Consider the following 121,896-nt stretch of genomic DNA (forward strand, 5'->3'; position numbering starts at 1 on the left):
AATTAATTTAGAATCTTTTCCCATGTTCTTTCCTACCACCCCCCCCACCCCCCCCCCCCCCCCCCCCGCCAACAAGCAATTCTACTGGGTTTTACGTGTGTCATTGATCAAGCCCTATTCCTATATTATTAATATTTGCACTAGGGTCTCATCTTTATTTCTAAGATTTGAGACCCATCGGATTTCTTTTGCTTGCACTATCTAACCAGAAACTCTCATTTTCTATCCAGATGGGAGGAGAGGGAAAGAACATGAATCATGTAACCATAGAAAAATATTCTAAATTGATTAATTAAAAAAAAAAAAGAACCAAAGGACCCTGGAAGAGATATTTTTATTGCTAAAATGCTATGATTCTTTACAAGGGCATTTAGTTGGTGCAGTGGATAGAGCACCAGGCCTGGAGTCAGAAAGACCTGAGTTCAAATCTTAAATGGTTATTAGCTGTGTGACCTTGGGACCCTGTTTGTCTCAGTTTTCTCATCTGTAAAATGCCCTGAAGAAGGAAATGGCAAACCTCTCTGGTATTTTTGCTGTAAAAAACACCCCCAAACCCAAATGGGGTTGTGTAAAGCTGGAAATGTCTGAAAATATCTGAAAAACAACATCAAAGAAAATAAAATACAAATATATATTCTATATGTATTATAATAACAAGATCTTGGAAAAGAGTTGAGAAAAAACACTTCTCTCCTTTCTTTGTAGCAGTGACTGTGGGTATGGAATATATACTATCAGAGACATGTTGGTTTTGATTAATTGCTTTTTTTCTTTCTTCCTTTTAAAAATCTTTGTTACTGGGGCAGTGAATGGAGAGCCAGGCCTAGAGACAGGAAGTCCTAGGTGCAAATGTGATCTGAGATCCTTCTTAGTTGTGTGACCCTGGGCAAGTCACTTAATCCCTCTTGCCTAGCCCTTACCACTCTTCTGCCTTGGAACCAATATACAGTATTGATTCTAAGATGGAATGTGAGGGATTAAAAAATAAAATAAATATAACAAAACAAAGTCTTTGTTACAAGGGACGGCTGACTGGAGAGGGGAGAAGAGGGGGACATGTTAGGAAATGAAAGTGATGTAAGAAAGAAAATATTTTAATGATAATTTTTTTAAAGAAATGCTATGATTCTAACAGTTCAAAGTGTATGATTTTAAGAGTCCAGTGTTCTGTGCTTTCAAATTTAATTAATTTTTGTCATGTGACACTTCCTGGTTGACTTGCTGCCAAAGGGAAATATTTCCTGAGCTCCATTTTGGAAGAATTGAATCAGGAAATCGAGAACAACACAGAATCAGCAGGAAAACACGTTTCAGGATCTGCAACAACTAAAATCAGGGCTGTCAGGACTGGCTAAGAAAGAAGGCTGGGGGGGGGGGGGGGAAGAAGCCCATCCATATAAAACAGAGATTGGTGTGTTTATAGGGGTCCACCTGGAATCTCTAGAGTAGAAGTTCTTAACCTGGGATGCACAGATCCACAAGTGGTCCAGCAGTAGATTTTGAGGGTCTGTGAAGGTGGATGAGAAATAAATGACAACTTGCTTTTCACTAATGTCTTGCTGAAATTTACCATTTCCTTCCATTGTTAATTGCTTTAAAAAAAATAATTCTGCAAAGGGTTCCATCAGCTTCAACAGAGTGCCAAAGGATTTTATGACTCCAAAAGTGATTAAGGGGGCAGCTAGATGGTTCAGTAGATTGAGATCCAGGCCCAGAGATGGGAGATTCTGGGTTCAAATCTAAAACAAGGGGGTTGGATCAGAGGATATCAACGCCTCCTTCCTACGTTATGTCTCCTCTGAGCTCTGACACTCTGTGTTCTAAGGACCCTCAGCTCCAACATCTTCTCTCTGGTCTAAGGCCCATCGTCTCCTCCACCCCAACATGGGCTCTGATAGTCTGTGCTTGAGGGTCTTTCACATTCTGTATCGTCAATTGTTTCTGGTTGGTCACAAACCACCAAACATAAACTGGGTATTTAGGTACAACCCCAGGTGACTTATAAAGGGGTAGCCTGAGCCCCAGAGAGGGGAAGGAGCTTGCCTAAAGCCAGCTAATCACTTGGACACACACACACACACACACACACACACACACACACACACACTCACAAGTCTGAGCATCCCTAGTGTTTAGCATAGTATTTGCATCATAATCTCTTAATAAATATGTGTTGACTGACTGAAGGACTGACACAAGTAGTTTGAGAAAAATGTTTTGTGCATTAATCTTTGAAGGCTTCCAGTTTTTGCAACTCCCTCAGGAAGCCAAAAATATTTCCACAGTTAATTGAAAAGGCTTATCATAAACCTAAACTAATGCTACCGGCATAATCCACATGAATGACTTGGGAGCACCTTTCTGTTTGTCTTTGCCCTAACAATTTTATTCGAAAAATCTTTCTACTAGAGACAATTTTCTAATGGACTATTGGCCCAATTGATACATCATTTAGAGATTTTTTGGCTAAGCCCCCTGAGGAAAAAAGTGATACAGTCACAGCAAGTATGAGTGACTTATAGACAGTATGGATGAGAAGCAAGCTTGAAGCCCAGTCTTCTTCTTTATTTTATTTTACAATGGTTTATTTATTTTTAAAAATAGTTTAATTTAATAATACTTTTATTTATTTATTTTTAAGTTTTTTATTTAAATGTTTAAATTAAAATTTTAAATTTTATTTAATTTTTTCAAATTTTAAAATATTTTTCCATGGTTACATGACTCATTTTCTCTCCTTCCCCTCTTCCCTCCCAGAGGTGACAAGCAACTCTGGAAGCCCAGTCTTTGTGACTTGTCCTCTATCCATTAACCTCTTATAATTGAAACATTCAGATCAAATGAGGGAATGCATGTAAAGAACTATACAAGCATTATAGAAATACAAGGGTTTTTGTTTATTTGTTTGGGTTCTTTTTTTAGGGGGAGTTTCTAGATTTATAGTTTTATTCACATAGGGAACCACCAGGGAGGAGATTTATTTCTCCTAATGCAGATTAGTATATATACTAAATATAGCATATATACTAAATATAAATAAAAATTAGTGTATGTACTTAATATAGTAAATATATGAAATATAAATACTTAAAAATAAGTATATATGCTAAATATAGTAAATATACTAAATATAAATACTAAAAATAAATATATATACTAAATATAGTAAGTATGTATACCAAATATAAACAAATAAAAAGTATATAAACTAAATATAGCATAGTATATATACCAAATATAAATAAATATAAGTATATATACTAAATATAAATAAAAATTAGTATATGTACTAAATATAGTAAATATATGAAATATAAATACTTAAAAATGAGTATATATGCTAAATATAGTAAATATACTAAATATAAATACTAAAAATAAATATATATATACTAAATATAGTATATAGTATGTATACCAAATATAAACAAATAAAAAGTATATAAACTAAACATAGTATAGTATATATACCAAATATAAATAAATATAAGTATATATACTAAATATAAATAAAAATTAGTATATGTACTAAATATAGTAAATATATGAAATATAAATACTTAAAAATGAGTATATATGCTAAATATAGTAAATATACTAAATATAAATACTAAAAATAAATATATATATACTAAATATAGTATATAGTATGTATACCAAATATAAACAAATAAAAAGTATATAAACTAAACATAGTATAGTATATATACCAAATATAAATAAATAAATATAAGTATATATACTAAATATAAATAAGTATATGTGCTAAATATAGTAAAGTATGTACCAAATATAAATATAAATAAATACTAAAAGTAAATATACCTGCCTCGTATAGTCTTAGAGATGCTGAAATATTAAGCTTATTGCTTGTCTTTCTATTTCAAGAAGAGGATCAACGACACCACCGTGGGATAATAGCTTAACTTGTACATGAATTGGATTTAAGTGAAGCAGAGCTGCACAAAAGTCAGCCTCTCTCTCCCAGAGTCATCAAAGTCCAGTGGCCAGACAAAAATCAGGATGACCAGCAAAAGCCCCAGATGCAGTGGATGAAGCTGTCATCTTTGATGTCTGACCATGTCAGGCAGGGGTCCCCAAACTTATTACACAGGGGGTCAGTTCACTGTCCCTCAGACCATTGGAGGGCCAGAGTATAAATTATGAATAAATCTGTTTACCACTGTCTGGGATAGTGGAGGCTGCAGCACTGGCTGTGATGGGCCTTGTCACACCTTGCACAGGCCCAGCACTGCCACCACTATACAGGGCAGCAGTATACATAGTGCTGAATCCCCTTCCCCACATTGCCGCTCACCATGCTGAAGTCTTCCATTGTGCAGCCACATAATCTTTTGCTTGGCGCCTTGTTCTCCTTCAGTTACTCTCAGAACAAGGCGCCACGCAAAGGATTGTCACCGGATGTAATACTGTACGTGAGCAACACCGCGCTTTGCAGTGTGGCCACATACAGTGATCCTCTCATTGACCACCAATAAAAGAGGTGCCCCTTCCGGAAGTAGGGTGGGGGCCAGATAAATGGCCTTGGGGGGCTGCATGTGGCCTGTGGGCTGTAGTTTGGGGACCCCTGACATAAGCGCTCCATAGAGCCTTGACTCATCCTCTTTCAAGGCCACTGGAACAAATCATTCTCCTTGGTCCATTCCAGCCAGGGTCACACAACCAGTAGAAAAAGATCTGAACTCTTCTTCCACACTGCCTCTCTGGTTTCTATTATTATATGGGAGATGCTCCCAATGAGAGGGAAGCAGAGGCTTATACTGAAAAATACCCTCGCTTGGGAATCAGAAAGTCTTGGATTGTGCAAATTCTGTTAAGTTTCCTTCCCTCTCCAGGTCTCTCATGTTCCTTATCTTTAAAATGGCAATTAAATTGATCTGGGACAATCCTGAAAGACTTATGAAGGGGAATGCAATCCACCTCCAGAGAAAGGACTGTTGGAGTCCTCTTTCCCATCAGTGTATTTATGGGCTTATTTGGGGGTTTGGGTTATGTATGAGTTTGCTCTTACAACAATGGCCAATAGGGAAGTGTGTTTTGCAAGACAATAAAATGGCAATGATAATAACCACCCAAACTCCTTTACTGGGGTAGTGTGAACAGTCATCAAAGGGTGTGGGTGGGTAAAAGGCTTCCTAGTCTTTAGTGTGCTTTGGAAATGTGAATTATGAACAGCAGCAGAGGAGGGAGGCGTCACATGTTCACCATCAGCAAAAGAGAAGCATCCCTGGAGAAACAAAGGTGCCTTCATTTTCAGCTAGCCACCTGGGACTTCATTCCAGGAGTGGATCTCCATTAGCCTCCCAGCTGGGGTCTCTTTGGTTCTCAAAGTCTAAAAGGCCCAGGTCTTGGCAGGGAACAGACTCCCCAGACATAACTGCTAGTTCAGAATGTCAACTCCATAGTTAGACAGTGGTTCTTTCCAGCATGACAACCCCACAATGGTCCAAAAGGAGATAAAATGGGAGACAGCCAGGATCTCTCTACTCAATAGGGCTATGGATTTATTTACTTAACTGGTTTTTTTAATTTTAGTAACAAATTTCCACATGAGTTTTCTAAAGTTATATAATCCAAATTTGTCTCCCTCCCTTCTTTCCCTCCCTCCTCCCCAAGCTGGCCAATGATTCAATCTGGATTATACATGTATTATCACGCAAAACATATTTCCATATTATTCATTTTTGTAAGTGAATAATCTTGTAAAACCAAAATTCCCAAATATATACCCAAATAAATAAGTGATAAATCATCTGCTTCCATGGGCCAGTGGATTTGGAGGAACCACAAGGCTTAGAAACATGCAAGACTCTCAGACTGGAGCTTGCACACTTGGAGTCAGGAAGTCTCTTAGAAAATAAGATGTCAGAATAGGGAGAGCATTTGAAGCACAGAATGTCAGAGTTGGGAGAGTCCTTAGAACAGAGAATGTCAGAGCTGGGAGGGAGCTTAGAACAAAGAATGTCTGAGCTGGGAGGGAGCTTAGAACAGAGAATGTGTCAGAGGTGGGAGGGAGCTTAGAACAGAGAATGTCAGAGCTGGGAGGGAGCTTAGAACAGAGCATGTCAGAGCTGGGAGGGAGCTTAGAACAGAGAATGTCAGAGCTGGGAGGGAGCTTAGAACAGAGCATGTCAGAGCTGGGAGGGAGCTTAGAACAGAGAATGTCAGAGCTGGGAGGGAGCTTAGAACAGAGCATGTCAGAGCTGGGAGGGAGCTTAGAACAGAGAATGTCAGAGCTGGGAGGGAGCTTAGAACAGAGAATGTCAGAGCTGGGAGGGAGCTTAGAACAGAGAATGTCAAAGCTGGGAGAACTCTTAGAACCCAGAAGGTCAGGGCTAGGAGGACTCTTAGAACCCCAAATGTTAGGTCTGGGAGGACCCCAGAATGCCAGGCCTGGGAAAACCCTAGAATATCAGGCCTGGGAAGGCCTTTAGAACTGTAAGGGCTCCCAAAACATAGGATTTTGGAATTGGAATTTGGAATTGGAAGGGCCTAGAACACATTATTTCGGTTCAGAGAGAGCCCCAAGAACTATAGCAAGAATTATAAAATCTTTTTCTCTCCTGGCCTTCCTCCAGTCAATTCCTTTACTCTGTCTATTCAGGGAAACAGCCCTGAATAATCTCTCTAACCCTACCCAGCTGACCTCAGAAGGATTTTAGACGGGAAGGTACAAAGGGAGCTTGGAGGATTAAAGGCTTTTGCTGACCCTCCAGAGCCACAGGAAATACTAGTGTGAGCAGGAGACATACCCCAAGATGTTGGGCAGAACGGAGAATCAGGGCTATGGAATCAGCCTGAGCCAAGCTGGGATGACTGCTTTAAACAATAAAATAAATAACAAATAAATCACAATAAACAAAAATTGGTGGCATAGAATTGTAATGGAATTTTAGAGCATGAAATGAATGAGGACTCCGGAGAACCATGAAATAACTCATACATTGATGCTATTAACCCCTTTCCCATAAGGCAAGGGAGGCTTATAAGAGTCAAACATCTGGCCCAGGGTCACACAGCTAAATCATGGAGTGTCTGAACTCGGGTATCGGGCCTCAGCTGACACAGGGAGGTGGAGAATCGCCCTGAGAGCCCTGCGTATTATCTCCCCAACTTCCCCCAACACTCACCACTCTCAGCTGGGAGCCGGCTTTCCCAGAGGACTTTCACACCTGGGATCTTCCCTGCGTAGCCAAGGATGTCAGGAGCCACTTAGAGAGCGGCAGGCAGGACAGTGCCCATGTTGGAAGCCACCAGGGGCAGCCAGCCTCGGGGTGCCACCTGCTGGGCCCCCAAAAAGCCTCAATAAGGAGCCACTTGGTCAGGGGCCCTCCTAGGGGCAACCCCTGCTGGAAATCCAACCTCTAAGTAGCTGAAACTAGACAGGCCTCTGGGAATCGCCTGTAACATTCCATTAGCTCTTAGCCATTCTCCACACAGGGGGCACTAACTGTGCTTTCTTAGCTACCCCAAAAGGGCTCATGGGAATATTTTCAGAGGATTTAGGACTTTTATTTTTTGTCTTTAGCCTCTTTGCTTAACTGTGGATACTTCATTTTTTCCCTTAAAGATCGTACCTTCTTTCTTAGAATGAATATTAAATATTGATTCCAGGGCAGAAGAACAGCAAGGCTAGACAATCAAGAAGGGTTCAGTGAAAGGGGGCATCTGGGTGGCTCAGTGAATTGAGAGCCAGGCCTGGGTTCAAATTTGACCTCAGATACTTCCTAGCTGTGTGACCCTGGGCAAGTCACTTCACCCCCATTGCCTAGGCCTTACCGGCTCTTCTACCGTGGAACCCAAGATTGTATTCAGAATCAGAATACATTGATTCTGAAAGAGGGTAAGGGTTTTTATTTTTCTAAAAGAGTTAGGTGGGGGCAGCTGGGTGGCTCAGTGGATTGAGAGTCAGGCCTAGAGACATGAAATCCTAGGTTCAAATCTGGCCTTAGATACTTCCCAGCTGTGTGACCCTGGGCAAGTCACTTGACCCCCATTGCCTAGCCCTTACCACTCTTCTGCCTTGGAGCCAATGCACAGTATTAACTCCAAGACCAAAGGTGAGGGTTTAAAAAAAAAAAGAATTAAGTGATGTTTTTGTAGATATATGATTGGCAGTTTTGGTTTTAAAAGATTAATCTATTATGAAAATGAATAATATGGAAATAGGCATCCAGTGATAAAACATGTATAACCCAGTGGAATTGCTTGTCAACTCCCGGAGGGGAGAAGGAAAAGAGGAAGGAGACAGCATGAACCTTGGAACCATGGAAAAATATTTCTAAATGAATTTTTAAAAATAAAGGTTAAGTGACTTGCCCAATGTCACACAGTTAGGAAGTGTCTAAGGCCAGTTTGGAACCCAGGAACTGGCTCTCAATCCATTCAACTACCTGGTTACCACTCTTAGTATCAACTCTAAGACAGAAGAGTGGCAAGGGCAAGGCAATTGGTATGGGTTAAAGCTAGTCGGTATCTGAGGTCAAATTTGAACCCAGATCTTCCTGACTCCAGGCCTGGATCTCTATTATTCACTTAGCCACCTAGCTGCCCAAGGTATTTCATTTTTTAAAAACATCTCATGGGAGCAATTAAGGTGGCATAGTAGGGCAAGTCTCTTCACCCCCATTGCTGAGCCCTTACCACTCTTCTGCCTTAGAACCATCACAGTACTGATTCTAATACAGAAGATGAGGGTTTAAAAATATTTTTATAGTCATTTTCATGTCACTCACTAAGTAAAGCCAGATTCTAAACTTGCAGAAATTCTAAAACTGGGCAGGCCATTAAACTCACTATTTTTAGCTACTTATGTGGCCACCAGGTAGTGTAGTGGGGAGAGCGTGAGGGCTGGGGTCAGGAAGACCAGAACCTAAAATAAATCTTGTAGCCTAACTAGCTGTTCCACCCTGGGCAAGCCTTACTTCCTTCACCTGTAAATGGGGTAAAAAAATTCTAGTTAAAAATTAAATTTAAAATTTTTCTGACATATTTTACTCCATTTCATTTTCCATATTTTATATTAAATATCTGAAATATATTAATTTAAATATATATCTATTTTAATATATACACTCTTTTATTTATATAGTTTAAATATAATATATATTAGGAAATATATTATATATTTAATACATTTTCTACATTATTACATATAAAATGTTATACATTTGAAACATATGTATTCAATGTTATATTAAATATATCATATATTTAATGTACAAAATTTTATATTAATATACAATGTATTTTAAAATATATTATATGTATTAAATAAATTATATAGTCAACATAGAGAATTATAAATTACATAGAACCATCTGCATTTATTATATATAAAATATGTTATATATTTTAAGCATATCATATATTTATTAAATTACAATATATTGTATTTAATATATCATATATTAAATGTGTTAAATATATTTCATATCTAGATTCTATTAATATATTATTTTTAATATATTATATTTAAATATATAAATATATAAAATAGAATCATCTACATTTATTATATATAAAATATGTGATATATTTTAAATATATTATATATTTATTAAATTTACAATATATTGTATTTAATATATCATATATTAAATGTGTTAAATATATTTCATATCTAGATTCTATTAATATATTATTTTAATATATTATATTTAAATACATAAATATATGAAATAGAATAATCTACATTTATTATATATAAAATATGTGATATATATTAAATATATCATATATTTACTAAAATTAAAATACATTATATTCAATATATCATATATTAAATATGTTATATGGTTATAAATGTTATAGATTTCATATATAGATTCTATTAACAAATGATATATTTAGAATATATTATATTGTATATTTATTCAATTTTAAATATAGCACATTGAATATACTATATATTACATATAATAGGTGTAATATAGTAAATATATTAAATTTTACACATATTTTCAGCTACTTATGTGGCAACCAGGCAGTGTAGTGGGGAAAAGTGTAAGGGCTGGGGTCAAGAAGACCAGAACCTGAAATAAATCTTACAGCCTAACTAGCTATTTAAACTTGGGCATTAATTTTTTTTAAAAATGACATTTATTATATATAAAATGTTATATATTTTAAGTATATTGTATGTTATTATTAATTTTAATATCTCTAATAATTAATTAAATAATTAAAATAACAACGATAAAATATTAATAATAAAAATAAACATTATTTATTTATTATTACGTATATTGTATATTGAATATATATTCAATTTAAAATATATTACATTATATGTTACATATAATATATCAAATATATTACATTGAATACTATACATTACATAGAATATATGTAATATATTAAACATATAAAATATATAATCTATTAACATCTATATTTAACATATAAATATATACTAGATTGTATATGGATTTAAAAATTAATTCTTAACAAAGGGACTCAAAGAATCCAGGCAATGGAGTAAAGAATGTGTCCAGGCTGCAGAATCCAAGGTTATTAAAAAATAAAAGTTACATCGTTTGCAGTCAATTCCTGCCTTTGCTCTGGCCGCACCGGTAGAAGCATTCTGGAAGTGTACAAACAGACGGGGGGGGGGGGGGGGGGGGGGGGGAAGACTGAATCTCGGCGATACTTCACTAAGGTCTGTGTAGCCCACAGTGCTGTGGGGAGCATCAAAGGAGACAACGGAGAGGAGGAGATGCTCCTTCCAGCTCCACACAAAGGCTACCTGTAGGTCTGGGGAAGCCTGCGGGGCCTCGTGCAGCCGGGAACAATGAGCTTTGTTTGTTTCAGGCCAGGTCAGTTTCCGTGGGAACTGGAATACCTTCAGTCTGGAAGATTCCGCTCCTGCTCCACAGGGTAGGTACCAGCGCCTACAACTGCTTTCAAATGTGCCGGGGAGGGGAGGAAGGGGCTCTTGGAGGCCCCTTGGTTTTCCCTGACCTGTAAATAAACCTGTTCATTCCTGCAGCTTTCTCAACCATGAGTTTGCAAGAGAAGTCGATGGAAGCAAACCTGGCCATGGCAGATCTGATGTTCCCAAATTTGTCTGGGTAGAGGAATGAGTCAAAGAAGTGAGAAAGCTCTTAAACTATACCTGGGACCTTCATTTTATGTGAGAACACACCCGGCTAGGCAGGGGCCAGCTGGAACCATTCTCTGGAGCCCATTGTTAAATTTTCAAAGTGAGCGTTTATTTACACCTTGGAAATCAGCAAATGTTACACGTCAGGGTTTGATTTTTGTTTTATTGATTGTCTAGACTTAAAGCAAAGAATTGAGAAAATGTTAATGATGGGGATTAAACTGAACAGTGCCCTCATCTGGGCATTTAAAATTTTTTTTTTTTTTTGAGAGTTGTCAAACGTTTGTGTGAGCATCTGTACTACCCCGCAGAAGTTATGGCCCAATGGAATATCAGAGCTGAAAGAAGCTTTAGAAACCATCAACTCCACTCCTAAGAGGGAAAGGGCTTGCCTTGTCTCTCCAATTCTGAGTTTCTAGGTCCAAATCTCTGAATTTAAATAGCTTTCAAAGTTGGTCATGCCTTAGAATGTAGCTTTGTTATTGTTTAGTCATTTCAGTCCTTTCTGACCCTTCATGATTGCACTTGGGGTTTTCTTTTTTTTTTTAAACCCTTCCCTTCCGTCTCAGAATCAATACTGTGTAATGGTTCTAAGGCAGAAGAGCGTTAAGGGCTAGGCAATGGGAGTGAAGTGTTAAGTGACTTGCCCAAGGTCACACAGCTAGAAAATATCTGAGGCCAAATTTGAACCCAGGACCTCCCATCTGCAGGTCTGGCTCTCTAGTCACTGAATCACCTAGCTGCTCTGTGTTATTAATGTATCTTATGAAGAGCTTGAAAGATATTAAGATTTACTCATGAATGTAACACTATCTGAAATTTGGGCCATTTAACAAAAATTGTAGGTCTGACCTGAATCGCCTTACCTACTTTGAACCTCAGTTTCCCAAGTATAAAACAAGGGTTTCAAACCAAATGATATTTAACATCCTCTCTGGCTCTGACATCCTTTGTCCTAAGCCCTCTTCTGGCACTCCATTGTCCAAGTTTCTATAATTGCCATCTGACCCTGCTGGGCCTGGATGAAGAGGGAGAAGCGACACCCTACAAAATTTTCAGAAATCATCCTTAAGGGGCAGCTGGGTAGCTCAGTGGATTGAGAGCCAGGCCTAGAGATGGGAGGTCCTAGGTTCAAATCTGGCCTCCAACACTTCCCAGCTGGGTGACCCTGGGCAAGTCACTTGACCCCCATTGCCTAGCCCTTACCACTCTTCTGCCTTGTAGCCAATACACAGTATTGACTCCAAGACAGAAGGGAAGGGTTTAAAAAAAAAAAAAGAAATCATCCTTAGATAGTGAATGAGCCATGGTGTGTATTGGACCTTCCTTAACTCTTCTAAAAAACTAATTCATTCATTTATTATTGCTCTTTTTAGCTTTTTTTTTTCATTCTTTTTCACTTTCATGAACTTGTTTTAAAATTGTTATTGAGAGCCAGGCCCAGAGATGGGAGGTCCTGGGTTCAAATCTGGCCTCAGACACTTCCCAGCTGTGTGACCCTGGGCAAGTCACTTGACCCCCATTGCCTAGCCCTTACCGCTCTTCTGCCTTGGAACCAATACCCAGTATTGATTCTAAGACAGGAGGTGAGGATTTTAAAAAATTATTATTATTATTTATTTGTGGGTTGTTTTTTTCTTTCACTAACTCTTGCCCCAGATCTTGGAGGTTCCTGGAATGTTCAAACCCAGTTTCAGGCCTTGACCCAAGTGCTATCTATCTAGCAGGGGTGGAATCTCCCAAGCAGAATCAAAGGGCAGAAAGTATCCCTGTTCCCACAGAGACTGACCTTGTCTGTAGCAAACAGAGCTCATTGTCTCCTGGGAAATCAGGTCTCCTAGAGGCTTTGCAAGATATTCTGTGAACTAGCTGGATAATAGTGGGTGAGCCACTTGCCTTGGCCCTGGGATTTTTTAAGGTTTACTAATTGACTTTAGGGGGTTATCTGAAAAGTAACAAGGATGAGATATATTTTTAAAAATAAAGAATCCCCATTGGGAAGCAGATATGCCAGAGTCCAAAGACCAAAAGTCCCATATTCTGCTTGGAGTTCAGATACAGCCTCCGACAATTAAGAGGCAGGAAGACCTGAGTCAATAAGTCACTTAACTTGAGTCCAACTCAGTTTCTTCATCTGTAAAGTGAGGAGAATAATAGCATCTACCTTCTAGGGTTGTTGGAACAATCAAATAATAATTATAAAAAGCTTAGCATCATGCCAGGCATAGAGTAAGAACTATATAAATGATAGCTATTATTATTTTTTATTATAATTATTATTTTCTTCTGACTCAACATATTTTCACTGCAGAATCCTCTGACTCCTCATCTCTGTCACTTGGCTTCCTTTAATTCTTAGTTAATATCCTTCCTTCTCGAGGAAGCCTTTTGAGATTTTCCTTAATCCCAGTACTCTCTCCCACTGAGATTATCTCTGATTTATCTGCTCTCTATCTTATTTGTACAAGCTAGCTCCAGTATTGTCTCACCCTTCAGATCCCAGGCACCTTGAGGGCAGAGACTGCTTTTGCCTCTTCTTTGTATTTCCCCAGTGCTTATTGCTTTCCCTTGCCTTGACAATAAATCTAGATTGAAGGAACTAGAGGAAGGGTATAATGTCTGTCTTCAAGAATTTCAAAGATGGGAAAAGCTGGGTGGCTTAGTGGATGGAGAGCCACACCTAGAGTTCTAGGTTCAAATCTGGCCTCAGACACTTCCTAGCTGTGTGACCCTGGGCAAGTCACTTAACCCCCATTGCCTAGCCCTTACCACTTTTCTGCCTCGGAACCAGTACATAGTATTGATTCTAAGATGGAAGGTGAGGGTTTAAAAAATATTTAAAAAAATAATAATTTCACGGATAGTTATATGGAAAAAGGGATTAGAGGTGTTATGCTAGACCTCAAGGGACAGAAATAAGAGCAGATTTGACATTAACATCAGGAAAACATCTCTAATGCTATGTATGAGTTCTCCCCTAATGGAATGATATGTCTCAGGTAGGTAAGGAGGTGTCCATCATTGGAGGTGTGTAAGTAGAGAGTGGAGGAACCCTGACCAACTTAACTGAAGCTGGAACCCTCTGATGGGAAGATGCTTCCAGTTCTGAAATTCTGAGTTTTGTGCTCAAACTGCCAATGTTGGGGCAAAGAAAGAGGTTTTTTTTTTCTTCACCCAAATAGTCAATATTGCTAGGAATTTTTCTTCAAAGTGGCTCTGGAATATTTTGTTCACCTATTCATTGCATCTAATAAAGGACACACAATGCTTCATTTTTGCATGGAAGGTGGATGTTGGAAGCATCTTTGTCCTCAATTCAGGCTGGATTTGAGCTCCCTCTGGTGGACCTGGGGCATCAGTTGAGTTTGGCTTTTCACCTAGTCTAAGGAACATTAGCAACTATCATAAAATCTAAGAACCAGAAGCCCAACCCAGAACAGGAAAAATATCTGTAAAATCACACCCAGGGGAGCATAGTGCCTCTGTCTGAACATCCTCAAGGAGAAGAGGTGGCCCATTCCACTGTTCCATTTTTGCTCAGCTTTCATTGTTCGGAAGCTTTTCCTTTTGTTAAGCTGAAATTCACCTGTGATTCTTTCCCACAAGGCTCTTAGTTCTGTCCTTTGGGGCCAAGCAGAGCAAGCTGAATCCTTCCAAATTCAAAATTCATGAGGCAAGAAGGGATCTCTAAAATCACCTGGGGCTGAAGAGGAATCCCCACTATCTTTAGCACAGTGGGAAGAATGCCCAACTTGGAGTTATAGGACCAGAATTCGAACCCAAACTTTGAAGCTTACTTCCTTTAGAACTTGAGCAAGTCACTTACTTCTCTCTGCCTCAGTTTCCTCAACTGTAAAATGGGAGTGGTGGGATCAGTTCTTTCCATCTCTTTTTTTTTTTAAACCCTTACCTTCTGTCTTGGAGTCAATACTGTGTATTGGCTCCAAGGCAGAAGAGTGGTAAGGGCTAGGCAATGGGGGTCAAGTGACTTGCCCAGGGTCACACAGCTGGGAAGTGTCTGAGGCCAGATTTGAACCTAGGACCTCCCATCTCTAGGCCTGGCTCTCAATCCACTGAGCTACCCAGCTGCCCCCTCCATCTCTTTTAATTATAGAAAGGCAGAAGTCTTGGAATCAGGAAGATCTGGTTTCAAACCCTGTTCCTGGTACAGTTAATCCTCAACCAGTTTAACTTTCCCAACTTCAAATGTTTGTATCATTTTATTAGTGCCCTCATTTTCGCTTTCGCTTTGATAGTGGTCACAGTCAGTTATGCTCCGTAGATCAGGAGGCCTGGAGAGACTAGTATCCTGTTGGGAACTCCATTGGTCCAGTTCCCAGGATATTTGTAGAGTAAATAGCTCCAGGGGCATTGGTTGAATATTTTCATTGTTTGCCTTTAAAACTCGAGTTTTGTGTTGCAGTCATGCCCCCAAAGTGTAGTGTAAGTCCTTTGGGCTCTACACCCAAGGGTGCAAAGTCAGTGATGTGGCTTAGTGAGAAAATAAAGGTGTTAGATAAACTTGGTAATGGAATGCCTGCAGCTTCTGTTGTCTAATCAAGCAGCTGGCTGGAGATGTCCCATCACTGATGGAAGCCACTCACCTCTGCTAAACTCCCATACTCTGGGACCCTTCAGCAATATTGGTTCTAAGGCAGAAGAGTGGTAAGGGTGAGGCAATCGGAGTTAAGTGACTTGCCCAGGGTCACACAGCTGGGAAATGTCTGAGGTCGAATTTGAACCTAGGACTTCCCATTGCTAAATCTGGCTCTCAGTCACTGAGCTACTCTGAAATCAATTTAAAAAAATAAGATGTTAACACAAAAGATTGTGGAATTTTAGGGGATTACTAGCAAGAAAAATGTTTTGTACAATACAAATTTTATTTTGTATACTATCTCTTATGGTTTATTTCATGATTACTGGGTTCGAAAAAGTATATATTATCAAAATTTATATTATGTTATAAATAGTAGTAGTAGTAGTAGTCTCTCGGTGACCGAGAATGACGATTGTCTTTGTGCATCATCATCTATTGATGTACCCTCATGTGGCTCTGGAGTCCAAAGGCTGAGGCGCACAGTCTGTGGCACATGGGGCCTGGGACACCAGTTGTTACGGGAGGTGCGGGTGTGGCCTGGTGTCGGCGTTCACACGCAGCGGCAAGACGTCCACGTCGTTCATCTTCAAAGGTGGTGACGGCGGCATGGCTAATGTGGGTTCGCCAGCTGCTTCTGTCAGAGGCAGCGAGTTCTAGTTGCTTTGGTGTAATGCCAGCCCACTTCAAGTTGGACTTTAGCTGATCCTTGAATCTTTTCTTTGGTCAGCCTTGTTTCCTGAGTCCAGCTGACAGTTCACCATAGAATACCTGTCTTGGTATTCACTGTGGGTCCATGCGGATGACGTGTCCAGACCATTGTAGCTGGGTTTTGAGGACCAGGACTTCGATGCTGGTGGAGTTGGCTCTGTCGAGGACTTCCTGGTTGGTGATTCGGTCCTGCCATTGGATCCTCATGATTGACCGGAGGGAGCGTTGGTGGAATTGCTCCAGCTGTTTCATGTGCTTCCGGTACAGTGTCCATGTCTCACAGCCGTACAGGAGCGAGCTGAGGACCACTGAGTTATACACTTTGAGCTTCGTCGCAGTGCTTACACCTCTGTGTTGGAGGACTTTGCAGTGCAGCCGCCCAAGTGCCTGGCTGGCCTTTTGGATCCTGGCATTGATCTCGTGGTCTAGGGACCCGTCGTTGGCGATGGTGCTGCCCAGGTACTTGAAAGTGTTGACGTTAGAAAGCTGCGTGCCATCGATGGTAATGCACGGCTGGTTCGTTGGCCTCCCTGGTGCAGGTTGGAACAGCACCTCTGTTTTGCTGAGGCTGATAGTCAGGCCAAACAGTTTTGTTGTGGTAGAGAACCTGTCCACAATGGTTTGAAGATGATTTTCTTGGTGGGCCATGAGAGCACAGTCATCTGCGAAGAGAGCTTCCAGGATGAGTCTCTCTGCTGTCTCTGTTTTTGCAGTCGGGCAGCGAAGGTCAAATAGTGAGCCATCCAGTCGGTATTTGATGTAGACGCCCAGGTCTAGATCCATCACAGCATGTCGTAATACTTGGGTGAAGGATAGGTTGAATAGTACCGGAGCGAGGACACAGCCCTGTTTCATGCCATTGGAGATGTTGAAGTGATCAGAAGTCTCTCCACCAGATAGGACTTTCCCTGTCATGTCGACATGAAAGAGCTGGATCAGTTTGACGAATTTTGCTGGGCAACCGAGCTTGCTGAGGATCACCCACAATGTGTCCCTGTTCACTGTGTTGAACGCCTTTGTCAGGGCTATGAAGACAATGTAGAGACTCAGGTTCTGCTCAAGGCATTTTTCCTGCATTTGCCTCACCGTGAAGACCATGTTGATGGTGCTGTGATCTGGTCGGAAGCCACATTGTGATTCAGGCAGGTTCTGCTCTGAAACAGATGACAGGAGTCTGTTGAGTATAACACGGGTGAGGATCTTTCCAGCAATGGAGAGTAGTGAGATGCCTCTGTAGTTGTCACAGGCTGCTCGTGAGCCTTTGTTCTTGTATAGGGCTACGATGGAGGCATCTCTGAGTTCTGGGGGCATGTCTTCCTCTTCCCATATGCTGGTCAGCACTATGTGGAATGCCTGGAACACCTTTCCATTTAAGGCCTTGTACACCTTGGTTGGGATCCCATCTTTACCGGGTGCCTTGCCTGCACTCATTTGTTTAATGGCTTTTTGGACTCCCTCTATTGAAGGAGGGACGTCAAGTTGTTCAATGGTGCAGTTTTGGGGGATCTGGTCAAGGGAGCTTTGGTCGACTGAAGAGGGTCGGTTGAGAAGCTGACTGAAGTGTTCTTTCCACCCGTTGCTGATGCCTTTTTTATCTTTTATGAGAGTGTCACCGTCAGAGGATAGCAAGGGAGTAGTGGTGGGTTTTAATGGCCCATAGACAGTCTTGAGGGCACTGAAAAATTGTCTGTAGTTTTTCATATCAGCAAAGCGCTAGATTTCTTCTGCCTTTTTTCCCCACCATTGGTCTTGCATCTTCCTGATCTCACACTGCGCCGTGGCTTGGAGAGACTTGAATCTGTCCTTTTTAGGAGCAGAGTTTGGGTTATTTTGCCACTCCATAAAGGCTTTGTTCTTTTTGCTCAATAGGTCTTCAATAGCAGTGTTATAAATAACTATATTCATAAAAGTATATTGGGGTGCAGTTAGGTAGCTCTGTGGATTGAAAGTCAGGCTTAAAGACCAGAGATCTTAGGTTCAAATAGGACCTCAGACACCTGTGTGACCCTGGACAAGTCACTTAACTCCCATTGCCTTGCTCTTACTGCTCTTCTGCCTTGGAACTGTTATAATAATGTTGATAGTGATACCTACAATAGGAAACTGGATTAGATACTTAATTGGCTGTCTTTAAGTATCTCAGTTTCCTTTTGTGAAGGGAAGGCAAAATGATCCTTCCTTCACTGGGTCATCGCACACAAGTCTTGGAGATTATTTTGTATACAAAATATCTCTGTTTATTGAGAAACCAAGGGTAGAATATGAGGATTAAAGCACAAGGATGTCCTAGTTCTAAGCCCTAATACTCCAACCCTTCAATCTACATCCATCTCAAGATGGAGTCTTCAGGTCTTCTGGTTATTCTATCCCTTCCTGGCTCTAACTAGTTTCCCACCAAAACCTTTCTAATCTACCTGACTACAATCCTCAGTTGTTGATTCAGTTATTTGTTGTCTCCAAATTTACTGAAAATGAACCCAAGATGGCTGAGTTCACTCAGAGCTGAGTCTGATACCTCAGAGCCCAACAAACAGGATCTTCAGGTAAACCTTCTCTCAGGCAGTGTTGGTAAAAATAGCAGGTATAGATAGATCTTCTGCAAAATGTTCTCTCCAGTGAAAAAGGAACTTCCAAAGGCAGTTTAAAGGTTTCCCTTCTTCCACAAAAGGTTACAGTAGAAAACCTCAGAAGACAGCAGCAGCCTTCCTCTCCCAGCTCAGGCTAGGAAGTGGCAGTTCCTCACTCTCTCCTCTAGCTCCCTGTACTTTGCAAGATCCCTTCCAGGATACTTGGAATGAACTCATGTTAGTAACTCTGGAGGCAGCATCCAGGATTCTTAAACTTAACCCTACCAAAATTCAGCTTTCTATAATCCCATTCCTATAGAACTAATACACAGTTTTGATTCCAAGATGGAAGGTAAGACTTTTTAAAGAGTATATTTTCATTTTTTTGTTTGTTAATTTTATTTTTTTCTGGGTTATACATGTATTATTATATAAAACACAATTCTTTGTTATTCATTTTTGTAAGTGAATAATCCTATAAAATCAAAACCCCAAACCATATCCCCAAATAAACAAGTGATAAATCATATGTTTTCATCTGCATTTCTACTCCAATAGTTCTTTCTCTGGAGGTGGATAGGATTCTTTTTCATAAATCCCTCAGAATTGCCCTGGATCCTTGTATTGCTGCTAGTAGTAAAGTCTCTCACATTTGATTATTCCACAATATTGCTGTTACTGTATATAATGATCTCCTGGTTCTGCTTATTTCACTCTGCATCAGTTCATGAAGGTCTTTCCAGTTTTTTCTGAAATCCTCCTGTTCATCATTCCTTATGGTATAATAGTATTCTATTCTCCCCCCAAAAAGTGCATTTTCAGCAAACTCTAGTGAAAGATTACCTTTTTTGGCAGTCTCAGAAATCTAACTTCCTATTTCCCATAGTTTCAATGTATCAACATTCGGGTTGTGTTCAAGGAATGTTACCTCCAAACAAGTTGAGGATCGACTGTAAGTTAACTTAGTTAACGGCAATCACAACTTCACAAGTGGCCGTGACTCGGTGGCTAGAGAGCAAGCTAGATCAGCAGATTGTAGCTTCTAAATCAATTAATTTTTTAGGCATTTACTATGTGCTAGGCCCTGTGCTAAGAACTAGTTACACAAAGAAAAGGACAGTCCTTGCTTTCAGGGAGTTCACATTTAAAAAATAGTTGTTAATCTATTTTGGTTTTGGATTACTTACATTTCTTTCTGGGTCTTTCTCCCTTCAAGAGAGCCATTCTCTCTTTAACTTAAAAAATATGCATTTTTTAAAGATGGAGAAAAAAATCTTTAAATTTATTTAATCTTTAAATAAATATATATTTATTTAATTAATTTAGAATATTTTTCCATGATTACAAGATTCATATTCTTTCCCTCCCCTCCTCTTACACCCCTCCAATAACCAACGAGCAGTTCCATTGGGTTTTACACATGTCATTGATCAAGATCTATTTCCATATTATTGCTATTTGCAATAGAATGATCATTTAGAGTCTCCATTCCCAATCATATCCCCATCAACCCATGTGATCAAGCAAATGTTGGAGAAAAAAAAATTCTGCAAAACCAATCAATGTATTAAAAAAAAATCTGACATTATGTGCAATAGATTCCTACCACTGAAAAAAGGCAAGAGGAGGTATATTTTTCCATATCTCTTCTTTAGGACTAAGGTCATTTGTTATAATTTCACAACATTCTATTTCAGTTTTTTTTAGATTGTTCTTCCCATTTGCATTATTGTAAATGTATGGAACAGATTCATCATTCAATCAGTTCCATATTTGCCTAAAATACTATTTAACAAGTCACTTAGCTATTCTGTCTGTTTCCTCATCTGTAAGTTAAAGCATTGAATTTGATGACTTCTAGGGCCTCTTTCTTTCTTTTTAACCCCATACCTTCTGTCTTAGAATCAATACTAAGTATTGGGGTTAAGTGACTTGTACACAGGATTATACAGCTTTTTATGTCTGAGACCACATTTGAACCTAAGACCTCCCAACTCTAGGCCTAGATTCAGAGTTCTATATATGGGGGCATTAAGGGAGAACAGAGAGAAGAGAATGAGGTCCAAGATGAAGTCTTGAGGGATGTCCGCATTTAGTGGATGGGAAAGAGATGAGCAAAGGAGTCTCTAGAAAATGCATCTAGGAAGTGGTCAAAGAGGTCAGAGGAGATCCAAAAGAAAGCAATGTGATAGAAGGTAAAGAGAAGAAGGCATCCAGAAAGAGGGGATAACTAACAATGCTAAAGGTTGCAGGGAGCTCAAGTTAAATGGAGTCTAAGCCAGAATGCCTAAAATAAACTGCTATAGACAAAGAGCATTATTGGCAGGGGGTTGGGGGGACTCTACTTTGTAACTCCCAGATGAGGAAACACCCTCTCCCAGTGCAGATAAGCTTCTGCTCAACAATTTAGAGTCTCAAGAGTTGCCTCAAGACACTGAGAAGTAAAGAGATTTGCCCAAGGTCAAACAGTTGGTATGTATCAGAGATAGAATTTGAATCTAGATTTTTTGACTCCAAGGCCAGCTCTTTATCCATTGCAACAAGGCACTTGGTATCTAAAGGAAAAAACAACAACAAAAACCCCAAACAAACCTTGCCTCCAAGGAATTCACAAGAGATAGAAACAGACATAATACAAGGAAGAATGAAGAATAAAGACTAGGGAAATCAAGGATGGCTTCCTGAAGGAGGTAGCACTGGAGCTGACTCCTAAAAGAAGACCAGGGTCCTGAGGAAGATCAAAGATCAAGTATTAAGTTATTATCTGATCTTTGAAAGACTTAAGAATTCTCTTTAATGGAATTATTCATTATGATCAGGTGGGATTTATACCAGGAATGCAAGGATGGTTCAATATTAGGAAAACCATCCACATAATTGACCATATCAACAAGCAAAACAACAAAAACCACATGATTATCTCAATAGATGCAGAAAAAACCTTTGACAAAATACAACACTCATTTCTATTGAAAACACTAGAAAATATAGGAATAGAAGGGCCTTTCCTAAAAATAATAAACATTATCTATATAAAACCATCAGCCACCATCATCTGCAATGGGGATAAACTAGATGCATTCCCAATAAGATCAGGAGTGAAACAAGGATGCCCATTATCGCCCCTATTATTTAACATTGTACTAGAAACACTAGCAGTAGCAATTAGAGAAGAAAAAGAAATCAAAGGGATTAAAATAGGCAATGAGGAAACCAAGCTATCACTCTTTGCAGATGATATGATGGTCTACTTAAAGAATCCTAGAGAATCAACCAAAAAGCTAGTGGAAAACATCAACAACTTTAGCAAAGTTGCAGGATACAAAATAAACCTGCATAAGTCATCAGCATTTCTATATATTTCCAACCCATTTCAGCAGCAAGAATTAGAAAGAGAAATTCCCTTTAAAATTACCCTAGACAATATAAAACACTTAGGAATCTATCTGCCAAGACAAACACAGGAACTATATGAACACAACTACAAAAGACTTTCCGCACAATTAAAACTAGATCTAAATAACTGGAAAAACATTAATTGCTCAAGGGTAGAACAAGCTAACATAATAAAAATGACAATCCTACCCAAAGTAATTTACTTATTTAGTGCCATACCCATCAAACTACCAAGAAACTTGTTTACTGAATTAGAAAAAACAATAACAAAGTTCATTTGGAAGAACAAAAGATCAAGGATATCCAGGGAAATCATGAAAAAAAATGTGAAGGAAGGTGGCCTTGCAGTCCCAGATCTCAAACTCTACTATAAAGCAGTGGTCTTCAAAACAAGTACTGGTACTGGCTAAGAGACAGAAAGGAGGATCAATGGAATAGATTTGGGGTAAGTGAGCTCAGCAAAACAGTCTATGATAAACCAAAGATCTCAGCTTTTGGGACAAAAATCCACTATTTGACAAAAACTTCTGGGAAAAATTGGAAAATAATATGGGAGAGATTAGGTTTAGATCAACATCTCATACCCTACACCAAGATAAACTCAGAATAGGTAAATGACTTGAATATAAAGAAACTAAATTAAGTAAACACAGAATAATATACTTGTCAGATCTTTGGGAAAGGAAAGATTTTAAGAACACGCAAGAGTTAGAAAAATTATAAAATGTAAAATAAATAATTTTTATTATATTAAATTTAAAAGATTTTATACAAATAAAACAAATGCAATCAAAATTAGAAGGGAAGCAACAAATTGGGAAAAAATCTTTATAACAAAAACCTCTGACAAAGGTCTAATTACTCAAATTTATAAGGAGCTAAATCAATTGTACAAAAAATCAAACCATTTCCCAATTGATAAATGGATAAGGGACATAAAAGGCAATTTTCAGATAAAGAAATCTGAACTATTAATAAGCACATGAAAAAAATGTTTTAAATCTCTTATAATCAGAGAAATGCAAATCAAAACAACTCTGAGGTATCATCTCACACCTAGCAGATTGGCTAACATGACAGCAAAGGAAAGTAATAAATGTTGGAGGGGATGTGGCAAAATTGGGACATTAATACATTGCTGGTGGAGTTGTGAATTGATCCAACCATTCTGGAGGGCAATTTGGAACTATGCCCAAAGGGCGATAAAAGACTGCCTGCCCTTTGATCCTCCCATAGTACTGCTGGATTTGTACCCCAAAGAGATAAGAAGGAAAAATACATGTACAAGAATATTCATAGCTGCGCTCTTTGTGGTGGCAAAAAATTGGAAAATGAGGGGATGCCCTTCAATTGGGGAATGGCTGAACAAATTGTGGTATATGTTGGTGATGGAATACTATTGTGCTCAAAGGAATTAATAAAGTGGAGGGATTCCATGTGAACTGGGACAACATCCAGGAATTGATGCAGAGTGAGAGGAGCAGAACCAGGAGAACAATGTACACAGAGACTGATACACTGTGGTACAAGAGAATGTAATGGACTTCTCCATTAGTGGCAATGCAATGATCTAGGACAATTCTGAGGGACTTATGAGAAAGAATGCTATCCACATTCAGAGGAAGAACTGTGGGAGTAGAAACACAGAAGAAAAACAACTGCTTGATCATATGAGTTGGTGGGGATATGATCAGGGATGTAGACTCTAAGTGATCACCCTGGTGCAAATATCAATAATATGAAAATAGGTCTTGATCAATGACACATGTAAAACCCTATGGAATTGTTGTCAGCTACAGGAGGGGGTGGGGTGGGGAGGGAAAGAACATGAATTTTGTTAACATGGGAAAATATTCTAAATTAACTAATTAAATAAAACTTTTCCCCCAAATAAAAAAAATAATAAAAAAAAGAATTCTCTTCAATGCACTGATCAACTATAATTCCAGAGGGTTGATAATGAGGCATGCTCCCCATCTGACAGAGGATGTAATGGTCTCAAGAGGCAGCATAAGACATACATTTTCAGACAGATCAATGGGGGATTCATTTTATTCGACTGCATAATTTGTTACAAGGGCTCTGTTTTTCTTTTCCTTTTTTTCAATTTGGAGGAGGAAAGAGAATACAGACTGTGAAGGAAGGAAGGAAGAAAGAAAGAGAAAGAGAGAAAGGAAGGAAGGAAGGAAGGAAGGAAGGAAGGAAGGAAGGAAGGAAGGAAGGAAGGAAGGAAGGAAGGAAGGAAGGAAGAAAAAGGAAAAGGAAAGGGACATAGAAACATTTTTTATTAAAAATACATCAAAGAGGAGGCAGCTAGGTAGCACAGGATAGAATATCAGGCCCAGAAGGCAGGAAGACCTGAATTCAATATGGCCTCAGATACTAGCTGTATGATTTTGGGCAAGTCACTTAACTTTATTTGCCTCAGTTTTGTAATCTGTAAAATGAATTGGAGAAGGAAATGGTAAATCACTCCAGTACCTTTGCTAAGAAAACTCCAAATGAGGTCAAGAAGAGTCAGACATAACTGAAAACGACTGAACAACAAAGAATGTTTCAGGGGAATAAAGTTTAAGGAGCCTGGATAAATAGGAAAGGGCCAGCCAGGTGGTAAAGGGCTTTAAATACAAAGAATGAATTAGTTTGTTTGTTAATTCATTTTATTATGCACTTCAAAAAATAAGTCTAGTGGATATTTATATATATATATATAATATATGGAAAAGGGCAATGTTACTTGAAATTGGGTATCTCAATTATATATAATTTGTTTTTCTTTTAAAGTATATAGTATAGAAATATACCTAAAGGGCTAAAAACTGTGACTACCCTTTGATCCAGTAATACCTCTTCTGGATTTGTATCCCAAATAAATAATTAAAAAGGAGAAAGGAACAAAAATATTTACAGCAGTCCTTTTTATGATGGCAAAGAATTGGAAATTGAGGGGATGTCCATCAACTGGGGAATAGCTGAGTAAATTGTGGAACGTTGGTGATGGGATGCTCTTGTGCCATAAGAAAAATAAGTAAGATTATTTCAGAAAAAGGTGGAAAGATCTGCAGGAACTGATACAGAGAAAAATAAGAACTGGGAAAACACTGTATACAGGAAGGAAGGAAGGAAGGAAGGAAGGAAGGAAGGAAGGAAGGAAGGAAGGAAGGAAGGAAGGAAGGAAGGGAGGGAGGGAGGAAGGAAGGAAGGAAGGAAGGAAGGAAGGAAGGAAGGAAGGAAGGAAGGAAGGAAGGAAGGAAGGAAGGAAGGAAGGAAGGAAGGAAGGAAGGAAGGAAGGAAGGAAGGAAGGAAGGAAGGAAGGAAGGAAGAAATAAGAGAGAGATAAGTGACTTGCCCAGGGGTGACTTCAGCTAAAAAGTGTCTGAGGTCATATTTGAACCCAGGACCTCCCATCTCTAGGTTTGGTTCTAAATCTACTGAACCACCTTATTGTCTGGTTTAATATCAATTCTAAGACAGAAGAGCAGCAAGAGCTAGTATGTACTGGTCCTTGGATATACTTCTGACTTGTTAAAAATAAGACTCAGAGGAAAAACTGGATAGCACAGTGGATAGAACATCAGGCTTGAAGTTGGGAGGTCCTGGATTCAAATCTGACTTCAGACACTTCCTAGCTGTGTGACCCTGGGCAAATCACTTAACCCCCATTGCCTAGCCCTTGCTGCTCTTCTGCCTTGGAACTAATACTTAATATCAATTCTAGGAGAAAGAAGATAAGAGTTTAAAAAAAAAAAAGGCTCAGTATCCTTTTCCCCTAAAACCATTCAAGCTTCCCCTTTTCTGTCAAGGTCACTTCTATCCTATTAGATCAGAGATTCTTCACCTAAGATCCAAGAACTTGCTTTTAAGAATATTTTTATTACTGTATTTCAGTCTACTTGGTTTCTTTTGTGATTCTAGGCCTCACCAGACCTGCCAAAATGATGCACAAAAAAGATAAAGAATCCAAGTTCCAGGCACTCAGATTTGCAGCCTTGGAGTCATTCTTGACTCCTCCCTCTCCGTTACTACTCTTAGCCATCAGCCTCTGAGTCTTGTCAGTTCTCCCTGGAAGGCATCACTAGCATCCCCTCCCTTTGCTCCTCTCACAAAGCTGGCATCCCACTTCATCATCAGCTCTTATCTGGATTATTCCAGCAGCCTTATATATATATATATATATATATATATATATATATATATATATATAATTTTAAATTAAAATTTATTTATTTTAATATTGATTATTTATTTATATTATTTATGTCATATATAAACACAATACATAATATATATTCTATATTCATTTATATATATATTCATATATATATATATGTATGTATGTATGAAGGGGAAAAATAATTAAGCACCTACTTTGTGCAAGGCCACAGCCTGCTGCTGAGGACAGAAAGACAACCAGAATAGCCCCTGCCTTGTAGGAACATCCATTTTTACAAGCAGTGTGTATGCACATAAGTAGACCCAGCCTAGTTTGTGAAGACTCTACTACACAGACCAGTAGTCATCGGAATCTTCAGGAAAGGCTTAATGTAGGAGGCAGTACTGAGTCTGGAAAGAAACTAGTGATCCAAAGAGGCAGAGATGAAGAAATGAGTGCATTCCAGTCATGCCTGGGCAAAGGGCTGGAAACAGGAGATGGAATGTCAAATTCCTGGAAGAGTAAATTAGTTTGGCTGAAACCAAGAGAGGATGAAGGGGAATAACATACCATAAATCTGGGAAGCTAGGCTGGAGCCAGATTGTGACAGGCTTTAAATTCCAAGCTGTGGTTCAGTTTATCTAGGGGTAATAGGGAGCCATCAGTGATTTTTCATTAGGATAATAACATGTTTGCATGATGGAACCTGTAGGACCCAGATTGAATTGTTTGCCAGCTACAGGAGGGGAGGAAGAGATACAATTTGGGTCATTTAACTTTGGAAAACATATGTGGACATTTTTTGTTGCATTTAATTAGTAAAATAAAATATCTTCATAACTTTTTAAAAAGGATAATAACATGGAAAGGATAAAAACCTGCATTTTAGAAATATTAAATTGATAATGCTTGGAGGAAGGACTAGAAGGGGAAAAATGAGAAGTAAGGAAACCAATTAGAAGATTACTAGAATAATCCAGAGGAGAGAAGTGGGATGCTGATTTTGTAAGAGGAGAGAAGAGAGTGGATGCTAGTGATGCCTTCCAGGGAGAACTGACAAGACTCAGAGACTGATGGACTAAGAGGAATGAGGGAGAGGGAGGAGTCGAGAATGATTCCAAGGCTGTAAATCTGAGTGCCTGGAACTGGGATTTTAAATGTGTGTGTGTGTGTGTGTGTGTGTGTGTGTGTGTGCATCATTTTGGCAGTCTGGTGAGGTCTAGAGACCCTTTACAGAACACACACACACACACACACACACACACACACACATTTAAATTAAAAACAAATAAACAACCTTATCTTCTGTCTTAGAATCAATACTCTGTATTAGTCCCAAAGCAGAAGAACAATGAGGGTTAGGCAATGGGGGTGAAGTGATTTGCCCAAGGTTATACCACTGGGAAGTGCCTGAGGTCAGATTTGAACCCAGGACTTCCTATTTCTAGACCCGACTCTCAATTTGCTGAGCCACCTATCTGCCTTTAGTCAAATATATTTTATTATGTTAATATTTCCCAGTTACATGTAAAATTTTAACATTCTTTTTTCTCTCACCCTTTGATATGACAAGCTTTCTCTGTCTCTCTCCCTTTCTCTCTCCCTCTCTGTCTCTTTTTCTGTCTCTCTCTCTGTCTGTCTGTCTGTCTCTCTCTATCTGTAAATCTTGAAATCTCTCAGACTTGTGAACGTTAAAAATTTCCCCACCAGGGAATTCTTAATTGAAACAAATTCCCTACTGAGAAACATTCCCCATTTTGATGTGAGAACTCGCCAGGATCAGAAATGGGAGGACCTCTACTCCAACCGTACTTAAGACTGCTTTAGGGAAAAAAAACTCCTTGCTAAACAATGAAAGTACTTGGACCCATGTTTATAATAAAGCAAGGAGTTCTTTGAGCCAGGCCTGTTTTTAGAATTGATACAATGAGATGCTAGGTACCTAAAAGGGTCGGGCAAGTTTTCTCTTGATGAGATTAGTTGACTCAGCTGTGTTTTCTCTGGTTCAGATTTACTGAGGAGATTGGTCAACTTAGCAGGAATGTAGATGGGCAGTCCTTTGGAAAAGCGTCTACAGTGATTGGTAGATGTAGGGACTTAGGGGAGGTGACATGGGAGAAAAACCCCTATATAAGAAAAAGCAGAATCCTTTTGGATATATTCCTTTTGGAGAATTCCTTTTGGAGGATCTCTGATGAGGACCGCTTGGGAAGAATCTCTTGAGAGAGGCTCTGGAGAAGGGAAACTCTTGGAGGACAATCTCTAAGGAGGTCTCCCTGGAGCTCCTCTAAGGGGACTCTGTCCCTCTGGAGGCTCTGGAGAGAGGCCCTTTGGAACAGTCCCTGGCTGGAAGGCTCTCTGGTGAAGCCAGCTGAGATGGAACTGGCCTGGTGTTACTAGAATCCTTGTTTAGTCAGACCTTGTGGTGAGTGTTAAAAAACTGACTGATTTCTCTTTTAAGACTCAGGTCTAAGCCATATTGGCTTGAGGCCCTTCATACTTATTCCTTTCTTACTCTCTCTCTCTTTCTTTGATTACTCATTGTATTGTTAATTAAAACCTCTATAAAACCCAATTGACTTGGGTATTTGAATAATTGGGAATATTTCCCTGGCGACCACTTTATATTTGATTTAAAAACCAAGACACTGTAGTGAAACATATTTCTGCGGTCAAATTTACTCACCCTCTCTTATATCTATCACAATTTATATCTTCCACTATTTTAGTCACTACAGTTCAAGACCTCAACCATTTTAAATCTCACATATCTCTCTCTGTCTCTCTCTCTGTCTCTGTCTCTCTCCCTTTCTCTCTCTGTCTCTCTGTCTCTGTCTCTGTCTCTTTCTCTTTCCGTCTCTTTCTCTTCCTCTCTCTCCCTTTCTCTCTCTCTCTCTCTCTCTGTCTGTCTGTCTCCCTTTCTCTCTGTCTCTCTCTCTCTCTCCCTTTCTCTCTCTCTCTCTCTCTCTCTTTCTGTCTCTCTCCCTTTCTCTCTCTCTCTGTCTCTGTCTGTCTGTCTGTCTCCCTTTCTCTCTCTCGGTCTCTGTCTGTCTCTCTAGCTCTCTCCCTTTCTCTCTCTCTCTTTCTCTCTGTCTCTGTCTGTCTGTCTCTCTCTCAGAGGCCAAGCATATACATTAGTTTTATTAAATCAGCAGAAAGTTAGAGATTATATTATATCTTATATGTATATTCATATTATACATACATTACTACAAAGCTTAATATATACATACTCTAAAAAAATCTATATTTAAAATCCACAAAACTCCATTGTGTACAGAGATAAAAAAAATAAGGGCAGTATTGGGCAGGTTTATTTCTTTAAAATTAATATAAACACACACACATATATACCAGCCCTTACCTTCTGTCTTTGAACTAATACTATCAGTTCCAAGGCAGAAGTGATTTGCACAAGGACATACAACTAGGAAGTGTCTAAAGCTAGATGTGAACCCAAGTCCTCCCAGCTGCAGGCCTGGCTCTCTATCTACTGAGCCATCCAGCTGCTCCATAAAATAAAATATTGATTAGACATGTGAAGTCATGCAAAACATACTTCCATATTAACTACATTGCAAAAGAAAATAAACATATTCAAAAAATCCCAAGAAAAATAAAGTTTAGGGCAGGATCAGTGGACAAAGAGCCATGTCTAGAGACAGGACATCCTGAGTTCAGATCTGGCCTCAGATACTTCCTAGCTGGGTAACCCTGGGCAAGTCACTTATCTCCCATTGTCAAGCCCTTCTGCCTTGGAACCAATATAGTATTGATTCTATGACATGAGGTAAGTTGTTTTTTAAAAATATGCTTTAGGTGTATCTGGGTGGTTTGGTGGATTGAGAGCCAGGCCCAGAGATGGGAGGTCCTGGGTCCAAATGTGGCCTCATACTTCCTAGCAGTGTGACCCTGGGCAAGTCACTTAACCCCATTGCCTAGCCCTTATAGTGTATTGATTCCAAGGCAGAAGGTAAGGGTTTTGAAAAAAAAAGAAAAAGAAAAAATATGCTTCAGTCTGCACTCAGAGTTAATTAGGAACTTTCTTTGAATGGAATTGAATTGAAAAGCTAATAGCCTTTTAGCATGCCTTTATAATGATTTCCTCCCTCAAAAAGGCTAGGAAATGGGCAGGGGGATTGTTGTTCTCAATCTGATTCTCATTAGGAAGGCGGAACTGGTTTCTGGAGTGGAAATGACAAGAACCTTGGGAGAAAGTGAACATACTTTAGAATCTGTAACAGGAGGAGGAAAGCAAGTCAGGATCTGACATACATTCTAGGTTTGGGAAAGGCAGATGTGAAAGGGATCCTAGATCTAGAGCAGGAAGGGAACTTGGAGGACCCTCATTTTACAGCTGAGGAAACTGAGGCACAGAGCACTTAAATGACTTTAATCCTAGTACTTAAGTGTCAGGAAGCTCTACAAACAATAGAATTCAAAAGACTCAGAGAAAAAGAATTAGAATTAAAATGTCACAGTGATATAGACAAAGAGAATGAAATGGTTTGCCACTTCCTTCTCCAGCTTATTTTAGAGATGAGGAAATCAAGGCAAACAGGGTTAAGTGACTTGCCCAGGGTCCCACAGCTAGAAAGTATCTGAGGCTGGATTTGAATTCAAGAAGATGAGGCTTCCTGCCTCCACTGGGCCACCCAGCTACTGGAGGGTTTAGCCAGCTGGATATAACATCTACTTTACCTGAGCCATCCATCCAATCTTCCTCCATTGCTATCATGATGGCAAACATCTTTGGGGAACCCTGTTTTATTCCTGTCCTGATGTCCCTGAACAGTGCCCTAAGAGGGCCTCACTAATCTTGGACTGACTGACATACAATGAACCTGGACCCACAGTTTAGCTGAAGGCACTCTATCCTGGTCCCCCAGAAGGAAGAAGAGGCCAGACTCTGCTCCGTTAGAGGATTTGCTCCTCCTAGCTGACTCCTTTAGTCTTTCCTGGAACACCCCAAAACTCCAGGCAGTCCTGCCAGGACTCCCAAGGCTTTCCCTTCACCAGCCTCAGAAGCAAGAAGGAGAATTTTCTGATTCCCACATTTAAGGAAGAAAGAGGTGAAGGAAGCTCAGGATTATTGTACTGTGGCTGAGCACCCCGGTGGTTCCTTTCCTCTGGGAAATAGGAAGCAGAAAACGATTCACTGAGTGAATCAATAATCCTGGATGAGCCATTTCCTTTCTCTGGATCTCAATTTTTCTATCAAAAAAAAAATGTTTAAAAACCCTTACCTTCTGCCTTAGAATCAATACAATATACAGGTTCCAAGGCAGAAGAGGGGTAAAGGCTAGGCAGTGGGGAGTTAAGGGACTTGTCCAGGGTCACACAGCTGAGGCCAACCATTTTCCTGTCAATAATAAACCACCAAGAAGTCATTAGGCTGAGCTGGGAGCACTGAAGAATAAGAAGCAGGTGCTGTTCGTGGAGCACGCAGTCCTCTCCTGCTATGCCAACCATTCAACACCAGAGGGTGCTTTCGGGTAAGCATCAAAGCGACGCGAATTCTCCCTCAGAGTTTCCTGCCTCGGCCCCCTTAGCTCCACCCCAGAGTGGGCGGCAACACTTGTTTCTAAGGGTTTGGTGTGCATTTATTGAATCAGATCCTGGCTCGCGAGGCAGGCTCCCATCCTAGTAGCCCCTTCGATTTGCTGTGCCTCCATTCACTGACTTGTGCCTATGTAATAGCTTACAGGTAACAGACAAGCATATCAATTACGCATCCGGCAAAGCCGCGTAGTAGGCTCAGATCAGCATTTAGGGGGCGTCCAAAACAAAGCTCATCTCGGGGAAACTCTCCAGTTCCAACCCTGGAATCTTCCACTGGGGAGTTGAATAAATGACTTATTGGAAGGATAACTGCCAGGCACATACTTGAGGCAGGGACGAATTGAGGCAAGAGGTCAGGCGACTGGTCACCTCACTGGAACCTTCCCTTTCTCCCCTTTCTGGTTTTGATTGCTTTGTTTTGAGAAGGAGACTAGCAGCTCACCATTCCATTCGGTTCGATGACGCCAGGAGCACAGAAGAAGGGAGAGCGAGTCGTTGGGGAGCCAAGAAGCCACTTGCTGGACGTTTATTTGGGTCAGAACCACTGCAGTCTGAGCTTTGGGTGATGAATCAAAAGCTGGATTAGATCTTGCGGGGTGTGAGCAGAGGTGGGGACAGAGCAAGAGAAGACTGGTTGGGGCAGCTAGCTGGATTAAGATGGGAGGTCCTGGGTTCAAATCTGTACTGAGACACTTCCTTAGCTGTGTGACCCTGGGCAAGTCAATTAACCCTGCATTGCCTAGATCTCTTCGCTCTTTTTCCTTGGAACCAATACACAGTATTGATTCTAAGACAGAAGATAAGAGTTTTAAAAGACAGAGAGGCAGACAGACACAGAGAAAGAGAGAAACAGAGTCAGCCAGAGACAGAGAGACAAAGACAGAGACAGATAGAGATAGCAGAAAGAGACAGAGCCAAGAAGACCAACAGACAGAAACAGAGATTGAGAGATAGAGGCAGACAGACAGAGGCAGAGACAGAAAAGACTGGCAGCTGGAAAGAGCTATAAGCTCCTTGAAGGCAGGAGTTGTCTTTCTTTTTTTTTTTAAACCCTCACCTTCCAGCTTGGAGTCAATACTGGGTATTGGTTCCAAGGCAGAAGAGTGGTAAGGGCTAGGCAATGGGGGTTAAGTGACTTGCCCAGGGTCACATAGCTGGGAAGTGTCTGAGGCCAGATTTGAACCTAGGACCTCCCATCTCTAGGCCTGACTCTCAATCCACTGAGCCACCCAGCTGCCCCCAAGAGTTGTCTTTCTTATTTGTATCAGTAGCACTTCACAAAGTCCTTGGCACTGAGTAGGTGCTTAATACACGTTTATTGAAGTGACTGAAACTTCAGAAGCTATGAGCTCAGTTATCAACCCCTAGCCTGTCCTTCCTATTTCTTCATCATCTGAAGAGCCAGGTTGTGTGGTTCCAAATATCCAAACCACTTCTTGTTCTTGATCTTTCTCAGGACTTGCATGTGAGGGAGGGGGACACAAATCAGCAAAATGTTCCAAAAGAGAGAAGTGCTTGACCAGGTTCTCTGAAATTTTACTTTATGATAATATAATATGATAATACTTTATGATAATAATGGGAGTGAGAGGGTACTGAGGACCCAATCCTCACAGCATGTCTAATATCTATTCAAAAACTTGATGAGTCTCCTTCTAGAAAAGTGTAACGAAAGGAGTCTTATCTGTCCCTCCTTCAGAGTGTGTCAAAGTGCTATTTCCTGTCGGCTTTCCTGTGTGATTACCAGAAGCCTTTTGTGGACTGTTGAGCCAGAACTGAGTCTGCAAACAAGTTTTTAAAAAAAAAACAAACCAAAAACTCTCTTGCCTGGATATGAACTAGACAAGAACTGCTGTGACCCGCTAGATGCAAGATTCTCTCTCTCCATTTGGCTACCGTGTGGTCATGAATGCATGGTGCCTCCATTTCTTGTATTTCTGTTATGCTTGTCCCATCTAGGGAGAATGAGTATTAGATAGGAAATGGACCAGGTTATTCCTTGTGAGTTTCAAAAGTTTGGAAGAGTTAAACAGTACCCTCGGTAAGCAAAGCCAGAAGCAGAAATGGTAGAGTCCAGTGAGCGGGCATTCCTGAGTAACAGGCTGCTCCACCCAGTCCAGTAGTGAATCAACCCAGCTAAGACACCTGTGACTGTCCATTGGCTGGGCTACACCCAGAAGTCAACTTGGTGGATATTCCTCAAAGAGAGAAAAGGGCTTGTGAGACCAGGAAATGTTTCGCTTTCTCTCTCTTTAAACCCTCACCTTCCATAGAATCAATACTGTGTATTGGTTCCAAGGTAGAAGAGTGGTAAGGGCTTAGGCAATAGGGGTCAAGTGACTTGCCCAGGGTCACACAGCTGAGAAGTGTCTGAGGCCAGATTTGAACCTAAGACCTCCTGTCTCTAGACCTGGTTCTCAACCCACTGAGCAACCCAGCTGCCTCCTGTTTCTCTCTTTTTAAAAATAACCACTATAAGTTGAAGTCCACTCCTTGGGATAAACTGGGTACAAAGAGGAGAAAGTTGGCTTCTATCCTGGGAGCTTGTTGTACCTTGGTTCTAGCTTTACTGTACCTTCTCAGTAAATATCCCTTTGTAAAAACCAGGTAATGTTAGTTCATATTGAGGAGTTGTTAGCTGGCCAACTAATATTGAAGGAGTCGCAGGAGCAAGAGTCCCAGAGAATGCCTTCTCCCAGTTCCACAGTTACCTCACTAGATCTCTGAGGGGGGAGCAGCCACATGAGATAATAAGTATTTCTCCCACTTCTGCCACTGAGCAATAACAACAAAAATTAATAGAAAGATAAATAAAGTGGAAAATAAAACCCTCATCATAAACATGCATAGCCTAGTCATAAAACACGCCCACATTGACTGTGCCTGAAAAGGTTATCTCTCTCTGCATTTTATTTTTTAAAAACCCTTACCTTGTCTTAGAATCAATAGGCGAAAGAGAGTTAGGGGCTAGGCGGGCGATGGGGGTGAAGTGACTTGCCTGGGGTCACACAGCTAGGAAGTATCTGAATTCCTCCCCATTTCTAGACTTGCCTCTCAATGCACAGAGCCACATAGCTGCCCCTCTCTCTGCATTTTAAGTACATTACCTCTCTGACAGAAGGCTTGTGGCATATTTCATCTTTGACTCTCTGGATTCAGTTGATCAATGCAGTGATCAGACTTCACACATTTTTCAAAATTGTTTTTCTCTGTTATGTTGTCATTATCTAAACGATTCTATTGATGAAACTCATTCATGGGAATCAGGCATATTCAGGTTGCAATCAGGAATCAGGTTGCATAGTTTATTATTATTTTTTAACACACCTTCAGTCTTAGGATTAATAATGTGTATTTGTTCTAAGGCAGAAGAGTGAATAACTACTAGGCAATGGGAGTTAAGTGACTTGCCCAGGACCACACAGCTAGGAAGTAAATGAGGCCAAATTTGAACCTAGGACCCCCCATCTCTAGACCTGGCTGTCAATCCACAGAGTCACCTAGGCTACACAATTTAATAAAAGATAAGTAGAGTGTTTCTGCATGTAACAGAAAAAATAAAAAATAAAAAAGATAAGTAGGACATAGTCTCTGGACTCACTCCATTAACCCACACTTGGGACAGACAGATTAGGTTCCTAGTTCTGCTTACTTCACTCTCCATTAATTCTCCATCATTCATAGGAGTCTTCCCATTTCTCTCTGAAAGCACCATGTTTTCTCTCTTCTTATAGCACAATCATATTCCATTGCATTCATATGCCATAATTTATCTAGCCATTGACCAGTAGGAGAACAGACTCCTAATTTCCAATTTCTACCTTCCATGAAGCATTTATATTGCTATAAATATTTTTTGTTCTTATAGGTCCTTTCCTCCTTATTTGGAAGTGGTGCAGAAGGCAAGCTGCCTCTGGGGCTGATCTCTTCTCAGGTCATAGCCATCTCAAATTGCAGGTATTGCTTTCTGATCTGAAATTTGGCTCACCTAAGACTGCAATCTGTTCCTAAAAGTCATTCATTTAACATCCACAGCACCATGAGAAACTGGCATGATTTGGTTGCCATTTTTTCTGTCTCTTTCACCTATAAAAATCTTTGACCTCTCCCTTTATTTTTCCTTTGACACACTTCCCTGACCTTGGAAAAGCCTTGGGTTGTGGGTTGATAGTATGATCTCTGCCGCCCTCCACCTACACACACACACACACACACACACACACACACACAAACACACTCAGCTTTCTCTATCAACCTGTGTTCTCAGATTCTCAGTCAAAGGATGATTTGTGGGTGGATCCTCCAAGCCAAAAGAGGTGGTTTGATTAGATCAGAAGTTCTTTAACCTGTGGTCTATAGATAGATTTCAGGGGATCCATGAAGTTGGATTGGGGGAGGGACAAATGTGCCACTCATCTCCAACTGAAATTTTAAATTCTTTTAATAATGAATTTTTGAAAAAAAAATTATTCTTAGAAGGAGTCCACAGAGTAGTTATAGTTTAGTAACTTTTTAACATAGTTCCAAATTGCTTTCCAGAATGACCACAGGAATTCACAGTTTCACCAACAGTGCATTAATCTAATTAATTAGTGTCTGTTTTCCTACAACTCCTCCAACATTTGTCATACTTCTTTTTGGTCAGGTTTCCTAATCTGAAGATTTTGAAATAGAACCTCACCTTTGTTTCAATGTGCATTTCTTAATGATTAGTATTTTTGAACTTTTTACTCATGATTGATAATAAATTTGATTTCTTCCTTTGAAAATTTCCTATTCTTAGTCTTTGATCATTTATCAATTGGGGAAAAGTTCTTATTCTTATATATTTAAGTAAATTCCTTACATATATATATATACACACACACACACATATTATATATATATATAAATATATATATATAATATATATATATAATTGAGATCTTCATCATCAAAAGTTGCTACAAAAAATTTCCTGTTACTACCTTCCCTTAACTGTATTGGTTTCATTTATGAAAATTAAAGAATTTTTTTTACAAAAACAAAGCTGTTTTTTATGTTATGAAATCTTCTTTTTCACTTGTTTGGATGTGAACTTTTCTCCTCTCCGTAGACCTGAATGGTAATGTCTTCTTTGTTCCTCTAAATTGTTTATAATGCTATCCTTTATATTTGAGTCATGTTTCCATTTGGAGCTTATCTTTATATGTGGTGTAAGATACTAGCCTATACCCAGTTTCTAGAGAAGAATGGAACCAATTACAGATACAATAGATAATTTAAACTACATAAAATTAAAACAATCAGGATAACAAAGAAAATAATTGACTGAGGGAAAATAATTTAACACCTCAAAACTCTAATGAGTCTGGAATCCAAAATATACAAGGAGAAAAGAAAAATATGTAAGACAAAAAAAAATCCTTCTCCTAAGGATTAATGGTGAATGGATATGAACAAATAGTTCTCATGAAAGAATAGCAAATTCTTTTTTTTTTAATTTTTAAATGGGAACTGCTCTTATTTTTTATTCAAATATATTTTATTTTCCCAATTTTAATAACAATTTTCAACATACATTTTTCAAAATAGTAAGATACAAATTGTTTCCCTCCCTTGTTCCCTCCTCTCACTCAGAGATGGTAATCATTTTGATCTGGATTATACATGTATTTTCATGCAAAGCACATTTCCATATTGGTCATTGTTGTAAGAGAATAATACTCATATAAAGTCCAATCCCCAAAATAAAACCACAAATAAACTAAAGTGAAAAATTATATGCTTTGATCTGCATTCTGACTCCAACAGTTCTTTCACTGGAGATGAATAGCATTCTTTGTAATGTCCTTCAGAATTGTGAAGAATAGCAAATTCTTTTTTGTTTGCTTGTTGCTTGTGGGTTTTTTTTTTAATTAAGTAAAATATCTCCCTAGTTCTAGGCTTACTTTTTAAAAAAACTTATTTATTTTAAAGTACTTTTCCAAGGTCACATGATTCATGTTCTGTCCCTCTCCTCTTCTCTACCCCCTCCTGGAAATGACAAGCAATTCCATTGGCTTATACATGTGTTATCACTCAGTACCTATTTCCATATTATTCATTTTTGTAATAGTATTGAATAATTTTATTCATTTTGTAAATCTTATACCCATATAAACAAGTGATAAATCATGTTTTCTTCTGCGTTTCTACTCCCATAGTTCTTTCTCTGGATGTTGTATAATTGAAAATCTGTTACTCTAAACAAGAACTACATTTCCCGGGAGCCCACTGACTTCCTGTCCTTACATACTTCCTGTAGACAGAGGATATTAGTGAGTAGGTGGGCCGCTTGGGCCTCTTTCTTGAGCTTGCAGTCAGCATGGTGGCAGTGGTAAGCTAAGTGTGGGGATTTTGAAATGGCTAATCAGCCATGGGCATGTGGTCTTTATTTTGTATCCTCTTTATTCCTTAATTTCTAATGTTCATTAACAAACCTCCTAAAATATAATATTTTTATTATTAAGATTTAAATTTAATTTTTACATTGAGGATAGCATTCTTTCTCATAAGTCCCTCAGAAATGTCTTGAATCATTGTATTGCTATTAACAGAGTAAATTATATTCAATTGTTCAACAATGTTTCACTTTCTGTGTATAATGTTCTCTGGTTCTGCTCATTTCACTTTACATTAGTTCATACGGAAATTGAATAGTTCAAGGGGACAGTTGGGTGGCTCAGTGGATTGAGAGTCAGGCCTAGAAAAGGGACATCCTGGGTTCAAGTCTGGCCTCAGATACTTCCTAGCTGTGTGACCTGGAGCAAGTCACTTAATCCCCATTGCCTAGTCCTTACCACATCAATACATAGTATTGATTCAAAGATGAAAGGTAAATGAAAGAAAGAAAGAAAGAAAGAAAGAAAGAAAGAAAGAAAGAAAGAAAGAAAGAAAGAAAGAAAGAAAGAAAGAAAGAAAGAAAGAAAGAAAGAAAGAAAGAAAGAAAGAAAGAAAGAAAGAAAGAAAGAAAGAAAGAAAGAAAGAAAGAAAGAAAGAAAAGAAATCAAGTAGTTCATTCCTTATAGCACAATAGTATTCCATCACCATCACAAAAAAGTGGAAAATGAGAGGGTATCCCTAATACCCTCTCATTTTCCAATTTTTTGAAGAATGGCAAATTCTTAATAAATATATGAAAAATTTCTCCAAATCACTCTAAGAAAAAAAAGAAATATAAATCAAAACAACTCCAGAGTTTCATATCACACCCAGAAAATTGGAAAAGATGCACATATGTGACTATTCAATGTTAGAGAGGCTTCAGAAAGAATATCCAAATATACTGTTAGTGAAGTTATGGCTTAGTCTAACCATTCTGGAAAATAGTTTGACCTAGAGATTCCATTCTAAGCATATATATCCCAAGAAAATAAATTATTAAAAAAAAAAAAGAGAAAAGCCTCATTCATATCCAAATATTCATCGTAGTACTTTTTGTAGTAAGAGACAATTAGTAACAAAGTTGAGATCCCTGAATTAGGGAATACCTAAACAAGTTGTAGTATATGAATGTAGTAGAATATTGATATATTGTAAGAAATTATGACTAGAAATGCACTTGGGAGGACATATGAACTGATTATATACATAATGACTAAAATAACATAAATGGAAAAAAGGATAAAATAATAAAAACCGAATGGTGCAGAATTATAATAACCAAAGAGCATCAAAGAAGAAATAGGAGAATATACCTCCCTTCCTTTTCTGCAGACAAAGGGGATTAGGGGTATGGAAATTTACATATATTACTGGAGTTAGTTTTGTCAAACTCATTTTTTTTTCTTTTTATTCTTTGTTATAGAGATGGTTCTCTAGGAGGAAAAGATGTATTGGGATTGAAGGTAATGGAAAAACAAAAGATTTCAATAAATATTTAAATATGAGAAAAAAAGTAGAGATGTCTTGAGAATGGCTCCTTTGTATTTCCTTTCTGGTAGATGAGAGTGATATTCTTCTTAGTATCTTGGAAGCATATACTGTTAATAGAAATCTCTTTGTCCAACCTTCATAAAATCAAAGTAGCAAGGTGGCTGAGTGTGTAGAGCTCTGGGCCTAGAATCTGAAAGACCCGAGTTCAAATCCAGAATCAGACACTCACTAGCTGTGTGACCCTGGGCAAATCTATTTGCCTCAGTTTCCTCATTTGTCAAATTGGGGTATTGATAGCATTTTCCCGTACAGATCAAATGAAAATAGTTTTAAGCACTTTGCACAGTGCCTATTTAGTAGGTGTATGTAAATACTCATTCCCTTCATAGAAGAAAACTGAGGCCCAGAGCAGAAAAATGAAATTACCCAATTTCATATGAGTCAGTGGGACAAGAGAGCTGGGACAAGATCTCATGTCTTCTTACTCCTCGTCCATTTTTTTTCTCCATTTCCAAGTTTGTGCTTTAGACTAAATTTGTACTTCTGGATTTTGGTGGGAGAAAATAATTTAGCAGGAGGTGTGTTAGGAAGCATAAATACATATAATGCCTATTATGTGCCAGACACGGTACAGAGCACTTTCCAAATACTCTCTCTTTTGAGTCTTATAATAACTTTGGGAGGTAAGTGCAATTATTATTATTACATTTTACAGTTGAAGAAGTAATCAGGTTCAAGTGACTTGCCCAAGGTCATATTTGAACTCGTCTTAACTCCAAACCAATCTGTCCACTGAACCACATTGCTGCCTCATATTAAGTTCCTGATTGAGTCCCTCTCCACCACCCTTACTCTCAATCCACTTGAAATTATAGTAAATAAGGAGCAATTAAGAGAGAAAATGGGATACAAGGTTTTACCCCTTTTGGACTTTAAGCAACTGTATTTGTATGATTTACGGGATAGGTAACAGATAATGAGATGTAAGGGTGCCTTCCCTGATGGGTCCTTTTACACCTTGTAAAGAGTGTGCTCCTTTCAGACTCGAAATGGTCCATTTGATTTGAAGGAGCCAGACAACTTGGCCAAAGATTGATGGACATAATGGACTTGCTCCTTGATTGGGGGAGTTTAAAAGCAGCTGGCAGAGCCATTCAGCCAGGTATGAAGAAAGAATCCATTTCCAGGGTACTGGAAGACGTCTTTTGGAGAGTCTGGCAAAGAATTCTTCCTAGAGAATGGCAACTTCTGGTGCTAGAGAAGGAAGGAATTCAATTTGGTAAGACATGTTAGAAAGGCTGGGAGAAAAAGGGACTGAGAAAATGCTAATGAGGCAAGAAGGTGCTAATGAGGTGAGAAGGTATTAAATTGGTGAGAAGGAAAGTGATAACTTCAGGAGGCTAATACTCCCCAAAGCAATTTGCCCCTAGAGTCCTTCCGTGGAGCTACTAACAAGAATGACAAAAGACTGAGCTTCTCACTTTCAGCAAGGATGGAGAGCAAGGAATTTTGCAACCATTTTCTTAGATTATTCAACATTTATATTTATGCCAAAGTCAAATAAATTACTGTCTCTGAAAAGCACCACGGGGTAGGTGACAGAGTGTTGGACTAGCAGTCAAGAAAACCTGGGTCCTAAATCCACTTCTGATATTTATTATCATGGGATCACAGGCAACATTTCTCCCTCCCTCCCTCCTTCCCTCCGTTCCTTCCTCAGTAAGTTCAGTACCTGAGACAGAGCCTTTCTCTCCACTCCAATTCCTGCCCCCTTAGCAAGGGATTTGAACACACATGGTTAATTCCTCAAATACCCTAATTACCCTGTTCCTCAACCTACTCAGTTTCCATGATTGACTCCTCTACTCCACTTCAAATATATACTACTTTCCCTCCCCCGAAAAAGACAGAAGTTAAGGTCTTTATTTCAAAATCTAAGTTATGATTGAAACTTTTGCCAAATGCCAGTGGTCACTTGCCACACTCATGCCAAGTTGTCTGTCTATCCAGGAAATAGAGTCTGGATATCAAATGGTCATGCTCATCATCACCCACAAGTGTTCTGCTTCCATGAATTAATTATTTTTGAAATTCCATTATCTCATCATAATATTTTTGTCATTTCATCTCTCCCTATGTTTTGTAACTTCTGGATCCCTTACTCTGTTCTTCATTCTCACAATGACTTTAGTTCTTTTGTGGGTCATCATACCTACACTGGCTGCACTCTCGTCTCTTCCCCATTATGAGCCCTTTTTGACCTCTCTGCAACTTTAGGCACTATATAATAATGACATCAATAATAACAATAACAACAACAACAACAATGGTGATGATGTTGATAATAACAATGACAACGACAATAATAGCTTTTCCTCTTTTCCTCTTGGATATTCTCTTCTCTGTGTTTTTGTGATATTTCTCCCTCCTGGCTCTCTTCCTACCTATCTGACAACTCTCAATCTCCTTTGCTAGATTTGCATCCAAGTTACACAACTAGGGTGTCCCCTAAGGCTCTGTCTTGAGCTCCTTTTTCTTTTCACTTTATGCCACCTTACTTGGTGACCTCACCAGTTCCCATGAGTTCAATTTTCATCTCTATGTAAATACATCCCAGACCTATAAGTAATATGGTAACTGGGGACCCCATGATCAATTTGATAATTTGATAATTTGTCTAATCAACTCAGTGAGATTCCAAGATGTGGACTTTGGTTGGAAGGCCAACTCCCAAGGTGGAACACTTGCATCTTAGCCCTTTGTTGATATGACAAAGGATTCTGAGACACAAGGGGATATATTCTTTCTTTTTTCATTTTCATTTATTTATTTAATTAAGTTAGAGTATTTTTCCATGGTTCCATGATTCATGTTCTCTCCCTCCCCTCTTCCCACCCCCCTTTTGTAGCCAATGAGCAATTCCACTGTGTTTTACATGTGTCATTGATCAAGACCTATTTCCATATTATTAATATTTGCACTAGGGTGATCATTTAGAGTCTACATCCCCAGTCTTAAGGGGGATATATTCTTGTCAAAGTAGTTACACTCTCTGTCTGTGACCTCTAAGAGAGAATTGTGTAAGGAATTACATTTTATGACTGGACTAATATAAGAGAATGTGTTCGTTGATTTTAAAAATTAATGCAGCTCAAGTCAAAATGACTTTTTAGCAGCTCGATTTACAAAAAGAGTGGAAGTAGAAAAATGTAAAAGGAGGGTAAAGAAGATACCTAACTTAATACACTAAATATTTGTTTTAAGGGGGGAAAGGGGTTAATTTTTAAAGGGTTGGACTGGATTATTTAAGAATGTGGTTGCCAGGAATTTAATTTATTCCAAAGAGATTTATTTATAATTTATTTACAAAATGTAGAAAGGGTGAAGTAAGAAAATCAGAGAGAGGATAAGGTAAGATATCTAGCCTAAGCACTAAATAATTTACTCCCGGCCCCTGGCACAACCTGGGCAGGGATAGTTAGTCCTTTGGCCCTGGCAAAGGTGAGGACTTGGGGAAGTCTCTCTCAAGAGGTAAGTCTCTCCTGAGATTATTTTTTTCAGAAAATCCAGCAGTTAAGAGTCAGCTTTTCACTCACCATGTGTCAGTTCAAAAGAAGAGATTTTAGAACAGCCTCACTAGGAACAGAGTCTTGGGTCTTGCCTCCACTCCAAAAAATGAATAATTGTCTCCAGTCTCCACTCCCAAAGAATGAAGAACTCTCCCTCACAGGAAGTAACAGCTCCTTTTAAAGATGTTTCTTTTGCATCACCTCCTGTGTCTTCCCCTAATTTTATCAATTTTACCAATCACAGTTGAAGCTTTGCTTTAAGACTGCCCAGGAGCAGTTAGTTTAATTCTGATTTGTCACCCACTATTGCACACATGGGTCACAGACCTCCCACTTAATGATTAAGTGGGATGATAATCACTTTTGGTGATTAGATCTAAAAATGGGCAGATCTCCATACTCAACTTTTAAGTAGGGTATTTACACTTTTGGTATTAAATCTAAAAATAGCCAGGGATTACAATTTTAATCTTCTCATTGTTCTGCTGCCTGGCTCCACTCTGGCAGGGCTCGTTAACCCCAGCCAGAGGGCCCAGTGATGAATTAAGCAAGGGTTTTACCCACTCAGCCTCCTCTGATAGAGGGTGCTAATCTCTCCAGAAGCCAGGAAAGGAGGGTCAGCTTTTTTTTCACTCAATCAATCCAAAGTCCAAAGGGAGAAGATCCAAGAGCAGTCTTACCAGAAGAAATTCAAGTCGCCAGCTACTGGAGATCATCATACCCCAACTGATTGACAAGGTCATGGTCAGAGGAAGGAAGGTCAGCAAAGCAGACCCCAGAATGAGGACCCCCTTTGTGACTTCTTTCCTCAAATTTTCCCCACTAGTGGACTTGTTATGATTATTATTCTCTCCCCAATTCAGGAGAAATAATATGAGAGCAAATACTTATAGGATCACTTAAATATATACCCTACTTTAAGCCCCCTAGGTTATTACCCAAAAAAGATTGCAATTACAAAATAAAAGCCCAAATATTACTGCCCATGACCCCTCCTTTTTCAAGCACAAGACATGCTCCAAGGTCCTACAATAAACACCAACCGAAAGCTTGAGTACTATAATGAATCTTGCCCTACAGTTACCACACTCAAATGAATTTGTTGGAACAGAAGCCAAACAGCATTGCTAGGCACTTCAAAGTAACACAAGAAAAACAGAACTTGTAAATTAAGGGAAAACCCCAAATTGGTCTGCCTTAAGTCATCACACCTAGATATGAATATGTTTTGTTGTTCCTCTCGCAAGTAATTATGATGGATAGTGAAAGCTGACCAAAAACACAGCCATCCTCTCAGCAGGTCAAGGGGTACTAATACACAAATGGCTTTATTCACATTAATCATATCTATCACAGAGTGCTGTAGAAACCTAACACATGATCACAGAATTCTTTGTTGTAATAATATTGCAAGAGTGTTGTTTAGATGATTTGATAATATCCAATCAAATTGTAGAATGTCACATACATAGAAGATTGATTGACTGTATAACAGTCATTATCCGTAGCTAGGTTCTACCCTACATCAAGCCCAAGATGAATTAAAGTCACTCCAATTAAAAAACAAAAAAGGGGGAGATGCCGGGAACCATTAAAGACCACACTATTTGACATGGTCCATGGGGAAACTGGGGACTGCAAAGCAGTCCCCAGGAAGGATGGAAACACTCACTGAAACTCCCCTAAGTGAATTTCTTTATTAACATCCCCTTATTATTGGAAATGTCATGATTATTATTCTTACTTAGCCCCAGGAAAAATAGATGAGAGCAACATGCTTGCAGTGTTAATACAGATGTCCCACTCTGTCCCCCCCAGGATATTACCAGGAGAGCCCATTTACAAAATTAAACCTAAGGATTCTTATATACCCACTTAGATAGGACCCTGTTTTCTAGGCATAAAAACTTCTGGTAAATCTGTGCTCTGAATTCCCTGGCCTATATCTGGGTCATGTTGATTCTACCCACTGATCCTGCCCTTAGCAACAATGTTTCATTGACTATCTCCCTAGGCTTCCTGTCTGTTGTTAGGTTCTATAGAAACATGCATGATGAGAATGAAACTGTATGACAAGTATATGTGTGATCATGAGGGTATTAAAATAAAGCCAGGCCTCAGCCAAAGTAGAGCAGTTTATCCTGTGAAACCTGTGCTGCAGGTTGAATGCGAAAGCTGTGTCCCATCCATCATTTCGCCAACACTGTCCCACCTCCAAGACCTCATCCCCTGTGGGAAGCTGATCCCCGCCCCCCAGCAGCCAGCCCCAGGTCCTTCACACTGAAGATTCAGGCCGAAGACCGAAGACAACCAAAGACCTCTTGGACAGGAAGTTCATTATCTTTTATAGTCCTTTTTTATGTCACTTCCGGTCCCTTCCTCCACTTTATGGGGACCAATTGCAGTCTTTAAATTTACTTAGCACTGTCCAAGGGGCAGTTAGTTGCTTCTGGAGGTGTATCTCACTTAAGTAAGCTGTTTGTGAACCTCCTCTACTTAATGTTAAGTAGGGATGTCTTTGCTCTTGGTTGATTAAACTTAAAAGTAGGCAAGGAGAGAGTCAATCCCATCTTCACAATTGTGAAAGTTTGATACTTTTCATTTTTAATATTCCTTCTTGCCCCCAACAGAAAACGACAACTTGTGAGAGAGGCATATGGCAACTAGAGAATGGTCTTTCTTGAGAAACTGACAGGTGAAGTCTTGGACCTTAGATTCTTGGCAACCTTCTTCTTCTAGTCTATTACTTCTTTTGAGTATAATCAGGGTCTTGGAGACATGTCCAGACTGCCTGGGATGCTACTTTAGGGAGAATTTTAATGATGAATAAGGGCCTGGAGTGACATTGAAGAGAATAGAGCCTGTATGGACCAGAGCTGGTTTAGGTCAGCTAGCCACATAGAGAAAGGAAGATTCTCTAATTGGTTTGGGGAAGGCCTGAGAAAGGCCTGCTAATTTTGGTTATTACCTCTTTGCCCCCTTCTTGTCTCTGTCTTCTATTGTGGTCTGATGATATGATGGTATCCCACAAGAGACTGTGCTACAAAGACAGACCTTCTTCTCTTCCTTTGAGATCATATGACCATTTGATAAATGGGGCCTCCTTGGCATGTTTAGGCCCAGAGAACTCCAATCTGGATCTAACCCAAGTTTGCAGTCAATGCAGCATAGATGCCTCAAAGATCATTCTTTGGGAGTAACCTTTTTGAACCTCATTTTAGCAAAAGGATTCATTCAACAGTGATGACAACTTCAAACATGAACTTAGTGGGACCAGTGATATATAAGAACTAAACTGAGTTTTGAGCTTAATTTGCCTCCCCACACTACCTTCCACTAACCAAGATGGTGTAGCAAGGATTGTCTCCAAGATATTGGGGGAAATGTTCATGTATTTGTTCTTTCTATACCTTTGAAATAAAAATCCTTTTCTAAAAGTTACCCAATATTAAGTGATTGAATGGAATAAGGGGGTTAGTCATTGGCCCCCTAAAAATAGGAGGGAAATAGCTTGAGCTGATATAGGTAGAAAAGAGATCACCTACAAATCCCTCTATATATCCTAGAGACCTAAGGAGAGAAATAGTCCTGAGAGAGTGGAACCAGAGCATAATGTTCCATGAGCCTGGTGAGAGACATAATCCTGAGAATGAAAATGAGGAGGCGATGGGGATAACCTGATGGACAGCCCTGAATTTAACGAGTTTCCATTTTTTTAAATTCTTGAATTTAAGAGACTGATACTGGCTTCTGAGAGAGAATTCCTCAAAAGTGTGAAGTTTCAGAAGGAGAACTGCCCCACAGCTCAAGGATTAAAGCCAAGCCAAGCCAAGAGAGGCCAGGATGTCTTGACCTTGCTAACCCTCCATGACATTTCTGTGAGTTGCTCAGGGGGTGCTGGTCTGAGATAATCATGAAATCTTTGTTTAGCAGTCCCACTTAGGTTCTTTATCTTCAGAAGGGCATCTAAAGGTATCTAATGACCTACTTGGGTGATTCATGCTTATTTATTTATTTATTTATTTATTTATTCATTCATTCATTTATTTATTTATTTATTTATTCATTCATTCATTCATTCATTCATTTATTTATTTATTCATTCAATCATTTATTTATTTATTTATTTATTTATTCATGTATTTATTTATTTATTTATTCATTCATTCATTCATTTATTTATTCATTCATTCATTCATTTATTTATTTGTTTGTTTGTTTGTTTATTTATCTATTTATTTATTCCTGGCATCTGCCAGGGTAGATGGGGGTCCTTTGCATCTTAGGCATTTTCTCTGATGGAGGAAATAAAAAAAAAAGCTATTGCATACTTGACACTCATATTGTACATTAAGTGCCTGCAGAAGGGGCCCTATTTCTTACTCACTTTTGAGAAAACATGAACCATATTCATTGTTGTTGTTCAGTTGTTGTTTTGTTTTGTTTTTTTAAACCCTTCCTTCCATCTTAGAATCAATACTGTGTATTGGCTCCAAGGCAGAAGAGTGGTCAGGGCTAGGCAATGGGGGTCAAGTGACTTGCCCAGGGTCACACAGCTCGGAAGTGTCTGAGATCAGATTTGAGCCCAGGACCTCCCATTGTTCAGTTGTTTTTCAGTCATGTCTGATTCTTTGTGACCCCATTTAGGACTTTCTTGGCAAAAATACTGGCGTGGTCTGCAATTTCTTTATCCAGATCATTTGACAGATGAGGAAACTGATGCAAATGGGGTTAAGTGACTTTCCCAGTAAGTGTCTGAGGTCAGATTTGAACTCAAGACTTTCTGACTCCTGGCCAGGTGCTCTATCCACTGTGCAACCTAGCTGCTCCAAAACATAAATCTTTTTTTTTGGAGATGATCCTGGTTTACTCGGGCAGAGACAATGAACCAAAGGGATCAACCTTTAGGATCCAACCTATGGCATTTGGGACCTTGGCCAAGGGAGAAATGTGCATATATGTATACTATGTATTCATATATATGTACACATATAAATATATGTATATGTATACAGGCATATATGTAGAGAAACATCAATAGATGGGGGAAGGGAAGAGAAGGAAAGGAACAGGCATTTAGTGCCAATTATGTACTTAGCACTACACTAAGTGCTTTTTACAAGTATTATCTCATAGGACAGCTAGGTGGCACAGTGGATAGAGTGCTAGGTCTAGAGTCAGGAGGATCTGAGTTCAAATTTGACCTCAAACACTTCCTCACTGTGTGATCCTGGGTAAGTCACTTAAATCCAATTGTCTAAACCTTGCCCTCTGTCTTAGGGTTGTTATGAAGACAGAAAGTAAGGGGTTAAAAACAAAAAACAAATATCTTATTCAATTGGTAGGTAAATAGATATCAAAACAGAAGATAAATATCAAAATGGAGAAGCCTAATCTCTTCCCTGAACTCTCCTCCTACATTATCAATTGCCTATTGGACATCTACACTTGTATATCCCATGAGCATCTCAAATGTGTTAAAAACAGAATTCAAAATATTTTCCTCCTGACTTGTTCTTTCTCCAAAGTTCCTTATTTCTGCTGAGAGTAACATCATCTTTTCAGGCACCCAATTCACAATCATAAAATCATCTCTGGGGGACATCTGGGTGGCTCAGTGGATTGAGAGCCAGGCCTAGAGACGGGAGGTTCTGGGTTCAAATCTGCCCTCAGACACTTCCCAGCTGTGTGACCCTGGGCAAGTCACTTAACCCCCATTGCCTAGCCCTTACCACTCTTCAGCCTTGGAGCCAATACACACTATTGACTCCAAGATGGAAGTTGAGGGTTAAAAAAAAATAAAATAAAATCATCTCTGATATTCCATTATCCTCATCACCCACATATGCAATTATTTGCTGAGTCTTATTTCTATCTCTAAAACATCCCTCTCCGTCTTCTTTCCTTTTATATGGCCTCTGATCTGGCTTGGGCTGTCATCATCTCTTATTTGGACAAAGCCTCCTAAATGGTCTTTCCAGCCCATTCTTCAAATAGCCAAAACCAAAGATCTGAAACCTCAAAAACATTCCACTCCTCAAAAATCTCTACTGGCTTCTTTTTGCTTCTAGAATAAAATACAAAATCCTCAATGTGGAATTTAAAGTCCTTCATCATACACTCCTATTTCCCTTTCCAAACATTTCTTATCATTCTCCCTTTCCTGCATTCTCCATTACAATAAACTTCTCTTGCATATATGACATTCCACCTTCAAGTCTGTGGCTTTACACAGCTAGATTCCATAGGTAGAAGGGATTCCTTCTTCTTATCTGTCCTATAGAAGTCCTACTGTTAGTTAGTCATTTAAGTCATTTTTAGATAATGGAATCGTTAACCATTTTCTTTTTCAATTCATTTTATAGATGAGGAAACTGAGGCATAGGGGGTTAAGTGTCTTGTCCAGGCTTATAAAGCTAGTATGATCAAACTTGAACGTGGTTCCTCCTTACTCCAGGCCTACTGCTTTATCCACTATGCTACCTAGGAATTCCTGGCTCCCTCCAAAACAACCAAGGAAAAGAGCAGAGCATTATGGATAGGACATTGGACTGGGAATTAGGAATCCTCGATTTCAAATTCCATCTCTAATAGTTACTATTTGTGTGACTTCAGGCAAGGCTATTAATTGATCTTTCAGTTTCCTCATCAGTAAAATGAGAGGTTTGGATTAAATGGCCTCCAAGTTCTCTTCTCGGTCTAAATCTATTAACCTTAGAGATATCATTCCCAACAAAAGGGCTTTCCTGATTCCTGCCCCTTTTCCACCCTCTGCATCTCTATTTTGAGTAGTCACTCTTTCTTGAAATTATTTTATATTTCATCTATCTACCTACCTACCTATCTATCTATCTATCTATCTATCCATCCATCCATCCATCTATCTATCTCTATCTATCCACCCATCTGTCCCTCTGTCTGTCTATTTGTTCATCTATCTCCCCCTTCTCTCTATCTATCCATCTATCCATCCATCTTTCTATCAGTCTGTCCATCTAACCATTCATCTATCTATCTATCTATCTATCTATCTATCTATCTATCTATCTATCTATCTATCTATCTATCTATCCATCCAGCCATCTGTCCATCCATCTATCCATCTATCTATCTATCTATCTATCTATCTATCTATCTATCTATCTATCTATCTATCTATCTATCTGTCTGTCTGTCCGTCCGTGCGTCCATCTGTCTTTCTGTCTATCTATCTATTCCATCCATCCATCCATCTATCTATCTATATCTATCTATCTATCTATCTATCTATCTATCTATCTATCTATCTATCTGTCTGTCTGTCTGTCTATCTATCCAGCCATCTGTCTATCCATCTGTCCATCTGTCCATCCATCTATCTATCTGTCTGTCTGTCTGTCTGTCTATCCGTCTGTCTGTCTGTCTATCTATCTATCCACCCATCTACCCACCCACCCATCCATCCATCCATCCATCTATCTATCTATCTATCTATCTATCTATCTATCTATCTATCTATCTATCTATCTATCTATCCATATATACATACATCCCTCTCTCTCTCTAGCTAGCCATCCATCCATCCATCCATCCATCCATCCATCCCTCTCTCTCTCTCTCTCTCTCCCCCTGTCTGTCTATCCATGTATATCTACCTATCTGTTTGTCTGTCTATTGATCTATCTACTGTCACACTCATTTGTGTACATAAATTCTATTCACCCAGCAGAACATCAACCCTCTGAGGGCAAGGATCGTTTGTGTTTGTCTTTGTGTCCCCAGTGCATAGCTCAGAGCCTCACACACACACTATCCATGTAGCAAATGTTTAATTAATTGAACTGAATAGAAAGGACCCAGTGCCAAGGACTCCAGTTGGCACAACCCTCAGTGGGGGCTGGTATGCCTTTGATACCCAGCCTCCTCCTCAGTGGGACCCCCACCAATGGGCCCACTTCTTTGCATTCTGTTTCTAAGGAGTGCTGCTCCTCTCTCCTCCACCCTGCTGCCGCCTCAGCCTTCGAAGGTCTATTTTGGAGCTGATCACATGGGGGCTCCTTGTATTCTGTCAAAATTCTTTAAATAGCTCCCAGAGAGGCCCTAACTGCCAGGAGAAAGAGATGAAACTCTTTGGAGGCATTCGCCAGGGCCAGAAGGAGGCATTTTGCAAGCTGCTTCTGAAGCAGCTCTGATCGTTATAAGGGTTTAATTAATGCCAACTCTGAGATAGGGCTGCCCGCCCATCTGGGGAGGGGCGCCCACACGAGGCGATGCACTAGCATCCCAGCCCCCACTTAGAAACATTCCTCAGAGACCCATCAACTGATTAGGGAGGAGACATTGCACACATAGGACAGAAAAACTGAGTTCTGGACTGGTGGGGTCAGGAGACCTATATTTCAATCACCCTATTTACTATTTCAGTGACCTTCCATGGCAAGGCACTAGGACTTGACCTTCTGTTTTCTAATCTGTAAAATGGGGAAGATAATCTAAGGCTTTACAGCCTCCTTCCCAGGGATGTGTGGATCAGGTGAGATGTGGGTACAATATAACCATGATGAGTAACCAAGACATAAATCAATCATCCAATCAAAAAAGCATTTATTACTAGAGACTAGCGTTCTAGAGTCAGGAAGGCTCATCTTTTACAAATTCAGATCTGGCCTCAGACATTTGAGTAGTCATGTAGTAAATCACTTACCCCTCTTTGTCTCAGTTTCCCCATTTGTAAAATGGGCTGGAGGAGGAAATGGCAAACAACTCCAGTATATTTGCCAAGAAAACCCTAAAAAAGTTGGACGTGAACAACCTGTTCTATGTACAAACACAAAGAATGAAACAGACCAGAAAGGCGACTGCTCTGATAAGCGGGCATCAGCAAGGAGTGGTTATTCAATAAATATTTAAAGCATTTTATTCCACAAGAGGTTCATGACCCTGGGCATTCAGTTCATTGTCTAGAGATGAGATTTGGTAAAGTCTTACAGGACTATGGATAGAGAACTAGAAGGGGTATACAACTTCCTCATTTTATTGATGAGGACATGTGGGCATAACTGATGGAAAGCCCTGGCTGTGGAATCAGAGGACGTGGGCTTAAATCCGACTCTTGATGCTCACTGCCTGAGGGATCATGGAGAAGCCTCAGTTTCCTCATTGGGCTAGGTGGCTTCTGGTGACTCTAAGAGTTGTAAGTCTGGGTCTTCCCTTCCAAAGACGATGGGAATGTGGGGCATCATCTCCAAGAGAAAGTAAGGTCTTTGAGGGCAAGGATGCTTTCTCATCTCTATCTCTGTGTCTAGTGCCTTTTGGAGGGGGCCGCCATTGTTTGTTCATTTGAATTGGAATGGCCACCATGGGGCAACACAAGAACCTGTTTAGGCTTCAGCTACTAGCCCTGAGACCCAAGGGGAAGCAATCAACTGTCAGGAGTTGGTTTCAAATTCTATATATCCTTCTATGGCACCACTCACTTTGGGGAGAGAGCCCAGCAACAGAGTCCAAGTGGGGACCACCTATTAAAGAGTGACTTCAAAAACCATATGGTGAGCACTTAGCCTCCCTTGGTTCAAAAATCTTATACAAAGTTCCCTTTCTACAAGGAGCCTTCTATGATTATTCTCAAAGGTCTTTGCCAGAGTTCTTCCAGCTAGAGATGATCTTCTGGACAGGGGAAAGCATGTCTTCCCTCTCCTGTTCCAGGGAAGAATTTAGGTCCCAGGTATCTCCCAGGGTCAAGGCACATTCTAGGAATGATTGGCAGACAAGGTCCATGGAGCAGACACAACAGAACATCTCCAAAGGAGGGGTCAATCATTTTATTTTATTTTTCTTTTAAAAAAGGACAGTATTTGATCTGTAGAAGGAGGGAGGATGAGAGAAACCTCTGTGTGCTTCCTAGGCAACATTGTTCTAACCTGAATAAATTCTAGGCTCACAAACCTCTTTTGCCTTTCACATCATTAGATTCCCAACATGTCAGAGCTGGGAAACCCCTTAGAACACAGAATATCAGAGCTAGAACATACTTTAGAACATGGAATGGCAGAACTGGGAGGGACCTTAGAACACAGAATATCAGAGCTAGAACATACTTTAGAACATGGAATGGCAGAACTGGGAAGGACCTTAGAACACAGAATATCAGAGCTAGAACATACTTTAGAACATGGAATGGCAGAACTGGGAGGGCCCTTAGAATGCAGAATATCAGAATGTAAAATGGATCATAGAGATCATCTCCTCTCATTCTCATATTTTATAGATGGGGAAACTGAGGACCGAGGAATAAAGGAATTCAACAACTGAATCAATATTTAAGCTCAGGCAGGGAATCAGTGACAGGGACAATTCAAGAATTCTAGTCTCCTGGCTACAAGTTCTTTCCATTGCCCTGTGTGACTCCTCAGCCCAGGGAAGAGACCTCCTCCAAGCATTATCCCGTCCAGGCAGTTTCCTGTGAAGAGACAAAGGGGCAGCCCCCATTTCCACTACTGTTGGAAAATCCTGAACAATGACGGTCTGTTTTCCCTGGGAACAATGCCGGTGCCCTGTTCCAGTCCCTTGCCTTTGATCTCTCTCACTCTAAAGGGACCAGGCCCCAACCAGCCCCACTGTGTCTGTGTCCTGGCCTGGCCTCTGTCCTGTATGTTTCAGGAGGAGAGTGCCAAAGGATGATTTGTTACTGGGTCTCCTTCCAAGACAGGCAGACAGAGGGTAATGACTACGTCTCCATCCTTTAACCAAATTAAATCTGCAAAAATCTTTGGCGGCTTTCTGTTGCCTCTTTGATAAAATACAACCTCCTCAGGCTGGGATTTAAAATCCATCATGCCACAGCTCCTACTACTCAGTTTTCTCTTCTATAAAGTGAAAGAGTTGGACTAGAGAGTCTCTGAGGTCCCTTCCAGTCTTTGATCTCCGATTCCCGCACCCCAAAAGTAATTTTCCAGACTTAGTTCATGACCCTTTTCTTCTGGGCTCTCTCCTCCAGGCAATATGTTCACCCCGTCCATGACATTCCACCTCCCACCAGTTACACAGGTTTCTCCCCACTCCACGTTCTCCACAGTGTCTGGAATAGTCCATCTCCTCACCTCTCCCTGCTAGAAACCCTAGCTTTATTAAAAGCACAAATTGGATGCTTTCTTCTATATAAAAACTTCCATGATTGTCCCAGTCTTTCTTCCCTTAAAATTATCTTGCATAGACTTTATATATACAAGTAGCATAGTCGGTCAAGAAGTCCAGGGTTCAAATCCTTTCAGTCTCTGCCACATATTTGGGTAAGAAACTGTAGTAGAGGGGCAGCTAGGCAGCACAATGAATAAAGCACCAGGCCTGGAGTAGGTAGGACCTGGCCTCAGACACTTCCAAGCTATATGATCCTGGATTAGTCATTTAACCCCAATTACCTAGTCCTCACTACTCTTCTGCCTTGGAACTGACACTTAATATTGATTCTGTGACAGAAGGTAAGTGTTTTTAAAGAGAGACAGAGAGAAACAGGGAGGGGGGGCAAGAGAAAAGAGAGAAGGAAGGGAGAGAGGGGGGAGAGGGAAAGAAAGGGGGAGAGAGGGAGAGAAAGAGAGATAGGCAGAGAAAGAGACAGAGAGAGAGAGGGAGAGAGGGGGAGAGAGAGAGAGAGGAGAGAAAGAGGGAGAAAGAGAGGGAGAGAAAGAGAAAGGGGGGAGAGAAAGAGAGAGGGAGAGAAAGACAGACAGACAGAGAGACAGAAGGGAAAGAGAGGGAGAGAAAGAGAGAGGGGGAGAGAGAGAGAGGAGAGAGAGAGAGAGAGAGAGAGAGAGAGAGAGAGAGAGAGAGAGAGAGAGAAAGAGAGAGAGAGAGAGGGAGAAAGAGAGGGGGGAGAGAGAGGGAGAGAAAGAGAGAGGGAGAGAAAGAGAGAGGAAGAGAAAGAGAGAGAGAGAGAGAGAGAGAGAGAGAGAGAGAGAGAGAGAGAGAGAGAGAGAGAGAGAGAGAGAGAGAGAGGGAGGAAGGGAGAGAGAACAGGATAGTTCAAATGACTAGAGGCCATATGCTGTACAGAATGTTTGGAGTAACTAGGGATGGGTGGCCTGGAGAAGAGAAGGCTGTGGGATAGGGGTAGCCATAATAGCAAATAATTATCTTAGTGCCTGAGATAATAGTTGTTTTCAATATCCAAAGGGCTGTCGAACAGAAGAAAACCCAGCCTTGTTCTGCTTTTCTCCAGAGGATAGAACCAAAAACATTGGAGAGAAATTGCAAAAAGGCCAATTGAAGTTTTCCGTAAAAAATTAGGAACTTTCCAATAATCAGAGTGGGTGTAGTGAGCTATAGCAGATTCTCCTTCACTGGAGGAATTTGGATAACTACTTTTCTTGGACATTAGAGAGAAAGGATTCTTTTTTTTTTTAATATGGCAGAGGCGGGAGGAATCAGATGCTGTCTGAGCACCTTCTGCATTCTGGGATTCTAGGATTCCACAAATAATCCTGACATACCTGATTGGCGCCTATCTTACCCTGCTGGCTCTGGAACACGTAAGGAACCTGGAGCCATGGAGGGACATGTGAAGGCACTGGTAGGTAGCATGCAGTTTCCTAAACAAGCAATTTCAGAGCCAGGAGTGCCCTCAGAATATAGAATCTTAGAACATGGAATTCCAAAGCTCAGAGGGCCCTTAGAACATAGAATGCCAGAGCCAGGAGGGCTCTTGGAACAAAGTATGAGAGCCTGGAGGAACTTTAGAACAAGGGTTCCAGAGCTGGGCGGGAATACTCTAGGGAAAATTTAGTACAACCTTTACACATTATAGATGAAGAAAGCAAAGACTAGAGAGTAGAAGAGATTGTCCAGGGTCACAGAGCAAGTCAGTGGCAAAGGCCAAAGTAGAACCTAGTAAATCCAAGAACTCTACCAATCCTTTGGGCAAAGAAGAAATCAACAGGACTTTTGTTCCTTTGGCTTAAAAAATAAATGGAGGAAAAAGAATCTCAATTGTGAAAAATATACAAATTTCTGATTTTAGCACCTAATTTGAATTTTTCAATATTTTATTTTTTCTAATTGACATATAAAAACAATTTTAACATTACTTTTTTGTAATTTTGGAGTTCCAGATTCCCTCCCTCTCTCCTTCTCCGCTTCCTTGAGAAGGCAAGTACTTTGATAACAATTATACATCTACAGTCATTTAACATTCATTTTTAAAAATTTTGAGTTCCAAATTCCCTCTCTCCCATCCCTCCCCTCTCTTTGAGAAGGCAAACAATTTGTTGTGGATTATATATGTGCAGTCATGAAAAACATCCTTCCATATTATTGGCACCTGATTTTAACTTCTTTGATTATATAAAAACAAGTTCCCAAGGAGGAAGACCTCGCATGCTTTCTTCTCCCTCAATTAGCCACTTCCTGATGATGGGACACTGTCTTGGGAGAGCCGCGGGAGAGTCAGGCTGGGAGAGAAGATCCTGACTCCATTTCCCCCCAAGCCCTACACCGGCTGATCCTTGGGGAAGTCTGGCCAGGTTTGTGTCTGGCCTGGATTTGGGGGTTCAGTCTTCATCCTCACTGGTGTACATTCCAGCTTCCCAGCGAGCAGCCATGGCGTTCTTATGCCGAGGCACCCTCGTGGCTTCTACAATCTTCAAGGGAGAGGAGAGAAAAGCAGAGTCAGTGAGAGGGGAGGTTAGCATTGGGGGTAGGGGACATGGGGGGAACAGGGTATCCCCAACTTAGTGCAGGGCCTGGCACATAGTAGGCACTTAATAAATGCCTGACAGGCCTGGAGATTGGGAGATCCTGGGTTCTAATATAGCCTCAGACACTTTATAGCTGTGTGACCCTGGGCAAGTCACTTAACTCCAATGGCCTGGCCCTTACCGCTCTTCTGACTTGGAACCAATACTTGGTATCAATTCTAAGACAGAAAGTAAGGATTTTTTTTTTTTAATGCTTGTTGAAGAAATTCAAGTCTAGATTCCCATTTCTATGACTGTGCAACAACCCCAGAAAACTAACTGCATTTGGAGTTAGAAGACCTGAATTCAAATTCTGGCTTACTATTTAATATATACTTGGTACAATATTAATTTACTTCTTCTCTAAGCCTCTGATAATACGTATAAAATTAACGTGGGGCCGGATAAGCTCAGATCATAGATTTAAAGCTAGTTGGGACCTCCAAAGCAAATCAATCTAACCCCCTCATTTTACAAATGAGGAACATGATAGATAGACAAGTTAGGTGACTTACCCAGGATCATATAGGGCAATAAATGTCTGAGGTCACATTTGAACCCTCGTCTTTCTGGCTTAAACCCACCAATTCCAGGACATGCTCTCTTTTATAGCTAGGGAAGTTTTTAGTTTGATAAGGACAATAATTCCTATTTCTATATTGCATTTCCCTCACAAGCCTTTTGGATAGGTAGTTATTATCCCTATTTTACAGATGAGGAACTTGAGTCCCAAAGAGAGAGGAAAAATGGGAAGGGAAAGGAATAAATATTTATATAGTACTTACTATGTACTGGGCACTGTACTGAGTGTTTTACCTTACAATAATCCTGCAAGGTTGACACGGTTATTATCCTTATTTTATTTTTTCACTATAAAGATATTTTATTTTATTATTTTTTACCAATTACATGTAATAAATTTCCACATAAAATTTTGGAAGTTATATGATTCAAATTGTCTCCCTCCCTCCCTTCCTTCCCCCCTCACAGAGCTGGCAAGCAATTCAATCTGTATTATCCCTATTTTATATCGTATCCTCATTTTATAGAAGAAGAGGCAAACAGACTAGCCTAGGATCATCCAGCTAGTAAGTGTCTAAGGGGAGATTTGAACTCGGGACTTCTTGACTCCAAGCCCAGTGCTCTATCCACTATATCACTTCAAGAGGGCAAATCACTTGCCCCAGGTGAAATAGCTAGTAAGTGTTAGATTCAGGATTCAAACCCAGAACTCACTACCTCAGCAAACACTTATGAGGTGCCCACTAAATGCAAAGACAAAAAGGTCCTGAGCCTGTTCCTTCAGAGACTTCTAACTCAGGCTAGAGGGAAAAAAGGGGGCAAAAATATAAACTTTTTTTTTCTTTTAAAAAAAATCCTTACCTTTTCTCTTAAAATAGATACTAAGTATCAATCCCAAACCAGAAGAGCTGTAAGGGCTAGGCAGTTTAGGTTTAAGTGACTTGCCCAGGATCACACAGCTAGGAAATGCCTGAGGCCACATTTGAACCCAGGACCTCCTGTCTCTCTATCTACTGAGCCACCTTGCTACTCCCCCAGATATAAACTTCTCCACAAATCAGGCCTGAAGCAGAGTGGCATTAAAGACTGGACAGAAGGAGCCAAGATTTCTGAGTCAGAGATTTCTGTGAATATCTTTGATTCTTGGATCATGGAGGTTCAAGGGCCCTTAACAACTTAGTCTAATTCCCACATATTAAAGAGGTCCAGAAATTTATTGATCATTGCACAGTGAATAAAGGGTTCTGGAAGGAGCTGGCATTCCAACCTCAGGTCCTGGTTCCCAACTCAGGGCTCCTTCCACCATTCCAGGCTGCCTCTTCCAGTCTGTTCCCTGATAACACAGGGAGGACTGGGCTTCTTATTGACTTCCATCATGTTGGTGTAGTGGGTTCTAATCCTAATTCCATTATTTGCTAGCTAGGGGACCTTGGGCTAGTTACTTCCTCTTTCCATGGGTCTCTCTCTCTCTCTCTCTCTCTCTCTCTCTCCCTCCCTCCTTCTCTCCTCTCTGTCTCTCTCTCTTCTCTCTTTCTGTCTCTCTCTCTCCCTCCTTCTCTCCTCTCTGTCTCTCTCTCTTCTCTCTCTCTGTCTCTGTCTCTCCCTCCTTCTCTCCTCTCTCTCTCTCCCCTCCTTCTCTCTCTCTCTCTCTCTCTCTCTCTCTCTCTCTCTCTCTCTCTCTCTCTCTCTCTCTCTCTCTCTCTCTCTCTCTCTCTCTCTCTCTCTCTCTCTCTCTCTCTCTCTCTCTCATCTTACCTTCTGTTTTAGAATCAGGACTAAGCATAAGTTCCAAAGTTCCAAGGCAGATGAGACATAAAGGCAAGGCAACTGAGGCCAAGTGGCTTGCCAAAGGTTGTACAACTAGGAAATGTCTGAGGCAGATTTTAATTCAGGAGCCCCCATCTCCAGATCTGGCTCTCTACCTACTGAGCCATCCTCTTCTCTTTTGTAAAATGGATTCAATGATTTTTAAGTCCCTTCTAGCCCTAAATACTATGACTCTCTATGACCCTGATGGAGGAGGAAGAGATTGATTGGAGGAACAAATGGGGCAAGGCTCATCCCTTCAGAGACTGCCCTTAAAGGCAAAGGGAAGCTGGCAGCTGAATCTTGGTTTTCCATCACAAGGTGGCACCTGGACTCTGCTCCCTTCTCCCATAGTGCAGTGGTGAGGGAAACTTACCTCTGTGTTGACAGTATCAGATGTGTCAAGACCTGCATACTACAGGAGAGACAAAGAAATTTTAGTCCCAGGGAGATGTTCCTCACCTCCAGAGCCATCCCCATGGCATGTACGGATGGATGCCCAGGTGGCAAGGTCAGCAAGGAACCTCAGCTCTGAGTCTTTCCCTCCCCCTCATCTCCTTGCCACTCAGAGACTGGCAAATGGGAGAAGGAAGCCTTGTGGTTATACCTGGAGGCAATTCTCAGGCCAGAGGAGGAAAGTAGGGAGAATCCTCTCCTTGCTTACAACTTACCCCTACTTCTTTTTTTGTCTTCCAGGGCACATCTTCTTGTCTGGCTGTCGGATCTGTCACCTTCCATTTCAAGCCCGAGTGAAAGTGGACAGGGAAGAAGGTGGGTGTTTCAGACACAGAGTAGCTCCCTGTGATCCCTGTGGCAAGCATCCAGGAGGAACTAATAATTAGTCAAGATCTCAAAGCACTCTGAAGAAGATTTCTCCCTTTTACCCTACATTCTTACAAGTGGATTCTCTGGGGAAACGGTCAAAATAAGAACACTAGTTCACTTTTTTTTTTTGCAGTATTTTAAGGTATATTTAAGGTATAAAAGCATCTTTTTTTATTACAATCCAGTGGGGCAAGAATTATATTCATTTGATAGGTGAGGAAATTGGGTCTTAGAAGAAGGGAAGTGATTTGCCTAGGGTTACACATTTAGCAAGTAGACCCTGAGAAGCAAGGACAGCTTCTTGCCTTCAATTCTATTCAAAGGAAGGAAGGAAGGAAGGAAGGAAGGAAGGAAGGAAGGAAGGAAGGAAGGAAGGAAGGAAGGAAGGAAGGAAGGAAGGAAGGAAGGAAGGAAGGAAGGAAGGAAGGAAGGAAGGAAGGAAGGAAGGAAGGAAGGAAGGAAGGAAGGAAGGAAGGAAGGAAGGAAGGAAGGAAGGAAGGAAAAAAGGAAAAAAGGAAAAAAGGAAAAAAGGAAGGAAAAAAGGAAGGGAGGAAAAAAAAGAAGAAAGGGAGGAAAGAAAGATTTATTAAGATCCTACTATGTGCCAGGCACCATGTTAAACAATTTACAAATATTATCTCATTTGATCCTTGTAACAATTCTGTGAACTTTTGTCTGCCTCAGTTGGGGAAACCAAGGCAGGCAAAAGTTAAGTGACTTACCCAGAATCACAAATTTGGTAAGGCTGGATTTGAATTTAAGTATTCCTGATTCTAGCTCCAATGCTTTATCCACCATGCCATCTAACTGCCTCTTTATCCCTCTACTTCTACACAAACCCTCCTAACCAGTCTCAGGAGAAATTGGTTTTATAGAGGGGAAAACAGAGATGCCAAGGGAAGCAACTGCCTACCTGGGCTCAGACAGACTCTCCTAACAGTCTCAAGAAAGGGTGATTTTTCTGATGGGAAGTAGAGGCAGCAAGAAAGGCAGCAACTTACCTGGACTCTGATAATTCATAGGTGAGAGGGATCCTGCCAGAAACCAGAGATGCTGCCTCCTTGGTCCTTTATTAACTATCTTCTCCCACACACATTTCCATGGGCACACACACACACACACACACACACACACACACACACACACACACTCTCTGAGCCCAGAGGTCTCCTTTTCCAAGGCTGAGAACAAGGGACAAGTCCTGGTTCAGGAAGTTGGAGACAATGACAAGTGGGTTTGGAAAGCACAGCACTCAGAAAACAGAATATGCAATAGGTAACAAGAAGGGGGAAGCCTGAAAGAGGGGAGTTCCTGGGCCAGGGACCAAGGCAGGGAGGAAAGGGGAAGATTCAAGCCTGGGGAATGCTACCTAAGGCTTTCCTGGGAACAAGGCCTGCTCCCTTACCTGAAGCCATGGATGAACGCCTGGAGTCTGGACTTCCCCATTCAAATGGCTGGTCCTCCTCGGCAGAAGGGGAGAACACTTCTGGGAACAAGGCGTTCCTCCGCTCTTCCTCCAGTTCCCTTTCCCGTTGCAGGACATTCTGGATTTCCATCTCCAGCAGGCTAGAGGACTGAGACCTTGAAGGCTTATAGGGAGTGGCCACCTGTTCAACATGGCCCCTGGGCTCCCAGACGTGCTCCTGCTGGGGAACTCTAGCCTTGTTGGGTTCAGGTGAGAAGGTGAACTTGATCTTTAGAGGCCGTAGATAGAAGTAGTCCCGACATATCACACCCTGGCTAGCATCCCCAGCAGCCCACTCTTGAGCATCCCAGGACTTTTGGGATGGGGACCCCCAAGGCTCCTGCCTTTTAATGGGAGAAACTTGGGACTTCCAGGGCTGCTCTCTGATCTGCTCTCCACCCCAGGTTACCTTTTGCAACGAGGGGGGAGGGCTAGCCACATTTTCCTCCCACCTGGTGCCCAGGGCCCCACGTCCCTGCGTTTCCCAGGCCTTTGGGGCGGACTCTTGGAACGAGGGCCTCTGTAGCTCCTGCCTTTGAATGGTAGTGGCTTGTGACTTCCTGGGCTGCTCCCTGATCTGTTCCCCCAAGACTGCCCTTTGTGGGGAGGATGGAAATATGTCTACACTTTTCTCCTGTCTGGAGCCCTTGGTGTGGCGCCCATAATCCAGGGAAGAATCTACTCTGATGGAAGAATTGGATGAGAATTCCATCTTGGTGCTATTCGGGTTCAGGTAAGGTAGGTAGGCATCCAGGGGAATACGGCTAATCTTCCTTCCTTCTAGGGTGGCCTCCACCGGGTGAGTGTCAGAAGTCAGACTCAGGATCGAGTCAGAGCTCTGTGCCCGCCTCATCGTGGGGGCTCCTTTTGGGGGCTCTGAGCCTTTGGCCACATGGCTTGGCACAGAGTCTCTATTCGTAGCATCGATGGGCTTGGGGAGCGCAGCTTGCCGGCGGTGGTCCTCTTCACGCTTTGTGTCCAGGGCAATTTCTCTCTGAATGTATAAGGATGGCGGCCGCCCCTTATCTTTCCCTTTCTTGGGGGTGGGAGTCAAGATCAGGTCTACCTTGGACAACACTGGCCTGGCTGGGATCTCCACCAGCTCATCCCGGCTGCCTGATCGCTGCAGCCCCCGCTGCTGCCGAAGATCGGCCTCTCGCTCCTGAGACATCCGGATCTCCCTCTCGATGGGTGTCTCCTTTGGCTCCTCCAGAGGGGGGACCAATTCTGGTAGCGCCTCCCCAGAGCCCAGGGCTGAAGCATCCTCAACAGATGGTGAGGATAATTGGACCATGGAGCGGCTAAGGGAGGCTGGGCCCAAATGACCCAGACCAGACCTAGCTCCTGCAGCACTGTCCTTCCCCTGGGCCTTGAAGGAGACAGTATAACCGTTGGTCAGTCCGGCTTTACCGGACCCGGAGTCGCTGGTGCTTTGGCCAACACTAGCCCTGCCTGCTTCAGGTGATGCCCTCACAGCCCTTCCCAAGGATTTCGGAGGAGGTTGGTCGTTCAAGGTCAACTTCTCCAAGTTCATGAACTGCTGCCGGGCAGCGAGGAAGTTAATCTGGTCAGTGTCTATGACATTCTCAGGGTCAGAGGCTGAGCTCTGGCCCTGGCCAGAGTAGATCTTATCCAGCTCCTCTTGGGAGCTCCAGCGAGTGGCCACTGTGGTGTTCCTCCTCACTGCCTGGCCCCGGATGATGGCCTCTCGCTCCCGTTCTAAATCCTTCTTCCTCTTGAGGACGACGGTTTCACCAGGCCCCAGGCGGTACAGTTGCTCCTCCTCCTCCTCTTCTTCTTCAGAGTACAACTTCCCAGGCTGGTGCTCCTCTGGGTAAGCTCGGAGGCTGTAGGTAGGTCCAGTCCTCAACACCTCCAAATGGGACTCTCGCTCCTGGGGAGGGGTCCATTGTTCGGTCCTGGAGTTTTTAGTCAGGACATGCTTCGTCTCTTGGACCACGTGAGGCAGGGAGACTATTTCCTGAGTGACGGTCACCATCCTCAGGCCTGGAGTCTCCTCTGGTCTAAACCTGAAGCTTTGGCCATCAGAATTCACCCTATCAATATCTGTATCCCAGCCTGGGGATGCTGACTCCACTTTAACGATGTTAACGGTGTTGTTGTTTTCCAGGTCGCTGGGCAGGCCACTGACTCTGCGTGAGTGGGGAATGCTAAAGATGGGGTACCTGGTCACTCGGTCCATCTCGTCAGGAGCTTCTGTGTTTGTTGGCTCCTCCCAAGTCCCTGGACCCTTTTCGAGGCTGGTGTTTTCGCTGACTTCTGGGGTGGTCCACAGACTATCTCTGTCTAGGAGGGATGAGCAGCTCTGAGCTCTCTGTGGGACCAGAGGAAGAGGACATATTTGAGGAAACGTAACGCATGGGGTCACTTGTGCCTTTTGAAAACACCCACCTCATCCACAAAATCATGAAATGTCAGAGTTGCCAGGGCCTTGAGAACAGATGAGTTTGCATTTTATACCAGACTTGAGAATATCCAGGGACCTAGAACTGAGAGGGCCCCAAGAACTCAGAATGCCAGAGCTAGGAGGGCCCTCAGAACACAGGCTATCAAGGCTAGGAGTGGGGGTGCCCCAGAATACAGGATTTCAGAGCTGGGAGAGCCCTAAGAACTCAGAATGTCAGAGCCAAGAGGACCCTTAGAACACAGGCTATCAAGGCTAGGGGTGGGGGTGCCCCAGAATACAGGATATCAGAGTTGGGAGGGCCCTTAGAACTCAGAATGTCAGAGCTAGGAGGGCCCTTAGAACACAGGCTATCAAGGCTAGGGGTGGGGGTGCCCCATAATACAGGATATCAGAGCTGGGAGGGCCCTAAGAACTCAGAATGTCAGAGCTAGGAGGACCTTTAGAACACAGGCTATCAAGGCTAGGGGTGGGGGTGCCCCATAATACAGGATATCAGAGCTGGGAGGGCCCTAAGAACTCAGAATGTCAGAGCCAAGAGGACCCTTAGAATACAGGCTATCAAGGCTAGGGGTGGGGGTGCCCCATAATACAGGATATCAGAGCTGGGAGGGCCCTTAGAACTCAGAATGTCAGAGCTAGGAGGACCCTTAGAACACAGGCTATCAAGGCTAGGGGTGGGGGTGCCCCATAATACAGGATATCAGAGCTGGGAGGGCCCTTAGAACTCAGAATGTCAGAGCTAGGAGGGCCCTTAGAACACAGGCTATCAAGGCTAGGGGTGGGGGTGCCCCAGAATACAGGATTTCAGAGCTAGGAGGACCCTTAGAACTCAGAATGTCAGAGCCAAGAGGACCCTTAGAACACAGGCTATCAAGGCTAGGGGTGGGGGTGCCCCATAATACAGGATATCAGAGTTGGGAGGGCCCTAAGAACTCAGAATGTCAGAGCCAAGAGGACCCTTAGAATACAGGCTATCAAGGCTAGGGGTGGGGGTGCCCCATAATACAGGATATCAGAGTTGGGAGGGCCCTTAGAACTCAGAATGTCAGAGCCAAGAGGACCCTTAGAACACAGGCTATCAAGACTAGGGGTGGGGGTGCCCCAAAATGTAGGATTTCAGAGCTGGGAGGGCCCTAAGAACTCAGAATATCAGAGCTAAGAGGACCCTTGGAACACAGGCTAATAAGGCTAGGGGTGGGGGTACCCCATAATACAGAATATCAGAGTTAGGAAGGCCCTTAGAATGTCAGAGCTAGGAGGACCCTTAGAACACAGGCTATCAAGGCTAGGGGTGGGGGTGCCCCAGAATACAGGATTTCAGAGTTGGGAGGGCCCTTAGAACTCAGAATGTCAGAGCTAGGAGGGCCCTTAGAACACAGGCTATCAAGGCTAGGGGTGGGGGTGCCCCAGAATACAGGATTTCAGAGCTAGGAGGACCCTTAGAACTCAGAATGTCAGAGCCAAGAGGACCCTTAGAACACAGGCTATCAAGGCTAGGGGTGGGGGTGCCCCATAATACAGGATATCAGAGTTGGGAGGGCCCTTAGAACTCAGAATGTCAGAGCCAAGAGGACCCTTAGAACACAGGCTATCAAGGCTAGGGGTGGGGGTGCCCCATAATACAGGATATCAGAGTTGGGAGGGCCCTTAGAACTCAGAATGTCAGAGCTAGGAGGGCCCTTAGAACACAGGCTATCAAGGCTAGGGGTGGGGGTGCCCCAGAATATAGGATTTCAGAGCTGGGAGGGCCCTAAGAACTCAGAATGTCAGAGCTAAGAGGACCCTTAGAACACAGGCTATCAAGGCTAGGGGTGGGGGTGCTCCAGAATACAGGATATCAGAGTTGGGAGGGCCCTTAGAACTCAGAATGTCAGAGCTAGGAGGGCCCTTAGAACACAGGCTATCAAGGCTAGGGGTGGGGGTGCCCCAGAATATAGGATTTCAGAGCTGGGAGGGCCCTAAGAACTCAGAATGTCAGAGCTAAGAGGACCCTTAGAACACAGGCTATCAAGGCTAGGGGTGGTGGTGCCCCAGAATACAGGATATCAGAGTTGGGAGGGCCCTTAGAACTCAGAATGTCAGAGCTAGGAGGACCCTTGGAACACAGGCTAATAAGGCTAGGGGTGGGGGTACCCCATAATACAGAATATCAGAGTTAGGAAGGCCCTTAGAATGTCAGAGCTAGGAGGACCCTTGGAACACAGGCTAACAAGGCTAGGGGTGGGGGTGCCCCAGAATACAGGATATCAGAGCTAGGAGGGCCCTTAGAACACAGGATGTCAGAGCAGGGAGGGACCTTAGACCGCACAATGTCAGGGCTGGGGGTGGGGGGTGCCCCAAAATACAGGATGTCAGTATTAGGAGGGCTCTTAGAACACAGAAGATCAAGGCTGGGAGGGCTCTTAGAGCCCGTCAGGTCTTTGCCACCTCCTCTAGGTCATCAAATCTCACTGCCAAGGTGTAAAGGTCATGTCCCCACCCCCATATATATCATGTTTCCTCACCCTTTTTTGAATGGGCCCTTCACCTCCCTCTTCTGACTCTAACCTGGCTCATGCATCATTTATGCTATTTTAGTATGCTCTTTGGAACCTTTGCTCTATCACTCATAAACACTTCTACATCCTCAAACTTTTCAACCTACATTCCTTCTCTCGTCTTGCTTTTAACACAGACCTTCCTGGATCAATTCTAAGGACCACACACCCCTTGCTACTTTCTCCAATGGTAGCCACACCTAGGCCTGACTCAGAACCCCAGGAGGATAGGCAGATTTTTTATTGTTCCTTCAACCCTGGCACGTGTCCATCATATTCCTCAATGCCCTTTTCACCTTTTAGATCCATTAATTTTTTTAAAAAAACCCTTACCACTGCCTATCTTTTGATCCAGCCATAGCACTGATGGGTTTGTATCTTAGAGATAAGGAAAAAGACTTGTACAAAAATATTCATAGCCTCATGCTTTGTAGTGGCAAAAGATTGGAAAATGAGGGGATGCCCTTCAATTGGGGAATGGCTGAACAAATTGTGGTATATGCTGGTGATGGAATGCTATTGTGCTCAAAGGAGTAATGAACTGGAGGGATTCCATGCGAACTGGAATGACCTCCAGGAATTGATGCAGAGTGAGAGGAACAGAACCAGGAGAACATTGTACACAGAGGCTGATACACTGTGGCACAATCTAATATAAGGACTTCTCTACTAGCAGCAATGCAATGATGCAGGACAATTCTGAGGGACTTATGAGAAGGAATGCTATCTACAGTCAGAGGAAGAACTGTGGGAGTAGAAACACAGAAGAAAAACAACTGCTTGATCACATGATTCAAGGGGGATATGACTGGGGGATGTAGACTCTAAATGATCACCCTAGTGCAAACATCAATAATATGGAAATAGGTCTTGATCAAGGACACATGTAAAACCCAGTGGAATTGTGTGTTGGCTTTGGAATGGGGGAAGGAAAAGGGGAGGGAAAGAACATGAATTACATAACCATGGAAAAAAATTCTAAATTAATTGAATAAAATTTTCAAAAAAAAAAAACAAAACCAAAACCCTTACCTTCTGTCTCAGAATAAAATATATTGGTTCCAAAGCAGAAGAGAGGGAAGAGTTGGGTAATAGGGGTTAAATGACTCTCCCTAGGTCACATAACTAGAAAGTGTCTGAGGTTAGATTTGAATCCAGGACCTCCTATCTCTAGGCCTGGCTCTCAAGCCACTGAGCCACCCAGCTGCTCCCTAATGCTTTTTCTTTCATTTATTCAGTAGCTCTAGGGTTCATCTAAATGTTCACTATATATACATTCCCTCTCCCATCCTCTACTTTGTGCTTTTTCCCAGTTGTCCTCCATGCCCAGATCGCTTTTCCTTCTCACCTCCTGCTCATAGAATCCTACTCCCTTTGACATTTAGCTTGTGTCACTGCCTCCAAGAGGCACCAGTGGCCTCTGTCTCTCTAAAATATCACTTTGCATATATTTTGTTTGCATGTATCTGTGTTCGTCTTGTTTTTCCTGATTGATCAAGAGGGCAAAGATGGTTTGGGTTTTGCATTTGTATATCTGGCAACCAACACAGTGCCAGGTACAGATTAATGAACGAAGATTGTTGTTATAGTCCTTTGTATACATATAGTACAAAGTATAGACTTTTGAGTTCATTCTCAAACTTTCTCCGAGTTGAACACCTGGCCCATCCCCTCTCCTCCAACCCATAACTCCTATCCTCAGGGATGTCAATATTCCTATCGTTGACCTCAACCTCCTTCCCCTCCAGTGACTTCCTTTCTCCACCCCCATTTCCTTCGAATCTTTATACCTCTGGAAGCCACAATCCAATTTCTCTCCTCCCACTTCGAAGCTGATGGGGAGAACACAAAATCATATTCATCTGACCTCCTCCTGATTCATGACTGGGCCCCCACTTCTGCCTGTCTACAATTTGTTTCCTCCTTATCTCACTGCAAGACAACAATGATAGCTAGTATTTCTGTGGTACTTCAGTGCTTGCAAGCACTTTATACACATTATCGCTCTTCACAACAACCCTGAGAGGAAGATGGTAGGTATTAGTGCCCCCACATAGGGACATTTGAGAATCATCAACATAGAGAAGGTAATTAAATCTGTGGGAGCTGATGAGGTCATCAAATGAAGTCCTATAAAAGGAGAAAAGAAGAAGGCTCAGGACAGAACAGGAGGAAGATTCAGAAAAGGAGACAAGAAGAGGTCAAGGTAGGATGTGAACCAGGAGAGAGGGGCTATTTGGGAGACCCAGAGAGAAGAGAGTATCAAGGAGGGGAGAGTGATCAGTAGCGTCCAAGATGGAAGAGAGGACCAGGAAAATAAAGATTTGGCAACTGAGAAGATTATTAGCAACTTTGGAGAGGGCAGTTTTGGTGGAATGATGAGGTCAGGAGGCAGATTGTAAGGGGTAAGAAGAGATGGAGAAGAAGAAAAGTGGAGGCACCTACTGTAGACAGCCTTTTCAAGGAGTTTATCCACAAAGGGCAGAAGAGATATAGCATAATAGAGTTAGCAGGGATGGAAGGATTGTATGAGGGTTTTTTTCAGAATGGGGGAGACAAGGACATGTTTTCAAACAGTAGGAAATGATCCAGTAGACAGGGAAATATTCAAAATAAGTGAAAGAGGGGAGTGACAGAAATGGCAGTCCTTTGGAGAAGTGATGGAATGGGCTCACTTGAACAAATGGTGCGGTTAGTCTTGGTAAAGTACAGCCACTTCACGTGTGAGAGAAGGATGGAGAAGAGAGCAGCAGAAGAGGAGGAAAAGAGAAGAAGAAGTTTGCAGTGAATGTTCTCATTTTTTTCTATAAAACATCATCAGCCTAGGTTCTCAGCTGAGAGAGTAGAGGGAAAGCAAGCCATGGGAGGTTTGAGAAGGGGGTGAGAAGGTTTGGAAGAGCCAGTTGATAAGGGAGGTACAATAGGATTGCTCGGCAGCAGGGAGGGCCCAATTGAAGTTATGTAACTTAAATTTGTAGTGGACCCAGTAAAAATGGTTCTACGATTATCTCCATCTTTGTTTAGCAGCACACGTGTAGGCACAAAGGTGACAAATGGGAACGGTTCAAGGTTAAGACTCAACTGGGCATGATAGGTGATATGATGAGGGTTCCAGGGATTCAAGAGAAGAAGACATTGTAGAGTTGCATTGACCAGTTGACCAAAGGGTCAACACAGGGTTCTGGAGGCCACAGTACTAGCAATGAGCAAGTACTAGTACATGAGCAATAACGAAATACATCATGACATGCAAGCACTGATATAACAACCTCTATTGGACTACTTAATGCCCATGGGAGGGGAGAAAAAATCTGAATCACCAAATGTCAGAAAACAATTGCCAAAAATTGTTTCTATGTTTAATTGAAAAAAAAGATTAAAGGAAAAAATAATGAAATTCATTTTGGAGCTCTAGCCTTTTGATCTCATCCTAGATATCATCTACCAGCATCTCATTCCAACTGTTATCCCTTTCCTCACCGATCTTGCATTTTCTTTTTGGAAGCAGAGTAGAATGGAAAGAGCATTAGCTTTGGAGTCGGAGGCCTGGGGTTCAAATCCCACCTCAGATTCCTAGCTTTATAGACTTGGGCTATTCATTTAACCTCTCTAGGTCTGTTTTCTTATCTGTAAAATGAAGGATGGCCTCTGAGATCCCTTCCAATTCTATACCTGTGATACAAACATGCTCAGATTCTCTATACTCTAAAATCAAAACAAAAATAAAAACCCGGCAGAGATTTCTTTTTTTTTTAACTTTTCTTTTTTTTTTTTTAGACCTTTACTTTCTGTTCTAAGTAACAACTCTAAGAAAGAAATGCAAAGCCTGGGCAAATAGAGTTAAATGACTTGCCCAGGGTCATACAGCGAGGAAGTATCTGAGGTCACATTTGAACCCAGGTCTGTCTACCTGACTCCAGATCTGGTGCTCTATCCACTATGCCAACCAGCTGTCCCTCCAGCATGGATTTCCTCCCTCTTGACCTTTCAACTATTATCTAATTTTTTCTTCCTACTCATTACTTTATTTCTCAAAGAAGAAATTGTCTTAACTGGATGCCTCCATTTCCTCACTATCTAAATTCTTGACCAATTTTGCCTCCATTATTGGAGTGCTTGAAAAACAACTATCCACTTCAGTGCACCTCATTTTTTTCCATGCAAACCACATTTCCATATTGGTCATGTTGTGGAAGAAAACACAAATTTATGGGGGAAAAACTCATGAAAACAATACAGTAAAAAATGGTTATGTTACACTCTAGAGTCTGTCAGCTCTTTCTTGGGAGGTGGCGAGCATCTTTCGTCCATCGTAAGCCTTTCAGAGCCGTCTTGCATTACTGTGTTGCTGTGAATAACTAAGTCTGTCACAGTAGATCTCAATGTCCCTTTTTAAATCCTCACCCTTCCTGACCTCTCTTTAACTTCTGCCATTGCTGACAAAAACCCAGCCCTGCTGCCTGGATACTTTCTCCTTTTTAAACTTCTTTTTTTTTTAAACCCTTACCTTCCATCTTGGAATCAATACTGTGTATTGGCTCCAAGGCAGAAGAGTGGTAAGGGCTAGGCAATGGGGGTCAAGTGACTTGCCCAGGGTCACACAGCTAGGAAGTGGCTGAGGCCAGATTTGAACCTAGGACCTCCCATCCCTTTTTAAACTTCTAAAGTCATCCCACTCTCCTGTTTCCACTCTAAAATGCCTCATCTCTACCTCCTTCGCTGGCTGGTCAGTCTCTTGCCAAACTCTTAATGTGCTTGCCCCTTCCTCCACAAGGATCTCTTCCTACCTTCCCCTAAAATCCCTCCACATCTTGATCCAGGACACATGTAAAACCCAGTGGAATTGTGTGTTGGCTACGGGAGGGGGGGAGGGAGGAGAGGAGGGAAAGAACATAAATCATGGAACCATGGGAAATTTTTCTTAGGTAATCAATTAAATAAAATTTTAAAAATAAATCAAATCAAATCAAATCCCTCCATGACTTTCCCTCTTTCTAGAGTCACTCAACTTTATTTTTTTTTAAACCCTTAATCTTCTGTCTTAGAATTGACACTGAAGTATTGGCTGCTCCAAGGTAGAAGAACAGTGAGGGCTGGGCAATTGGGACTAAGTAAGTGACTTACCCAGAGTCACACAGCTAGGAAGTATCTGGCACCCAAGACGTCCCATCTCCAGGTCTGGGTGTCTATCCACTGAGCCACTTAGCTGTCTCATATTCAACTTATTTTTAATCCATTCTCATCATTTTTCACTCACCTGCTCAAGAAGTTCCAGTGGCTCCCTCTTCTCTAGGATAGGGGTTCTTGACTTTTTTTTTTTTTTAGTATCAGTCAATGTGGTGAAGCCTCAAGGGTGCTCTAGCTCTGGGCCCATGATCAGATCATCTCTGTCATTACTCCTGGAAGGGATGGGTCAGTCTACTCTCTTCCCTCAGTATCCCTCTTACCATCCCACTAACTCTGACCCAAGTGCCCCTCCTTGGCCACTACTTCCCTGTATGTGTTGTCTCCTACTTTTAGAATGTAAGCTCCCTGAGTTGCAGGGGCTGCCTTTGCTTTGGCATTTGTATTCCTAGCACTGAGCACAGTGCTGTGCCTGGCATTTAATAATCACGTAATCGATTATATGATCTAATAATAACTAATGTATATTATATACTATAAAAGGATATATTATATTACATAATTATTATATAATATAATTATTATATAATACAATATACTCTTATAATAAGCTAGAATATAATGCATATATTATATAATAACATATATATGCATTATTATAATATATAATAATAAAAAATTTTCACTCATTCTGAAGTCAAGTCAATAAGCATTTATGTACAAATGAGATTAATAGAGGGTGAACTGGAAGTAATCCCAAAGGGAAGGCACGAACACTAAGGAAGAATACGTGGGCATCTGGGTGGCTCAGTGGATGGCGAGCCAGCCTGGAGACAGGAGGTCCTGGGTTCAAATTTTACCTCAGATACTTCCTAGCTGTGTAACCCTGGGTAAGTCACAATTTCTTTTTTTTTTAATCTTTATTTTATTCTGATAATAAATTTACACATAAGTTTTCCAAAGTTACATGATTTATGTTGTCTCCCTCCCTTCTTCCCTTTCCACTCCCAGAGTTGACAAGCAATTCCACTGCATTATACACGTGTTATCACTCAAAACACATAGTCACAATTTCCATTGCCCAGCCCTTACCACTTTTCTGCCTTAGAACCAATACTTAGTATTGATTCTTAGACAGACGGTGAGGGTTTAAAAAAAAAAGGAGGAAGACTACAAAAGGCTTCTTCTTGAAGCAGGTAAGATTTTAATTGATATCTGAAGAAATCTAAGGAAATGGGGCAGCTATATGGCTCAGTGGATAAATAGCCAGACTTAGAGATGGGAGGTCCTGGGTTCAAATTTGACCACAGTCACTTCCTAGCTGTGTGACCCTGGGCAAGTCACTTAACCCAGATTGCCTAGCCCTTACAATTCTTCTGCCTTGGAACAGTAAGTATCGATTCTAAGGCAAAAGGTAGGAATTTTTAAAAAAGAAAGAGAGAAAGCAATGTAGGGAAATCAGGATGCAAAAATGAGGAAGGAAGGCATTTCAGGAATGGGGGAGGGCCAGTGAAAATTCATGCAGTCAGAAGATGAAGGATCTTGTTCATGGAACAGCAAGGAGGCCACTTTCACTGGATCATACAGTACATGGAGCAGAGTAAAATATAGACAGATTAGAAGGGTAAGAAGAGGCCAGGTTATAAAGGACTTTAAAAGCCAAACAGAGGATTTTGTATTTGATCCTGGAGGTAACAGGAAGCTACTGGAGCTTGATGAGTACTAGAGGGGGTGACAAGGTCAGACCTGCGCTTCAGGGAGGTCCCTTTGATCGCTCAGTGGAAATTGGACTGGAGTGGGAAGAGCCCAACCAGCAGTCCAACTTCTGTACTGTGTAGTTGAGAAACCTGAATATAATAAGTGATAAGTGTATCAGGAAGGAAAGAACTAAGCCTTTATTTTCTTTAATTTTAAACCCTCACCTTCTGTCTTAGAATCACTACTATATATTGGTTCCAAAACAAAAGAGCGGTAAGAGTATGCAATGGGAGTTAAGTGACTTGCCCAGGGTCACACAGCTAAGAAGTGTCTGAGGTCAGATTTGAACCCAGGACCTCTCTAGGTCTGGTTCTCCATTCACAGAACTATCCAATTGCCCCTGAACCAAGCCTTTGTTAAGCACCCCTCACATGTCAGGTTCTGTGCCAAACCAATAGTACCTAATTTGATCCTCACAACAACTCTGGGAATTAGCTACTATTATTGTTTTATTTTATAAATGAGGAAACTGAGGCAATCAGGGTTAAATGACTTGTCCAAGGTCACACAGCTAGTAAGTTTCTGAACTTGGATTTGTACTTAGGTCTTCCTGACTTAAGCCTGGCACTCTATCCACTCTGCCACCTCGCTGCTATGAGAAGAGGAGTTAGAGCTGGTTAAATAGATCTAAGAATCATCACAAAGAGATGATAATTGGATCCATGAGACCTGGTGAGATCACCAAGCCAAATAGTATAGAGGGAGAAGAGAAGGGGGTCCTTGGGAAATCGCTAGTAGACACAAGCTGGATGAAGATCCAGGAGAGGAGAATGAGAAGCAGTGGGCAGAGAGAGAGGAGAACCAGAAGAGAGCAGGGTCATGAAAACTTAGAAGAGAATGATCAACAGTGGCCAAGTCTGCAGAGAGGACAAGAAGGGTGAGGACTGAAAAAAGGCCATTAGATTTGGAAATCAAGAGATCATTAATAACCTTGAGAGAGCAGTCTGAGTCAAAAGATGAGTTCAGAAGCCAGATTGAGTAGAATTAAGAGAGGGAGACAAGGGGGAAGCTGGGTAGCTCAGTGGATTGAGAGCCAAGCCTAGAGATGGGAGGTCCTGTGTTCAAATCTGGCCTCAGACACCTCCCAGCTGAGTGACCCTGGGCAAGTCATTTAACCCCATTGTCTAGCCCTTCCTTAACACTCCTGTCTTGGAACACAGTATTGATTCTAAGACAGAAGGTAAGGGCTTAAAAATAAAATAGAATAGGGGGCAGCTGGGTGGCTCAGTGAATGAAGATCCAGGACTAGAGATGAGAGGTGTTAGGTTCAAATCTGACCTCAGCCACTTCCTAGCTGTGTGACCCTGGTCAAGTCACTTGACCCCCATTGCCTAGCCCTTACCATTCTTCTGCCTTGGAACCAATACACAGTATTGACTCCAAGAGTGAAGGTAAGAGATTAAAACAAAGAGAGGGAGACAAAAGGAACTAGTGAAAATAGCCTTTTCAAGGTGTTTGACACCAAGGGGAGGAGGGGGACTGGACAACAGCGACCAGAGATATCTGGAACAAGGGAAGGTTTTTGGAGATTGGAAAGACACAGACAAATGGCAGGGAATACGCATTTATATAGCATTTACTGCCTGCCAGAAGCTACATTGCCTACTTTACAAATATCTCATTTGATGCTCACAACATTGGCAAGCAGTTGCCATTATTATCCCCATTTACAGAGGAAGAAACTGAGGGAGACAGGGGTTTATCGACTTGCCCAGAGTCACACAACTAGTGTCCAAGGCCAAAGTTGGGCATGGGTCTTCCCGGCTCCGGGCTTCTGAGTAATCTGCTGGAGAAGTTGGGATGGAGCGAGATCGCTGATGCATTTTGAGGGGTTGCCTTGACAAGGAAGAGGACCAGCTTCCCATGGGAGACAGGACTGAAGAAGATGGCGGGAGAAGCACCCCCCACCCCTCTGGAGCTCTGAGCAAATGCACAGAGAAAATACAAGCAAGGTTTTCAGCCGAAAGGGGAGAGGAAGAGGGGGCACCCTGTAAGGTTTAAGAAGGGATGAAAGGGCTTAGAAAAGATGCCGTGTGTGGTGAATGGGATGGCCAATCCGTTAGGGAGTTAGTTGTCAAAAAGATTTCCTTGTTGTGGGTTTTCCTACAAATGCTTCTTACTGGATTATTATTTTTAATTGTGCTGTTAACCCTTTATGGGGCAACAAGCTATGTGAAAAGTACAAAACTTTTTGTCAAACGTGATATTTGAAAGGGCTTTTGACAGTGAGATTTTGTAACATAAAGAGAGATTCTGAAGATTAGTGAGAGAGCACAAATGATAGACGGGGTGATCTTCCGGCTGGAGAAAATAGGATGAAGTGGTCCCTTCCAGCTCTAGGAATATGACTTGTAAATAAAAATCTTTTTAAAAATCTCATAAAAAATCTCTTAAAATTCTCATAAAAAATCTCATAAAAAAGAAAGAAAAACAAACAACTTTACCTTCTGTCTTAGAATCAATACGAAGTATTATTTCCAAGGCAGAAGAGCAATAAAGGGTAGGCAATGGGGTTAAGTGACTTGTCCAGGGTCACCCTGCTAGGAAGGGTCTGAGGCCAGATTTACCCAGATATGGAAGTACCTAAGAATGTAGATATTCTTCATATCAAAAGGGAAATATGACACATTTAGAATACCAGCTAGTGTTTACATAGCTGCAAAGTGCTTTTAGATGTATTATCTCCTTTAGAAAATGTTTATGGGAGGTCCTAGGTTCAAATCTGACCTCAGACACTTCCCCGCTGTGTGACCCTGGGCAAGTCACTTAACCCCCATTGCTTAGCCCTTACTGCTCTTTTGCCTTGGAGCCAATACACAGTATTGATTCCAAGATGGAAAGTAAGAGTTAAGAAAAAAAAAGAAAGAAATGTCTACCAAATACAAGTTTGATCACTTGGAAGGTCATTGTTGGTCCCTTCTCCCTTTTTTCCTCCTTTATGAGGTTCCAGCAACCACCAGAGATGTATCCTTGGCTGAATCCCTAATCGCCCCTGCTCCCACCTCTCATATTAGGTCTTAAGCTTTCCCTGTTGTTGTCCAGTCATTTCAGATGTGCTTGATTCTTCATGACCCCTTTTGGGGTATGCTTGGCAAAGATATTAGAGTGGTTTGCCATTTCCTTCTTCAGCTCATTTGACAGATAAGGAAACTGAGGCAAATAGGTTTAAATGCCCTACCCAAGATCACATAGATAAGAAGCTTCTGAGGCCAGATTTGAACTCACAAATGATTCCTGACTCCAGGCCTAGCACTCTATCCCTTGAGCCACTTAGTTGCCCTTAAACCATCCTAGGGAGAAGTAAAATATATCTCATGCTTTAAGCATTACTGGTTTGTCTGAAACTTGATAAAAACTCCCTAAATCCATAAACTACTAGAGCAAGTTGAGATGGGTCCCAGAAAGAGAAATCATTTGCCCAAGGGCATACAGAAAATTTATGACAAAGCCAGGATTAGAACACAGGTCTCATGAGTCTCAGTTCTGTGCCTTTTGCCCTCAAATGCTGGAGTCTTGGGCGAGGACCCCAAAATGGAGAAAAAAATCTTCTATGCCCCTGGGATCTTGCTCCCCCTCTGGAGGACATTACCCTGTTTGAGTCACGGAGGTGAGAATGGTGTTAACACCAAACTCTGTTTTATTCCTGTATCCCCATCTCACCTCTAGATTCATCTAGCACCTTATTAGGACTCTCCGACTAGCTTTTTTTCTCCACCATCTGCACTCCCTCTTCCCAAGGATGACAAGTAACCAATTGGTGACAACAGAGGGTAAGTCCCAGTGCAAATCCTGCTTCCCACTTTCCCCTGCATTTTACAGAGGGGGGCTGAAGCCTTGAGGAGGAACACAGAGAAAAGAATGACTAAAACTCGCATCTGTACAGCTCTTTGAGTTTTCCTCTTCTCTCTCAATCTTTCCCTCTTTCCTTATATCCATCTTTCTGTCTGTCTCACTTAATCCTCACAATAATCTTGGGAGAGAGGGAAGAGGAAACAAGAATTGAGCTGAGTAGATCTACCCCCTTCTCTGGGTCTCAGTTTACCCCCAAGGATGAATGACTAGAGTTGGAGATCCCTGGTGCTCTCACCCAACTGTCCCTGCCCGCCTTCTTTGTTTCTTCTCTCAGACAGGAGCAGGAGCCTTGAGGATACTGAGCGATAGGGCAGAAGCCAAAAGACCTAGATTCTATTCCAGGTACGCCTAACACACCATGTGACCTTAGACAAGTCAATTTCCCAATACAAGTCAGTTTCTTCATCTGTCAAATAGGTCAGGGTTAGAAATCTGACTCTTTCATCTCCAGCTTACCTAAAGCTACAGTTAAGTTTGTTTGGTTGGGTTTTTTTTTAACCCAAGTCCATTGCATAGATTTGTACCCATCATCCCAATCTGCTGAGACTTTTTGGAATTCTGACTGTCTTCCAATTGTACTAACCACTCCTTTAATCTCTGCAAATTTCATAAAGGTGTCATCTCTACCTTTATATAATTAATTGGCAAAGAATTTTAAATAGCACGCTTGAGCCCAACCAGTTCCACAGTTCTGAAGCCACCACATCATCACCCAAGTCAAATTCTAGTCTATATTTCTCCACTTTTACTGCAAAGTTATCATGGGAGTTTATCAAACATCTCGATTACATCTACTGCATTTTCCAGACCTACCAGGCTAGATCAGAATTATTATTGCCAAAAGAGATGATTTCTATAAAGCATTTAGCATAGCTTACAGCACACAAAAGATGCTTAATAAATGCTTGTGCTATAGAGAGTCAGGCCTAGAGATGGGAAGACCTGGGTTCAAATTTGACTTCAGATACTTCCTAGCTGTGTGACCCACGACAAATCACTTACTTCCAATTGCCTAGCCCTTATGGCTCTTCTAGCTTGGAATCAATACGTACTAAAAATAATAATAATAAAAATAAATGCTTGTGCCCTTTCTCTTCTTCAGAAAAGGAAATAAGGTTTGTTTACCATGACTTGTTCTTGATAAACCTGTACAGGTGACTGCTATTTTATTTTTTAAAAAGAACCAAACTTTTTCCATTTCCAGCAGAGGCTCTGGTTCTGAGCAAGCTCTTCTAAAACCACACCTAGCTTCTCATCACCCAGTGTCAAGTTCAGGGTTGAAGCACCCTACAGAGGCTAAGGAGGTCTACAATGGAGTAGACAGAGTCCAAGATGTGAGTAATAAGAAAAAAACTTCCTGGAAGAATTGACTCATGAGTCAGCCTATTAGAAAGAAGAGAATTTCTGAGCCTGAGAAAGAAACTGATAGTGGAGGAGAATACAACACCCTATATCCCTGCCTTTGTGCTGGTTATCCCCAAGGCCGGATGGTCTCTTCTTCCTCTCTTCTGTTTCTTGGAATCTCTAGCTTACTTCAAGATTTGGCTGAGGCTCCTGAACCCTCAATATAAAGCTTTTTCTTGGTTGATAAGAAGGAAGGAAGGAGGGAGAGAGGGAGGGGGGAAGGAAGGAAGGAAGGGAGGGAGGAAGGAAGAAAAGGAGGAAGGGAAGGAAGAAAAGGAGGAAGGGAAGGAAGAAAGGGAGGGAGGGAAGAAGGGAGGAAGGAAAGGAAGGAAAGAAGGAAGGAAGGAAAGGAAAGAGGAGGAAAGGGAGGGAGAGAAGGAAGGAAGAAAACAAGCATTATCAAGTGCCTACTATATACCAGGTACTAAGCACTGTACAAATAGTACCTCCTTTGACTTTCACAATAAGCCTAGGGGTAGGTGATACTATGATCCCCATTTAACCCTTGAGGAAATGAAAAAAAAATTCTTTGTTTTTTATATATGTACATACATATTTATAAATATCATTTACATATACATAAATATATAAATACAAAAGATTTACATGACTTGTTCCCAGTCACACAGCTAGTAATAATTGTCTAGAGTTGGGATTTGAATTCGGGTCTCCCTTACTCCAAGAGTAGTGCTCTATCCCCTGTACTCCCCAAATCACCAATGGCGCCATCTTTCCTCTAAAACTTCTTTGTATTCATTGTATATATACAACATGTTTATGTATAATGTTGCATACATGCTGTCTCCTTCATTAGAATGTAAACTCCTTGAAGGCAGGGACTATTTCATGTTTGCCTTTGTAGCACCATTACATTAGCACAGTGAAGGACACCTCACAGTCACATGTTTGTTGATTGATTGGTTGGTTGATTGATGGACTAAATACTCTTTACTTGGCCCAAGCCTGGGCTGGATTACACCAAATGGGAGACAGATGGATTAGACCCGGCCCTTGCCCTTAGGGGTCTCAGCAGAACGCTGACCTTCCTTGAGGAAAGGAATATCCAGCAAGTTACAGAATCACAGAATTCCAGAACCAGAAGGATTCCCAGCAGACTTTGGCCTAAGCCATAAGCCAAAGGGATCCCAACCATAACATACCCAACAAACAGTTAGTTATGCAGCCTCCGTCTGAAGACCTTCAAGGAGGGGGAACTCACCTCTCAAGGTAAGCCATTCTCCTTCAGGAAAGGTCTAGTTGTTCAAGATTAGGTCAAGGCCCAGGTGCCCCAAGTCTTCTCTCACTGATACTGGGTTTAATAAGTATCTATGGCCCAAGGGTCATACTTCTAACTCCTTATCTCTCTCTAGAAACTGGCCACCATCCAGGAAGGGTCAAAGGGCTCTTGGAAAGCTGTCTAGACCAGGATGCCAACTAGTGCCACCACCCAGGGAAACTTCATATAGTCATGCCTTTTCCCTCCCACCACTTCTTCCTCTCTTCTCCCACTGCTTCCAAGACAGAACCTTGGAACCAGGGAGAACAAGCATACCAGAGATCCACCCAAAGGCTTGTCCTGAAACCCAAATGACCTTGGATCTCTGTTTGGGCCCCTCCTAATTCATCCTCTAATGCCTTCTCCCCTCCTCTTCTCCTCTCCTCCCAAACCCTGTTTAAATTTCACTTCTTCCAGGAAGTGAAAGATTTAAAGTCAGAACAGAACTTAGAGGAAGATTATCAAGTCCAATTCCCCAACCTTGACCCACAGCAGAAGCTAATGTAGCGCAGAGAGGTTAATTTATTTGTTCAAGATTGTACAAATAGTCAGTGACAGAGCTTGAATTTGAACTAACATAATCTGATTTTCAATCCAAGGTGTTTTCTTTTTTGATTATTTTCCTCGTCCCCAAAGGATACCAATACTTCCTCCCACTGATCCCTTCTGGGATATATTTGAAAGAAAAGTGAACTGTTTTTTTGTTTGTTTTAAAAAGAAGAATTAGAAGAACACTGTAGGGGGAAGGGGACAGAGAAAGAAAGAAAAGGGGAAAAAAAGAATTTGAAGTCAGAGGACCTAGTTTGAATTCTGGCTCAGACTCCACCAGTATGACCCTTAGCCCCATTGGGGTCCCAGTTTCCTCCTCTCTAAATGAGTAAGTCCACTCTTTTTTTTCCCCCCGACACTTATCTTCCTTCTTAGAATTAATACCGTATATGGGATCTGAGGCAGGAGAGTGGTGAGAGACAGGCAAAGTGGGTTAAGTGACTTGCCCAGGATCATACAGCTAGGAAGTATCTGAGACCTGATTTGAATCCTTCCAACTCTAGGCCTGGCTCTCAATCCACCGAGCCAACGAACTACCATATCAGCTTTTTTTTTTAATGAAAAAGCATTTATTTTTCTCCTCCTTTTCTTTCCTCAAATGGGGGGAAAAGAAACCTTTAAAATGAAAGAATTGGACCACAAATTTCTTTTCAGCTTCAAAACCTATGATCTGTAGTGCTACAGTAATCCCTGACCTCAATCCAAACCTCAGACCTTAGCTCTCAGCCCTGACCCCTGGACCTTGATTGTGTCTTGATCCTAGATCCAGAATCATTCTCTATCTCTCTCTCTGAATCTCTCTCACTGTGTCTCTCTCTGTCTCTCTCTTTCTCCTTCTTTCTCTTTCCCTCCCTGCCCCCTTCTTTCTCTCCCTTCCCTCTCTCTCTCTGTCTCTCTCTCCTTCCTTCCTTCTTTCTTTCCCTCCCTGCCCCCTTCTTTCTCCCCTTCTCTCTCTCTCTGTCTCTCTCTCCTTCCTTCCTTTCTTTCCCTCCCTGCCCCCTTCTTTCTCCCCTTCCCTCTCTCTCTGTCTCTCTCTCCTTCCTTCCTTCTTTCTTTCCCTCCCTGCCTCCTTCTTTCTCTCCCCTTTTCCTCTCTCTTTCTCCTTCTCTCCTTTCTCTTTCCCTCCCTGCCTCCTTCTTTCTCTCCCCTTCCCTCTTTCTCTCTCTGTCTCCTTCCCTCCTTCTTTCTCTTTCCCTCCCTGCCCCCTTCTTTCTCCCCTTCCCTCTCTCTCTGTCTCTCTCTCCTTCCCTCATTCTTTCTCTTTCCCTCTCTGCCTCCTTCTTTCTCTCCCCCTTTCCTCTCTCTCTCTCTCCTTCCCTCCTTTCTCTTTCCCTCCCTGCCCCCTTCTTTCTCCCCTTCCCTCTTTCTCTCTCTGTCTCCTTCCCTCCTTCTTTCTCTTTCCCTCTCTGCCTCCTTCTTTCTCTCCCCCTTTCCTTTCTCTCTCTCTCTCTCTCCTTCCCTCCTTCTTTCTCTTTCCCTCCCTGCCTCCTTCTTTCTCTCTGTCTCTTTCTTTCTCTGCCAGAAGAGTCTAGATGGCTCATTGTGGCCTTCCCCTTTGCTAAAGCCCACAGCAGATTGGTACTCCCCACCTGGTTTCTGAAGGACGAGGCTCTGTATTAAGGCATCATTCCAACCACCAGAGGTTGCTGCACAGCCAGAGTGAGCCCCAGATTCCACACCTGGCCAAACTTTCAGGGTCCATCTCCCCCTGCCCTGCCTTGCCTCGCCAAGGCCAAGGAGGGAGCCTGCCTACAGGTCTGTGTTTCCTAGCAAGGGCTGAGGCCAGGAGAGGGGCATGAAGGCTCTGCTGATGAAGAATTGAGGAACAGCTGGGCCATGCTGATAAGCCACTGCCCAGAAGAGAGGGAGGAATCCCAAGAGCCCCTTGTCCCATCTGACCCCCACGAAAGGGAAACCTCAGTTTCTTTATTTTTAAATGGGAAAATCATTCTAGATGACTTCTGAGCTCCCTTTTAACTCTGTCATTCTTGTTCTCTGTCCTAAGGTTTTGCCAACTCCAACATTCAACATTTTAAAAAATAATATGTTATTGGGAGCAGCTGGGTGTCTTAGTGGATGGAGAGCCAGGCCTAGAGACAGGAGATCCTGGGTTCAAATGTGACCCCAGACACTTCCTAGCTGTGTGACCCTGGGAAAGTCACTTCGTCCCCATTGCTCTTGACACTTGTCTGCTTTGGAATGGATACACAGTATTGGTTCTAAGGTGGAAGGTGAGGGTTTAAAGAAAAATAATAACATGATGTTATTTTCTCCCATTAAATGTAAAAACAATTCTTTTTGACTTTTTCTTTTTTAAGTTTTGAGTTCTAAATGCTCTTCCTTCTGGTCATTTCTGTCCTCTCCCCTCCCTGAGACAGGAAGCAATCTGATATAGATTTTACATGGGTAATCATAACATTCAACATGTTTAGATTTTTTTTAAGTTCTGCCTGCCACTCCGTGTTCCTTGTTCCACAGTCCTTTCCCGCTCACTCCCTATTTTTAGGCTTTTTTTCCAGTGTTCTATGTTCTGATGGCTTCCCAGCTCTGACATTCTGTGTTCTAAACATCCCTTGGAGCCTTGGCATTCTGTCTCTTCTCACGCCAAATTCCCCCAGGTTGCAGGGCCCTCCGAGTCCCCTGCTCTGACCTGCCTGAGCTTTTCCTCTCTAACCTACTTACAAAACCAGTGAGTCACTGGGGCCCTGCATGAAGGATGGCAGAGAGAAGGACCCCATTTCTCGAAGCCGCCTCTCCACGCTGGAAGACTTCTCCCTTTTAGAAAGTTTCTTGTTTTTCACGTAAAGTGGACACAGAGTTTCTGTGTCAGAGCTGAGGCAACCCCATAAACCCAGCACAGCTTAATGGCGGAGAGGGGGGCGCAGAGGACAGACATCAATCTTGCCCCAACACACCAACACTCAAACAGAAACAATATGGCACAGTGGCTACAGCCCTGCATTTGGAATCAGACAACCTGGGTTCAAATCCCAATTCTGCTTCCTGCTTCCGCTGTGGACAAACCCCTTCCACATGCTGGGACTCAGTTTCCACTGTAAAAACGAAAAGGTTGGGCCAGACGAGCCTTCCAATCTGTGGTCATGAGAGTCTCATCCACCTGCTAACCTGCACCAGGACGATCCCACACAAACCCTCCTATTGACCCAGTGTGGAAGTGAACCAGGGACCACGTCCTTCTAGACCCTCCCCGCTATCAGGCAGAAAAACACCTCCTCCAACTTAAACACAAACATCTAGCTAGACAGCCCCAAAGGACGGAAAGGCCACGCGGAGAATGGGCAGGAACATGAAGCAATCGGGAACTCCAAGCCCTTTAGGTACACAGAGATGTACACACACACACAGTCTCACAGGAACACCCAAAGGCGACTCTGAGCCCCACCACCCATACAAAGGCAGCCCCGCAATCTCACAGCTAGACACCCACCCATCCCCCGCCTCTCCAGTCCTCCAGGGGCCCCCTCCTCCCCTCCAAAAATCCACTCACCTACCCGGAGCTGGATCAGCTCCCCAGACACCGCTGGCTCAACTCTCCTGGCCAGAAATGACCAAATGACCACTCCCAGCCTGGCTGGGCCCCAGTGTCCCTCCCTGGCCCCGCCCCGGCTACTCAGGTTGCCAGGGAGGGGAGCAGGTGTGGCCTGGGAGCCTGGCTCCCCAGTTCCCCTGCCCCGCCCCCCTCAGGGGCTCCTGAAACAAAGTCCAGGTCCCCGTTGGGCAGGAGGGGCCAGAAAGATGATATCTCCCCCTCCCCTTCGGGTGGGCAGAACTCAAGGCCTGGGACAGGCACGGCGCCCAATGCCAAGGCTTCCCAGTGGCTGGGGCCCTTGTAGGGTCGGCCCTTGGCCCCCCTTAGGCCCCAGGTGATTTTATCCTCCTTTCTGTCTCCTGGCTCAAAGAACAGGGTTCATTCATAGCCTGTCAGCGGCTGAACAGTACTCGGAAATTGCTGGATCATAGAGTCTAAGCTGGAAAGAACTTCAGAAATTGTGTCATCCAACGCCCTGATTTTATAGATGAGGAAGTAGAAGGTCCAAAGAAAAGGGACTTACCCAAAGGCACACGGACCTGAATGTTCTTAAAAATCCCACAGAATCTGGGCACAGCTGGGTGGCTCAGTGTACTGAGAGCCAGGCCTAGAGATGGGAAGTCCTGGGTTCAAATCTGACCTCAGACACTTCCTAGCTATGTGACCCTGGGCAAGTCACTTCAGCCCCATTGTCTAGCTCTCCCTTAACACTCCTGCCTTGGAACACAGTATTGATTCTGGGTTCTAAGGGTCCTCCCAGCTCTGACAGGGCTTAAAAATAGAATAGGGGGCAGCTGGGTAGCTCAGTGGATGAAGAGCCAAGCTTAGAGATGGGAGGTCCTGGGTTCCAATCTGGCCTCAGACACTTCCCGGTTGTGTGACCTTGAGCAAGCCACTTCACCCCTCTTGCCTAGCCCTTACCATTCTTCTGCCTTGGAACCAATACACAGTATTGATTCTAAGACAGGAAGATAAGGGGTTAAAAAAAATAAAATACAGAATGGAATTTAAAAATAAAAAATAAAAATTCTCCAGAATCAAAGAGTAGGACCCTCAGCAATGGAATCCAAGCTATATCCCTGTGCCAGAATTCCCTCTAAATCCCTGACAAATGGTCTTGCAACCTCTGCTTGGAGACTTCTAGGGATGGGGATCTCAATGCCACCTGAGGCAGCTCTGTTCCAGATGTTTAATGCTTTGTAAGCTCTGTCTTGTGGAAGGCCCACATTTTTCTCGGATTCCATCCTCTGGGGACACACCAAACAAGTCTGGTCCCTTTCCTACAAGTGTTTCCTCAGATACTTGAAAAGAGAGATTATGCCCTCTCCAGTCTAAACACTGCAGCCTCAAGCCTCTCTGCCCATCCAATAGACCTACCTCAACCTCCCTTCCAATTCAAAACCAGCATTGAGGGGGCAGCTAGATGGTTCAGTGGATTGAGAGCCAGGCCCAGAGATGAGAGGCCTAGTGCCCAGTCCTTACTGCTTCCTCAGCCTTGGAACCAATATGGAGTATGGATTCTAAGACAGAAGGTAAAGGTTTCTAAAAAATAAATAATAAATAAATAAAACACCTTTGCTCTAACCCTGTCTGTGACATTTATTTGGATTCCTGTAGGTCTCTCCTGGATCAGGAGGGAGAAAAGCCTGCAGAGGAAAGGGGTTCCAGCTGAAAAGACCCCTAAAAGCCAGCAGTAGGGAAAGAGAAAGAAAAGTAGGACAAGGGCAATTAGGCAGCTCAATGGATCGACAACCAGGCCCAAAGACAGGAGGTCTTGGGTTCAAATCTAAGATACTTTCTAGTTCTGTGACCCTATGCAAGTCACTTAACCCAAACTGCCTAGTTTGGGTGTGATTCTTCTAAGAGTTTCTTTCTGGGCCTCAACTGCTCCATCTATAAAATAAGGGAGCTGGATTTGAGAAAGTTCTGAGGCCCTCCCAACTGACATTTGTCCTAAGGACCCTCCCAGCCCTGATATTCTGGGTTCTAAGGGTCCTCCCAGCTCTGACATTCCCTGTTCTAAGCTCCCTCCCAGCTCTGACATCCTCTGTTCTAAGCTCCCTCCCAGCTCTGACATTCTCTGTTCTAAAGTCTCTCCCAGCTCTGACATTCTCTGTTCTAAGCTCCCTCCCAGCCCTGACATTCTCTGTTCTAAGGTCCCTCCCAGCTCAGACATTCCCTGTTCCAAGGACCCTCCCAGCTCTGACATTCTCTGTTCTAAGGTCTCTCCCAGCTCTGACATTCTCTGTTCTAAGGACTCTCCCAACTCTGACATCCTCTGTTCTAAGGACCCTCCCTGCTCTGACATTCTGTTCTAAGGGTCCTCCCAGCTCTGACATTCTCTGTTCTAAGCTCCCTCCCAGCTCTGACATCCTCTGTTCTAAGCTCCCTCCCAGCCCTGACATTCTCTGTTCTAAGCTCCCTCCCAGCTCTGACATTCTCTGTTCTAAGCTCCCTCCCAGCCCTGACATTCTCTGTTCTAAGCTCCCTCCCAGCTCTGACATTCTCTGTTCTAAGCTCCCTCCCAACTCTGACATCCTCTGTTCTAAGGACCCTCCCAACTCTGACATTCTCTGTTCTAAGCTCCCTCCCAGCTCTGACATTCTCTGTTCTAAGGTCCCTCCCAGCTCAGACATTCCCTGTTCCAAGGACCCTCCCAGCCCTGACATTCTCTGTTCTAAGGTCTCTCCCAGCTCTGACATTCTCTGTTCTAAGGACTCTCCCAACTCTGACATCCTCTGTTCTAAGGACCCTCCCTGCTCTGACATTCTGTTCTAAGGGTCCTCCCAGCTCTGACATTCTCTGTTCTAAGCTCCCTCCCAGCTCTGACATTCTCTGTTCTAAGCTCCCTCCCAGCTCTGACATTCTCTGTTCTAAGGTCTCTCCCAGCTCTGGCATTCTCTGTTCTAAGCTCCCTCCCAGCTCTGACATTCTCTGTTCTAAAGTCTCTCCCAGCTCTGACAGCTTCTGTTCTAAGGTCCCTCCCAGCTCTGACATTCCCTGTTCCAAGGACTCTCCCAGCTCTGACATCCTCTGTTCTAAGGACCCTCCCTGCTATGACATTCTCTGTTCTAAGCTCCCTCCCAGCTCTGACATTCTCTGTTCTAAGGTCTCTCCCAGCTCTGACATTCTCTGTTCTAAGGCCCCTCCCAGCTCTGACATTCTCTGTTCTAAGGCCCCTCCCAGCTCAGACATTCCCTGTTCCAAGGACCCTCCCAGCTCTGACATTCTCTGTTCTAAGGTCCCTCCCATCTGTGATATGCTGGATTCCAGCTCTGACACTGTAGGCTTGAAGGGAAACAATCGTAATTTTGCCTTCCAAAAACCAAACAGGCCCATCTGTGTGTCTGCCTGCTTCCATTTTCCATAGTTCTTTGACATCCAGCTAAATTAACTTTCACAACCACCCTGTGAGGGAGGCAGGGAAAGTATGATGATTCTCATCTTACAAAGGCTCAGCATGGCAAAGGGAAGCGCTCTGGTCACTCAGCAAGTAGTCAGTGGAAGCAGGCTTTCCCATTTCTGGAGCAGAAGTCTAGATATGGGAACCGTAGGATGCAAGGAATGGAGGCAGCAGGAAGGACGATGGAGATTTTATTGATGATGGCTGATGGGGGGGAGGGGGGGAGGGTAGAGAAGGGGAAACAGTTGGGGTTTGTTCCTACCTGGATCTTGGTTGTGGTGCAGAGCACCTGCCACGGATGGGGATACCTCAACATTGGAGGTACCGGCTTGGTCTGGGTCTAGATCAGGGCCAGTGGGCACGGGGGCCCAGAGATCAGTCTGGAGGAAGGGGACAAAGAAGATTCCACATTCTATTTTCCACTCCTTCTCTCATTATCTTTTCCCAATACCCATATGCGAGGGAAGAAGGAATTGAGAAGTATGTTCCCCTTTGGCAGTCTCCATGACCAGCCCTCTCTGAACTGCTTACTCCTTCCCCTTCTGGTTTTCCATATTTAAGTGTTTCTCTTGGGTTCCAGTTTGGGGGCAGGAAGTTATCCTCATTTCACAGATAAGGGAAACTGAGGTATGAAGAAAGGAAGTGGTCAACAGTCATTGGCCAAAGTCACTCAAAAAATTGTAATAAAAGTGGAACCAATAATAATTGCTAACACTGTGTGCTGGGCACTTTGGATTCCTGGCTCCCACCCCCAGGGCCATTGCCTCCTTGCTGCATTACCTCCTCAGACACTTTCCCCACCACTACCATGAATCATGGGAAACTCTGGGTCCTTGATGCTTAGCCCCCATAAAGCATCCCAATGACCCATTGAAAGAATAAGGCCAATTCCCAAAGACATGCCTAGAATTCCAAATCAATAAGGACCCTCAGGGACCCATTTTTTCTAGCTCTCTTACCAAAAAGAATCCACTGTCATCACTGTGGGCACGTTTACCTATCTGGAATACTAGGGTGCTGGTCTGATAGACCTCAAAGGTCCCTTCTGTCTCCAAGCTATTGCCCTGAAAGCTTAGATCAGCCTCTGTCCACTTCACTTTCCCACCCAACGTTCTTAGTTCTGCCCCAGCACCCAGTCCTTCTAGAGATTCCTGCAAGACCCTCCCCCTTGGGTTCGGCTGCCCCCTTTCCCATCATTGCCAGAACACCTTCTCTAAAAGCCAGAACGTAGAGGGGATCCCCAGAACGTTTCTCTCCCGGATCCTCTCCACCAGCCTGGCTCTCACCCATTTTCCTCCCTTTACCCCTCCACCTGCCTCCATTTCCCCTTCACAACAGGAACTGAGGGGTTCTTCTTCCTGGAGCAACCAGGTAAGAGAATATCCTGGGTAGGAAAGCTACAAGGAATTGGGGTTAAAGGATGAAAGGAGGATCCTGGATCTGAAACCCATTGGCAGCACACATGGATGGGGCAAGAAAGTCCTCGGGAGAATAGATCTCCCAGACAATACTGACCAACTGAGAAAGCTCCACCTCCGGGGGGGGGGGACTCGATTTCCTCCCCTGGTCCTCTCTTCACTTGGGGCCCCCCTAAAGAAAGGTGAAGGGTCTTGCTTCAGGTTGGGTTTTATGGCTCACCTTCCTCGTGGGGAGTCTTCCCAGACTGGACATAAGCTGGATGCGTCCCAGGAACCCCACACCTGGGAAACTGGGTCCTCAAAATGGCCTTGAATAATCCTGCCTTTGGGATTCCGGAGGAATATGGGAAGTGGGGCCCCACCTTGCATCAGCAACCTCTTTTTATGACTTTTTATGACCCCAGGGCTTCTGGTGGACACACCCACCCACACTGGGCCCCAGGCACCAGCTGTCCCAGTGCTGCCTCCTCTAGGAAGCTCTTCCAGATTTCCACCCTCCCCAAGAAAGAGATCAGGGAAGCAGATAGGGGCAGGCTGTTCACACTTGTTTATTTGCATCTCCAAAGTGGGTGGGGTGGGGAAGAGAGATTCTCGTGGGGTTTTTGTTTTGTTACAGTGAGTGGAAATCATAAGGGCCTTTTCACTGAAAGTGGGTAGAGAAGGAAGGACACTTATGGGAGGCACAAAGGGCAAAAAGTAGGGGTAGACCTTGGGTCGGGATACAACTGGCTGGAGCAGGGCAGAATAGTAGAGGCAAAGGAAGGAGGTGTGAAGCTGCCCACTCCTCCCCTCCCTGCTCTGGTCTCTGGGCCAAGATGGGGTAGTGGGAAGGCATTGTGGGGGGGCTGTACCCCCTCCCATAGTAGAAGTGAGGGCAGGGGCCTGCCTGGCCATGCTGACTTAAAGGGAGCCCACCCCCACTGAGCCCCAGGGGTCTGGCTCATGGCACTGAGCTGGGGGTGGGGAGAGGGGAATGGCTGGAGAGGTCTTGGGTCTTCAAAGCCAACAGATTGGGGGACTGGTGTGTGCACGCGTGCATGTATGTGTATACATTTGTATATGTGACGAGAGCGCTCAAACTCTTTACCACAGACAATTTGGGTTCAAGTGAGGCTCCCAGCAGCTGGGGGTACAGATATTCCAAGTATATCCAGAATTGGGGGGGGAGGGAGTGGCAGCAGTCAAGGAACTGTTAGGTCAAAGTAAGAAACTGTCTATTCGTATAGGGAAGAACTGCCACACAAGTATCTTGGGTACATACACAATTCCATATTTAATATTTTGGGGGGGAAAATCATCACTAGCACTGAAATCCTTGGGGACACCAGGCCAAGACCAGTATGGTCAAGGATGGCCTCTAGCCTTCCACCATCCACCAGTCCAAGAATAACCCTGTCAGAAAAGGAGTCTGGGAGGTCTTACTCTCAGTGAACTCATGCTGGCTCCCGGTGATCACCATTTATCTCCCTTTCTAAATACTTCCCAATTCCTTAGAATACAATTGTCCTGGGCATCTAGATCATTAGTCTGTAGCTCTTAGAACTCAAGGTTTGGGGACTCCTGGACCATTGGGTCACAGGTGTGAAGGGAGAGCTCTTCCTGGGGGTGCCCATTTGGGCGATGGAAGGGGTGGGAGAGGGATGACCATAGGCCAGCCAGGGCTGCTCCTCGTAGACCAACTCCTGATCCCGGAGCAGAGCCCAGTGGGTGCTGGACCACTCCGGATGGAGGGACTCACAAAGAGCCCAGCTCCCACACCTGGGCCTGGGCCCAGGTTATCTGGAGGTACACGGCCCTTGCCCCTGAAATGATGGGCCCAGTTCCCAAACCCTGGACCTTTCTGAACCATCGTTGGGCCAGGGACAAGGAGGGAGGCCTCTGTTCCCCACCAAACCCAAACTGGCCAGCAGAGCAGATGGGAGATGATAGCAAGGAGGGAAAAGGGGGAGTCCCTTGGCTGCTCCAAATCAAGCCCCCTCCTACCCCGGGCCTGGCTCAGCCAAAGAGAGAAGCACCAGATGGAGAGGGCCCAGGGGATCAAAGGGGGACTGGAGGGGGGGAGGAAGGGAGCACAATCAGCTGGGAAGAAGCATGCGAGGGGCGCCAGCCCCCACAGACAGCCTTGGGTCTACCTTGGGTGAGGCCGAGTGCCTCTGGGGAGGCCACCCGACCTTTTTACAACTCGGCTCCCTCTCTGGAGAGGAAGGGGCTTCAAGGTCTCCAAGGGCCATTGCTGCAGTTCTATAGGGGCGCCTGCTGCCTACAGGCAGGAAGAGGGCCCTGGCCCTCGCCACCCCATATCCCAACCGCATCCGGCTCACCCCGATCCAGCCCCACGGGGAGGCTTGGGCCAGGCCGAGCCTCTCAACCACCCAGCCTGGGAGGCTCCGATCCTGTCCCCTTCTGGGAGATGGAGGCTCATCAGCAGGTTCTAGACCCAGCCCCCTCCCTGAAGAGGGCCTGAGAGCTCAGAGCAGCATCTCCAACAACGTCTCTAGGTTCTAGAGCAAAAGTTTACCAAGCAAAACTCAAGACAGCAAGGGCTCTGGGAGTCTCCTGGAGCCTGAGGAAGGGAGGCCCCGTTCTCACTGACCCAGGCCCCCTCGTCCACTCCCAACCCAGCGTTGAGGCCTCACACAGTTCCCGGAGCTCTGTGGCCTCCTCCCTTTCCTCAGCTGCTTCCAGAAAGGACCAAAGTTCTGCTTTCCCACAGCCCTCCCGGGGCCGTCAAGAGCAAGCAGGACAGGGGGAAAGGTGCCCCTAGAGAGGGCTGGGGACCCCCACACTCAGAAGTTCCTTCATTCACAGCCAGAGCCGGGGAGGTGCAGAATCACAAAGGAGCTGCCTCCTGGGTGTGTGTGGGGGGCCCACCAGGGCCTGCAGCAGACCGAAGCATCTCTGGGACCCAGCTAACGCCCCAAGGGCACCCCTCGGGAGCATCCCAGGGGAGAGAGCTGGCCAGAAACTCAACTCTGAAGGCCAGGATCCCTCCCTCACCTTCTCCCAGAGAGCTAGAAAACCACAGGGCCAAAGATCTAGAGCCAGAAGGGATCTTCAAGGCCATCTTATCCAACACCCTCATTTTACAGATGAGGAAACTGAGGCCAAGAGAAGCGGCTTGCCCACGGTCACAGCCAATAAGTAGCAGACCTGGGATTTGCACCCAGATCCTCATTCCACTGGACCACACTCCAGGGGAGAGGGACTGCCACGACTCCTCCTGGGGGCCCACACTTCCCACCCCCACCCCAGGCTAAGGACCCTTTTACAAACCACACAGCCCTCTGTCCTTGTTTAAAGGGTTGGGGGGAGTCCGTCTGTGTGTGTGTTCCTGTGGATGGGGGCTGTGGCTAGGTTAGGGGGTGTGGAAGCACTGGAGTGTGTGCGCATGTCAGGAGATGGGTCCGGCTGGGGGGTGCATGGGGGGTCCCCATCGGGGGGTGGGTGATGACATTATGGAACCTGTGCCAATGGGGGGCTGGAGGGGAGCAGGTGTGGGCTTGGTTTGTCCTGCTTCGAAAAGAGATTTTTGTGTTAATAAAATCCTGCGTGTGCGTGTGTGTGTGAGCGCACACGCGTGGGTGGGGTCTGTTGTCCGTCCGAGGTGTGTGAAGACGCTGGGCCTTGGCAGGAGGGCACAGCATGGGCACGGCACAGAGTGGCTCGAAGGCGGTGTCAGGGCCAGGGGACGGGCCCTGGAGGCCTCACATGACAGAACAGCACCGGCAGCGCTGCTTCTTCATATCCAGGTCTTTGTCGGCGCTGGCGGTGACATCTACGGGCGGGCTATGGAGGCCGGGCTTCTCCCCGACCTGGTTCTCCTCCTTGGCGTCCGGGGCGGCGCCGGGGGCTGTGGCGGGCGGCTCCTGGGCGCTCCCGTTGGGGGGGGCCGGGTCCTCTATCACCACCAGCTCGGCCTTGATGGTATCCTGCAGGCCCAGGACTTTCTTGGTCTCTGCCTCATCCTCCACGTTCTGGTAGCCCATGAAGATCATGGTGACCGGCTGCTCCTGGCTCGCCTCGGTGCCCGAGGCCTCCCCCGGCTGTGCCTGGACCCCCGTGATCTCCCGCCGGGGGGTGGACTTGGCCACTTCCGGGGTCCCCCCGACTTCTGGGGCCGCGGGCGCCGTGCCCTCGCTCAGGGTCACCTCGTCTGCCTTGTGGATCAGCTCGTCCACCTCCGAGGAGCTCAGGGGGTGGATGCCGTTCTCCGTGGTGCCATCCACCGCATGGACCACTGTGGGAGGCAAGAAGGGAGGGGAGACAGACAGAAGGCCGTGAGGGAGGGGGACACCGTCAGGGGTAGCGCAAAGGTCGCTCTGTGGAGCTCAAGAGCTCTGGCCGTGGGAGGAAAGAGTCTCCTCTGTCTGCATGGCACCGAGCCCTGACTTGGACGTCCTGGCTCCTCCCTGCCCGGAGCCGTGGCCCGTACCTTCTGCTAGGCCTCAGTTTCCACAACTGTAAATGGAGTCAAACCCGAGGGTCCCTGCCGCTCTGACTGGGCGGTGACTGAGGCCCCGAAAGGTCAGTGCTTGGGCACTGCCGATTCTTCCAGAGGACTTTGCCTGCCCTCAGAATCCCTTTCACTTTCACTCTACCTCACAGGCCGGGCCCTGGGGGGGGGGGAAGGAAACCCGGAAATCAGCCCCTTTCTTTAGAGAAGGTCCAGAGAGGGCAGCGACCTTGCCAAAGTCACACAGCCAGCTGAGCAGGGCAGCCAGGGCTGCCATTCCAGCCTCCCTGGCGCCCGGCCTACCCAGGGCCTGGGAGTGTTGAGTTCCTGCACCATCAGCAGCTGGCCAGGAGAGGTCCTGATGGGGGGCCCAGCCTGAACTGGGGGGACTGAGGGCGGGGCTGCCGCTGCTCCAACCACTGGGTGGCACCATTGCTCCACCCCATCTGGGCACCGGGCTGGCATGGGCTCAGGGTTGGGGGGGGTACTCGGGGGGAGCCCAGAGAAGGAACTCTCAGGCTGCCAAAACCTCTGCTGTGAGAAGGCGGAGTGGGGTCAGGGATCCTGCAGGCCCACAGCTGCCATGGAGACGGATCACCTTTCTGTCACTAAGCAACCTGGGTCCAGTTTGGCTGGCTCCGAATCCCCCAGGAATAGTGTCCAGGTTATCCGTGGGAGGGCCCTCCAGTGGAAGGTGTGGGGAGGGAGCAGGAGGTGGGAGGGGGAGGCGAGGAGAATCCTCCCCAGAGAGAAGCATCCTAAGGGAGCCCCGGGGCCCCGGGACCTTGGCCAAGCAGGTTGCACCCTCTGGCCCTCAGATTGTCAAACAGGAAGGAGATCGCTGGGCTCCGTGCTCTCCTGGGTCCCTTCTAGCCCTAACATTCTTTAGACACTAAGTCGCCCTGGGCACTGAGACCCTTCAGCGAGGTGTCCTGGCCTGTGAAGACTTCATTCAGAACTGGGGGGGAACCCCAAGACGTAGGGGATGCACCATGGGGGGCTCCGGGTGCCCCTGTCATTGCTCCTCCGGCGTGGGGGTGGCCAGGCTGCATTGGGGCCTCATCCCACGGGAGGCAAGCGGCCTACCTTTCATCTCGTCCTCATATACCTTCACCCCCTGCAGGAAGGGCTCCTGAGGGGGCAGAGTGGTGCTGGACAGAACCTTGGTCTCTCCAGTCACCCTATCCTTCTCCACCGTTATCTCCACAGAGTACATGGCTGAGACACAAAGGGGGACAGGAATTACCACACGAGCATCCCGGGCCCCAGCCCCGGCCCTTGGGCCAAGCAGCAGTGAGGGAAGGGGCAAGGCAGGCAGGCGGCCAGGCAGGTGAACAGAGGAGGAAGGGCCAAGCAGAGGCGACTGGCACGGCCACGCAGGGAGCGGAAACGCGCCCGCGGAAAGGAGGAGCTGGAAGCCCCGGGCTCGGGCTTCAAGTCCTGGCTCGGCTGGGTGACCTCGGACAAACCCTGCCCTCTGGGGGCCTCCAAACTCCCCTCCATGTGCTGCCCCTTCTTCTGCCACACGGGCCATCCTGCAGCCTAGAAAAGTCACTGGATTGGCAGGCGGAAGACCTAGATTCAACGTCTGTGACCTCGGGTCATTCCCCTGTAACACGAGGGGGCTACCCTAGACCATCCTTCGGCTCCATTCCACTACGGCTCTATGACCTGTGCGACACAGGGAGGCACCGGGAGAGCCAGGAAAACCTGGGCCCCTGTCCGGCCTGGGGCCCTGCCCCCAAGTGTCTTCTGGGGCAAGCAGAAGAGTCCACGCCCCTCTCCGCAGGGTGGCCCCCCTCCATCTCCTTTACGTCATCCCAAGGCCGCTACCTAATCCTCTGGCCATACGCTCTGCGGTCCCCTCTCCAACCAGGTCCCTCTCTTTTAGGGTCTCTGCCCGCAAGGAGCCACACTGCAGAGGGGCTAAGACAAGCTGGCCCTGGACCCGGGCCGCCTCCTGGCTGTCTGGCCAGGGAGAGGACTGACCGGGCCGAGGGGGCCGCGCCACGCCGCTGCCACACATGAGGAGTTCACCGGAAGCCTGGAATCCTCCAGTGAACTTACTCCGTCTCGCCGTGCCTCCGCCAGTCCCGTGGGCAGCCATCTTTGTCTTTTAACACAAAGGAGGACTTTGTGGGCCCTAGATGCCTGTCGGCTCTTTTGGTCCAGGGAGATCCATTTGGATCCCGAGAAGCCCGACACCCACGGTTCAGACAGCCCCCGCTCCGGAGGGCAGCCTCGGGGACTCTCTCTCTGGTCTGGTGTTCTCCCCTCCTGCCCCTGCCATCTTCCGTGCTCCCTCGGTCGCACCCAAGGGCTGCCAGGGTCCAAGGGAGGAGGGAAAATGGCGGGTCCGGACAGCGGGAGGCACTCGGGACTTGGAAGCAGTGAGGCGGAGCTGGGTTAGAGCGACCATGCGAGTGAGCTGCTCCTCCAAGGAGGCCAGGAGGGCGTCTGAGGGGCAGCCAAAGCGCAGAGGCCAGGCCAGTGGGAGGCAGAGACCAAGGCCTGGGGAAGGGGCCGGGAAGGCCTCAGGCTAGACGCCCTGCAGCAAGCTTGCAGGGCCAAGTCCTTCCCGCCACAGCCAACTCTCAGCAGCCCCGCCTAACCCTGATGGTGAACCCCAACCCCCATTCCCTATTATTCCTAGCTCTGCCCCAACGGGTCCTGCACTAGAGCCTAATGGCTGGCAGCCACCCTGAGCACACATAATCCAAGAGAACTGAAAGTTGGCTGAATGTGACCGGACAGCGATGGAGGGCAAGGACCAGAGGGCAGCGGACCCCTCCCTGGGGTGCAGAAGAAGGAAGAGGGTCACCACCCACCTGCCTTCATCATCTCAGTGCCTTCCACCACCTTCATGGGGCTGCTGGTGATTTTCCTCTCTGCTCGGGAAGAGGCAGAATCAGGGGACACGACCGAAAGCCAGAGCCTAGCCGGGCCCCCCAAGAACCTCAGGGCCAAGATACGTCCCCCAGAGGAACAATCCCCCGTCACAGACAGAAATGGAGGCCCAGACCCGAGGAACTCGCTCAGACAAACATGATCCTAGGCTGGAAGAGGCCATCGGAATCATGGAATTCCACATTCTCGGTTCGCAGGTGGGGCCCCGAGAAGGGAAGGAAGCCGCCCCAAATCAGAGGGTCGTCCCAGCCCACACCCGGGCAGTGGGGGTGGGGTAGGAGGGAAACTGAGGGAGAGAAGAGACCCCAGGGCCAGCTCCGAGAGACTTTAGGCCAATCGCACTCCTTCCCTGAGCCTCTAGAGCCAGAAAACCAAGGGGAGAAAGAGGATCTCTGAGCATCCTCCTCTGTTCTGAGCTTCTCCAGGTCGCTGCGTTCCTGTCTCTGACCGCCAGAGGGCACCCCAAAACCCCACCTGAATGTACCCCTCCCAGCTTGGGGGCCCCAGAAACTTACCTCTGGGTGAGGCCACTGGGGTCTGCAAGCAAAAACAGAGGAGAGGTCACCCGAGGTTCCCAAGGCCTGGTCCCCCGCCTCCTCCAGCCCCCCCCCCCCCCCGGGGCAGGCTGAGTCTTGGGGTCCCTCCTCATCGTCCAGGCCCCTCCTCTCCCGGGGCCCCAGGCATTAGCCAGAAAAAGTGCAGAATGAGAGGGAGCCGATTGTTAAATAGCCAGCGTGAGCATGGACACCTCAGAAACGGGCAGATGCTACAAATCAGGGCTGCGTTCATTGTTTGGTCGACCATCCGGACTTACAGTCACGGAGACAACATAATCACGAAATGCAACGTAAAAGGGACTTCTCCACAGATGTGATTTTCCTCTTGGGGAGGTAGCTGGTACCATTTACCAGCATAGCCCAGGACAAGCACTTCTCCACCTCCGAAGCCCCTGTGGGCCCCCATGTTCTGGATCCCCCAGGAGCAGGCGGAGGAGGGCCACCAAAGAGTGAGGTTCAGGGTGGGCCCGGCTTCCCCCCAGGGAATCGAGGGGAGCAGAGGGTCCAGGAAGCCCAGGTGTGTCCTGGCTCGCCTGACAGGGGTCAGTGGAGTCATCCTAGGGAGGAAACTGCCTGGGGTGGACGGCATCCGGCAGCTCCTGGGAGGGAGGAGGAAAGGGCCGCTGGGAGAGTAAAGAGCCTCTGGGGGTGCTAAGCTTGGTTCTGTCACTCCCTCCAGGAAGCCCCTCTCAAACGCACAGACCCGTCCCCTTCAATTCCTCCAGACCTCCGGACAACTTCAAGGTTCCCCCTTGGAATGGGGGGTTCTGGGAGGCGGGCAAAGTCTCTACCCCACCCCCCACCCCCGCAGGGACCTCACCTTTTGGGAATTAACAATCTTCTCTTCCTTCCTCTCCTCCTTCACGGGGCTGGGGGCTGGGGCCGCGGCTGGGACCTCCACATTCTCCCTGGGAGCTGGGACCGAGTCCCCTGTCTCCAGCACCTCTAGTTCAGTCTCCAACCTAGGGGGAGGACAGAGACCTGGCTGAGGCCCGCGTTCTCGCAGGCAGACCCCGGGGCTGAGACGCCTCTCCGTTTCCCCAAGAGTAAGATGAAAGCCCTGGATCTGGCGATCTCTAAGCACTCCTCTGGTTGTGACCATCTGGATAAGTGGAGTCTGTTTTTTAGTTCTTTGGCAGAATTCCAGTAATGGATTGCCTTTTACTTTTAGTTACTGACGATCTGGGAGGATGCCTGGAGATCGTCTGGCCCTCACTTAACAGATGGGGAAACAAAGTCCCAGACAGGGATCACTCACACTGGAGGCTGGATGAGCTCTGGCCGAGGGGACGAGAGGTATGGGGGATTAGAGAGAGAAGGGACAGAGTTGGGGAGGGGGAAGGAAATTAGGCAGAGCCAGAAATGAGACAAATTCCAGAGCTTTGAGACCTGCCAGCGACGAGTAGAGATAGGGGAGCCAGACCAGGGACACCCACTTCCCAAGCACAATAAATCTCTGGAAAGAATAACTCACAGGACCCAGGTTTTCCCCACTGTCCAGCACCCCTCCCCTTGCCCAAACACAGCTGGCTTGGGTGGGGCGGTGAGCTTCCTACCGGGCTGGGCCAGCAGTCACACAGCCCCCTGCCTTCCCACATCCTTCCCACAGCCAGTCCAGGAAGTGCAGAGGATCTCAAAGCACTCTAGCCCTATGACAGCCAACTTCAGCTGTCACAGAGCTAGGGGAAGCACCCAGGAGAGGCATTCCTGCCTAAAGACCTTGGCGGAGGAGTCTGGGCTTGTGGGGGTGTCTAAGGACCTCCTCCTCTATATTAAGTACTTTACAAATATCCCAGTCTCTGGGAAGTTAGCATCTCCAAACTTCATACACAGGGACCTGGGTTCAAGACTTGGCCTTGCCCTGATCCTGATCCACCCTATGGCCTCCCCCAAGTCTCTTCCCTCCCCTTGACTCAGTCTTCCCTCTTTGGCAAAGCAAGGGGCTCGGACGGAATAATTCCTCAGTCTGGAAAGAATAACTACTCAGGCTGTCTCCTGCGCTGCACATCTGGCAGTTTCCTTTCCAGCACGGTCGAAGGCCCCAGCCTGGATGTCCCCTCAGACGACGACCGTGAAAGGCTTTGTCATAGCCAGAACTAAAAGTCTTCTCTAGGCTTCCAGCTTGGCCTCAGCCTCTGGCTTCCTCGGAGGAGAGAGGGAGTGAGACCACCGGCTAATGCTGGGCCAGGAGCCAGGGGATCCCTCGGCACCTCTCGACCGGACCACAGACGTGCCCCTCCCTTTGTCCTGCCCTCATGGCCCTCACTTGCTCTACTCAGTTTCATCTCCCCCTTGGACAAGGCAGATGCTTGTCTCTCTCCTCAGACCAGTTTTTCCTCCCAACTAAATAATCACTATGGGGGGGGGGGGGAGAAGGGAGAGAGAGAGGGAGGGAGGGAGGGAGGAGAGAAGAAAGAGAAAAAGCCAGAGAAGGAGAGAGAGAGAAGAGAAGAGTCAGAGATAGAGAGGAAGAGACAGACAGAAACGGGGGGGGGGGGGGGGGAGAGGAGAGACAGAGACAGAGAGAGGGAGGGAAGAGAAAAGAGAGAGAAATACAGAGAAGGAGAGAGACAGAGACAGAGAAGAGAGAAAGAAGGAGAGAGAGAGAGAGAGGAGAGAAAGATAGAGAAGGAGAGACAGAGAAAGAGGAAGGGAGAGAGAGAAAGACAGAGAGAGAGAGGAAGGGAGAGAAAGACAGAGGGAGAGATAGAGAGAGGAGAGAGAGAAGGAGAGAGAGAAGAGAAATATAAAGAAGAGACAGAGATAGAGAGGGAGAGAGGGAGAGACAGAGAGGAAGGGAGAGAGAGAGGGAGAGACAGAGAGGAAGGGAGAGAAAGAGAGGAAGGGAGAAAAAGAGAGAAGAGAAGAGTCAGAGATAGAGAGGAAGAGACAGAGAGGAAGGGAGAGAAAGAGAGGAAGGGAGAGAAAGACAGAGAGGGAAAGACAGACAGAAAGGGGGGGAGAGAGAGAGGAGAGACAGAGACAGAGAGAGGGAGGGAGGGAAGAGAAAAGAGAAATACAGAGGAGAGAGACAGAGACAAAGAGAGAAAGAAGGAGAGAGAGAGAGAGAGGAGAGAAAGATAGAGAAGGAGAGACAGAGAAAGAGGAAGGGAGAGAGAGAAAGACACAGAGAGAGGAAGGGAGAGAAAGACAGAGGGAGAGATAGAGAGAGGAGAGAAAGAGAGAAGGAGAGAGAGAAGAGAGAAATATAGAGGAGAGAAGAGACAGATAGCAAGGGAGAGAGGGAGAGACAGAGAGGAAGGGAGAGAAAGACAGAGGGAGAGATAGAGAGAGGAGAGAAAAAGAGAAGGAGAGAGAGAGAAGAGAGAAATATAAAGGAGAGAAGAGACAGAGATAGAGAGGGAGAGAGGGAGAGAGAGAGGAAGGGAGAGAGAGAGGGAGAGACAGAGAGGAAGGGAGAGAGAGAGGGAGAGACAGAGAGGAAGGGAGAGAAAGACAGAGGGAGAGATAGAGAGAGAGGAGAGAAAGACAGAGAAGGAGAGAGCGAGAGGGAGAGACAGAGAAAGAGGAAGGGAGAGAGGGAGAGAGAGAGAGAGAGACAGAGAGAGACAGAGAGAGAGAGAGAGAGTGTTTTCCTCTCTTCCCATATGAGCTCCCAGAGGTCAGTGATGATTTCATTTCTGTCCTTATATTCTTATATTTTATTCTTTATATTATATCTTTCTTATTTACTTAGATTACATGTATGTCTTTATATCATATATACTTATATTCTATTTTATACTAATACATCATATTTGTGTTTATATGTATATTCTATTCTCCATATTGTCTGTCTGTCTGTCTGTCTCTCTCTAGCATAGTACCTGTATGTAGTAGGGGCTTAATCAATGCTTGCCAACTGACATTAGAACTCCTGGAAGACAGAGCTGCATCCCCATCAGACCAGCCCACCCTTCCAACCGACCCCCCACCTCTAAGGCAGGCCTGGACGGAGGCACTGCCTCCCCACCTCAGGATAGAATCCTCCAGCTGTTTGACCTTCTGCTCATCCTCTTGCATTTGCTTCTTCATCACCTCATCCTCCTGGGAGTCGGTAGAGGGGGCTCCCTCCAGCAGCCATCTTTCCCGAAGCGCCTTGGACTGTGGAGGGCAGAGAGGGCAGAGAGCCTGGGCTCAAACATCAAGGATGTTAGAGGGTCCAGGGAGAGGGGCTGGATCCATGACTTCCTGGTGTGGGAGGGCGCTCTCCATGAGGTGCTCCCTCCCTCCCTGGGGATGCAGATGCAGGCTGGCACCTTCTGGGAAATGTAACTATCTTAGCATGCAAAGAAATTAAGGGTAGGTGACTTGCCCAGGATCACACAGGATGTCCCAGAGATGGGAATCTGGATCTCAGATTTAAAGGCTAACTATCCAGTCTATCCAATTCCCATCTTTGACAGAGGAGGAAACTGAAGCAGAGAGGAGCTGTGATCCAAGATGGCACAGGTGGTAAATGGCAGAGTTAGGGTTTGGATGCAAAGCAGAACTAAGTTCCAGAGCTTACTTAGGCTCCCAACTCAGAGAACCATTGGCCAAATTAAAGGAAAGGGGAAGGGGAAGCTGGGTGGCTCAGTGGATTGAGAGCCTCAGAAACTTCCTATCTGAGCAAGTCACTTAACCCCCATTGCCTAGCCCTTACTACTCTTCTGCCTTGGAACTGATACACAGTACTAATTCTAAGCTGGAAGGTAAGAGTTTAAAAAATTAATTAATTAAATTAAAGGAAAGGGGAGGCTGCTGGGGCAAGGTACCTTTAAATGCTGCAGCTGCCGCCGGTCATCTTCCAGCTGCCGCCGTTTATTCTCGATTTCAGTTTGCCTCTTTCTCTTCTCCTGGGGGACAGATGTGAAAGGAGTCAGTCCCAGGAGTGGGCTAGTTTCCCCCATGCTTTAGATCCCAGGACTCCTCCCTTGGGGGCCTGTGGGCTAGAACAATAGCCAACAGAGCTGGGTTGTGATACCACTTCCAACCAGCAGGTGGTGCCACCCAGCAGCACATCTTCAGCCTGAAACTTCTCAACCTAGGGTTCAATCCCACTCAGTATTCAAGGCTCCAAATCCTTGGAGACCATCTATAGCAACCCTTTCTTTTTTCAATTTAAATTTTAAATTTAATCTTTTTTTCTTGTGGAAAAATCTATTTTCTCTCCCTCCCACTCCTACTCCCATTGAAAAGAAAAAAAGAAAAGTGAAATCTTTATTACAAATAGGCAGAGTCAAGCAAAGCTAATTCCTCCACTGGCCACTTCCAAAAATCTACATCCCAGTCCACCAGCTTCCTGCAAGGAGCTGCGAAGCATCCAACCCTCTTATTTTGTCTAGGGAAGACACTTCACCCTGTCTGCCTCCGTTTCCTCATCTGTAAAATGAGCTGGAGAAAGAAATGGCCAGTCTCTTTGCTAAGAAAATCCCAAATGGGGGTCACAAAGAGGCAGACACAACTGAAACAGAACCAGGAATCATACAGCCTGTATTGTGCCATAGACAGAACCTGAACCCAAAGCTAGCCATCTATTCACTATGGCATACTGCTTCCTGCTGTCTTGAGGACTAAATGGGAAAATTTTCTCAAATGCAAAGAGGTATATAAGTACAATATTAATTATTATCATTTGATTTTAACTACAGAGATTCTAATAATAAATATTGAATTATCTGTATTATTGCACCCCTGAGGTTCTCTGCCAATGTGTCATCATGAGGTAGAGGTGACCCTGGGTTCCATAAGTCTCTGCCACTGGAGAGCTCTGGCAGGTTGTCCCAGGCTGGAAAAGCTTTGAGAATGGGCCCAATAACAAGAGACGGTGGCATCTGTTGTCCAAGAAACAGCTTAGAGACTAAACCTGGAGAGAAACTCATCACCACATCTCAGAGTTGGCCTCAAGGAGATCGTAGAACCCAACATTTTACAGATGAGGAAACTGAGGCCCAGAGAGGTCAAAGGATGAAGGGATCATAACTGTAGACCTTAAAGGGAAATGTATTTTCATAAAAATCCGAGATTTTAAATTTTGTTCAAGATAGATCTTCAGAGAAGAAGCTTGCTAACTAACTGAATCCAGAGAATGAACTGTTTGCAGAAAGATACCTAAACCCTTACACTACAGGAAGATCCAGAATGAACCTTGGGGTGTGGATGATTGAACATTCATTTTGAATGTACACTCTTATGCCAAAGGGGACTGCCCCCTAATTGGCTTTTGTCAATGTGTCAAGCAAAACATTGGTTTTGCTGACTCTCTCTCTCTCCTCTATTTCCCCTTATCTACAACTATTGCAGTTTTCCTCCTAGAGGGTAAAATTTTGTATACACCTGCAGTTAGAATTTTTTGGGGTGCAGGATGCTTATGTTTAGTGATCAGTTGGGGAGACTAGTCCCCCAATTATCATCAGGGGGGATTGTGATTTTTTTTTTAATCTCCTCCATATTGCTTGGTCTAGCACCCAAAATTGTGCACACCCACACTACACAGGCATGTGCTAGTCAAATACAAATCAGAAATAACTAACTGCCCACCTGGGCTGTCCTAAGCCAAGCTTGAGCCACCATTGGCACCTGTGAGGCGCAGGAAGTGAGGTAGAAAACAGCCTCTGGAGTTCGCGCTCTTCCTGTGGATAGGGCTAGGGTCAGTTGGTTCTAGGAGCTTGAGCAGGAGCAATTACTGGTTTTGTTCTTTTTTTTCTCTTATCCTCAAATTATTGTAATCCTTAAGTTGATTATGTTTTCATGATCCTTTGGAGAAATTTTTTCCCAAACGCTCAACCGGAGCTATGTAAAAATGGAGATTTGAACCCCAGACTTCAATCCCCAGAAGTCCTTGCTCAAGTTCCCAGGATGCCCTCTAATCTTACTGAGATTCCCAACTGGGCGAGATCAAAAATGGCTATAAAGCCTACTGGGCCTCTCTTCCTACTTCCGCTTCTGAGCAGATGGGGCTCTCTACCAGGCAGGATGTAGAGTGAGTGATTGTGAATGGGCTCTCTGGGCCTAGACACATGCTTTCTTATTTTGTATTTTCTTTAATTCTTAATCTTAAATAAAAATATAATATTTTTAGCAGAGAAACTAATTTTAACTGCTACAGAACTCAGAGGTCATTAAGTCAAAACCCATTTTACAAATGAGGAAACTGGGTCCAGGGTAATTAAAAGACTAAATCACACAAGTAGAATTGTTTTTTCTGTTTACACACACACACACACACACACACACACACACACACACACACACACACACACACACACACAGAGGTACTCACTGCAATGGCCTGAAGTCTTTCCTGTTGGAAGGTGGTCTCCACGGAAACTCTGCCAAAAAAAAAAAACAAACCCAACTATAGAACCATGAAGACCTACACAGGCTTGAGTAGATTCCTGTGCCTCTTTCCCAAAGAGGTGGCTCCTCAAGGCCAAGGGTCTTCTCTCCTCCCTTCAGACCAGGGTGTCTGAATAAGGCCAAGATGTTCCCGGAGCTCCTGAGGTCATCCAACTTCTCAGCTCCTTCAACATATTTCCTCTCTCCCTTTGATTGGGCTCTTGAAATGTTACCTTCTCCAGGAAGCTGTCCCAGATTGCTATGGCAGGAGTTTCTAGCCCACCCCTCCCAAAAAAGGCCTTGTTGCCCCTAGGATAGAAATATGGACTCCCAGGGGTTTAAGCCAAGTCTGACATAAGGGAGAATACTTCTATTTCCCATAATAAGATAGAACCAAGTCACCCCTGCTGGATCACATCTCCACCTACATAGTGCTTTGAGATCCTCAAACAGAAATCTCCAATAAGCCCAGGACTGCTTAGAACAGCAACACACACCCAGAAACAACTTTCTGATGAGCAGGGAAAATGCTGAGTGGTTGGGATAGAAGATTCTGGTCAGGAGCCAGGGACCTTAATCCCCTCTAGTTGTGTCTAGTCCCTGGCCATCCTGGGCAGATGGACCATCCTGGACCCAGATCAGCACAGAGAGCCAGCCAATACTATCTCACCACCTGACTCCTGTCCCCTCCAACTCCCCCCCAGCAAAACTGATCACCCCCTCACCCCACCTCTCCCTGCCCCGGTGCCCTTGGAGCTGAAATTACACCCGGCCCCGAGGTTATCAAATGCTTCTCTTCCAGGGAAGATTTGTCCCCAAACCTGTACCTCCCAGGACTCAGGTGTGGGCAGAGGTGAGAAACTGAAGCATTGTAGCATTTCTTTGGTTGGAGCAAGAGAATTATCTATTCAGCAAGGTGTGTGTATATATATATATATAATTTTTTAAAATTTATTTATTTAAAATGCAGTTTTTAAGGTCAGAAGCCATGGGGTCAAAAATAAAAAACCTGGTTGTCAGAAAGCCTAGGTTTCACAGAATAATATATTTGGAATTAGAAGAGAGGAACCTTAGATGATATCTGACCCAACCTCCTCATTTTACAGTTTGGGGCTTTGCTCTAAATGGGATGGGATGACCTTGGATAAGTCTCTTCTCTGTGACTCTCAGTTTCCTCCACTGTAAGATGAGTGTTTCAGCCCTGATACCCTGGCCCTTCTTTTAGTTCCAGTGGGGTCCCTAAATCTGGAGAGATCCAGGCTAGAAGACCAAAGACCCCAGTTGTCCTATTGCTGTCCTGCTTTCCAGTTGTCCCTCAAACAACCAGTCCTGTGGGACAGGGAATATTGCAAGGATTGTCATTCCGTCTGACAGATGAAGTAACTGAGACTCAGAAAGGGAAAAGGTACAGAGCTAAGAAGAGGCAAAGCCTTTAGAAGTTAAGCCTGGATTTCCTTCTGTCCAGATACCATGGTGTTAGCATTCTTGGAATCCTAGAATGTGAAGGCAAAGTCGTCAAAGACCAAAGGAATGCAACTGAGAAACTGAGGTACAGAGGGGAAAAGGTTTGCCCAGTCATGTATCAAATCAGAAGTAAAGCTAAGACCTTTGAGGAAGTTTGATGACTTCTAAAGTCTCTTTTCTAACTGTGGGAGTAGAAACACAGAAGAAAAACAACTGCTTGATCACATGGGTCGAGGAGGATATGACTGAGGATGTAGACTCTAGTGATCACCCTTTGCAAGTATCAATAATATGGAAATAGGCTTTGATCAATGATACATGTAAAACCCAGTAGAATTGCAGGTCAGCTATGGGAAGGGGTGAAGGGAAAGAATATGATTCTTGTAACCAAGGAATAATGTTCTAAATTGATTAAATAAATAAAATTTAAAAAAAAACCAAAAAGTCTCTTTTCCAGCTTGAAATCTATGAGCCTAAAATCCCATGAACCCCAGATCTGATGCTTTGTTCATCAGAAATCTATAAATCTTGCCCTCTTCTAATCTCCTGCATCTTGACATCTTTCAATTTCCAAGTAAAAGTCTCTATTGAGTAACTGGAGAAAAAAATAAAATATTAATAGCTTGGGGAAAAAAAATCTCTATTTAAACACCAGAAGCCCATCTCTGTTGAACTAAGTGAGTATAGATAGATCCCCCCATATACTCCAACAAGGTCAAGACCAACATCATTAGAGGCTGATAATGGGCTTCCCCAGGTCAACCAAATTTTCTGCCCCTTACACAGAAAGAAAGAGTCCTCCTGGCAGGAATCCAAAATGGGAATAAGCCCTGATAGGCTGGAGCAGCAGCAATTATCTACCTAAGTGCTCCTACCTATCTAGGAGAGGCCTCAAGGAAATGGATGGAAATGATGTTCTAACAGAGAAGGGGGGAAAAAATAAAATGTGCCCAGTACTGTGCTGATTACCTCACAAATAGTTTATTTATGACTACTTAATAATGTCTCTATTTATTATAATTTACCCATATTTATCATTCACTATTATTTACCATAACTCATCAATAATAATTATTGATCATTTTGATCGACTGTTACTCGTGCAGTTTAGGAGTGTGGTAGGTACAGGGTTCCCAGGATGCTTTTAAGGGGAAGGGCTGCCCCTGATCTGGAGCAACCAGTTCTGGCTTCACCAGACCCGCAAGCGGCCCCTCCTTTGGAGGGATGAGCCGTTTCTCCGGTTAGGGGCCTGGCAGGAGCAAGGGAGAAGCTGAGAAAGCCCAAAGGCTGAGCTCCGACCCCGAGCAGGGCAGGCCCGGAGGGCAGGTGGGGCCCGGGCCCGAGGGTCTAGCCGGCCGGGCCCCACCTCCAGGTCAGCCAGGCGTATAGTCCATCCTGATTAGGTCAGCTCCCTATCGTCCAACCCCCAGTCTCGGAGCCTGCCCATCCCCGGGGAAGCTGCTGATCAGTGATTTATCCGGGGGCCCCCTCGGGGAGGCGGGTGCCCTGGCAACACCACCATTGCTATGACAACGGCGATTACCCAGGCGCGGGGGAGAGGGAGCGGCCCACGGAGAGGTGGGGGGATGGGCTAGCCTCGGGACCCGCCCCACAGCTGCTCCCCCAGCCTCCTCCTAGCCCCACCCACCCCCACTCCCGCCCCCTGCCAAGAAAGAAGCGAAGACTGTGAGGTAGAACCCCGGCTCCGGCTCCGGTTCCGGGAGGGCCATGCCAACAGCAACCTGGCCCGGGCTGGAAGTTCCGAGTCTCGGCCAATCCGGACCCGAGTCTCACCTTCCTCCAAGCAGCCTCCCAGAGCTAGGCCGGCTCGTGGGCTGCTCCCCAAGGTCCCAGCCAGAGAGGGAGGCGCCTGATAAATGTTTGTTGAATGAAGGAAGGGAAAGAGCTCCAAATCTACCCCAACAGCTGAGAGCCAACTTAGTCATTTTCTTTTAAACCCCCATCTTCCTTCTTAGAATCAAGACGGGAGTGTCGGGTCCCTGGCGGGGGAGAGCTAAGGGCTGGGCAATGGCGGGTCGAGGGACTGGACCAGGGTCACACAGCCGGGAAGCGTCTGAGGCCACATTTGAACTCCGGACCTCCTGCTTCCCGGCTGCCCCCAACTTGGTCTGTTGTGAAGCATTTCCCCTTCGGTAAAAGGAGGGCGAGGGAGCAGATCAGGCCCCGGGCCCCGTTTGGACACCAGCGGTACACTGCCGCGCTATTGGGCGCCGGTGTGTGCATCCCCAGCACTTGCACACAGAGGGGATAATCAATGCTTTGTGGGTTTTTAAGGCCCCTTCCGGCTCTTAAGTCTCGGATCCTATTATTTTTACCCAGTGAACGTCTCTGGAGCGCGGGGAGAGCCAAAGCTGAGGAGGGACAGAGTCCAGACTGATGCGGGCCCAGAAATGTTGTGTAATTTGCCCGAGGTCACTCAGCCTTGGGGGGACGGAGGGGGGAGGCGCCGCCTGGCAGGGGCTCTTCTGGCTCCCGGAGCAGACTGCGTCGAGAGGGAGTCTGGTTCAGACCAGCCCAAAGCCCAGGAGGGATCCAGGCGGCCGGCCTGAGCTCCCCCACACCGGGGAGAATCTGGACGCATTCCTGTGTTAATTATTGAGAGGAAACAGCTGCCTTGACCTGCCGGAGGAGGCCGGGGAAGGGAGCCCTGCCAGGGAAGCCCAGGAACCCGGAGCCCCTCTCCACCGGCTCCTCAACCAGGACTTCCCTTTGCCGTAAACCAACTTAGCTGTCAGGGCCGGCAGGGACTCCTGGGGACGGGGCTCAGTAGTTTGGGAAGTGTATTTCAATCCAATTCGTTTTGTCAGTCTCGGGTATTTTATCTCCTGCCTTTAAAACAGGATTTGGAGAAGTGGTCCAGGGACTTTCAAGGGGCCCAAGACACACCCATGGAGGGCCAGAGCGCTCACTTTACAGATGGGGAAACTGAGGCTCGCAGGGTGGCAATAAAAGAACACATGAAGGCCAGGATTTGAATCCTGGTTCAGATGGGGGGACGTTCTTAACTTGGGACTGAGCTGGGGTCTCTGTTTCACTCATTCATTCATTCATTCATTCATTCATTCATTCATTCATTCATTCAATACTAATTTATCAGGCTACAGACCCAAGAGCAAGAGCCTGGAGGATTTAAAAGCCATCCCGGCCTCCCCTGACCAGGGGCTCTGAATTAACATTTTTATTTAATTAACTAGGAAGACTTCCTGGAGGAAGTGAGCCTTGAGGAAACTTTTTTAAAGCTCAGAAAAGGGCAAGAATTTTCTAAGTTCATCGGCATCCTTCATCCCACTGAGCCTCCCAAAAGCCCAAAGCCTTTAACTAGAGAATTTGTTCAGTGGTTTTCAGGCATGCCCTTGGGGTGTTCTCTGGGATACTGGGGCAGTCTGCCATTTTCTTTTTGGCTCATTTGACAGATGAGTTAAGGGGGGGGGGGGGTTGTATCAGGTCTTGTTGAGACACCTATCACTGACTGTGGTCAAGTGACTTTCCAGTACCTCAGTTTCCTCATCTGTAAAATGAGACAGTTGGTGGACTATCTGACCTATTCTAGACCTGTTGCTTAATGAGAAAATGTGTATGAAGCATTGTCCATGGCAGCTGTCAGGATTATCACCCTATTTTTATTTCCCTTGTAAAATGGGGATTTAGCTTATATTTTTCTCCATCACTTTTTCCATTTTGGCAAAACAAGGGGACGCTTTTTATCAAAATGCCTTTCTTCTCCTCCCCCTCCCCCTTTCAAATGGAGGGCTCATGCCATCTCTACCAGGGAGACTTTCCTGATTGCCTCTTGGGGCAATACCCTTTTCCTAGGACCCTGAATACCTCCCTCTAGAACTTTGCATAGCATTTTGAACTTCCGGGTGCATTAAGCAAGGTCCTACATGATGATTATCTTGTCATCTTGTCTCTCTACTAGCCTGGTGATAATCAGGAGGTCTGATAAAGAAATTAGTCCTCGGGAGTCTTAATGCTGATGAAATCACATAAAATCACAGGAAGTTAAAGCTGGAGGGGATGAGAGAGAAATTCAGCAGCCAACTAATCCAACCCCCTCATTTGACAGATGAGGAATCTCTGAGGTTCAGAAAGGGGGAATGTCCAGCCCCAGAGCCACACAACTAATAATAATAGTAGTAGTAGGGGACAGCTAGGTGGCTCAGTGTTGACAGCCAGATCAGGAGATAGGAAATCCTGGGTTCAAATCTAACACTTCCTAGTTGTGTGACCCTGGACAAGTCACTTAACCCTTACTACTCTTCTGCCTTGGAAACAATACTTATTATCAACTGTAAGATAAAAGGTAAGGATTTGGGGGGGGGGGTAAATTTAAAAAAGAAATATACAGATAAAGGTTTTTAAACAAGTAAATAAAATAACAATAGTTAACATTTACAAAGTGCTTACTATGTGCTAAGAGCCTTACAGTTATTATGATTTTGATTTTCACAACAACCTGGGAGGCAGATGCCAATATTATCCCCATTTTACAGATGAAGAAACTGAGGTAAATAGAGGTATGGGTGACTCACCCAGAGTCAAAAAGATGGTAAGAGTCTAAGGCTGGATTTGAACTCTGGTCTTCTTGGCTCCAGGACCAACTAGTGAGTGTAAGAGTTGAAATTTAAATCCTGAACTTCCTGCCACCAAGACAAGCACCTTTCTACCACACCACTTCTTGAAGGACAAGAACTACTTCACTTTGGGCTTTCTGTGCCTGGCACAATGTATTGTTATTCAATTGTGCCCAAGAATCATTGGTGAACCCCGATGGAATTTCCTTAGCAAAAATACTGGAGTGGTTTGCCATTTCCTTCTCTAGCTCATTTGACAGATGAGGAAACTGAGGCAGGGGTAAGCTACTTGCCCAGAGTCACACTGCTAATATGTGTCTGAGGCCAGATTTGAACTCAGGAAGATGAGTGTTCCTGATTGTACTCACTATGGTGTCCCCCTAGCTGCCTGGAGACTGGCTTAGCTCTTCTCACCCAGCATCACCCCTAGTTGAAGCCCTTATAGCAGGATGATTGCAGCAGCCTCCCCTTTGGGCTCTCTGCCCTGAGTCTCCAATCCTTCCCCTGCAGTGCCACCCAAGTGATGCCCCTAAAGCAAAGTCCCTGCCCCATCACTCCCCCTATCCGGAAATTCTACAGCTCCGGCAATTGCCTCGTGGGTCATATCAAGCCCCCACGTCCTGGCTCCGGCTGACCTTCCTGGAACTGTTACCCATTAACTCACCTTCATCAAACTGGGGCTTGAGCTATTTTTATACCCAAGGGCTCCATCTCCCCTCCCTCCTCCCCAGGACTCTGAGCTCACTTTCAAACCCAGTTCAGCTTTGGGGAGTCTGAGTACAGATCAAAGCACGTCATCCTTCACTTTATTTCCTTCATGATTTTTTTTTACTGTATATGGGATATGTGTCTTCAGTCACCACGTGAGGAGTATGAAAATACATAATGCATGCAAGCTCTGGGATAACCCACCATTCACCACCTCGGGGAGGGAGGAAGGGCGGGCAAGAATCTGAATCCAAAATGTCAGAAGACTATTGTCAAAAATTGCTACTCCAGGGATCAAAAATGTTTTTAAAATACTTAATAAAAATTATATAAAGAGAATCAAAATTTAAATGATGAATAAAAATTAAAAAAACAAACATAACCAAATAAAAACCTCAGTTCAAGCGCCTCATCCTACAGCAAGCTTATCCTCGGATGCCCTCAGATGCTAGAACCTTTTCTATCCCTTCCAAATTACCTTGTATTTTTACTTTGTAAAATCTGTTCCTTACTGATATGTGTACATACTCTCTCCAACATGGCATCTAATTAATTAGCAAATGTGTTTAAAAAAAAAAGCCTCTACCTTCTATCTGGGAATCAATACTGTGTATCGGTTCTAAGGCACAAGAGCAGGAAGGGTAGGCATTTGGGATTAAGTGGCTAGGAAGTATTTTGAGGCCACATTTGAACCCAGGACTTCCCCGTCTCTAGACCTGGCTCTCTATCCACTAGGTCACTTAGCTGCCTCCAATTAGCAAATGTTGATCATTTGATGAGTAACTTGGATTGGTCAGAGCAGCAGCCTTTCTGACAGGGGGTCACCAGTTTCTGTGCTAGGAAGCTCCCTCACACCCAAGGGGAACCAGCTCCCCTGCAGCCCATGTGCCCAGCCACCTGCCTGCAGCTACCATCTTCCCCAGCATCCTTTATCTATTGAACAAATATGTATTAAACATCTACTAATGATTTTTATTGTTATTAGTTTTAGTCATATCTGACTTCACGACCCCCTTTGGAGTTTTCCTGGCTGAGATACTGGAGAGGTTTGTCATTCTCTTCTCCAGTTCATTTTATAGATGAGGGAACTAAGGCAAACAGGGTTCAATGACTTGCCCAGGGTCACCCAGCTAGGTTTACTATTTCCTTCTCCAGCTCACTTGATAGAGGAGGAAACTGAGGCAAACATGGTTCAATGACTTGCTCAGGGTCACCCAGCTAGGTTTGCCATTTCCTTCTCCAGCTCATTTTACAGATGAGGAAATCAAGGCAAAGCTCAATGACTTGCCCTGGTCACACAGTTAATAAGCCTCTGATGTCACATTTGACTTCTGATCTTCCTGCCTCCAGGCCTTGCTCTATCCACTGTACCACCTAGCCATCCCACCTTCTATTGATAGTATATTCCAAACCAGCAAGAGAATGGGTACACTGGACTAGAAATCAGGAAAGTCTGAGTTCTGATCCTAACTCAGACACACCTGCTGGGTGATCCTGGACAAGTAAGGTAATATCTCTCAGTCTCCTTTTCCTCATTCACAAAATGGAAGAAATAATAGCATTTCCCTCACGGAGTAGTGGTGAAGAACAAAGGAGATAATACCTATAAAACTGCTACCTAGAGAAATACTATAAATGAAAAAGGAAAAGGCAGAACCCTCCAGGGGCTTCCTGGAGCTCAGAGGCCACACAGGAGTAGGTCACATTAGATTGATTTCCATACTCTCTCTTTTGGCTCTAATTTCCCTTAATTCTATGCAGTGCAATAAATGTTAAGATTCAGGATGAGATTATAGAAAAATGCTCCAAGAGTTTACCTAGTAGAGATAAGGCAACACAGATAACTCTTGAATATACAATGTTGCAAGACTAACTCTTCTCTTTCCCAGATTCCCAATCAGATAGTAAGCATCTGCAGTTTGCCAAGTTCTACACTAAGGATCAGAAGATACAAAGACAAGAATGAAATCCTACTAGCCCTCAAGTAGTTTACAACCTAAAAGGAGGAGGCAGTCAGGGATAAGTAAATTCAGGTAGATACCCCAAAATAAATCCACAGCCGGGGAGTGCAGGGCAGAAGTGTTAATAAATTGTTGAAAAGGGCTTCTTGTAACAGGAGGAGGAAGGTGCTAAGCCTTGGAGGGAGCTAGGGGTTCCTGGGGCCAAGTAAGTCAACAAGCATTTATTGGAGAGGACCTGGGTCCAAATTTGACCTCGGACACTTTCTAGCTGTGTGATCTTGGGCAAGTCACCTAAACCCCAATTATTATTAAGACAGGAAAAGTAAGGGTTATTTTAAAAAGGAAAGAAAGGGGTTTATTAAAAGGGAAAGAAAAGCATTTATTAAGGGTCTACTATGTGCTAAGACCCGAGTTAACTTCTTATGATACAAAGAAACAGAAAAGTGGGAAAGTGAACATTCCACCCATGAGGAGATGGGGAGCAATCTTCCTAAAAACCAAACATTCCTGTTTTATAGATGAGAAAACAGATCCAGAAAGGCCAGTGGCTTGCCCTAGAGTTACAAAGCAAGTCAGGGACAGACTTTAAAACCTAAGTTTTCAGATACCCAATCCATGATCAGTCCCCAGCACTGGCTGTCTTGCACCTCTATGTCTATAATTATCTCCCCCTTTACAATGTAAACCCCTTGAGGGCAGGATCTGTTTCACTTTTTCTAGCCTGGCACATAGCAAGCATAGCTATTGATATATAAAATATTCAATGCCAAAAGGGCAATGCCAGAATGGGGTGGGGGGAACTAAGTAACTCAGTAGGATAGAGAAGCAGACCTGAAGTTGGGAGGTCCTGCGTTCAAATGTGGTTTCAGACACTTCCTAGCTGTGTGACCCTGGAAAAGTCATTTAACCCCCATTGCCTAGCCCTTATCACTCTTCTGCCTTGGAACCAATACTTAGTAGCAATTGTAAGATAGAAGGTAAGGGTTTTTCGAGGAAAAAAATTAAAGATAGATAGAAATGAGAAATAGATAAATGAATAAATAAATAAATAAGGCAGGTACCAGACCTGAGATTTCATTGGCCCGGGTCACAGAGCCAGTCAGTAGATATAAATTATTGGCAAGAATCAGATCCCACATTTTCTACGCTCTGAGATCAGCTCAAAATTCACTCTGCCACACTTTCATATTCATATACTTGTGAATCCATTTTTACATATTTCACTTTAAGGTGAACAAAATGCTTTCACACAGGATTCTGGATATTATTGAGAGCCAAGATGGAGGAATAGGGAACACCCTGAGCTCTCCCAAATTCACCTCCAAACAACGCTAATTCCCCAAATAAGAATAAGTCTTCCCTGTGCCCCTGGTACTCTGGAACCAGCTTTCTAGTTTGAGTTCCATGATCCTCTGATTCCCTTATGATATTCCACGGTCATGGGATGTGCTGGGAGCTGAGCTTTAATGAATAAATGAAAAGCTCCAGCCCATCTCTCTCTCGCTGATCCCACTGTCTATCTTTCTATCGCTCTTGCCTAAAATTAGACCCCTAATATTGTCCTACCTGTTCCTGTTGAACTCTTTAATCCTCCAGCCCTAGCTCAGATAGCATGGCCATCAAGAAGCCTTCCAGGACTGCCAGTCACCATGTAAGTTCCCTTCATCCCTGCCTCCTTCCTGAAATGGCCTTTATCATCTCTGGACAGGTGGGCACAGGAACTAGGGCTGGCCCCTCTCCTCTCCTTCCCCTCCCCACTGATGACCAAAATACCCTTCTCAAAGCATGCCTCTGAGCTCGTCAGTGATCTCATTCCAAAACCTTCCAGGGCTCCCTGGTGCCTCCAGAACCAAATCCAGATGCTTGGCGGAGCCTTCAATGCCCTTCAGACTCTGGCTCCAATCTACCTGTCTGCTCTTTTTCATTTTGAAATATCACTCTCCTTCACACAGAAAGTTCTGGCCAAACCGGATGCCTCCCGGATTTTATTCTACCCTCCTCAAGTCTCTGCTCAATCAGGTAGAGCAGACCCCTTGCTGGAATGTACTCCCTCCCCTTTCTCCCCCGTGGAAACCTTTCTCTTCTTCCAATGCCACCTCCTCCTGGAAGCCTACCCTCCATCTGAAAGCATTCTCTCTTCTTTAAGTCTTTTAAGTTCTCTCCCTTGAGTCCTTTGAATGGGTCTCTTCTGTCTCCAATATGATTTTGCCTTGTGTATTTGGCACCCCCTTAGTGGACCAGAAGCTCCCACAGGCCAGGATACGGGCGGAATCTGTGTCTCATGGGCTGGCACAGAAATACGGACTCAGTAAACAGAGAATGCAAAGCAATGTGCTTCCCAGCTAAGGGCTCAGCACTAGGGCCTGGGCTAAGGTGGGGGGCTCCATACCAAAATTCTCTGCAGGTCTGTACATAGGGACCTCTGGCTGACTTTTGTAGCAAGCCCAGAGGTAAACAAGGGAGGAAGAGATGAGGCTGGGTTGGGCTGCTCTCTCCCTCCAGGGCCCCAAGGCCCAGGGCTGGGTTCCCTCTGGGATAGGGCTTTGTCTGCTTGTCAGGAGTTTCTAAAGCAAAAGGGGCCAAGTTTCAGGCCAAGCCAAGGGTGGGGCCTCCTCAGTCATGGGGTGAGAGGACTGGAGATGGCTCCCAGAATCCCCAACTCAGATCTGGAGAGGAACTCAAAGAGATATACCAAATCCTTTTAAGGAGAGGGAAACTGAGGCCCCAACTGGAAAAGGATCACACAGAAATTTGGGGCAGGGCAAGGTGGAACCCATATTTCTGGCCATCCCAACTACAATAAATCTGAGATTTACTGGGATGGGACTATGGTTTAACCAGAGATCTCAAAGCACCTTTCTAAAAAAAAAAACCTTGGCTCTCAAGGCACCACACCCCTCAGGCTAAAAAAGTTCCTGGAGAAATCCAGTGGCAGTAGGTAGAGGAATCTCCCAGTCCAAGGGCAAGCCTTTTTTCCATAGGGCTCTGTAGGGAACAGGGGCAACCATTCTCCCCCCTGCCCCCAAACTGGAAAGCCTGCTGTTCTCTAAACAGAATTATTGGGCCAAGAGATAAGGAAAGAGAACCTATGGTGGGGAAAAGTCTAGTACTTCTATTGGCCTCAGTTTCTTTCTCTGTAAAATGTGAGCTTCAATCACCAGCCTCTGAGGGTCCCTCCCAGCTCTTGAATCTAGAAGCCTCAATTCAAATCCCACCTTCTCCCAGAGATTTTTCCCAGTCTCTCCCCCACCCCTGAGTGCCTTCTTCTGGGAAGACCCATCAGCCCCCAATCCGTACCACACTAGGTTGTATGGACAGTTAGTCATGCTGCCTTCCCCATTCCAATGGGATTCCTTGGGAAAAGAGCTCATTGTTCCTGCCCGGGACTCCCAAAGCTTAGCCCTGTCCCTGGCACACAGTAGGCACTTTAGGCTGCTGACTGACAGAGTGGGACGGACTCAGACTGAGCCCAAGGCTTTCTGTGAAAGCACCAGGGAGGGAGGGAGTTAGCCAGTGGTTCTATTAGAGCTCTGAGGAGGTGCTGGCCATGGCTCCATGGGGAGCGATGGGGAAGAGGCTGCCCCTGGATTTACAAGCAATTACTCCTGGGAGGAATCCTGGCTGGGGGAAGGGTCAGGGGATGGGGGAGGGTACCCTCTAGCACTTTGGGGAGGCAGGAAGGGGGGAGACGTTGGAAGGAGAGCTTTCAGGAAGGGAGCTAGCACAAGTCTCTAGGAGGAAGGATGGGGAGGAGTTAAGACCATGGCTTAGTGGGAAGGGTAAGGATGGAGATGGGGATGGAGATGGGGATGGGGATGGGGTTGAAGATGAGGGCAGGGTGGCGGGAATCTTGGCGTCAAAGGCCTAAGACTGCAGAAGCTGCGGGCCTCCCTTTCCCCAGGAGTCCCTAAGGCCCAGCCTGTCTGTCCAGCCCATCTGCCTTTCACGGCACCTGTGCCCGGTGGGGGAACGGAGGGGGGCGCCGAGGGGGGGCGCACAGACCCTGCCCTTGGATATGAAGGAGGATGTGGCCCAGAGTCGAGTCTGGCTCCCTCCATCCCTTTGCCCGTCTTTTGGCAGCATCTTCCAGGAGCCCAGGCTTACCGGGCTGTAACCAGGAGGCCAGGCCCACCACCACCTGCGGGAAGCCTTCCAGCCCCAGCTCTCCGAACCCCGAGCCCCCAGCAGGGGCGCAGGGGGGCCGCCGACAAGGGGTGGGGCCAGCCACTGACAGCCCCGGCCCAAGAAGCAGAGGCGGGTTAATCCGTGAGCCCCCCCCCCCGCCCCCGGCCCCAGCCACTACGGGAGAGAGCGCCAAAGGAGCCCCCATACTACTGCCATCACTACAGCCTGCCCACTCCCCACCCCCGGACTCCCCATCTACAGACCGACCCCTGGTTCCAGGACCCTCCCGCCTCGCAGCGCCCGGTCTCCTGGTTCCAGAGCTTTAGCTACCGGATCCTCAGACACCCCCCCCTCCCCGTTCCAGGCCCCGGACCCCCAGAGGCCGGCTCTTCCAGCCTTTAGACCTCCGGAGCCCCAACACCCCCAGCCCCTGGCTACTCACTCCATGGTTCCCGCAGTCCGGGCGTCTGAGGCTAGCCGGAGGAGGAGGAGGAGGAGGAGGAGGAGGCAGCGACCGGCAGGGAGGGGCTGGGGGAGGGTGGGGCGAGGGGAGAGCAGCCTCGGGGGCTCAGGGCTGGGCCCCCGGGGCGGGGGCGACGGCAGCGACCGGGCCCAGGTGGAGAGCGGCGGGGAGGAGCCAGAGCCGGAGCCGGGATCTCCGAGCGCTCGCGGTGCCCCCCGCACCCGCTGCGCCCTCACTCCCCGCCGGCCGGCTAGCGCAGGGGCGCGGGACTGGTCCGGGCTGCGGGGCGCGGGGGCGGGGGCGGGCAGAGGCTCCGAGGCATCGCAGCCGGGAGAGGAGCGGAGGGAGGGAGGGAGGGGACGAGACGGAGCGCTGTTATTGTCCGGGGCGGGCGGAGGCTAGGAACGAGGGAGCTAGCGAGCGCGCGCGGGGGAGGGCTGAGCTGCGCTGGGCTGGGCTGGGCTGGGCTGGGGCTGGGCAGGGGCCCGGGAGCGGTGCGACGCCGCCTCCTGCCGGCAACCGGCCATCACTACAGCCTGCCCACTCCCCACCCCAGCCCGTACCCCCCCACACACAGCCCTCCAGGAATCCTTCCTCCCAGCGCAGCCTGCACGTATCCTACTGGCCCGCGATCCCAATGGGAGTGAGCCTGGCGATGTGCTCATCTCTCCCATGCAGGGTTTTACAGGGGGAGAAACTGAGGCCCACAATGGGAAAGGGGCTTAGCCAAAGCGGGGCAAGGAATCATAAAAACCCTGAAACTGAGACTTCGGAGGGTCCAACCAATCTGACTGTCCTGTCACCTTTGCTGCCTCAGTTTCCTCAGCAGTAAAAGTCAGGGGGCAGCTAGGTGGATAGAGATCCAAAACCGGAAACGGGAGTGCCTGGGTTAAAATATGACCTTAGACAGGTTTCAGCTGTGTGACCCTGGGCAAGTCACTTAACCCCAGTTGCCTAGCCCTTACTCCTCCTCTGCTTTGGAACCTATACTTAGTATCAAATTTTAAAACAGAAAGCGAGGATTTTTTTTTTTAAAGAGAGACAGAGAGGTCACCAGCCTAGGTGGGAATTGTTCTTACTTTTTTACTCATATTTGTGGCAAAGTCTTTGTTTTTCTTGTTTCTTTTTTTTTTTTAAAAACCCTTACCTTCCGTCTTGGAGTCAATACTGTGTATTGGAAGAGTGGTAAGGGCTAGGCAATGGGGGTCAAGTGACTTGCCCAGGGTCACACATGTTTTTCTTGTTTCTAAGGTGGGTAGAAAGGTAGGGCAATGGAGAATGGGGAATGGGGCAAAGATTGGGAAAGAGGGTAATTGAGGTGTCTTTTTGTTTGTTTTTAGAAAGAAGCAATTTTTTACTTTACAAATATTAAGGGGTCTGATCCTGAAACAACCCTGGGTGCCCTTTTAAAGATATATTAGCGATAAGAAAGCTGAAGCCGACAGAAGTGAAAAGATTTGCCCAGGCACACAGATAGGAAATAGCAGAGGTCACGTTGGGGCTCCAGTCTTCCCAACTCTAAGTGCAAGGGGTCATGGGGTTCTGTTCAGAATAAGAGGTAAGGGTCATTTAAAACTTAACGAAAATAAAAGATGGAGGGTCTTTAAGGTACTTCAGTCACGTCTGACTCTTCCTTATCCCATTTGGGGTTTTCTTAGCAAAGACACTGTTATTTCCTTCTCCAGCTCTTTTTACAGATGAGGAAACTAAGGCAAAGAGGGTTAAGTGACTTGTCCAGGGTCTCACAGCTAGGAAATGTCTGAGGCCATATCTAAACTCAGGAAGAAGAGTCCTCCTGACTCCAGGCCCCCCACATTCTACCACTGCAACACCTAGCTGCCCAATTCCATTAGAAATCCTTCTGATATGTGCTCTTTTCTCTGATACTGCCGCTATCTAGCTGCAAGCCGTCATGTCATCATAGTACAGAAGTCTCGTATTGAGTCTAAAACTGAAGGTAAGGGTTTAAAAAAAAATCAATACTAGGAAGTGGTTCCAAGGCAGAAAAGGGGTAAATGCTAGACAATGTTAATTAATTGACTTGCCCAGGATCACACAGCTAGCAGTTTCTGAGCCCAAATTTGAACCCAGAGCCTCCCAATGCCAGGCCTGGCTCTCTAACCATTGAGCCACCCGGCTGCCCTCACAGTAGGCTATTAATAAATGTTTTGTTGATCCACATTTCTAACTCCAACCTCTATTTAAGTACCCCCAGTTCTTTCTTGGACAGCTCTGAATATCACTTCATTTAATCTGCATCTCTGAAACTCCCCTAACCCTTAGGGCCAGATAGAACAAGGCTATTCCCTGTTCTACATGAGGCCCTTCAAATAAGTGGGTACAGCTAGGAATCCATGAGCTTCCATGCACTGGGAGCCCGATTAGACATCAGAAGGACATCAGCAAGTCTTTCGTGGACTGACTAGTGACAGATCCCAACATAGGGAACTCACACGACCCCGGAGAACTCAACTAACGCTACTGGAGGCTCCTGGGAGAGAGGGACTGAATGTCACACCATTTGTGAGACTTTGGGGGAAAAGAGGACAAAAATGAGGCCGCTCCTACCCCCAAGAGGCTTCCTTTCTGCTGGACACTTCTGCTCTGCCAATAAATTAATGCAAAACAAAGTAATACATAAACATTTAAAAAGGGAGAGAGAACTGGGCAGCCTTGTGGCTCAATGGGTAGAGAACCAGACCTGGAGACAGGAAGTCCTGGCGTTCAAATGTGGCCTCAGACACTTCCTAGCTGTGTGACCCTGGGCAAGTCACTTAACCCCCACTTCCTCGTCCTTACCCAATCTTCTGCCTAGGAACCAATATTTACTATTGATTCTAAGCCAGAAGTTAAGGGTTAAAAAAAGGGGGGGGGGAGCTCATCCATAATTGGGGAGATGACAAAAGGCTTCTTAGAGGAAGGGGTACCTATGAGGAAAGTCCTCCCAGAATGCCTCTTTGGGGTACAGAGGTGACCTTGAGTTCTTGGAGTTAAACTAAGACACAGTTGGAAAGTCCTCCCAGAATGTCTCTTTGGGGTGCAGAGGTGACCTTGAGTTCTTGGAGATAAACTAAGACACAGCAGGAAAGTCCTCCCAGAATGCCTCTTTGGGGTGCAGAGGTGACCTTGATTTCTTGGAGTTAAACTAAGACACAGTAGGAAAGTCCTCCCAGAATGTCTCTTTGGGGTGCAGAGGTGACCTTGATTTCTTGGAGTTAAACTAAGACACAGTAGGAAAGTCCTCCCAGAATGTCTCTTAGGGGTGCAGAGGTGACCTTGAGTTCTTGGAGATAAACTAAGACACAGCAGGAAAGTCCTCCCAGAATGCCTCTTTGGGGTGCAGAGGTGACCTTGAGTTCTTGGAGATAAACTAAGACACAGCAGGAAAGTCCTCCCAGAATGCCTCTTTGGGGTGCAGAGGTGACCTTGATTTCTTGGAGATGAACTAAGACACAGCAGGAAAGTCCTCCCAGAATGTCTCTTTGGGGTGCAGAGGTGACCTTGAGTTCTTGGAGATAAACTAAGACAAAGCAGGAAAGTCCTCCCAGAATGCCTCTTTGGGGTGCAGAGGTGACCTTGAGTTCTTGGAGATAAACTAAGACACAGCAGGAAAGTCCTCCCAGAATGTCTCTTAGGGGTGCAGAGGTGACCTTGAGTTCTTGGAGATAAACTAAGACACAGCAGGAAAGTCCTCCCAGAATGCCTCTTTGGGGTGCAGAGGTGACCTTGAGTTCTTGGAGGCCTTGTTAAGCAGAGAATCAATTCTGGCAAGGTCTACCTTCTGGAAAGGAGCCCGTCCAGCAACAGGCAGCTTGCCGAAGACCGAGCTGGCTAAGAGGAGAGAAACTCTTGATCTGTAGACCAGAAACCTGGTGATGAATTCTTTGACCCCAGAGAGTCAGGAAATGAGGATGAATGCAAAGTTGTTCTGAGTCCAGCGAGGACACTTCTCTAATGGAGCCAGAGGATGCTAAGGATCACATGATTATTGGACTATCTATAAACCCTTTAATTCAGTGGCTCTCCACCTTTCTAATGCTGTGACCCCTCAATACAGTTCCTCATGTTGCGGTGACCCCAAACCAAAAAAATGATTTTGGTGGCTCCTTCAAAACTGTAATTTTGCTACAGTTATGATTCAGAA

General features: G+C 44.7%; 2 protein-coding genes and 2 long non-coding RNA genes across 7 annotated transcripts; 2 read left to right on the forward strand and 2 right to left on the reverse strand.

Moving 5' to 3' along the window:
* The first annotated feature begins 10,660 nt into the window (after positions 1–10,660).
* On the forward strand, positions 10,661–11,381 carry LOC103103008 (uncharacterized). The gene is made up of 2 exons (XR_465852.3): positions 10,661–10,899; positions 11,012–11,381. It is a non-coding gene; the product is annotated as an uncharacterized LOC103103008 (long non-coding RNA).
* Positions 11,382–42,791: 31,410 nt separating this feature from the next.
* LOC130458244 (uncharacterized) lies at positions 42,792–60,557 on the forward strand. Its single transcript, XR_008917353.1, has 2 exons — positions 42,792–47,454; positions 60,307–60,557. It is a non-coding gene; the product is annotated as an uncharacterized LOC130458244 (long non-coding RNA).
* Positions 56,575–84,433, reverse strand: MISP (mitotic spindle positioning). Of its 2 annotated transcripts, none has more exons than XM_056822075.1 (5): positions 84,337–84,433; positions 61,841–64,235; positions 60,282–60,418; positions 59,987–60,025; positions 56,575–57,186 (listed from the first exon to the last, which is right to left on the reverse strand). In XM_056822075.1, the coding sequence occupies exons 2-5, from the start codon at positions 64,101–64,103 to the stop codon at positions 57,097–57,099; spliced, it is 2,529 nt and encodes an 842-aa protein (XP_056678053.1). In that variant the 5' UTR covers positions 64,104–64,235; positions 84,337–84,433; the 3' UTR covers positions 56,575–57,096. The 2 variants fall into 2 exon arrangements, with proteins under 2 accessions (XP_056678053.1, XP_056678054.1); XM_056822076.1 differs by having other exon boundaries at positions 84,341–84,417.
* Positions 84,434–89,731: 5,298 nt separating this feature from the next.
* Positions 89,732–118,181, reverse strand: PALM (paralemmin). 3 transcript variants are annotated; one of them, XM_007489422.3, is made up of 9 exons: positions 117,732–118,181; positions 104,381–104,429; positions 101,874–101,954; positions 101,090–101,220; positions 97,937–98,078; positions 97,075–97,096; positions 96,481–96,540; positions 94,739–94,870; positions 89,732–93,436 (listed from the first exon to the last, which is right to left on the reverse strand). In XM_007489422.3, the coding sequence occupies exons 1-9, from the start codon at positions 117,734–117,736 to the stop codon at positions 92,904–92,906; spliced, it is 1,155 nt and encodes a 384-aa protein (XP_007489484.2). In that variant the 5' UTR covers positions 117,737–118,181; the 3' UTR covers positions 89,732–92,903. The 3 variants fall into 3 exon arrangements, with proteins under 3 accessions (XP_007489484.2, XP_007489485.2, XP_007489486.2); XM_007489423.3 differs by lacking the exon at positions 94,739–94,870 and having other exon boundaries at positions 117,732–118,154; XM_007489424.3 differs by lacking the exons at positions 94,739–94,870; positions 96,481–96,540 and having other exon boundaries at positions 117,732–118,151.
* Positions 118,182–121,896: the final 3,715 nt, after the last annotated feature.

The sequence above is a fragment of the Monodelphis domestica genome, chromosome 3, assembly GCF_027887165.1.
Source record: "Monodelphis domestica isolate mMonDom1 chromosome 3, mMonDom1.pri, whole genome shotgun sequence".
Lineage (NCBI taxonomy): Eukaryota > Metazoa > Chordata > Mammalia > Didelphimorphia > Didelphidae > Monodelphis > Monodelphis domestica.

Excerpts from the sequence above, each read along its gene's own strand:
- MISP (XM_056822075.1), bottom strand. The coding sequence starts at position 64,103 with ATGGACCGAGTGACCAGGTACCCCATCTTTAGCATTCCCCACTCACGC. Across the intron at positions 60,026-60,281 it reads AGACAAAAAAAGAAGTAGGG|TATGCAGGTCTTGACACATC; the intron begins GTAAGTTGTAAG and ends TCTCTCCTGTAG. Across the intron at positions 57,187-59,986 it reads CTGATACTGTCAACACAGAG|ATTGTAGAAGCCACGAGGGT; the intron begins GTAAGTTTCCCT and ends TCTCCCTTGAAG.
- PALM (XM_007489422.3), bottom strand. Across the intron at positions 98,079-101,089 it reads CTGGAGGATTCTATCCTGAG|GTTGGAGACTGAACTAGAGG; the intron begins GTGGGGAGGCAG and ends TCCTCCCCCTAG. Across the intron at positions 94,871-96,480 it reads CACTGAGATGATGAAGGCAG|CCATGTACTCTGTGGAGATA; the intron begins GTGGGTGGTGAC and ends TTTGTGTCTCAG.